Source organism: Melopsittacus undulatus, chromosome 1 (assembly GCF_012275295.1).
Source record: "Melopsittacus undulatus isolate bMelUnd1 chromosome 1, bMelUnd1.mat.Z, whole genome shotgun sequence".
NCBI classification, from domain to species: Eukaryota; Metazoa; Chordata; class Aves; order Psittaciformes; family Psittaculidae; genus Melopsittacus; species Melopsittacus undulatus.
In genome coordinates this window covers 80,954,348-81,098,526 of record NC_047527.1, presented here as the reverse complement: position 1 = coordinate 81,098,526, position 144,179 = coordinate 80,954,348, and the positions used below count along the sequence as shown (strand labels likewise).

At 35.2% G+C, this 144,179-nt stretch overlaps 1 protein-coding gene across 2 annotated transcripts; it reads left to right on the top strand.

Annotated features, from left to right (window-relative positions):
- Positions 1-64,536: 64,536 nt before the first annotated feature.
- On the top strand, positions 64,537-128,623 carry LOC101875109 (cadherin-9). Of its 2 annotated transcripts, XM_005149946.4 has the most exons (11): positions 64,537-64,773; positions 87,578-87,872; positions 105,247-105,366; positions 106,979-107,146; positions 111,312-111,499; positions 112,808-113,061; positions 114,375-114,511; positions 115,888-116,009; positions 124,957-125,074; positions 125,174-125,425; positions 128,136-128,623. In XM_005149946.4, the coding sequence occupies exons 1-11, from the start codon at positions 64,543-64,545 to the stop codon at positions 128,621-128,623; spliced, it is 2,373 nt and encodes a 790-aa protein (XP_005150003.2). In that variant the 5' UTR covers positions 64,537-64,542. The 2 variants fall into 2 exon arrangements, with proteins under 2 accessions (XP_005150003.2, XP_030905518.1); XM_031049658.2 differs by lacking the exon at positions 105,247-105,366 and having other exon boundaries at positions 64,705-64,773.
- Positions 128,624-144,179: the final 15,556 nt, after the last annotated feature.

Here is a 144,179-nt window from a genome sequence, read left to right as displayed (position 1 = left end):
GTATATTACCTAAAATACGCATCTGCAGCAAATGTGAACCTTTTCTCTGAGAAATGCAGACTGATAGATACTGAAACAAAACATTTACTTTTGAGATTTCCAGAATATCATAGAATATATGTACTTTTAATAATTCTCCATCTAAATGAGAGATACCTGTTCAGGTCCACCTAGATTTTGTTTGATTGAGAACTAGCTGGATTTGGATTAAGAAGCAAAGAATTCAAAAGCACTGTCATGCTTTAAACCCAGCAGGTAACTCAATGCCATACAGTCACTCACTGACCTCCCGTAGCGTGCCACCCATCCCAGGCACAATGGGAGAAGAATTAAGGGAACGTAAAATCCTCAGATTGAGGTAAGAACTGTTTAATAACTAAAATAAAATGAAAAGTAATGGTAATAGAATACAAACAACAGTAGTAATGGTAATAGTAGGAAATAAGAAATCAAATTTCAGAAAATGTAAGTGATGCACAATAAAACCGCTCAACACCTGCCAACCAATACCCATCTGTCATGGTTTAAAACCAAGTTCACACAGCTCATTCACTCACTCCCCCCCAGCTCCCCCAACTCCCAGAGAGTTAGGAAGGAGAATCCAAATAATGTAGCCCCCATGGGTTGAGATAAGAACAGTTTAATAGCTAAGGTATAACACAAATCACTACTGCTACTACTACTACAAATAGTAATGATAAAGCCAATAACAAGTGAAGAGAATACAACACCTCACCAGCCACCGACCCATAACTCACCCCACCCTGCCCGACCGAGCACCGACCAATAGCTCCTCCGTCCCCCCAGAGCTCCAGCCCTTCCGGGTTTCTCCCGGTTACATCCTGGGTATGACGTGCTATGGTATGGAATACCTCTTTGGCTAGCCTGGGTCAGGTGTCCTGTCTCTCCTTCCTCCCAGCTTCCCCTCCTCCCTGGCAGAGCATGAGCTCAGAAAAAAGGCCTTGGACAAACCAAATATTTGAGCAGAACTCAAAACATACTTGCTATCAGCAACCATTCCCAGCCCAAAAGTCAAAACACAGCACTGCACCAGCTACCAAGAAGGAGAAAAATTACTGCTACTGCTCAAACCAGGACACCATCCTAGCCTGAGCAGTAATCAGTCCCTTCCAGGTAACTCTCCTCAGTTTATATATTGGGTGTGATAAGCTGTAGTAGGAAATATCCCTTTGCCTACTTTAGGTCATGCGTCCTGTCCCTGCTCTCTCCCAGCTTCTTGTTCCCCTCCTTACCGACAGAGCACAGGAAACTGGGAAGTCCTTGACTTACGTTAAGCACTACTTTGCAATAAGTAGAACATCGGTGTGTTATCAGCATTACTCTCAGACAAAAGCCAGTTTGCACTATACCACCTACTAGTACAAAAAAAAACCCTGTTACAGCTGAAACCAGGACAAGCAGCTTTTTCCCTTAAATCCATGAAAAAAATGTCTGCTTTTAATATGTAACTAACTGCAATGAGCCTTGCAATGATTTCTGAAAAGCTAATAACCACTGGAAGTGATACTCAGCTAGGACATATCTCCTAAAGCCAATTTCCACAGCGCAGGTAGTGAAAGAAAAAATCAGCTGTGCTTCTTTCATGGATTATGCTTCAGCTAAAAGCAATGTGGTGCTAGCCAAGTCTCAGAGCACTGAATGTACAGGGCCCTGACCTACTGTTCTTCTGTTCAAAATGGGAATAGTCAGAAATGTTCTGTCAGCTGAGCTATAGCAGCCAGGCGATGAATTGTGGTATGAAGACACTTGTGTTGTTAAAGTAAGCAGTCACCTATCATGTGATTGGTGTTCATCCCTTAAAAACCTTTATTCTTTCAGTGTCAGTGTATCAATTTCAGATAAAAAAGAATAATTCCCTCATGAAATTTTCAATAGAAGTGTTAGCTGACAGAATTCCTGTGTTAGGGAGGCCCCAAAATGCTATCTGAGAGATGATTGGAATTTTTACAAGGATAATCTCAGGATGTAAAGATTTAACCTTATGTATTTTACAGCAGTATCCAGATTAAGTTCTAGTTGGTCTTTGGCACTTCTAATTTGCCCCCTGCATAACTTCACAACATTTCCGTAGTCTTTCTGAGTTGTCTGCCGCTTCTTCTAAAAGTTAGAAATTCCTTTTTGGTCATTGTTTTGTGTGTGTGTGTGTGTGTGTGTTTTGGTTAGTTCATTGGTTGGGTGTTTTGTTTGTTTGGGGTTTTTTTGGGTGGGTTTTTTTTGGTTGGTTGGTTTGGTTTTTGTTTGTTTGTTTGTTTGTTTTGTTTTGTTTTGGGGTTTTTATTTTTCTCAGTATTACTATTTTATTTTCATTTCCCTGAGTTCTGAGACTTCTGAGACTTCTCCCAGTTGCTTTTATAATATTTTGTCTTCCTCTTCATCCTGGTTGGGTGGTCTGTAACAGACTCCCACCATGATCTCTGCCTTGTTGGCCTTCCCCCTAACTGAAACCGATCATCACCATCATCAAGAACTGGACAATGAAACCACTCCCTAACATACAGAGCTACCCCATTGCCCTTCCTTCCTTGCCTGTGCCTTCTTGTCCTGTGTTTAGCAGTAGCAGTCAATTTTTCTCCTTTTTAGTAACTGGTGCAGTGCTGTGTTTTGACTTCCAGCCTGGGAACAAAGCTGATAAAACCGATGTTTTTAGTTGTTGCTAAGTAATGTTTACTCTGACCAAGGACTTTCTGAGTCTCATGCTCTGCCACAGAGGAGGGGAGGCTGGGAGGAAGCAGAGACAGAACACCTGACCCAAGCTAGCCAAAGAGTTATTTCATACCACAGCACATCATGCCCAAGGAGGTAACTGGGGTTACCTGGAAGGGCTCACTCTCTTCTGGGTCGGGCTCGTTTCGACGGGTGGTGTTGTATTCTCTTCCCTTGTTATTTCTCCTATCATTATTATTAGTGGCGGTAGCAGTAGTGATTTGTGTTATACCTTAGTTACTGGACTGTTCTTATCTCAACCCATGGGAGTTGCATTCTTTTGATTTTCTTCCCCATCCCTCTGGGAGCTGGGAGGGTGTGGGGGGTGGGGAAGGAAAGAAAAAGAAGGGGGTTGGAGAGAGAGACTGTGTGGCTGTGTTTAAACCACAGGACTTCTGAAGGGTTTATAGCCATCCATTGTATCACTCCAGTTGTAGGAGGCATCTCACCGTGTTTTCATGATGGCAACTATGTCATAGCTTTCCTGTCATGCAATGATTTCCAGATCCTCCTGTTTGTTGCCCAGGCTGTGTGCATTGGTGTTTATGCCAGGGAGTCAGATGTCATCAGATAATGCTCAGTATTATCTTGTCTTTGTTGTAGTAATAGTATTTGTTACATTTGTGTGACTTGCCTGCAGAATTTTATATAATGGGCTTTGCATACAGTAGCTGTATTTTTTCAGACCTTTTTAGTTACAGTAATTAAATTTTTGGCAGGATGTTTAAGTCTGTAGATACAGTACTTTGTTGCAGTAAGTGGAAGCTGACAAACTGTAATGAGCTAGACAGTGTGTAAAGGTAAATTTGTATAAAGACAAAGAATAATATAAAAAAGTGGTTATGATCAGGTATTCATCTCTACTGCATCCTAATCTAACCACTATTAAAAACTAATATTGATTCTTCTTAACTACATGTGCAGGGAACTTTTGAGGCTGAACCATAATCCATGTGAAATAGTGATTGGCCTCTACTTGAAATGCAGTGACAATACTTGGTTTCATACTATAGGGGCATTATTTTTGTTAATAGGATAACATAAAATTGATGTAGAAGTAATATAGTTCATCTCACTGAAACAAAATAGGATTGCTGTGGTTTATGTAATTTCCTAACAAAAGTTTGTCCAGGCTGCTCTCAGTTTACTAGTGTCCTGGGTTCAGCAGTAGCAGTCATTTCTCTCCTTCTTAGTAGCTGGTGCAGTGCTGTGCTTTTGGCATTCAGCCTGGGAACAACACTGATAACACCAATGTTTTTAGTTGTTGCTAAGTAATGATTACTCTGACCAAGGACTTTATGAGTCTCATGGTCTGCCAGGAAGGAGGGGAAGCAGGGAGAAAGCAGAGACAGGACACCTGACCCAAGCTAGTCAAAGAAGTATTCCATACCACAGTATGTCATGCCCGGTATACAAACTTTGGACAGTTACCCAGAATGGCTAGATCTCTGATCAGGTTGGGCTAGGTATTGGTCAGCAGGTGGTGAGCAGTTGTATTCCCTTGTTATTTCCCTTATCGTTATTATTATTGGTGGTAGCAGTAGTGGTTTGTGTTATACCTTAGTTACTGGACTGTTCTTATCTCAACCCATGGGAGTTGCATTCTTTCGATTCTCCTCCCCATCCATCCGGGAGCTGGGGGAGAAAGAGGGGGAGTGAGACAGCAGCTGCATTGTTCTGTGCTGCCGGCTGGGCTTAAACCAAAACAACTACTGACAAAGATCCCCAAATATTCTAGACAATCTATGCCAGTGTTTAACCATCTTTACCTATATGAAGATATTTTCATTTTAAGCTCAATTTAAACTATTCTGGGGGATTTAGATGTACTCATAGTTTGTAGATGGCTCTGACATTGGTAGTTATCAGCATTTCTTTGCGATGTGTATTCCTAGATAGGCATCCTCCCAAATGTCTGCAGAAGGTTGTATCGTGAGTTTCAGGCAATAGATATTCACAATCTCCTGGACCACTTGCTGTAGTAAAACAGTAAAAAATGTATGATTTAATTCTTTATGAAATTGATTTTAAACCTGTGGACTTGAATACATAATTGTTGAACCATCCAGGGCAAAAAAAATAATACTTTGGATTTGTGGAAAATATTTTTCTGTAGTTTTTATGAGCTTTAAGTAAATCTGTTCAGAGGCCTGAAAAGCCATTGTGAAATCTGAATATCTAAATGATACGAAGATCAATTTTGTCTTAAAAAAAATAATTTTCAATATTTTCCTTCCAAAATAAATGTTTGTATGGCTTCCATTCTTCTGGATTCTGACAAATACTGTCACATAACTGCCAAAATTCTGATAGCTCCTCTAACTTAAAACAGGTATATTAATTGCTAAAAATTTCCTGGGAGTCAGTTCTCATGAGATTTCCTACGTATTTGCCAATTAACATGGACAGTTGGAGAAGCAGCCAAATTTTTGTAATGCTTATCTGAAGTAAATCACATAGCCTGTGGTGGTTCATCCACTGCTAATGAGAGGATTGAATTTAAGCTTATGTATGTACTGTTGAGAATATTATGGATAAAATGTGTATGCTCAGAAGTTTGGGTCCAATTTATCATTAATTTTATTCAATTGAACAAAAGCACTGTATAAACCAGGCGGCTCAAAATGGTGCTAAAGTCTGTTGCCTGTACTAGAATTCTGAAATCCTGCAAGAAGATGAAGTACATAAAAGCAATACAGAAATAACTAAAGATGGAATTCTGTATTACCTTACACATCAGGGAAGTTGTATACAATCTGTAGATCTGACAACTGCAAATATAAATAAAACCAAGATTTGTCCCTGCCAAGTACAAAATTAAAAGCAAAGTTTTTTCTTTATTCTTCCCACATCAGTAATTTTTTTGTCATTTTCCATAAAGATACAAGTCCCATTATTCAAGCCTCTGGCATTTTGATTCAATTCTGGTTCAGCTTCCACATATTAATGAATGTAACTAGCTGCTATCCAGGTTTTCCTAAACATCCCAAAATTTTATCTTGGGCATTTTACCTATTTGGCTTTGGATATTTTTTTTGTCCCATTTTTGGTCATATCGATTTATATTCCCTGTATTGCAGATTCATACAGCCTATTCTCATTATGTAGTGCTAATGTTGCTTCAAATCTGTTCCTCCTAACCAGTTTGATTCGACTAGTTCAAAGACTTTCAGCTACTTCCTGTCTTTGCAGTGTCCTTCTGCATGAGATCATGAGCAGTGGCTTGACTGTATTTTCCACTCAAAATTAAAAACCCATTCATTCAGCTTGACTTATGCTTAGTGACAGCTCTGTATTTCTCACTGTGATGTGAACACATGAAGGACACAGTATAAAGATGCACTGAATTATGTTGCATTGTGTGTTAAATGTGATTGGAGTAATTACCAGTGTTCAAGTTTTTTATCCTTTTTGTTTCATTAAAATTGCTATTATGCCAGTGACAGAGATAAATAATAGGACAGCTTTAATAGGCGTCTGTCATGCCTAAAACCTGAATGACAAAAAAGCAATAAAGGAGGCAGTAAAAATATAGCATTTAAGAAAAAAAGCACTTCTTAACAGTGCAGGTGTAAGTGAAGTAAGAACAAATATTACTGTTAGTTATTCTGGATTACTTAAGAACAGATGAGAATATAAGAAGTGGGGGATGCTTGTAAACAGGACAGTCAGACAAGTTAATCATCATACTGTATCATTCACTCTGTTGAACACCATATTCATTTTCCTCTACAGTGTAGCAAATCCTGTATTACCCTGTCATACTGCATGGACCAACTTTGACTAAAACATTCCATATATATGTGAGGTTTTTTTGGTTTTTTTTTCCTGTGGTGTTTACAGAAGGTGTGTTTTCAAGCAAACCCATCTGAACCAGTCCCAGATAAACTGTGGGTACTCTTGTGTTATATACCACATTGCTACAATTATAATTTATTATTAATTATCACTATTTCTGGTGTTGTCAACATTTTTTTTCTAATGAGATTTTATTGGCTTAGCATTATTTCTGGTTTACTGCTTGCACCTTTGGAGGAACTAAAATGTTATGGTGCACTTGTCATTGAGCATCCTACTTATCCAGCTGTTGGGTAAAACTCAGTTTTGACTGTAAACTCAACTATGGAGTCATTATTCAAGTCTGGAAATGTAATGTTCTTTTAAAGGTATGCAACCATAGTTCATAACCAAGCACAGATCACAAAGTCTCATTAAGTGCTCTATCCACAGATGGTCTGTGTAGGGTGGTCACCTTGTTATTTATGAATGTAGCTATTTCAACATGTCATCTTTGAAAGATGGTAATTCCTGAAGTTTTTCTTCCTTACACAGAAGTCGTGATTCAGTAGTTTAGTCTGATTCAGCAAAGTGTTTAAATGTGTTCTTTTAGACTTTTCCAAATAGAGGCTAGTGAGAAATTGAGGTTAGTTTTTAACTTGTCTAGCTCTATAGAAACAAGTGGAGCTAGGATAATTTACACCAGCTCAGAATATGTCCATAATACTTATGGTCTCATTCACTAAATTATCATCACATCATGTTGATTTTGTGGAGTGATTAAAATTGCATGTTAAGAAATTTTGATGAGAAATTGAGAAAAGAAGCTTTAAAAAGTTTTAAATCAGCATTTCACTTTAAAACAACACTGCAAGGACCACCTGCTGGGAGAAAACACCAAGAGCAGCTCTAACCATACAAATTCATTTCCTGAGATGCACAAAATAGTCAATACTGAAAGTTTATTGTTCATTAATGTCATTGTTTAATGAAGATGGCAATAATAAGTCATGCGGAGTGCCCTTCATACTAAATGGCAGTAGCAATACCAGAGTTACAGCACAAAATACTAAGACTGCCAAAACCTTAGAGTTCTATCTAGAAGTACCAGTGGCAGAGATGTTACTAGAACAGGGTACTCGGTGAGTGCTGTATTTGGAAATAAACATGTTTCTTAGGCTATTATCACAGCATGATTGATTCAGTATCCAAACTCAGTTTAAAAATAATTTTTCAGGAAAATAATACTGCTAAAAATAGGAAAACAATGATTTAATACTGCTAATGTAATAAAGTTTAATTACAATTATTCAGTTAATGTTATTTGGCTAATTTCTCATTACCTTTCTAGAAAAAAAATCAATTTAATATTTCTCAACCTTGACATGGAATCATCTGACAGGATTTCAGTATCCACATTTGAGCAACTATTCACATAAGTTGATTTGCTAAGGTTTGAAACATTCAAAGCCCTATTACAGTGGTGCAAATGCTCAAAACCACCATTCCAAGATCATTTGGATGTGTTAAATACAGACTTGGTTGTCAAATTAAGCACTGGTCACACAAAACTCCAAGACACTGACAGTAAAGTGTCAGAACAGTCATTATTGACTTGCTCATGTTTTCAGTATTCTAAAAATAACATCATAGCTGTTTAAATTGTTAAATACCAGTAACATTCTTCCATTAACGCTTATTTTTAATTAGGAAGAAACACTCATGAGAAGCTAAAATCATGTTTTCTCTTCATTTGACAAGAAATGTGTGAAAAAGTAAAAAGACCACAATTCTCAGAAATTATGAACAATGTAGAACAATATTTTAAATATACCTAAATAATGCTAGGAGAAAAAAGGTGAATTCTTTAGAAGTACTCCAATAGTGGTTTAAACACTGAGAGCCTCAGAAGTTTTAATCACTTGAGCCTTTGGGAATTCTATAGCTGCTCTAGGTGTCTAAATCACATTTGCAAACTTCCCTTACCTTTTAGTCTGTTAATGAAAGTTCAAATCTGTTTCATTTCTAAATAAATTAGATGTGTTTGAAAATGTTACCTCTAGCTAAAGAAATTACTGGAGCTACTTACTTACAAAGTTTTCTTCTTTAACTGTTTCTTCATGGTGTCCTCAGGTTAACAAAAGAGCAGAGGGAAGCTGTAATATCAAAGTTAAAAGGTGGATTTTCTTTTCCTTACCAGCTGGACACAAAAAAAATAATCTTTGACAATGAGTTTCTCTGAAGTATATTGGCAGTTATTTTCTTCATTCACAGTAAAAAAAGTACATTAAACTGTCGCTTTCATTTTCAGTTATGTGATTCCGAGTGCAGAACTCAGCCTTATAAAGATCTGTAGTTGCTGATAAGAATTAAAGTGTAACAGATATGCTTGGCCTACAGTTACATAGCCTTTTATATTTCATATAAGACAGACAAGTATACTGTATGTTCATTCAAGTATTTGATTGCTAGGCTGAAAAGCTGTTACTTTAATAAGGAAGGTAACAGATAAGATTCAGGCTTTGACAGTGTACAGAGGAAAAGGATGAGTCAAAACAGCAGTATGCACATCTCTCCAAACCAAACCAAAAAGAGAAAAAGCTACATTTATGTTAATCCAAATACAAAGTAGATCGATAAACATATAACCCCAGTAGACAAGATATAACGTTTATTTCAGGGCTAAGAATGCAGAAAAGGGAAGAAAAGAACAATAGCATAGATTGGTATTTATCATCTGTAGATATACATTGCTGGAGTTAAACAAAGCAAATGTGAGTAAAAGCTGTTCTTTCTTTTCTGGCAGGCATATTTCCTTTGCTGATTTCAGACAAGAAAATCTTGTACTATCTGAAACTAAATCCTACTCCTAAAATTCAATTCACCGGAGCCTAGAGGATTAAGTAGGACTGAACTGTGAACACCAAAAGAAGCTCTGAAAAAAAGGTTAAAAATTAAAAAAGACAGAATGAATTGGTGGATGATTAAAACATAATTAAATTTATTCTTCTTTCCTTTTCCCAGAAAGTAAAAACAACCTCTGCCCAAACATGGTAAAAACCCTTTTTTAGTAGCTTAACCCTTTTGAATGTTAGATTATCTTTTCCACTGGTCTACATGGCAAACCAGTTTTAAATGATAGATTATCACTGAACAAACTACTAGTAGGCCAATACATATGACAGTGTCCAGCGCTCAGCCCTTTCCCAGGCTGTGTTTCACATTGTTTGAACACATGCTCACTGTTACTATGAAAGTCTTAATCTGGTATAATTTCCTACTTTCTGAAAGCCCTGTACCATCAGAAACTAAACACTGTGTCATCCCTGCAGTTGAACAGGTGGGGCAACAGAATGAGAAGAGTTACATGTATAGCTGTCCTGACCAATTAGATAAAAGAAGCTGATGCCTCAGAGGAAAGCTCCAGTTTCCCCAAATGCTTCTTGCCTGGAGAAGCCAAACTCATCAGAAACGTTGAGCCATTGGGAGACAGTATTGGAAGACAACTTACTCAAATCTGGACACACAACTGACAAGGGCATAGTTCTTCTGTTTCAGAACATCAGGCAAGAGCTGAAGGAAAGATAAAAAGAAAAGTTTAAGATATGTAAGGAAGTCATATATTCTTCAGTGTTTGTATTAATACATTGCCTTTTACTAAAGATTTGCTCTCCCAATTTCCAGAGGATTTATTCATACTTAAGACAAACATAACTGGTACAGGTTTGCTGTGCTATGGTTTGGCAGCTTGTGCCTTTCAATGACAAATGGAATGGTCATGGGGAAATATTCTTTAGTAATTAAGTTCTAACACATGTTCAAATATACTTTCATACAGGCACATAGAGTAGAAAGGAGAAACTTAAATTTCCTTCATCTTCTGTCAGTGCTGGGGGATTTTTTGCACAAGAGGGCTATCATGAAAACCTTCCTCTGGACTGCAGTTACGTCATAGAATGTACAGCACAGGAACCGAGTCCTCAGGACAGAGGAACTGGGTCCTGAATAAAGACTGATGATAGATCTGTTCATTGCATGATGCATTCTGTCAATAGATTCTTAAATGCAAAGGTTTCAAAGGTAGCCAGTGAGTGACCAGACCCTCAAGGTGATGACTTCAATATACTTGAAAAATCAGATTTTCAGCAGGTGATAATTTTTTTTGCATTATAATACAAAATGTCATGCCTACATTAGAAAATGAAGCTCAGGCAGGGTAAGTATCTTACCAAAGTAAGAAAACTGTTGATTAAATAGATTGATAGTGCTTTCCCCGCTCCCTCAGCTTTAAACATTACATTATGTTTCTTTTACGGCTGAAGCAAAGCAATGAAATCATTGCATATTGAAAAAGCAGGAGCCAGCAGCTCCTAATTGTTTATGACTGTAACAACCAGAAAAAAAATTAATCCCTGTTGTACTTCTGATTAATTTTCATGAGCCATTGGCCAGCTGGTATGAGAAGCATCATTAATGGAGCATGAGATTTCATGCAGTTTGGCCACCCAGCAGGCGATAGGCTTCACCTTATGCTGGTTCTCTTTTTACTAGCTCCTATAGCCAAGAAAGTCAATGTGTTAAGGACACATTAAAAGTAAGCTATGTATATATTATTCAGTCTTCTATGGGTATCATTGACAACTATCATAGTGCTTCATAGAATGACAGCTTTCAGCAGAGCATTGCTCTGTGAAATAGAGTACTGAGTCACACACTGTGAAAGGAAAAATGTAAAATCAAAGGAGTTTTGTAACAGCTGTTATTCAGTGAGGGTTTAGATATTTTTAACAAAAGCAAACCAGGTTTTTTTCTTTCTCCTAAGAAGTTAGTACTGGAAACAAATTAGATTTCATTTATCAAGTCAGTAATAGCATTGAAAATGCATAGAAATATTTTTAAAGAACAGTCTCATATTTATATCAATGTGAATTTATGGGCATTTATTTGATACCTCTGTACAAGAGGTATAAAATAATGACCAAGATCCAAAATCTAGTTCAGCCCCCAAGACTCACTACTGCCCTCTGCATATCCTGGTCACTTAAGACAAAGGATGGACCCAAGAGTTTTGTTAAACTACATATGAAAATCAACAAGTGGTGTCAAAGTAAATTCATACTGGATTTTGGCATTCATTTCCATTTTAACTTCCCAAACTTTAATTTTCAAAATGCTGCTGAATTACAGTACTGAAACTGAAGTAAAAAAAAATGACAGGGGAAATCACTAAGGTAAGACCAGGCATCTGGGAGATGTGTGGCAACAGTGATAGCTCTCCAAGCTTATATGTCAAATTACAAAGTCAAAAAGCCATCATTTTATATACTGTTCATTGCAAAGTGGAGAGAGGATGTTCGTTACTTTGTAGGACTGGGTTTACTGGTTCAAAGAGGAATAAAAAGGTATAATTTGGTTATAGTAAGAGGTAATAAACATACCTCTGGAATCAGCAACGAGCGTCACCTAGAGCAGGTTACATAGAAATATGTCCAGGTGGGGTTTTAATGTCTCCAGAGCCAAAACACCGCACTGTACCAGCTACTGCGAAGAAAACTTAACTCTTTCCCAGGTGAAATCAGCCCTCCTCTGGATTCCTCGTTGGCTTCTTCAACCCTTGTAACACAAATTATTTTTTCAGCAATCACAGGAATTTCCTGGACTGATACAGGATGTATCTTAGGCAAGATACAGAAAGATAAGCCAGAGGAAGGTGACAAATAAAAAAAAAAAAAAAAAGAAAGAAAAAGAGTCATTCATTTATGGTCTTGATAACAGAGAATACAAATAACCTTTGCCAAAGTTTACAAAAAAAGGTTGTGTTTTTTTTTTTGTCGGGGGAGATAGGATGATATTGTAGTAATGGAGGCAGGAGTTTAGCTTTACAGGCAACCTTCAAAGGAGTTGTCTTAGAGGCATTATACAAAACTGTATATAGTAAATTTGTGAATTAATGATGATAGCCAGATGAAACTGAAAGCCATTCAGGATGATGATGTCAACAAAAAATAAGAATACTCTTGATAGATAAGAACAGTTCAGGGAAACCTCCTGAATAAAGTGGAATGTGAAAATATCAGCTCTGCAAAATGCTATGTATCCTCTGACTTTAATGGTGGAAGGGCAAATACAGATGAGATGGTTGTTAGAAAACCAAAAGGGTCACTGGGAGACTATTGGAAATGGAAGAATGCATGCTTTTATCATGAAAAAAAAAAACAACCAAAAAAAACAGAAAAGAACTGTCATTTAAGAATATTTAGAGAGCAAACCAGAATTGTCAGGAGAAAGATTCAGGGAAAGCAAGAGGATGAGGTTAAAGAAGAAAATAAATTAATTGCAGGGAACAACAGATTAGTAGAAGATGGCTGGATGAATCAAGCTGTGTGAGCATTGCAGCAACAGATAAGGATTTAAAAAAAAAAACATGAAGTGAGTAAGAGGGTGACTCAATAGACGAACTAGCATTTTTCAAGTGAAAGTCTTTCCCAAAACACCTTCCAATTCATTCTATGCAAATATGTGATACAAAGCCCCCTATTCAGTTTTGAAGTCTTCTGAAATTTTCTGTCTTGTGGTCTTTCAAATTGTGTGATGGGCAGTGTTGCCCATTATATCACTTCTTACAGTACCAAAACATTCCTTTGGTGACTGTCTGCATAGCTGACCAAACCCTTACTTTTAAGATAATTTCATTAGAGTGGCATTGCTGCTGAAGAGAAGTGAAAGTGATGGAGGACTAACTCCAGATGCAGTGAGACTTTAATTAGTCAGATGCCTAGCCAAGGCTTACTTCATCTTTCAGTGAAGTCAAGAGAAAGTCCGCTACTGATTAGAGTGGAATTGGGTCAAAGGTGCATAAGATGAAGACTGCGAGTCCTTTGTCCTCCACTCTTATAAACAGGGAAGTAAAAATTCATAATTTTTCCTTGAAGGATATATTAAGGCTTGGACTTATTTTCATATATTTTCTAAAGAAAAAAACCCATGTAAGATGCTAGATGATTTGTTTTTCTTTCATTTGCTTTGTTGGGTTTTTTTCCTTCTTGTTTTCCACTAGATGAGAAAAGGCAGAAGGAAAACAATTTGGAAGTCTTCAGAAAAGAAATGCCCTTCTAAAAGAACATTTGCCTCTCTCCTTTATATTTCTCTTCCTTCAATGAAGGGTCTATTGCGTGCTAGGAAGTTGGTTACAATTGTTGCAGTACTTCTCTTGCTTGTAAAGACCTAGGGATGTTATGACCTCCTGTCATGGTTTGAGCATGTTTTGAGGGTGTTTTTATTCAAGGTTTTTTTTCCAGCCAGGTGGAGGAGGGGAGTCCGGGAGGAAGGAGAGACAGGACACCTGACCCAGGCTAGCCAATGAGGTATTCCATACCATAGCACGTGATGCCCAGGATGCATACTGGGAGAGAGAGAGCTGGAGGGGTAGAGCTCTAGAGGAAAATGGAGGAGGGAGCACGCGGTGCTCGGCCGGGCAGGGTGGAGTGAGTTATGGGTCAGTGGCTGGTGGGGTGTTGTATTCTTTTCGCTTGTTATTGGCTGTATCATTATTATTGTGTTATGCCTTAGCTATTAAACCGTTCTTATCTCAATCCATGGGGGCTACATTCCTTGGATTCTCCTTCCTAACTCTCCAGGAGTTGGGGGACTTGGTTTAAACCACGACACCTCCCTACCTTCCTTCTTGGGTCAAGGAAAATGAAAAAAGTCCTGTATTCTCTGCTATTACTTTTTCCTGAAATGACCTGCTTCTGTCGGTAATTGGATATAAATGAGAGCAGCCTTTTCAAAAAACTATTCTTAATCAGAAAATTAACACCTGGCAATGTCAGAACATGGGGGCAGAAAATTTGCCATTTATGTAAATACACTCCCTGATCAGCTGTATTGATCTCAAAAGCACGTAAGCCAGTCATATATGTCAAAGAATAATTGATTTAAATACAGCTTTAGATAGTTGAAATTCAGAGGCTAATTGGTATGTGTGAAGAAATCACATCTGGGCTACTAGACCTATGTGTATCTGTTAGGAAATAGTGATCAAGAAAAATATCTAATATTTATCAAATAAAACTTATCTTTCAGGAACACATATTTTATATTTTTCAACATTTAAGTTAAGTCAGGAAATATTTTTCCACTTCATAATAAATGAACAGTGTGTCAAATTTAAGGAAAAACAAATTCAAGTTTGGAAAGTAATTTAAAATGTAAATATTTTTATTCATTTATCTCTCCATTTAATTTTTTCTTCAACTACTGAAAGGAAATGCTCTGTTTCAATTCCCGAAATGTTCAATTTCAGATCAATAATTTAATGACTTTTCTTCTGCCTAAACTTCAAATCACACTCAAAAAGAAAAATAATGTTCAATCCCAAAAATTTTTTGAAAACATTACACCAGGATCCATTTGGGCAATTTGTTAAAATGTCTTTGTTTTCTTCAAAATAGAAAATTCATTTATACTATCCCTTTTACCTATAAATTTCAGTTTCCACAATCATTATTCTGTCAAAAAAACCCTGAACTCTAGATTTGTCTAAGTCAATAAGCCATAAGTTTGTCAGCTGATCAATTATATCCATATATCATTCCAGCTTTCTCTTTGTTCTAACAGTCCAAGATGTATTAACATATTCCTTTAATTCATTCTTGTAAAACTGATCTTGTACTTACCAAGCTGAAGTGAAAATACCTCCACTGCCAGCAGAGGATAGAGTAAAAATCAGAGTCACCTGAAAGAGAAATACACTTTAGGAATTAGTGTGCATCATCAATCATTAATAACGTGAGACACAGGTAACATTTAACAAACAGGGAAGTGTCCTTCTTTACAGAAATCCAGGGGTAAGTTAAATGACAACATTTTTTTTAATGTTATGATAAATAGTCATCACAGAATAAGAAGGAACTTGCAGCACCTTTTAGCATTACCTTACAATAACAAATTAAAAATAAATTAACACCAGGGCAACCAATAGAGCACCACATTTCCACACTTGACATTTATGTAGAAAATGGTTATTCTAGTAAGACCTCAATTAATATGAAAGCATCCATCATTGGAGAATGGATTTAAGTAAGGCAGCTGAGAATTCCCTCAAACTGGTTAATACTTTCAAGTTACAGTTTGGTGTTTTTTCCTCAGGTTTACTGTCACAAAATTAAAAAAAAAAAAAAAATTTGGAAAAATGTGTACTTATATTTCAATCTACAAAAGCACATTCGTCCATCTTTACCATCCTAAGTTGTTCACTTCTTGTATAGTAATGATATAAGGATTTAAAAATAAATACGTGTGAAGCATTCAGTCAAGATTGAAATAAGACCTGTAAGTAAGATCTACCAAAACAAGACCTTCCAGAAAACTTTCTTACCTACAATCTCTTGTTGTTAACTTCAAACTCTGGAGCTAAGGAGACAGAGATGCAGTTAAAAGCAATAAGCAACATTAGAAGATTATTGTAGAGCCCTACAACATTATTGACAAAGTGATCTGTCTGCCTCATCCTATTTATTCTTAGCCAAAAATTGAGCCACCTTCTTAAACACCAAGAGCAATAACTGGTGAAATAGTAGCCAGAGAATCAAATAAAAATATTTTAATTCTACAGAATTTATACATCTAAAACTTTTGTTTTTAAAATTTAAAAGATGTGTGTTTGGTTGGTTTGGGTTTTTTTTTTTTAATTATTACTGTTGGTTTTAAGTAAATGAAAAGCACTTCCAGGAATCTGAAGACTGTCTGGTTTTATTGGTTACTGAAAACATAACATTTTTCTTCCATTTTCAGGTTCTACATGACCAACTTAAAATTTTATTTTAAAAGAAAAAAGAGTTGCAGGTATATTCTTGGATTGTTCCTTTTCTTCAAGCCATGGTGATCAAGAATTATGTAAAATACTACCTTGTAGTGAGTTTTTCCTCACAGCTTTTGCTTCATAAGAAGGCCCTCTGGTCTCCTGATTGGATTAATGGAAGTTTATTTATAAATAAAGTTGTGAATACTGACGATGCCTGTGGTCCAAAAACAACTAACATGTGGAGAGTTGGAATTTGTAAAGATAGGCTATTTAAACTGAAGTTTCTTGCCTATTGTTTAGCTGTCTAAAGACCTAATGCTTCATTCTTATTGAAAGCCAAAAGCCTAGAAGAAAAATACCAGGTAGTCAGTTTGCTAGAATCACTTCTTCTAGCTCAAAAATTGAAAAAACTCACAAAGCTATTAGATATGGGAAGAACCAGGATCTGTAGATTGAACTAAGCATAATTATGGAAACACAGGAATCTCAAAATGTCAAACCTAAAAATTTTATTTTTCCTCCAGCAAGCTGCATCATTTTTTATATAACTCACAAGTACTTTTTTTTTAGCAAAAAACTTATTTCAATAAGTTATTTTCAATTGAGAATGAAATCTAATGTGAAGAATGATTGGATCTCATGGAATCCCTGCTTGTCAGCAAGCACTATGTAATTTTACTGCATTATTCAACTAATCTGAGAACAAGACAAACTAACTTGTAATTTTCAGATGAGTAAACATGTCCGGGTAAACTCCTTCAAGACTGGTAACTTAGATTAAATCAAAAAACCTCTTTGTTTTCACTGAATTTTTGTTGTAACTTGATTCCTCTGAACTTAAAAAAAAAAAAACAGAAAAAAAACCCCAACTTTTTATGTTGGTTATGCAAAAGTTAGACTTCTTCTGAGAGCACAGCTTCAACACTGTCTTAAACAAAAGAAACTTTCTTGCGTCAGCTGTTCCTTGACTTTTACTATACTTCCAGCCTGTATCTATCTCTTTTTATTTAGAAAAAAATAGTGTCATTTATTGCCACCCAAACAATCATAATCCTAAATTAAGCACTACAGCTTCGCAAAAAAAATAACAGCTGAAATGAGCGGAAAATACTACTATAAAACATATTTAGTTAGGAGATGGTGCTTTACAAAGAGCAGGTTTTCAGCTCTGTCCCTTAGACACATCTGAATTTGAAGAGAGCTCAAGCAGAAGAAGAAATTAGAAAGACAAGGTAAAAGTAGGTTAAAATAGGAACAAATACAGTGCAATCCAGGCATATATAGGACCAAGTAATTTCTGTTCAAGCAAAGATTTTTCTCTAATATATAAAAATTATTTATCATAGGAGAGTAGCTTTTTAAAACTCTTCTTTCAAGTGACAGTAAAGTCTTAAACCTTGGCAGTACAGATAATAATGTCCTATACTTATTTAAAGAAATAGGCTTCTTTCTCTAATCATCCTGATCTGAGACAACTGATAGCTTCAAACCCTTCTAATTACTTCCTAGAATAGGATTACTTTCGTCTGACTGAGTAAACTGACAATTTCTTTTTACAATATAACAGGATGTGTTCTGTTCAGTGCTGCATTTCTAATGTCCCAGTGTCTGGCAGAAGCATATTGTGAATTTCATTCTAAATACCAAGGCAGGTGTTTAAATAGATATCCCAAGCTCCAAAGAAAACACAACAAAGCCAGCATTTAACTTTCAATGAGGAAGGGAAGGCAAGGAAACATGTCAACTTGTGCAATCGTTAATACACAAGCTATTCAGACTTGCATCAAATTCATCTACTTGGTATGCAAACCTTTAGAATCACATTTTGCATGAAAAATCACACTTTGACTGCAGGGATCAGCTAAATGAATGTGCTTAGATGCAAATCCTGATGTTACTGGAGTGATAACAGAAGTCAGTAGAAAATGAAGGATCAGACTTGGTAACATATGCTACAGTTGTTTACAGGTGGATATGGTATAGGTGAGAAATGCAGTAAACATCTTCCTCGAGCAATGCAGCTCAATCATAATAATTGAAGATGCTCTTCAAATTTAGAATTTGGTCTGGTTGCTCAAATATGTAAAGATATTGACTTTTCCTATCAAAGTCTCAAAGAATGAATCTGATTAAAAAACTTGGAATATAAAATATAGAAAATACTTCAAGGATATCAGTTTGGCAAGGATGTGTGTGACTGATTTTATAGAGCTGAGTCATCCCACCAAGTTAAAGGAACAACTTACTTTAGCAGCCTAACATTTTAAATTAAACAGTTATTTGTACGTATTTTAGCCAACTCCTCTCCTATAAATCCTCATTCAGAAGTTTATTTCAGAATCTTTTCTGGAAGAAATTCTGTAGGAGCTCCAGCTTCTTCTGGTGGAACCCATTGGCTGCACATGATTGACATCAGAGAAAAATAAAAAAAAATATTTTTGGAAAAAATACAGTTTTCAGATGAGAATAGGCTACCCCGAGAATATTTCGTGTGGTGATATACAATGTCCATGTTTAAAGAGTGTAAAATGAGTTAGAAACACTGATCAGTAATCTGAAATTTAAGTGAAAAAAGAAAAAAGTAACTAGACTTAAGAATTGGAGGTTAGTACAGCAGAAAGAGGTACAAGGTTTGCTCTGTAGCAGTCATTATATGATTTGGCATGAGCTCCAATGGATGCGGGATATCAGTCAAGAAGTTTGACTGTTTTTCAGAAGGTTTCAGAATTAAATGTGATCTTAAAAAAATTAAACACCTTATTACTTAAAAACGTACAATCAAGGCTACTAAATATCTTTAACTTTTACACAACATGAAATACAATGAGGAATAATGAATAAGTTTGCTGGGGTGTTTTCATGGGGCATTGATTATATTTTTTCTTCTCTAGGATCATTGCAGAAGAGATTTTTAACAGTTTGAAAATCATGACTTGCATATTTTAACACCAGTTTGTATTTCTTTCAACTTAAATCTTAGCACTACGTTTTCTCAATGTGTAGTGCTTGATTTTGTAATAATTATATCTATAATAATTTCTGCTCTGGCAGTATAAATATGTATTTCTAATTTTTCTACATTTCTTTGAAAAATTCCCATGAAAAGCTTTAATCATAGACAAAAACAAATCAAAGATATTCTTGAAGAAAATTTGTTATAAAATATTTATTACAATTTAAGGGTTTGTATTTTAAAACTTCAAGCTAAAATTAATATCAAAATGACCTTGCTGATTTTGGTTTTGGTTTACCTGTATCATCTGGAACTTTGTGTTTACCTCAGAATAATGGAAAACCATGAAAGCATGTTGACCAAATTAAAATGTGTTTGCATCTGATTTAGATTTCCTAGTGTATCTCTTAGTTCAAGGCTGAAAAATCTAATATACTGCACTAGAAATCTCAAAAGTGTGTTTCTTCCAACAGTAGAGATTGTACTATGTGGCTTTTATAAGGTGATTTACATTGTAAACACAGGTAGAAAGGAAGGCATCCCTCTTTTTACTTAGTCTGCTGTATTACATGTAATTTAGACACAGAGATGGTCTCTAGTTCTAAAGACACATTATTATGTGAGTTCATCAATGCCATCCCAGTTTTGAGAAGTTTTAATATGAAATAGATGGAGTTTTCCATGAAGAATCAACTGATTTCCAGATTGATTACAGGGAAGCTGTGCTAATGAAATGGTTGCTGAAGGCAGTATCACAGATGCTGTGAGAGGAAAGAAGAGAAAAAGTGGTTTTCTAGTGAGATGAGAACATATATGCCTCTTTTATCACAGATAATTGTATTAATCAGAATTCTACTGACAGCAGAGCCCTATATCCCTGTCTCTTGATTAGTCTGTCAGACACTTGTAAACAGTGGCCCATGGAGATGTCACACCAGAGGGAAGGGCAGCATCAGCACAAAGGCATCATGTCATTTGATAGCATATTCAGGAATCTGACATCTCTGTAAACAAGATATTTATATATTTGTAAAGAAGTTAGGTATTGAATGGTTTAGCCAACCTAACCAAAACTTCAAAACATTGTGAAGGTAAATGGATAATCAGAATCTTAAAAATATTCTATGTATTTTAGACTTTTGGGTTGTCTCCTTGGTATGGACAACTGATTTTTTTCTGTGAGTTTTACCTGACGTACAAAATTTGCATTAAATCAAAAGTAGTTCCCATGGAAAGTTTATGCCTTCTGCATTCTAATTTTAGTTTTAACTCAAAGAAATTAAAAAACTAGGAATGAAAAAAGAGCTTAAAAGTGCGGTTTTGTTTTTGTTTTTATGAGGTTTGGTTTTTTTTCAAATTTTAAATTAAAGGAAAATTTTTTCTTTGGCTTGTCACTTAAAGCTTGCATCAAAATGACTTCTTCACAGTGCTATTTTTCACTTAGATAGGACTTAATTTAAGTACATTTTTAGTAAAAAGGAGCAGTATAAGTTCTCTTACCTAAATGAATGACTCCCATAATTTTGTTAATGATTAACACATGTATAACACATTCCATACACCCAGCTTTGTGCACATAATTGATGTGTATGACAAATACTGTCCATATTCAGGTGTTCAGTTCACAATAGACCAGCAGTTCATATGCATTTGGAAGGCCTTGGAATCATTGTCACATACTGTACTGTTGACTTACTTGTGAAGAATAACACTGAAGAATCCAACCAAGCTATAACAGGTGTTATTGCTCCAACTGACATCAGGACATCAAGAAACCATGGACAGGCAGCTAAACTTCAATTTTTTTCCTATTTTTTAATAGCCTGAACCACAGACAAACCTTGTTACACTGTTGTCCTTCTTGCAATTACCCTGATGTATCCATAAAACCAGAAAAAACAGGCATCAGTTTATTTCAAAAAAGAACAGTAGTGTGTGAGACCTAATAATTTACAATGGAATACATGTATGTATTTTGTTCTGAAGCAGTAAAAGTTGTTGTATGCATAGTTTATTTCAGAAAGCAAAGGCAAGGAAATAAAGTTAAATAAAAGATATGTAGATATCTGACTCTCTCCCTTGAAGAAACACTAGATTTCCCATTATCACAAATAACATGCTCTCTTAGACAAGTCATCAAGACTTTGTCTTCCATTACTATGGTTCATTAGGCTTTGTATTCCTAACATTAAGAATATTATAGATGAGTTGCTCTGGTGTTTGGTAAAAAGAAGGGGCGGGTGGTTTGAACAGGATTCAGTACAGGAATGTAATTACAGATGGAAAGGAGCAGGCTTCAACACTGGTGTTTGAAGGAATATGTAACTGCTCTGCATATTGCAGTCACAGTACATATCAAAGCACTTGAGAGATATTCCAACTTTTTTTACTGGAGGAGGCACTTCTTGCATCACCCTTTAATCCATGCAATGCTACAGGGTGCTAATGTGCTTAGATAAGAAAGCATTAACCAATGAATATTCAAGAAACAATTGGTTGTCAAGTTTCTTTAAAGTTCAGTGAATAAGGATCAAGTTTTCACTAATTCATAAATAAATTAATGGTTCTTGAAGTGCATAGACTACTTCTTTACCCAGTGTAAAGATGTCCTCCTCTGGCAGCTCTCTGCTTGTTCTGTTTGCTGTATTTGCACTGTGATCTTGCTGAGTTATTTTTTTTTTTATAATGCCTGTTTGGCATCCTTCAGGGGTGCTCTCACCATGAGCATCCTGAAAGCCAAGTTGTGTAGTATACATCATAACATGGTATCTTCAGACACCTACCCAGATGCTGTTTGAAACATGCCACCTTGATTTGTTGAAGACTAAAGACTGAAAAAAAAACCACAGAAAAACAAGCACCCCCCCATACACACATTCCAAAACTTCTGAATTTTCTCACTGAGATCTGAATGTATAACGTGCTTGCTCGCTATACAGAGCACTGCTCAGTCTCTGTTCGCTAGCATGCATTATTTCCTCTTTTGAAGCTCGTGCTGTGTTAAAAAGCTGGCTTGTGTGTACAAGAGGCAGTAATTCATGACATGATTGTATGTAAGAACACAGTTTTATCATTATCTTAAGTAATTAAATGGAAAGTAATGATAATGGCACACCAGCAACTACGTATAAAAAAAGAAAAAGAAGTAATCTTTCAGTGACAAAGAGAAATCTCTTACTGTACTGTGTTATCCAGTAGGCTTAAACAACACTTTTGACATGAAGTTTATGTTCAATTTTAAATACTTTCTTTTTTATTTTAATACTTTTATTTTAATAAATAATACCAGTTTTTAATTTTTTTTTCATTTAGTATGAATATACTTACTCTTTTCTCCATGCTACTTTGAAAAATATTCTATAATACTCTGCCATATATCAGTGTCAAAGAGTTGGAAGGGTATCTCAATTTATAGCCTGAAGTTATACAAACTCAATCATATTGGTACAGCTGTCAGGAAACAATTTTCTCGTCCTTTAAAAATATTTAACTAGCAAAAAATTTCCTACCTAAAATGAAGCCAGAAAAAGTAAAAATGGTTCCAACCTCCCCCTAATAATAAGAGCTGACTAATCCTTCAGTCCATACCCAGTTTAATTTCATATACTGTTTTGCATAAGCAACAACTAAAAAACCCACTCCACTGATTGTTTTAAAATAAATTGTATTACTTTGGTAATTTTCTTTTTAACTGTTGTCATGGTTTAACCCAACCACACAGTCTCTCTCTCACCTCTTCCCCCACTTTTCTTTCCTTCCCCACCCCCTCCCCGCTCCCAGAGGGATGGGGAGGAGAATTGAAAGAATGCAACTCCCATAAGAACAGTCCAGTAAGTAAGGTATAGCACAAAACCACTACTGCTACCACCAATAATAATAATGATATGGGAAATAACAGGGGAAGAGAATATGATGCCACTTGCTAAAATGAGCCCCATCCAGAAGAGAGCGAGCCCTTCCTGGTAACCCCAGTTTCCTGTGCTGTGGTATGGAATAACTCTTTGGCTAGTTTGGGTCAGGTGTCCTGTCTCTGCTTCCTCCCAGCCTTCCCTCCTCCCTGGCAAAGCATGAGACTCACGGAATCTCATTAAGTAAACATTACTTAGCAACAACTAAAAACATTGGTGTTATCAGCTCTGTTCCCAGGCTGAAAGTCAAAACACAGCACTGCACCAGCTACTAAGAAGGAGAAAAATTGACTGCTACTGCTAAACCCAGGACAGCTATTAATTGACTATTATTAACTAATATATTAACTATTAACTAACTTTTTAATTAAGATATTTTGATAGAAAAAATACAGTTAAAAATATTGTCTATTATTGTTAGCTCTATTTACTAGATCCCCAAATCTGCACAGAGAGCTGCCATGGAAAACTGATTTCTCCTTAGTAAGGAGAGGCCTGCACCTCTGGATGTGCTTAGAGGCAGTTTTTGAACCTAAAAAATATCACACCCAAACTAAAGATACAAGGATTCCCCAGAAAATTAACTAAAAAACAAAATGAGAAGATTGGCCAATTCTTGTCTGATTTTTAAAAATCTGCTTTGTACAAGTTTTTGCAGCCCAACTCATATTTATATCCTTGGTTTATAATTCTAAAAAAAAAAGCATTCTGTGATAGATGGGAGAAATTATACTATATATTAAGTACATGACTAGCAAGCACTAATCATGGTAATAGTAATAAATTTTGAATAAACAGTTCTTTAAGTGTGTTTTAGACAAACAAAACCATATTATTCTTTTAAAAATTGTGGATCTCTGCTGATAGCTGTTTGCATGTTTATCCCATATTCATTATTTACATTTGGTGCACTAAAATTTAATTGTTTATTAAAAAAAAATTAATGAAAGCAGACCTTATGGCAACACAGAAACACACCAGAAAGAAACAAAAACTGTCAGAATAAAGCAAGTTTGCCCTAAAGCCATATTAATCTGAGGTTTAGCACAAGGCCTGCTGCTTGTGCTAAGATGTGAACAGCTGAAGTGTTGTGGGTTTGGGATATTTTTAATCTCTAAATACAACAACCATCAGTCAGAGGAGAAATTACATTTGAGTAAATGAGTGTGGCTCTCCTTTGGGGTAAAGGCAAATGTGTCAGAGTTATCACAGCAAGGCTGGCATAGTGTCTGGGCTGAATTAATCTGTCACAGGTGTCTTTAATGTCTCAGGAACAGTAGTGCACACAGACTGCATGCTTCTTCTGACACATTGAGTGATTTCCCAAAAGACTTTGCTTTGGTCTCCAGTACCACAAACAGTTTTAGGCAGCTTGATGCAGACTGAGTTTCAGCAGTAGTCTATTTTCCCTAGGATTTACATTGCCCTTAAAGCAAACAACAGTGTTTGTCCTTGGGGAAAGTTGCACATGGATGGATTTCTTTTTTCTTTTTTTTCATTAGGATTATGAATGGCACTGTGGGTAAAAACAGTGATAATACATAGTTTAAGGCTAATCTGTAACATGTAGTGTATCATCAAATTCTTTTCTCAAACTCACTACATCCCTAACTTGAAAGGAGAGCAAATTCATTTTAATCTTCTAAGCAGCTTGGCAGAAGGTATATAAACTTAAAGACAAGACAAACAATTTAGAATTTATAAAAAAGAAGGGACTCTTGAAAAGTCTCAGAGGGTAGTTTTGAAAGAATGGAACTTGCATTCAGGGAAATGCAGCAAAGACTGGTAAGCTAATCCCTGCATTGATTCTGACTACAGGTCTGAGGGATAAAAGATTATTGCATTGCCATGAAGGACCCTATGGCTGCACTACCTTGTTTAGTTTAGCAGGAGAGAATTTATTTTACAATACAAGCCCTTAAGAGTCATACTGTAGAGGAATTTCTTTTTTACTTAGAGCCTCCTTTTTAAAAGCCCTCCAGCTGTCTCGGTGTGTGTGCTATAAAACATCCAGTTTCAAGCTAAAGGGCAACAAAGTGGAGCTTAGGGCTCAGGCACTGGAGAAGAGGACAAAAGTCCTGTCATTACTTCTCAGATGAAGGAGGAGAAGAGCAGAGCAGTAACAGGAAAGCAAGTGTTGAGGCAGGATCACACCAGGGCTCTGGTTTAGAAGGGGCTAACAAAAGGGTGGCTGCTCCTTTTTGGTCTTCCCAGCAGGGATCATATCAGTGTCTGAAGAGAATTGTGACTGGCAATATGGTAAGATCAGGTCTGAATGAATCTGTATATTTTATACCAAGAGAATTGTTAATGGTACAGTGTGGTTCAAACTGAATGCATTAAGATTAGAACAGAGGCATTTCTTTTATTCTGCTGAGTTCTTATACTTAAGCTAAGTATTACTCAGATTTATTTTTTCTAAACAACATGATAAGCTTGTAAAATAAGATTTGTAATAGAAAAGTCAGCAAACCCTATGCTAAAACAGTAAAACAATACCACCATAGAAAAGGCATTTATTCTTTGTTAGCTATTTGATCATCTATGAGGGCCTGTAACCTGGAGGTTTCCTTACTAAAGTGACCTCAACTCTCTGGTGGACTTCGCTTCAGAGGACAGAAGAGAATTCACTGTATTAACAGCACATACACTAAGTAGCTAACCTTATTCTCAAAGCAACTTTTTAGTAGCAACTGGACAATATAGTTACTGAAGGTTTATAGCAAAAATCCATATTGAAAATTGAGGAACAACAATTAGCACTCAAAAGTTTTAGTATTTGAATTGAACATAATTTATTTCTACAAGCAGAATTACAGACTCAGAAATAACTATGGTTACTGGAAAATTATGTTCTTTTACTTAAAGAGTATATAAATTATTTGCTAACAAAATGTGGAAAATTTGAAGAAAAAAAAATGTTACTGGTGGCTTAGTTATTGCACATAATTTGGGATTCTTATTGTTTATTCCCTTACTTAAACCCAGGCTTTCAAGAAAGGTGCTTTGATTTGATTTGGTTTCTTTATTTTCCATACTGTTACAGCTGATGTAGCTATAATTTTAAGTTTTCATCTTTATTTGCTCCAATGCAAATTTTTAAAAGGGATGAATGACAACTAAGCTCAGAAATGCTACTGTTTAGTTTGTCTGGCTCATCTTTTCAGAATGATTTCTTTGAACGTGTTTTATGTTGCTTCCAGTATCTGGCTTCATGAGTTTTGATCTTGGGGGTGGGAGTGCTTCTGAGCACTCTTTTAACTCAAGAATAGATAATTGTCTCTAAGAGAGAAGGGCTCCAAAGGAAAAGAAATGGGAAGCAGATAGGATTTGAATATGTTCATGGGGGAGCTTTGATTTGCAACTGACCAAAATATGCAAGCCGATGGAGCTGTGTTATCACTGCTTCAGCTTCCTGGGCAACTTGTGTCACAGTCATTTGGCCACTGAATGCAATGGTTACCACTGAGAAATACTGAACATCTCCTGACAAGATAGAAGATAGCTCAATGTCATCAAAGGCATGCTACATTTTCTCAGATGGCGGTCTGATGATCTATGCCCATTTGAAGAAAATCCCTTCATGTAGGCACATGCAGTCCATTTGATTGTACGGAACTGTACTTCCCCACCTCTAAACAACAACAATGACAAAACCCACAAAAATCCAAAAGCTATTAATGGCAAAAGCTGCTGCTGCTGAACTGGCAGGCGGCGCACTGCTGAAGTTCTGACTGATGCGTCAGAAAGCAGAAGGTGTATATTACATTCCCACTAACCAGGGCAACGTGGTGAGAATTAAAGTTTGAACAAGTTCCTCTAAAGTGATCTGATACCAGCATTATAGTCTAAGGGAAACATAGCACTTTAAGTGTGAACATAGAGAATTCATCCTCCTGTTCCTTCCCTAAGCTCGTGTGTGACTGAGAGGAGTCATCGCAGCATAGTTTCATAGGTGCTGTTCCTTTACTTCTGTTCTACTGACATTAAGAGGTTACGTTAGGTTGGAGAAGACCTTTAAGATCAAGTCCAACTGCAAACCTAGCACTGCCAAGTCCACCATTAAGCCGTATACCCAAGTGGCACATCTACACCTTCAGAGATAGTGACTCAACCACTTCCCTAGGCAACATGTTTCAGTGCTTGACAAACCCTTCCCATGAAGAAATTTTTCCTAATATCCAATCTAAACCTACATTCAATAATGTAAAGCCACAGACCTACAGCATGCTTTCATAGCATCTAGTATAATGTTCCTGAAGTTTACTAACTCTCTAATTCACCACATAATACTAACCCTCTATTCACCACAAAAATAGAAAAAGATGATAATAATTAAGACCAACTGCCACAATGTAGTGTTGGAACCTCATTCAAACACAAGTGTATAAATCTGGCTATATGTAAACCACTGTGTTGTCCATCCACTGAACTCACCTGACCATTTTGCTGTCAGGGCGACAGCTCAGTAACAAAAAGTACAAAGTACTCCATTACTCCCTTTGTCCTTCATCCTAAGAAACCAATTCACTTCAAGGTAATATTTTGAAGCTTGATCTATTCTGTACCTCTTAGGATAATGCATTTTTTGGAGCGCTGCATATTGTTTTTCATCAACATGGAAATATCTTTTGTATTTTCAGTATCTGATTCTGAACTAATTTTGGATGCTGTACTAGGCAACAAAATAATCAGATGATCAGACCTCCCATTTGGATTCATTTATCTAAGATATTTTCCTCTCATCTGCCTCATTTCTTTTTACCCCTATTGTGAGTTATGCTCCCTCCTATATTTTTTCACATCCCCTTACATAATGTGCAGTAGAAAACAATCACTGATTTCAGGTTATGTAAAAACCAATAAGTAAATTACAAATACGGCATTTTTATGCTAATGTCTTTAGTTTATATGTTATTTGCACACTTACAGAATATGGTGATGGGGTTTCCATGAACCTTCTGGTAATATCAAGCAATTCCATATAATGATTCTGAAACTTATAAAGACTTATAAAAACTTATAAATAATTCTGAAACTTATAAAGAATGGTTGCTCTTACACAAAACCTCCATAAGGGTGTCTCCTTTTAAATCATTCTGTTGGGGTTAGAGCAACATTTGCCAAAAATGGGTGTTGTTGAAGAAAACCTTATTACAGGGGACTTGAAGCAACTTAATGTCCCCAGTTAAGATAAATGCATGATAAACCAATCAAAGCTTTATGAAAATAAAGGCCAGGAAACTAAACACTCTGTGGATTGCAGTCCCATACAATAAGGCATATGGGTTTGCATAATAATAGAGATTGTTTATCAATTTGAGCATAATATTAGTTCTGTCTCTTCCTCTCCTCCTACTAGAGAAATAAATGCTATTAGAGTTGTTAATGCTACGAGAAATTGTTAAATAGCTCAGAGTGGTGGGTTTTGTTTGTTTTTTCTTAATCAAAATTAAAGGCTGAAATGTTAGTAATTTTTAAAAAAAGGATCAGGAGGATAAAATATTCTGAAGAAAAACCCTGAAAACTTGGGCTCTTCAGAATACCAAAATGACTTAATTTTTTTTTTCAGAAGACATGAGCTAAATTGTTTCCGCATGTGTGTTGTGGTTTAAACCAAGTCCGCACAGCTCGCGCACTCACTCCCCCCACGTTTGCTCCCCCGACTCCCGGGGAGTTAGGAAGGAGAATCCAAATAATGTAGCCCCCCATGGTTGAGATAAGAACAGTTTAATAACTAAGGTATAACATAAATCACTACTGCTGCTACTACTACAAATAATAATGATAAAGCAAATAACAAGTGAAGAGAATACAACACCTCACCAGCGACCGACCCATAACTCACCCCTCCCTGCCCGATCGAGCACCGACTGATAGCTCCTCCGTCCCCCCAGAGCTCCAGCCCTTCCGGGTTTCTCCCGGTTACATCCTGGGTATGACGTGCTATGGTATGGAATACCTCTTTGGTTAGCCTGGGTCAGGTGTCCTGTCTCTCCTTCCTCCTAGCTTCCCCTCCTCCCTGGCAGAGCATGAGCTCAGAAAAGTCCTTGGACAAACCAAACATTTGAGCAGAACTCAAAACATACTTGCTATCAGCAATCGTTCCCAGCCCGAAAGTCAAAACACAGCACTGCACCAGCTACCAAGAAGGAGAAAAAATGACTGCTAGTGCTGAACCCAGGACAATGTGCTTTAATATATTCCCTTTGGAGAAGCCTACACAAGGCACCAGGAAGATTTTCCTGCAGAGGATACTGCCTTTCACTGAAGCCACACATCCCAGCTCAAGGCATGGACACCACAGCTCCAGCCTGGGGACCTTAGACCTCACTGTCTCCAAGACTAATGCCAAGCCCTCAAATCTGAATCAACTACCAAAGCCCAGGAACTCTCTGATTGTCCTGACAACTAACTGAAGGCCAAAACAGGTTTCATTAACTTCCTGATTGTGCTTCGGTGAAATCTTGAGCAAATCAAAATGTTTCCTTGAGGTCTACTGATATTGCCAAACTGATTTTGTTGTTGTTTTCTTCTTTTTTCTACTCTAAAATGCTTTTAATTAGAAACAACTTTATCATCTGTGTGCTTCCTCTGCATGCATGACTATTAGAATCATCTATATATCCATTAAACCTAACTAGTTTGAGCAGGCCAAACTGCTCAATAGCAGTGCTTGCTCTCTCAGTATTGCTGTATCTGTATGATATGTACAGATACCTTTTTCTAATTCAGGAGCATGGAAAAACCAAGCTCTCAGAAAATAGTGAGAGACCATCATATTTTTGAACAAATTACATGCTAAGATCTTTCTTGCCTGGTTTTCCAGTTGGTCTTTCATTCTTTCCTTCCAATCATGATGACTAGAAATATGCTTTAACAACAAGTTAGGGGAAAAGATGGCTCTTGAATAATTGGCATCATAATTATAGATGTGTCAGAACTCCAGGAGCTAGAGCTTGAGGACAGGATTCACCTCACCTATCATCAGCAGCTGAACGTTAAGCAAACAGTTGAACTTCTCAGCAGGGTTCCCTCCTTAGACAGCTGAGAGAAAGAAAAAAAAACACAGGTGAGGTTGCTTAGCAACTCCAATTTTCTTCAACTATCTTAGACAGCTATCTTAAAAAGGGATGAATCTTCCTCTGGAGACCGCTTTCTCCTTCCAGTGATTGTAGATGAAATAGCTTAAAGTGGCCATCTAATTTTTGGACCGGTAAAATAGGTGAAATTAATTCTATCTCAAGATCCAATTATAGTACAATTACCGAATTTGGTTGTTCTCCAAGGGCTGTAGTTGAAGGAAACTTAAGTATTACCACACAGAAGATAAAGAAGTTTATCTAAATAACTAAGTAAACAGAATAAGGATTTGCCAAACTGATGGAGGACAGCAATGACATGTGCTGTGAATATTATGCATTTATGCATTGGTTTACATCCATAAGCAGAGAACAACTTTGGAGAGGTCTAGAAATATTTTACACTGACAGACTAAGACCCCTGTTAATAGAGATATTTATGCATGTATATTTATCCCAATGTAGAAAGAATTAAAGTTGACTTATTCAGTTTTGCGATCACTTTTGTCATATCAAGGGGCAAAGCGTCATCTGACAGATTTTTGTTTCTTTTTTAAAAAAGCTGCTTTTTCTGCTATTTTCTTTATCCTAAATCAGCTTCATCTTCAGTGTGAGAGGAAAAAACCTCTCCTCCCACAATTTCTTTTCAGTAACTCTTCGTAACTGTCATATGTCACACACTGTAAGCAAAGAATTTAGGCATCAAGCTTATGAAGCAACGACAGCTGAAGTGTTAGCAGTTCATAGTGATAAATTTTTGAATGCACATGCAAAGCTCATATGACTCTAGCTATGGACTTATGGATGGAAATATCATGTGAAGCTGAAGTACTTTCTAGCTGTTCCTTAGCAAGTCAGAAACATCACAGTATTTAATCTCTAGAAAAGAGAGGGTGGGTTTTTAAAAATCATTATTTTTACTGATATTCTAAAATTCCACTCAAATTAAAAATCTTTTAAAAAAATTATAATTTTATGTGTAATATTTGCAAATTGGTTTTAATAAGGTATAGCTGTACAAATCCTTGTTTCTCTTCTGAACCACAAGGACTGCAGCCATTGACTTGACACAGCTAGGTAGGTAGGTAGGTATTTTTTGTGTGCATACGCATGAATGAGGATGGAGGCAGTTTAGAATCATAGAATCATAGTTTCCTATAAATGTGCCTGAGATGAGGGTTTTGCTGTGACCCACAAGAGTGATGCCTCTGTAACAAGAAAGTGAAGGTGGATTATGTCTGCTCGTGGGAGTGGCACAGTTTTTAAAAGTAATTACATGCTTTGTTTATATAGTTATTTTCTCTACAAGATACTTAAATGCCATTGTAGATCTGGTCTTCCATTCTGTAAGTAGTGTATGTGGAGGTCCACCATGTGCTGGAATGTATGCTCTGTTGGGCTGGTCAGGAGTCTTGTATATTTTTAATAATACTAAAGAAGTCCTATTTTTTTAATGTTTGGAAGTAAGGATGATGATGCTTTGCATAGAAAGTGGATTTAGCGTATCCAAATCAAATTATTGCCTTAACTTTATTTCCTGTTTGAAAAAAAATATTTAAGTTCATATTTCACTCCTTCAGCTGAAGCTAATTTATTCACAAGTACATCTTATAAAACTGTATTGCAATTAATTGGGTAATTGCTGTAAGGAGGTCAGAAATTTTTCATTCAAAGTGATTTTTCAAATTTCTGAGAAATAAGAGGTCCTATCCCCAAGTAAAACTGGTTCAAAATATTTTGCAGACTGAGATGCAGGAAACCATTTCAACTGGGTCAATCAAAACAATGCATTTAAATAATTTTGAGAGGTTTCAATTCATGCAGGAATCATATGCTCACAGTTTTCTTCCCAATGAACTGATAAATAAACAAGAAGCAACCAATATTTGTCAATAGTTTCAGTAAACCTGTATATCCGGGGGAAAAAAATTGCATTAAAGATTGTGATCAGGTCTAATTACTGAAGTAAAAATTGCTTATACAAGACTTCAAAATAAAGTGCTAAAGTCAGTTTATAACAGTTACAACATGAAACTCAGGCTAGCACTCATACTTTCTGGTACATGACTTTACTTTCTCTTCGTATGTTAGTATCTTCCATCTAATACTTGTTTCTACTTAAGAACACTGTACTTTTTTGTGTATGTAGTAAATAATGCTTCTATGAAAGTTTTGTTAAATTCACTGAAAAATAGAACATTTTAATGTTACATAGTTACGTTAGTTACTATGTACTTTCAAAATCTTCACCAGCTTCAAAGTGATTAAATCCTAAGAAAATAGTAAAGCCTTGCTGCTGTGAAATTAGCCTGATGTTTTAAATCTTCAGATCAGCAAAACCTAACCCAGATTTTTTTATTTTAATATTTCAAAACTGTTTCAAAACTGTATCTGCAGACCAAGGAAAGAAAGCAAGATAGAATTGATCAATAACATTGTGTCCTGGGTTCAGCAGTAGCAGTCAGTTTTTCTCCTGCTTAGCAGCTGGCGCAGTGCTGGTTTTTTTGATTTTCAGCCTGGGAACAGTGCTGATAACACCAATGTTTTTAGTTGCTGCTCAGTAATGTTTACTCTGACCAAAGACTTTCTCAGTCTCATGCTCTGCCAGGAGGGAGGGGAGGCCGGGAGGAAGCAGAGATAGGACACCTACCTATCTGAGGTATTCCATACCACAGCACGTCATGTTCAGGATGTAGAACTGGGGGTAATTACCTGGAAGGGCTAGTTCACTGCTCAGTCAGGCTGGGTATCCGTCGATGGGTGGTGAGCAGTTGTATTCTCTTCACTTGTTATTTCCCTTATCATTATTATTAGTGGTGGTGTTAGCAGCCTTGGTTTTGTGTTATATCTCAGTTACTGGACTGTTCTTATCTCAACCTGTAGGAGTTACATTCTTTCTATTCTCCTCCCCATCCCTCAGGGAGGGGTGGGGGGGAAGGTGGGGAGTGAGAGAGGGACTGCTTGGTTCTGATTTACAGCTAGGCTTAAACCATGACACACTGATATATGGATAACAAAAAAAAAATAAAATAAGCTAATAAATTTGAAACTGATAGGGATTTCTAAAAACATTTTTCTACCTATCTAACCCATGAAAAAAGTTAATTGAAGGTGCGCATATATGTAAATATGCATATGCATGTTTGTGTGTGTTTATGCAAATAAATGAAATCATTCTGTGCCAGCTATATATAAAAAAAAAAAAAATCACTGGCTTTAGGGATTTAATTGACTTTAAGATGCTGTAAGAACAATATAGAAATTAAGCTATGAAACTGAGCTATGAAACTAATTATTGCATATATTCTTAGATAAAGTTTTTACTACTGTATTTCTCAAAAAAGAAGCACAAATAAGTTTGGAGGCATGTTAGTCTTATCCAGTGATCTGTGTGGCACAGGTTTGCCTTATATATGTGCTTTAACTTTGTTTTGTTTTAAAAAGCTCAAAGTTTAGCAATGTCTAATTGTTCTTACCATCTTTGAGTCTTGTTACATGTTATTACCCCCTCCCATATATATGTTTTCCCTCCTCTCATGTCTTTGCTGGTAGCTTGGAGCATATACATAATGCAATTCTCCTTTAGACAGCATAGAGTGGCTGTTCTTTGCATTTATTGTACGAAAGGGAGAGGTTCAAAAGTGGGAAATGAGAAGATTTCTTATTCTCTCTCGTATGCCCTATCCTTTGTATAACAAAAAGGGCAGCCAAAATCTAGTGTTTATCAGGTCTGATTTAGTAATGCTCTGACAGTCTTTCAAAGTCATGTAGTTCATCAGTCTTTAACAAATGAATCATTTAAAGTCTTTTACAGAAAGAGAGAAGAAAGCTTGGTAAAAAGCTGGAAAAGGAGCTAATCTCATTCTTTTGAAACCATTGACTAAGTGAAAATACAGGTGTGTTTAGAACTAGTCTTTGAACTAGTGGTAATTATTTGATCCAGTTTCTTTGTCTCAGAATCCTAAAGGCTCCAGAAAATGTACAGAGCTGAAGTTGCACAACTGTTAGCCTTGTTCTTGTGAATTGTGGGAAGCTTTTCTTACTTATGTGCTTCAAGATTGTTCTGTTCATCTGTTCTTTTCTTCTAGGGTCACATAAACTCTCTTAATTGAGAAAGATTATATACATATTTAACATTTCTGACAATGGAAAAAACTCATATAAGTGGCATATGAAAGTTGTTACTACCAAACCCCAGACCAATTTTTCCTTACAGATCCTAGGACATCTGTGGGAACACATATTTGTGAGAATTCAGGCTTGCCTTGCCTTATTAGAAGCATAGGAAGAGCTTTCATGAGATTTCAGAATCTCACTGGCAGATTTCCAGACATCATCTGCTGACTGTATATAGGTAGAAAAAAATGAAAATAAAAATAGATTTCTTCTGAAGTTTTATTGGCATTTAGTTTTGCCTAAACTAAAAGTGTAAGCATGTCAGGAAAAAAAAGATACTCGGAAACAGTGACTGAACTCAGAATGATTTAACATGGCAACCAGCCCAACTCTGTGCACTGCTGAGTGATCTTAGCCTCTGTGAAATAAGGAAATGTTCAGAATTTCAAGAAATATTGGGTATGTAATCACTGCTTCTATGAACACCAGCAGATAAATCTTTAGGAAGGTAAGGAAACGAAGATGAACAGGGTCAAAAAAGAAGAGATCTGATTCCAAAAAAGACTTCATAAAACTGAAATACAGTCTATCTTGCACTAAAAGCAATTCCACCTTACCCTTTTCAGCTTTTCCCACTTTCTTACCCGCTTTTCTGCTTTTCCATATCTCTTTCCACTGCCCACTCTTTTTCAGAAGGAGCATTTTGTTTTCTTCCCCTATATGGAGTAGTAGCCTTCTGTGTGTTAAAGCACAGCCTCAGATTTCCACCCCTCTCTCTCTATTTGCTGTCACGCCTATGCTTTTTCCATTTTTGGCCTACTTTTGATGTGTATTCCATTTACAGTGTGTATTGCAAAACTTTTTACCCCCATCATGCAACACTGTTTGCATTAGAAATCCCTCTTAGTTGTGAATGTGTAGTACACAATTTCAATATTTCCCCTGTAGTAGTAACCATGCTGTATTTACAACATCGTGAAAAATATATGTGAGAGAGCAGGCATTATGCTGTCTAACATAAATAATGTTGCCTGGTTTACTACAAACTTGTAGATGGCATCAACAGAAATGGGGCCATTGCTATTTATCTGTGTCCTCTGATGGTATTGGACAGAGCTATGCCTGCCTTTAAAGCAGAGGTCAGTCCTCATGCTGACACTGAATAATGTTTTCTAACACTTAAGGAAGCATTGTGCAGTTTCAAGGATCCCTCTGTACCTGGATGGTCTCCTAATACTGATTAGAGTAGCCACAATGTTCCCGAAGAGCAGCCAGAATGGTGAAAAAAAAGCCAATGTAGTGAAAAGCATAGAGCCATTACTCATGCCTTTTTATTATCCAGCCATCTTCCTATTAACAAAATATCTTTTAGGATCCTCAAGATTTAAGGTTGCACTGAGACCATAGGGCATCAGAGAGATAAACTTGTCTGCAACTTTTCACTCTCCCTCCCCTATGATGACTGAGACAGAGATTATACTAAATATTTTCTTACAACAGTTCCACTGCTAAAGTGGACCTCCTATACAATGAAAATTATTAAACCTTTGCTTTATACATTTTAGCTAAGGTATAGTAATTGATATTGTTCTGGGTGTGTATTTTGCTTTTTGATTTTCAAAGTATTAGACCAAATTCTGCAGTCTGCTACACATATGCAAATATTGTTTTAATGGATGTGTAGCAATCTTAGAGAAGACTTCATTCATAGTCCGATTTAACTGCCACTAAAATCAATGGAAAGGCTCTGACTGATGTCTACATGAATTGCATCAATCCCTTAATCATTTAAAATGGGATTTAATGGTGAAATGGTTCCCATTAGAAACAGCGTACTGCAAATATGAGCCTGCTGAGCTCATCAACAGTACTTTCAAAGCAATAGTAAGAGCATAAAAGGAATAATTTACTTGGGTTTCTCAACTGGCTATTTGAGGAAAATATTCTTTTTGTTATAGTAAAGTTTCTCCAACAGAATAAACACATTCCTCTATTCAGCTCAATTACTGAACCCTACTAGCCCTAATGATATTTCATAATTAGAAATTAGCCTCATGATCCATCTTTTTAAGAGGAAATTTTGGTACTAAATTAATTATGCTACAAGCCCAGAGAACTACACTCTGCAGCATTTCATTTTCCAGTTATTCTACTGATGCCCACAACAGACATATCCTGAAAGCTATCTTCAGGGTTTGTTGGTACAGGAAATGATTACTGTGTACCAGTTCCTAGAAGTCTCATTGCAAATGTTGATCTTATGCCAGTGGTTGAAATAGTCATTGTACTTGGAAACCCACAAAAATGCACAAATAGTAGATCCAAATCCAGAACTTACGATATGCCAGTTCTCTCATTCTAACAGGTAACATCTAAAGCTTCAGTTGAAGATGCTAGTTCAAGCAAACCACAATATTCTGTAATATTGAACATGTGATGACATAGGGGGGAGGAATGTTTACTTGTATCCAAAGAGGCTGCACTAGGAAACAGGAAATTCCATGCTATTGCCTGCAAACCCCTGTATTTCTGTGAAAGTCATGAACATTATTAACTACAATTCCTGAAACATCCTTTGCAACTTTGTGTTATGTCCATATTCAGGTACGGTGAGAATCCTATCATTATCAATAGCTGTGACACTGGTGTTGCAAACCTACTGAGTACAGGGGGCCACACACCTTTCATTCTTTCTACTTAAAATAATTTGTCACTGTAGTGCTACAGAATATTTTTGCATTCTCCAATGACTATTTGCACATAATAGCACTGTACTGCTAATGTAGATAATCAGGCTAAGTTTTTTCTCCACATAATTCATGGGTTATGGGCATGTATTTACCCTTATTATTAAGACTGAAAACATACCAAACTGAGCTGGTAGCACGAGTCTCTGTATTTAAGCCTTAGTTAATAAGAGGGTCCTTAACAAAGCCCTTCTCTCTGAACCCTCCCACTGCATTCACTTGCAAATCACTGTATAGATGTCAAAGCCGTAGTCCTGCCCCCCCGCCAGCCCCAAACCTTCTCTTGTTGAGCACTGCGGCTCTATCGGCAGCAACATTTCTCTCTGTAAGGGACGTTTCTGATTAAGCAGGGGCACTGAATAGAAACCAATCAGATAGAGAGTACCTTTGGCTTCAGCTCCCTGCCTGCCTGACTTAAAAGTGATGCTGGGAGAGAGGGAGCTCTAGTTAGATGCAAGTGCATATAGCGCTGGAGATACAGTAACAGGCAGAAGGGAGGAAGCAGGTAAAGAAGCAGCGTTGAATGGACAGAGCTAGGCTCATGCTGACAGACACGGTGAGTAGATTAACTTTCTTTGGCACTGAAATTGTTCACAGCAGAAGAGCAGATGCTTTCTTAAATAATGTCTAAAATGTTAAAGGTGCCTTACAGACACTTTTTAGGGAGGAAGGGTGGGGGGCAGGGTGAGCAGAGCACTTTGGAGAGATTTCGGTTCAGAAAGAAAATAATTGCACTAAATGGTTGAAACCTAAACTTCTGTTGCTGTATATAAGACAACCCCTTATTGTCTTATATACAGCTAGAAAGCTAACAATGTGTATGCTATTCGGCAATGCCATTAGACATTATTCAGATTTTACTGCAATGTAGTCTTAACCATATAGCCTAAATTTTGTGCAGAATGCTTTTTCACATGTCCAGATAGAAGCTATCTTTCTTTCTTTCACATTTGTTTATAATCAAAAATATATAATCAAAACAAACCCAATTAAAAAGGGTGAAAAAGGAGGAAGTCTTTACTACTAATAAGAATGAAGTACTGGTGCTTTTTTAGTTTTTTTAGTGGGAGTAGAAAAATTGATATATTTTTAATATGTATTAGAGGGGGAAGTGGCAGCTCAGGGTTCAGAAGGATGAAGAGTTGACGAAGTTGTCGCTTCATAGCAGTAAGTCAAAGTCAACAGGCTTTAATGTGTAAGACTATTTTCCAGAAGTGCTACCAAACAAACAACCTTATCATCAGCCTAATATGTATAATCAGAGACTAGCACAGAAAGGTAGAAAGCCTAAAAGGTAGAACTGGCTACTTGATTGTGAAGTAAAGAGCAGAAACTAATTCCCCAACGAATGACATTTTAGTTTTTCTTTTCACATGCAAGAAGCGTGTGGTCACATCCATGCAAATTCACAGTATGAGCTTCAAAGAAAGAATGATGCTTATGAACTACAAATAAATTGATGTCCCTTGCAGTTGTGTGGCAATGTGCATGCAGTAGCCACTCGCCTTCTCCAGATCTAAGTAGTAGGTCAGAAAAATAGAATGATATTTTCTTACTATAATTTCAATTTTCAGTAAACAAATATACAAGTCTATCAGTCCTGCTCTGATTAAAGGCAGTGACAAACTCATATATCACTTAAATCACACCAGGTTTGTGCTTCATTGCTGATTACTATAATAGTTTGTCATGCTAAGGTCAAATATGGATAAAAAGGCAAGTATTTATACTTTCAGTACTTTCACTAATGGCATCAAAAGCTTTGTTTAATAAAATGTATTGGTATTAATGATAGGAATTGCCAGTATCTTTAAAAATAATTGGTTGGAATGTAATTTTCCACATCTAAGATGTTAATTTCTATTTTAAAAAAAAAGGGAATGGACTAAATAAACATTTGGAATGTTTGTGTTCTGTTTTTTTCCCATGATTATTAAGAATTCTATAGAAGAACTTTTTAACTTTAAAAAGGGCATACTGTTATTTAAATATCACTTTGACAGGAATTACATTGTCTTGTCGTTTTTCCTTCACGATGTAATAGTATAAATTCAAGATAGAATTAAATATGTTTAGAGTTACTGTGATATTCTATTAGAAAAAATATAAAACTTTATAAGGTCACATTATACAATCAGTCAAATGCCTATCAAAGAAAGAATTCTTGGTTTCTTTCTTTAAGATAAACAAAATTAATTTTAAATGTAGAAATGTAACTGTATCAGTACTACATACTGAACTTATACCTAAACCAATTGAAAGTCTTCTGAAACTTGATGGGGTGATTTCAACAGTCAAAGATTTTCACATGTTTACTTGTGTGTTTAACTTCAGAGGCTGTCTTACAGCCATTATTATGAAAAATTATGTTGTATAAGCAACTAGTACATCTCACCTAAGCACAAAAAGCAGACTAGAGATGCTTTTGGAGACAAAATGCTTTGTACAGATCTATGGTAAAATTTTCAGGCTTTCAGCATTTTCACACTTGTCTGCTGAAGTAACCACTGCGAAAAGGCTGACCTTGTCCTCCCCTTCGGACAGTAGCCCATTCACAGAGATCTGTTTTCTCCCCTCATCTGGCTGCTGCTCCAAAAAGATCACCATCCTCTCATCACTGGATCAGCCAATGAGTATGATTTAACTGCCTGACTAATCTACGAAATAAAATGTAAAAACCTAAGTCCATCATTTTAAATGTTATCACCCATAATGCTGCAGAAAGAACTGTACAAATTAATTCTGAAATTTGCTTCTGGCCTGGCATTAGAACATAGTTTCTGAAGCTGAACAACACAGGTTGCAGGGAATCTACTGGCAGAAGCTTTCAGAAGTAGAGCTAGAAAGTAACAGGACTGACAGTTTCCTCTGAGGATGAATTTGTTCAGGAGATAAAACAAGGTAGACTGATGTCTCCTGCTGGATATCCAAACCTGATGATAACAGGACACATGTGGTAACAAATGATACTTCAGAATTTTAATTTTTTTGTGTAGTAACACACAGAGAATATTGCACCTATTTCCAGAGATTCTCCTTCATTCTCCCCCTTCTTTTCCCAATTTAAAAAAAAACTGTTTTGGAAATACAGCAAGACCTTACTTAAAATTCAAACTCAGTAATTCCCACTGTTTAAAGATTCTCCCAATTCCTGCACGAATCTTGTACTAATAAGAAAGTTGGGCTGTTTAGACCTGGATACAAGGCAATATAGATATATATAATTACATATTTTTCTTTCACGCAGTCAGTGCTATTTAACTGCAGAAGGCAACTGGAGCAAAAACCTTGAAAAAAATGCATCTCCCACTCATATCAGAATGCCTTCTGAATTTCTAAGGCTTGCAGCAGGTGTTACATGCAAATGCTATCTGCAGAAGCACTGATATTTGAACATGAATAGGGATATCTGAGTGAGAGCTAACTGCATTCTGCATGTGAGTGAGTTTATGAAAAGTCATTTGTAGAAATAAATCAAAAATTTTGTTAAGAGGGGGTGGGAGGAGAAGAAAAATAAAGCAAAGGGAAATGAACAAAAAGAATCTTTGTAAAATCAGTCAAGTGTAATTTTAATAACTTTCTCCTTTTGCCTTTTAAACAAACAGGAAGTTGCTGAATGGCAAAAGGCAAGTTACTGTCCTGACTTTCAGCGACTGATCGTGATAAAAAACACCCCAGTGGCTGAGGCCTACTTGCCAAGCATGACTGAACAGAAGAGACATGTTGTGATCAGATCATACCATGTGTTTGCAGTGCAAAATCCTAGTGAAACTGGGCTTTGGTTACTTCAAGGAAAATGTTGTCAATGACTTCAGGGAAAAAGGAAAAATATTGGATGTATACTACAGCTTACAGAAAAACTCTATGTTTTAGAAATAAATATTTTTAAATGCATAGTATGTAATGTAATTATCAAAAAGATAGGAAGTGAAGTATGTTATTTCTAATCATCATTCTGCAATGTCTGAAAGGTTACAAAAGGAGATGGGTGGCATAGTCTCCATTCCATAAACAGAAATTATTGCACAGAGTTGAGCTGACTTGGTCTCAGCCATGGAGTAGCTGTGTTAGAGCCAGGGGTAGACCAGGGCTTCCACTCTCCCAGTCCTCCAATTTCTTCATCTGAATGCATCAATGTTCATAAAAATAAATGTGCCTCAAAACACCCACAAATGTTTCTCTGGAAATGTATTTCTGTAACTGCAAAATAGGATGTCTCAAGTGATGGGCAGTATATTTTTTGCCATTTAAATGTAAATTTCTGTGTTTAAATTTTACACATTTTAGTGGTAAGAGTAATAGTAACATCAAGACAACATCTCATTAGATTCAGTTTTCCCTGTCTCATAAAATGCAGCTTTCATATTAGAATCTCCTGATATGAAAATGCTAATGTCAGAGAGGTTTACGTATGTACAAATATTCTAGGTGCTAAATGGTGTTCAGGTTCCTTCATCATCACAAACCCTATTCAAGGGCAATAACCATCAGCTTCTTGGATCTTCCACCTAGAAGAATACTGCATTGCTTAGAGACTCAAGTTTCCAAAACACACTGAAAGCATTTTCTCACTGTACATAAATATGTTGAGAAAGAGCTCCTAAGTTACTTGTCCAAATTGAAAATATGCTCTTTATAAATGATTCTGTGAAATAGAGAAAATTGTGGTTAATGCTTTTATGTTTGAGGATGGAAACAGCAGGTAAATCATACAAATTATAAGAAGAATTATAAGATAGTTTAAAAAGGAATAGATTAAAATAAGTTTGCTTAAGTTTGCAGTGCTACCTTTTAGCTGAATTTGTTTGCCTGCTTACTTTGTTGTTTATCACAATACTTTTATATATTTCCATTGTTCTTTATCACAATACTTTACACTTATGGATTCAAATATGAAGATGTTACTATTGTAAAGTTCTTTCTTCTAACTTTTAAGGTATAGGTGCTGATTGTGGGAAATTATTTTGCCTCTGTAGTAACAGGAAAAAAAATCAGGTAAACATAGTGATTTTTAAAAGAAATTCTTACAATTGTTTATATTATTTGTCAGGAGAGCTGTTTGTGATTGTGCCACATTCTGGAACCCTTATTCAGAATGACTAATAATTTGCAATAAGACTAGTCCCACTGAAGCTAGTGAAATTGCTTTTATGCATTTTCCTTAGCCAGAGTAAAAATGACTGCTGCATCTGTGTTTTCGGAATGATTCTGTGTGATGAAAATATATATTTTCCTCAGAGTAAAAATAAAAATACTATGTTACGAAAGCTATTTTCCTATTTCCTGCGAGATTTGCAATAATCCTTACATTTGCTTCCAAATGTAAAAGGAAATTTCACCTTTGATGAGTATTCAGACTTGTTGACAATTGGAAGTATAAAAATTAATGTAGATTCTTAATTCCTTGCTGTTATCTGCATCCCATGGATTACCAGCAATTGACCTGGATCTTGCTTTTAAAGTTTTAAATTTGTCTGATACACACTTTATGTCCAAATCAAGGCACATTTCTGAATTTATTTCTGTATTTATATCTTTTCTAAGAGTAAGATACTAAATGAAACCCGCTGTGTCCTAAAGAAAAATCGTTACTCTCTTCATTTTCCTTCATGCAGCTAGGTAGAATTTCTCTATCAATGATGCTGAAGATACTGCTCATTGCTTAGTAGTGGTGGCAGTAGGAGCATCATTAAGGCTGAGAACCCACGTATCACTTCAGGTAAGGGGTCTCTAATGTTTAAATAGCATTTGTCCCATTTTAATGAAATACATTTTCTGGTAGTGCTTGCTCTTCCAGTCATAGTCCTACTGAAAACTCCTCATTGCTCATGATGGTAAACCATCCCTACAGCAAAGTACAGGACTTTAAAACCAGAAACATATGCCATATATTTAACGTACCTTCAACTACTTTTTAAGGCAACTAAAAAAAAAGAAATTCTCCAAAAACGTAGTACAACTGTTTTCAGCTGCCAGTGGCCAAAAAAACCCTACTAGTTGAGAACTTTTCCCTGAAACTTTCATTCGGGAAAGCTGAAAATAGCACTAGGAAAGTAAAAAGGAGAGTAAATTAGGAACTAGCTAAACTCACCACAGATTAATTGTTTGTTTTTAAAAAAAAAAAAAAAAACTAAAAGATGCTCATTCATATTGTCTGACATAGATCTCAAAATGAATCTAGTAGATAATGGCTTAGGAACGTACCTAGGGTTGCACATTCAGAAACATAACTGCTGGCACTGCTAGAAGAAAAGATTTAGCACTCCTGCCAATGGTAATATCTATTTATTTTCCATTTTAATTTGCACTCATTCAATTCACATTTAAATTTTAGAGCAAATTTGTCAAACAGCCCCATACAATATGAACCAACAACCAATAAACTTCTCAAATATAGAAAGGTCCTCTATGCTTTTTTTCTGTCTACAACACATTGAGATTCTAGTTTGTAATACTTTCCCAAAACTGAAAGCTACAGGATGAATAGATTCATTTTTAAAACTACTTTAAGCATTATGTTTACTAAACATTTGTTTGATTAAATAGTGAACTGTGCTGTTACACACAGACATAGGATCACAGTTTACCTTTGATTACTCAAGAGATACTCAGTAATGCCAAGTAATACATAAATGAGGATTGCAAAGATAGCATACATCTGAAAATTCCCTAACAACTGCATATGAAAGAGACTAGCAAGTTCTTGTGTAGTTCGAGTCCATATTCGTGTGTGTATCACGCTAGGAGTGTTCAAAAGAACTAAAATGGGTCTTAAGGATTAACCAGCACAGGATTAAAGTTCTTGGTCTCATGACATAAAGAGGATCTCACTTTCTATCTAAAAAAAAAAAAAAGTAACTATTTTTTAACTGGCAGAAAATTTTATAAACTCAGTATAACTATTTAAGTGATATTTTTCTGAAAGTGCAGTATTTCAAACATATGTGCTATGCATGTCACTGGGAACTTTCTGAAGATCTGTACATAGGGGTCTAAAGCAATACAAAGCCAGGGCAGAAACATACATTGAGTAACCTGATGGAATTATTAAAGGACATGCCTAAAGCCACTAGAGGAAACCCTAACAAGTTGGTAGAAAGAATCATTAGACCTCTGGAGAAGAAAGGAAGGAAAGGCAGGCTTCCTCTTCAAAGCTTCCAGAATGGATTAACATAGTTGAAGCAGCATAAACATTTGTGTAAACCAGAATAAGATTCTGGATTACTTGATTTGACTTATTTTTAAACACAGTACTATGGGCAGCTAGAAAACAGACGACCAAAATGCATGTTGCAGTGCTTTTCTGTCCTTTCTGTGCAAATAGCATCAGGATTATTAATTTGTACAGACTGACAACTGAAATCTGAGAAAACATGTTTTTAAGGAACATAAATAGAGGGACATTGCTTTAGAATTGGAAAAAATATGAGTCACATTAATTTTCTGCTTCTTTCACCTCAAGTTGATTAGCACTAATTGGATTTCATGCCAGTCAGCCTGTGAGTTTAGTAGACAATAAAAAAGAAATCCTGAAATCTCATTTCTTGTGGTGAAAACAAACACATGTATATGTGCACACATGTATATGTATCTGTATTGATGCTGATATCATTTTAGAGGCAGAGGAGAGAGGAGATCTAGAGTATCTGTTTGAATATACCTCTATCTACGTAATGCTATATATATATATATATATATATATGTATATATATACTTTTTTTTTATGTGCACAGCATCAGTGTCATGGAAGCCATGCATACACTTGCATTTTAAAGTCTCCAGTGTACATGCTCTTGCCAATATGAAGTAAATAAGATGCTTATGTGCTCCGAGCTGAGGAGAACTCTGCAGGCCATTTCAAGTTTCTTTTCTTTAACAGCAGGTCCAGACTGGTCAATAATAGAGGAAAACACAGCAAAGCAGCTGCTCTGCCTACACCATCAATCCAGAATCATAGAACGGTTTGGGTCAGAAGGAACATTTAAAGATAATCTAGTTCAATCCCTCTGCCATGGCAGAGACATTTTTCACTAGATGAGGTTGCTCAAAGCCCCATTCAAACTGACCAATATTTTACTCACCAGTATCACCAGGTCCTTTTCCGCAAGGATGCTCACAATCCCTTTATCCCCCAGTCTGTCGTGATACTGGGGATTGTCCTGACCCAGGTGCAGTAACTTGCACCTAGCCCTGTTGAACTTCCTGAGATTCACACGGGCCCACTCCTCAAGCCTTTCAAGGTCCTTTTAGGTGGCATCCATTCCCTCAGGTGTATCAGCTGCACCACACAGCTTGGTGTCAACTGTATATTTTCTGAGAGTGCACTCAATCCTACTGTCTATATCAGTAAGATATTAAATAATACTTTTCCCAGTTCAGACTCTCAAGGTACAACACTCATTACTGGCTTCCACTTGGACATTGAGCCACTGACTCACCTATCTATTAATCCAGTTTCTTATCCATCTAATAGTCAGACCATCAAACCCATATGTCTCCAATTTAGTAGCAAGAATATCGTGAAGAACATACAAAGGCATTAATGAAGCCCAGGAAGATAACATCTGTAGGTCTTAGTGCACTAAGATACAGTCAGTCCATTGTAGAAGGCCACTACACTATCAGACAGGATTTGCCCTTGATGAAGCCATGTTGGCTGTCCCTAATCTGTCCCTAATCACATCCCTGCCTTCTATATATTTTGACATGTTCTCTAGGATGATCTGTTCAATGACTGAATCATGCACAGAGGTGAACCTGACTGGCTGGCAGTTCCCCAGGCCCACCAAGAAGTCAACCTCAGTTTATTATTTCAAGATTTCCAGTGAACAATTTTCACCTTATTCAATAACCTTGCATTGAGGGAAGAACTCCCTGAAAGAGGAACTGATAACTAAATCACCTTAATACAATTATATGGCACGACTGATTACTTTCAGTGAAGCACCTGTGTTTAATATCCATACACTCTCTACCTGATTACATGTATTGACAAAATTCCTACTTTCAGAAAATTAAAGCAACTATTTCAAAATGCGGTTTTCATCTTGTCTCACTGTTTCTCACCTCAAAAGGCAAAGATTCAGGAAACATGGAATGTTGTTGCTACAATGCAGTTTTCAGAATATCTTCAGCCTTACTGTATTGTTATCTAAACATTAATCCCCAAGGTAGACAAATTAGTACCTTCGATAACTTTCATGCAAATGTCCCTCTACAATGAAAATATAGAGATGACTTCTTCTTCCTACTTTACTTAACTGTTCCTGAATTTTAACTCTATCCAGATAACTGATGGGTCAAGTGATGTGGGCATGCTCATTTTCAACAAAAATTTCCATCCCAGTGGCCTCTACCAGTTATCTGAAGGATGAGAAGGACAAGGAAAATATACATGTTCTCTCTTTTTTCCAGGTAGTCTGTAGTGGTTAATTCTAAGGCACACTGAATGAAGTATGAGGTTTTCAGGATTGCCACAGAGCATCCATAATTTCTTCTTCTATTTTTAAAAAAGGGAATTGCAGATATTATTATTTAAATAAAAAGGTAGTCATAGAAGAAAACAACAACTTCCACTTACAAACAATTGTTTTCTCAAATGCATGTGACAAACAGCATCTATCCTATTCAAAAGATGAAAACCTGTTATTTTCCCTGAAATATAATTGTGTCCATCTTTGGAAGCAGGATGTATTGCAATTTTTTTTCCTCAAGAAATGTAATGTTACCATATGATATGTTAAACTGTTGTGTCTGACAATTGATGTATCTTAATACTTTACTAGCCATGTTGATTAATGTTAGGAATAGATGTTAAAACTTGCAGTTTATCTCACTGAGAATTCAATAAGAAGTACATGTCAGTGTCCATTAGTATTATTGTCCATAGTTTTATAAAATTACATGTGAAAGAAATCTAAATGTAATCAGTGCAAAACTCTGCAATATTTAAATACATAAACATACATATGCTTTATTTATGTATTGATATGCATTTAAAGGCATAAATAAGTGTAGTTAGAAAGCTGGAACTTACTAGTGACATTCAGGTGTACTATAATTTCGTATTTTGCATCTGCTAGAGAGCAGGAATACCTCAAGATCCCAGTAGAATCTAAATATATATTATGCCAATTAATAAAATTATTATCTGCCAGAACAGCAGAGGTATAATAACATTTTAACATTTGTCTCTTCTCATACCCTGTAGCCTTCCCTAGGGTCTGGCCTCACTGATTTCTGGAGCAAGTGGCTTTGCTGTATCCTTCCTGTGGTTTGAGCTGAAGGACTATTGAGTTTTGTGGGATTGGACAGACTTGCCAGTTTGAAGAGAGCACAGTGAAATAGCCAGTGTGGTCCTCAATTTGAGGGAAGTGAGGGAAAGGGGAAGGACACCCTCCATGATACTGTGATGTTCCAGTGAAAAAGTTATTTCCCTTTGCTCTGGAGACCAAACTGGTTTAGCAAATGGAGGAGAAGAAACTTCCCTGCACTTGAAGTCTCACTGACCTCCAAAAGAATGAATCTCACCATCATTTTTGTTTTAATGCTTTATTGATATTCAGACAATGAAAGAAATGGAAGATATTAACAATTGCTAATGCTAATGCCTGTACTCCATCATTAAGAGACCTCCAGCAAAGGCCAGGAGTGAGCTTAAACGCAGGATCCAAACTAAGCTACATACATCCATAGTTTGTCATCCTATTATAGTGGGTTTAATCAGGCCACCTTCAAGTTATATATTCTTCTATCATATTTATGGCCACTGACAGTGTCTGCCTGGAAAAAAAAAATCACAATCATTGACTAATAGGAAAATTAGTAATATTTCTGCATTTCCCAGTAAGAAAAATATTGCATATTACTTAAGTGAAAGTCAATTTATAGTTTGTAAATTAAAGACACTAAACCCAGATCTCACATGACAGCACACCACCACCTAGCTCACTAAGGATACACTGTTTTAAGTGAGTAGTTTTTACTTTATGAGTCTGCAGACTTTTGCCTATTTCTAAAAGACCCGTCAAAAAAAATATATATGCCGATTGCAAGCAGCTTTAAGTTTTTTGTACAGAATCCCACTTCCCTGATGGAAAATATTTATAGTGTCTGTAAACCACATCAATAAAAAAGGAAACTTAAAACAACATTTATCTACTGCATTTTCAACTGCTTTGAGGTTCATAAAAAGATATGTGGCATAAGTAACCTTACATTCATATGCCACAAATACTGGAAGCACACAAAGAGAGAGGTTATGAAAGGATTTGAGAGTGGAGAATTTTTTTATTTACTTTGCTGTGATTTTGATATCACTTATAAATCTGAAAGACAGGATAATAGACAGGAAGGCATAAACAGTGCGTTTTAAAAATTAGAGCTATTAACCAGTCAAGTTTCAATATGAAGCTATTTACAAGTTCAGAAACTTTTATGGATATAAGTCTACATTGCTTAAGTACAAGTTTTATCTTTGACTCCAGTTGAGAGAAGAATAACCAAATAATTTTACTTCTGAATCTGGAGCCTTGTTAAAGTACTAATATAAAAGGAAAATATAAACAGATATTACTTACAGTTTGCTAAAAAACACATGCAGTGGCTTGAATAACAGGTTTTCTCATTGGGCACAGAATAAAATGTTGAAAATAAATCTTGAAGAAGAAATAGTAGAACCTGACAAAATTATACAAATAATATTAGTGTATCATATGTAATGTCTTTGTAATGTTATGGTTCTATCCTTCTATCACTGAACTGAAATATCCGTGTTGTACTAGAGACCAAGTAAATCAGTATTCATGTAGTGGCCCTCAGAAATTACCAAGTAACAGCTAACAATTACAACAAAGTAATTATAAAGTGTTCTATGAAAGCAGATAAGTATAAGCGTCAGGTAAACATCAGACGTATACATAGTCCTGATGGAAAACTCAACATTATCTAGCTGAATATTCACACTGACATTGGTAATATTTAGATCCAATCTTTATAAAGGGAGGAAATACTGTCATAGTCATTGATAAGCCAAGCAGAGATGAAAATTGTAAAGAGACAGGAAGGGCAGAATTTGCACACAGCTGAGCACTAGCTTGTTCAGGAATGCCTGAAGTGTCTGACCCACACCAGAGCCCACTAGATGGAAAACAGCAACCAACAAGGGGGAAAAGGGCCAACTGTTGTGTGTAGTCAGGACTAATGATAAAGTATAAGAATTTTTTAATTTCCAGCCTCTTCATACTCTTCCTCTTGAACAGGGATTGTTATGTGTGGAGAATCCACATTAATTTATATAATGGTCACATTAATATAATGTGAGTAGATATGTAATATTACATGACAAAGACAATTTACATACAATATCTGACAAAAAAGTTCAGTTATTTTTTAAAAACATAGTATCTTCTGCACATAAGTCATCAGTATTCAGGCAAACAAGTGAAATAACTCCATTTTCCTTGCAAGCAAAATGTCATGAAATGCCAACAAATACTGATTTGGATACATCGGAGAATAGTTAGAGGAAAATTCAGATAAGACTTCTTCCTTAGCAGTCTGGGAAAGAAAGGGAAATTATAGCTTGTTCAACTATTAAAATGACAGTGAAATATAATTTCAATATAACTTAAAATGGGATAAATGGAAGACGGTGAACATACTGCTTATAAAAGAAATTATTTTATTCAATAAAATAAATAGTTATACTTGAGTGCCTTATAATTAAAGCAATTGATAAGCACAAAGGACACAATTTTAAAAATTGTATAGGGCTAAGAATTCTTTGTTTAAAAAAAAATCAAAATCAAATGCATACATTAATAACATGTTGAAGAAGCCATTGCTTTAGAAGGCATTAAGATGTATATATTAAACAGAATTTTATTAAAAGACAGAGACACTGACTAATGCCAAACAAAAAGTGAAAAAACTTACAGAAATGCAATAAAACATAACTGTAAGACACTGAAGTTAGCAGGATATTTTCTGACTTATGCAACTTGGAATAAAGTGCTAAAAATTCCTGCAAAACTAGAACAGCAAAATCCTGAACAATACTATGCATACCTGAACAGGGCAAATACTGTTCATGGAAGGAAGAGGAGAAAAGGTACACCTTGCTTATTGAAATAATGTTCTGGGTAGGTGGAGCAGGAAAGAAGAATAAAAACAAAAAGTGCCTTACCACACTTAAGCTTTGAATACATGTGAAAAGAAAGATGATACTGAAATAAATACATCAGAAAAATCCAGAATGCTTTGGCTTTCAAAAAAAAAAAGAAAGAAAGAAAGAAAGAAAGAAAGAAAGAAAGAAAGAAAGAAAGAAAGAAAGAAAGAAAGAAAGAAAGAAAGAAAGAAAGAAAGAAAGAAAGAAAGAAAGAAAGAAAGAAAGAAAGAAAGAAAGAAAGAAAGAAAGAAACCATTATATGTTATAGAGAAATCACCAGAAATTGGGAATTCCAGCTTTGAAGACCATCTATTTCTAGTGATAGGTGCAAATGAAGTCTGTTTTAAAAACAAACAGTAATTAAGCATTAAATGCAATTCACTCTATGACAGAGGACTTACATGATTAAAACAAAACAATGAATAGAAAGTATGAGTGGTTTTGACTTGGTAATAGAGTATTTGAAGTAAGCCTGATGGCACCTAAAAGAACTTCAGTGAACATAATTGGAGAAAATGTGCGCATGTTCTCAAATGCCAGCAGGGAAAACAGAAAGTAAAAATATGGCTGGAGTAAGCACTTCTATTTTCAATTAATTCATAAGACTCACATCCAAATGAGGAAAGTTTCACTTGTAGTATATTTTTCAATGTGTTGTCTGTTATAATTTCAACACTCAGAAGCTGATGTTAACAAGTGTATTTTCTTACGTATTCATCAAGAGCAAAAGGGAAAGATAAGATCAAGAAAAAGATCTAACCTCAGGCTCCTAGTTTCTTTTATGATGGCTTAACTGCAACTGATAACACCTTTTTTATTGTTTAATTTTATGAAATGAAGTTATGTTCAAAATTGCTCACTTTCATTATAACACAAGTGTCTGTAGGGATTCAATCTGGAAATTAAGATAAAGTATTTAATTCTGTATTAGATAACGAGGCCTTCAATAATTATAGTGATTTTATTATTGCATATGAACTACTAAAGCCTACTGTGTCACAAAAGAAGTTGTGAAGTGAAAAGCCATTTTCATGTTGTAAGGCAATATAATAAAAGCTCCTGAAATACTGATATTAAATCTGAAAAGCATAAACTTTAAAATACACCAACTAGAGAAGTTCTCTTTTACAGGAAATTTGCAGAAATACTGGTAATGATAGTAAATTATGAAAGGTGAACACCTTTTAACAAATACTAACTTGTTGGACATAAATAGCTGTAAACAATCTTTTTTCACGTTTTGAGTTCAAATGCATTGGAACAAATTATTGAGAAGTCAAGTCACAAGCTGTTCCAACAAGGCACATAATAGACTGTATTGACCTTGTGTGGAAAGAGATATCTCCTAAGCAAAACCGATCTAAAGTATTTCAAAGCTAAGAAGAAATGGCCTAGACACTTTGTTCAGCTAAACTGTTTTAAGGTGGAATGTTTATTCTGTTGTCCTTTATTCAATTGATTGCTTTTCTACTTAGACCTACTTGTCTACTTTGCAGTAGAATAATTCTTAAAATGCATCATAACCCCGATAGCAAAGAAGTTTTTCTAAAACTAATTTATATGTTATATTTTTAATTGAAACACATAGGTGACATTAGGTACCACTGTGGTAAACACTGATTTCCATAAACTGTGCTTACTCCCAAGCATGTGTATCTTTGAAGTTCCACAGAGAGTAACAAAGGCTCTTAAAACACAGGTAGGAAGTACTATTATTACATGTATTTGCAGTAAGAAAAAGGCTAGGGGCAGAAAATTTTAGTGGATTTCAAAATAAATAAAACAGTAGACCCAGTGTAACATAGACTGTTTTCATACTTTCTAAGCATTTATAAAACTAGTTTAATTCCTGGCACTCAGAAGCTCTGAAAAAGTCAAGTTCATATTTCTTGAACTGATTAAGTGAAAATAGTAATTCTAATGGACAACCAAAATTTATCTACCGAATATACATTATGAAATGCTTGCATTTAACTTTTTTGAAGAACACTTGTCATCCTTTCCTGCAACTTTTTTGTTCTTAAGTGTTTGTATTCTCTCTCTTCTTTCCTCTTATTAGAACATTTTCCCTTTCCCTTCCCTATACTTGCCTTCATCTTTTCTTATTTTAACACTGGAAGCAATTAAAAAAAAACACATTCTATACAAGAGGTAACATATTTTCACATAAGTTTCATGTATGTTTTCATAAATATTTCAAAATGTGCTTTCAATTACAGGAGTTGCATTTGGACTTGAATCTCTAGGGTTTTAATTTGGCCTGCCTTTTCTTCTTTACCAAATAGGTCTGTAATATAATTATTAGCATTACCTTCTGCCAATTATGTCATTATCAAATAATGAGATAGGGTCATAGCCAAACCAGCAAGAAAGCTTTTCTGTAAAGCAACAGGCAAATCAAACCTATACTGCAGTTAAAAACTATTAGAAAAGGTTTAAACGACTATCAATGTTTCTCTGATGTCAAAAATACCAAAGTCCCTCCTCACAATAGGCTTACTGGGGTGTACCTTTCTCCCCATGAGGTATGCAGAATATCAGGGAGAGACAAAGAGAATGCTCTAAATAATTAAGAGAGTAAAGCAAGTGCTATTGATCACTCTGTGTATTTCTATTCTACTTTCTACCCTTTTAGATACATCCTAGTGTACTGAACTTTCAGATATGAAGTCAATCCAGTCCATTCTTTCCAGGGTAATGCCTTTATGAGTACTGTGTTCCTCCAAGCAAAGATTTCATAGAACTGGACATCTCATCAGTTATAAAGAGTGATATATTATGTCAATCTTACTTACTAAAGAGACAAACAATAAAAGTATGTTTAGCAAATGCCTCAGCACTCTTCTTTATTTTTTCTGTTTCATAAGGTGAGAAATGAGTACAGAGAGACACAACTTTTCTCTAAATTGGCAAAAAAAGCATGTGGTAGAATCAAATGCAAGATAAATTAATTAGCATTTTTTATGACAGGATGTTTTTCACTTATAGAATCATAAGATCATAGAATAGTTAGGGTTGGAAAGGACCTCAAGATCATCTAGTTCCAACCCCCCTGCCATGGGCAGGGACACCTCACACTAAACCATGCCACCCAAGGCTCTGTCCAGCCTGGCCTTGAACACTGCCAGGGATGTGGCACAACCACCCTGGCCAACCCATTCCAGTGCTTCACCACCCTCACAGGAAAGAATTTCTTTCTTATACCCAATCTAAACTTCCCCTGTATAAGTTTTAACCCATTACCCCTTGTCCTATCACTACAGTCCCTAATGAATAGTCCCTCTCCAGCATCCCTGTAGGCCCCCTTCAGATACTGGAAGGCTGCTAGGTCTCCACGCAGCCTTCTCTTCTTCAGGGTGAGCAGCCCCAACTTTCTCAGCCTGTCTTCATATGGGAGGTGCTCCAGTCCCCTGAACATCCTCGTGGCCCTCCTCGGAACTTGTTCCAACAGTACCATGTCCTTCTTATGTTGAGGACACCAGAACTGCACACAATACTCCAAGTGAGGTCTCATGAGAGCAGAGTAGAGAGGCCAGATCACCTCCTTTGACCTGCTGGTCACTCTCCTTTTGATGCAGCCCAGCTCTTGTCTAAGCATATTTATGTTTAGTAAAAACATTTAATTCAGCCACAATAAGATCATTAGAATGTATTATCCAGTTGTGAATTATATTGCATATTCATGTAAAACAAAAAAAAAAACCCAGCAAAACAAAAACCCAGAGCAAACATCAAGTACAATTAAGAAAAAAGAAGAAAAGACTGGATGCAGTTTCATTGTCATAAAGTGGAAAGATACAGAACAATGTTGTGGCTCCCTCTTTTGGATAGCATATATCTAGTATTCAATAATAAGAAAACTCAGACTGTCCTTAACACCAAAAAATAACACAAGGGTCTCTGTTTTCCCCACAGATCTTGATTAGCAATGATAAATGCAGAAAATAAAACCATTTTTTTTTTGCAAAATACAATTATATTGCAAATATCTGAACTCTTTAAAAGTAGGCATGCATTTCCCAGCTAGGGCTGCAGCTGGAATATTTTTGAAATATGTTAAGTATTAGTCTATCAAAGACCTATAAAAACTGGAACATAAAATTCTCTCATGGGTTACTCTTTAGTTTAGCAGTGCTGTTAATACAAAATGAAGGAGAACCATAAACAGAAGACTGATGGAAAGCACTTACTGTCTGGACAAGTGACCAGAAAGGAACAAATTTTGTTCCTGAACTATTATTACTTCATTAGGAGCTGTGAGTGAGGCATAAAATAAACGGTCATTTGGATTGATCTTCGAAAATTTTCAGCATAACTCTGACACAGTTGAAAGTCCACAGACTTGCATGTGAATTGGCTTCATAATATTTTTAACATATCCTAGTATAATTAAAAGACATATAACATGTTTAGAAGAATAGAAATGATTTCTGTAAAATACAAGGTGTTTTATGAGTGAGAAATGTGATGAAAGATTTAAACTATTAAAAGCTATCAATCAGCAAAAAACAGTGAATCCTGACAGAGCCTATGATTTAAGTTTTTTTTCCTAATGTAAGAGTAGTAGTCAAATAATGATGGCTTTATAGATATATTTAATTCTGAATTTAGATTTTGCTTTCCTAGCTATTGGAAGCATACTACCATTTTTCTATATTAATATATAGGCATAATTCCACATTGCACAGAAGGTTCCATTTTCTCCACATCACCATTAATGCTGCTGTAAGACAACTAGAAATAGTTTTTTTGGTAAAAAATGTTCATGAAAAATTCAGTAGCACTATTCAATTACTTCAGTTGTTTCATCTAGAAGATAGAACTTAATTCACTCAATAACAAATTGCTTTGTTATTACCTTTATATAAAATATTGATGTTAGGCATGTATATATAACTTAATTTATATACTATTATATACTATATATAATATCCAAATAGCCATATATATTATTATATATTCATATATTATTATATTCTATCGTAAAGAGCAAAATTAAATTATTAAATGTATATGCAGATTGTATGTTTCCCTATCTTCAGACTCAGTTCTAGATGGGTCTGAAGTTTTCTGAAGTTGCCTATCGTGGTAGCAACAATAATCTTGAAACTTCAGCTGGGGAAAAAAGCCACACCCAACTCCAAAACAATCACTTTAGATGAGTTCTTTCCCAAGAGAGCTTCAAAACTTGAAGTAAAAAAAATTTCAGTATGAAATTGAGCATGGAAGACAAATTCTGAGCTACTGATCGGAGTTCTTGTTGGGCTTTTCTGCAGGACTGTCAAGCACCAGAAGAGGGCTGACTTACAGCATCTAGGCTACTAGCTCTTGGAGGGAGCATAAACCCTTAGGATACAAGGAGTTGAAACAGGCTCCACTAGAATAGCATATACACCCAACACTCATTGCCACATATCTGTGTGATACACTTTCTGTCATTTCATGAGAGGCTGTGGAAATATTTTGATGTTTCTTATATAACTATTATAATCAAAAACTGAAAGCTTATTTGGTAAATTCTATGAAAAAAATTATCATCAGTGCTATGCTTGTGGCTACTCAGTATTCTGTGGTTCATTTGTCACAGTTTTCAGGAGACAATAGGAGTTACAAACCTTTAAGCGTTAAAAACCAGAATTTTTTTTTAAAAAACATTTTACTTATTTAACCAGGGACTCATCAGAAAATCTAATTTCAGTGTAGTGGTATTTCAGTTTCAACTATTTCACACATACAATTAGGAAACTTCAAGGTCTCAGTAATGAAACTGCTGAAACAGTTCTACCAGGGACAAATTGCAGGGACAAAGTCTGAGGCCTAAACCAGTGAAATTGTTATCAACTCATAAAGAATACCACTGTCAGATATAAGACATACTGGAGAAAACGCAGTACAGCCTTTGGAAAGAGAAGTCCTGCCTCTCAGACATATTCAAGTCCTCTGAAAGAGTTATCAAGCATATAGATAGCTTTGACCTCTTTGATATGAGCTAGTTGTACTTTTAGAAGGTTTTTGACAGGGTCACTCACTGAAGGTACTTAAGCAGCCATGAGCCAGAAGTTAAGGTCCCCGCATATATCAGTGATTGATTAAATGACAGGAACCAGCAGGAAGAAGTGAATAATGAGTTTTCACATTGTTGTAGTCTTACAAAGGGATCTGTATCAGGGCCAGCAGTATTCAACATACTCATAAGTAACCTGAAAGCAGGTTTGAATATCAAGGTGAAAAACTTTGTGACATTCTGTATTTTCTAGTTTTGGCTGCAATAAAATTAATTTTCTTCATAGTAGCTAGGATAGGGCTATCTTTCAGATTTGTACTGGAAATAGTGTTGATAATACAGGGATGTTTTAGTTACTGCTGAGCAGTGCTTACAAAGAGTCAAGGCCTTTTCTGCATCTCACACCACCCCACCAGCAAGCAGGCTGGGGATGCACAAGAAGCTGGGAGGGGCCACAGCTGGGACAGCTGACCCCAAATGACCAAAGGGTTATTCCATACCATATATGGTATGGCTTTTGCAATGCAATTGTCCTTACCATTTCACTATTATTACAGTCCCTAACATGAGTTTAGCCTGTACGAACCTGAACTCCCCCAAAAATTGTTAGTGTTTGAGGATGAAGCACAGTATAACTTGGACATGGCAACTCTGCTTTGGAAGGGGAGAGAAGAGAGTTCAGCCATATGGGTTTGAGCCTTTCCATGCAAATCTGTCTCTAGCTAACAATGTGTATAATAACTATAGTAGTTTGATATATATATATACATATGTATATACACATATATATACACACACACACATTTGTGTTCTATGCAATCCAGAGAGTGGACACCAAAATTAGGTATGGTGAAATTGTTACAGAATTATATATAGACACACGTGTGGTAACCCCCAGATTTTACATTTAAAATTATAAAGTCTGACAATTGCCATTGGGGTATAACCAGAACGTAACAGGAAAACTCTAACACAGAGCTCTGCAACAGAGAAAAAAGCTGTGTATCATGGTGAAATTAAGTAGAGAATATGATTAAGCTGCTGTCTCTGCATGCATGAAGTCCCTGCTGCTTGAATACTGTAACAGATTATGATCACCAGCCTCAAAAGATTTTCTGATCCTGATGAAGATGGTAGAAAGGCAGAAAAGGGGTTGAGATCTGATAAATGGTAGCATTCAGCAGCTGCTTAGTTACTTCAGGAACAAAGCAGCGACAATGGTCTGCAATTACCACTCTGAATCTGCCAACTACATCTAATTGGTCAGCAACTGAGTTTTTTCCAGTCCAGGGAAGTGAAAGCCTTTCCTTGCAGACAGTAATTAAGTCTGATTTTCACAATCCTTTGGTATAGGAAATTTCTAATGACTCAGATGTACTTGAGAAGAAAAAAAAAAAAAAAAAAAAGGAGGAGGGTAGGAGGCACTAATAATTTTGAAAAATCTAGGAAATACTGAATTAAAGATGTTTTTATTCCGGGAAATGCTGGCTTGTAAGTACCTCTTAGGCCATTACACAAGCTGTGGACTCAGAAAGTTCAGAAAGCTCTTATCCTTGTACATGCTATGCTTAGGAGATATGAAGAGGTATGAGGCACCTGATATGGAGTCTCAGGCTGCTTCATTAAGACCTATCTGTGTGACTAACATGGACTGCTTCACAATGAAGCAGCAAGAAAGAGGCATTTGGCAAAACTACTTAGTCCTAGTTATCAGGACTATGTGCTTTCATAGGATATACCAGGACATTTGGTAAGTACATCCTGTCATTAACAGTGCTGCCATAGATGAATCTCATCTGCTTCATGCAGAGAGACTGATGAGAATCATCACATCTGGAAAACAGAAGTCTATGCCTACAGATACTGCTTGGTTTTGTATCAGGCAGATGGAGGACTATGCTGTTTAAGAAAAAACAAAGCAAATAAAAAAACACAAATAACCAAACAACAACCCTATATTCCCCCCTATTCCTCCCGAACACAACCAAGCAATAAAAGCCTTAAAAATATTTCAGGGTATCAATATCATAGTAGAGACATCCAGTTTCTGAATGGCAGAACTTGAGACAATTGTAAAGGGGAAGTGAAGAACAGAATTTTGCTTTGATGACAGCATTTATTTGTCTTCCTTTTTCTGAAGGCTATTATTTAAAAACTATGAATTGATGATGAATGTGATGAACATGCTGCATTTGTAACTAAGATGTGATATAAAAACATATAATATAGCTTCATTATATGATGAGTGAAATGTGTTCCCTGTGAAGAAAAATCGATACTACAGATCAAAGTAGTATCTTCAAAAGCCTTGTGTTAAGGGTTTACAAGCGCTATATTTCCTAGTTTTTTCATGCTGATGAAAAGTAGATCCTGTAGAAAGGTTTATTACTGGATTAAAAGGTTGTGGGTTTGTTGGTTTGTTTTTTTTTAATGTGAAAATACACATTTCAATTTTGTAATCCAGTGGCCTGCTGCCTCAGGAACAGGTATTTTTAAAATCTCTTTTTAGCTTCGTTTAATACTATTGCTAATAAGTGAGAGACTCTTATACAGGGTGGATTGGAAGTGCTACAGGCTTCATTTGTTAGCTGAAGGGGGGATGGCTGGGGGAGAAAGACTCCAGAGACAGTTTCATCTGCACCTTGGAAGAAACTTGTTCCAGAGCAGGGCAGATGGTATTTTCACTGCCCAGGGACAGTTGCTTTAAATCACAGCTGTGTCGCTCCATGAGTCTTTGCCAGTGGGGATTGTCCAAACATGAATCAATACATTTTCTTGCCAGATCCACCCACCTGGGGAATTGCTGATACTGTGTGTGCTATAGAGAAGATGACTCAAGCCACGTTGAGTTGCATTTGGACCACTGTCTCCCATATACATACTCTAGAGTCTGGCAAAACTGTAAAATAAATGCTAGCTCTCTCTTGTCACAGCAAGAAAAATGTTGTTCCTAATGCACCTACAAACCATAAATTCATTTGCCTGAAGACATTAATTCAATAGACATTCCAATGCAAATTGCTATTAATTTGCTTTCCCTAAAACTCTATTTATATTAGTGTGATTTCCTGACTCATGTAGCTGAGAGAACTTGCAGTAGTGTCCCAGATAGAAAGAACTGCCTTTAGGTGTCTCCTGACAAAATTTTCAGCTGAGTTTGTCTCCACTGTATATACCGTTGAACAGATCAGTAACACAATGGGCAAAAAGCAGTTCTGAAAATCTGTTCTGGTAGGTTTGCAGGAGGAGCTGCTGAGTGGGAAAATGTTTCCTTATTCATGTGGTCCATATTTCTATGCCTGAATGGGAACTGAGTACTTGTACTCAAAGAATGGGTGTTCATCAGTCAAAAATCTGTCCCTAAAATTTTGAGGATCCCTCAAAATCTACATCAGCTCTCACAGAAATAAAACAACTTTCTTCATTCTCCCAGGTTCAGCATGGGAGATCAGTCAAGATGGACACTGTCTCTTTGCTTTTCATCCTTTCATTGTTACCCCAACCCCATCTTTACCTATGAAGAAAGGAGAGGGAAGGAAAAATATTAGGAAGATGAAAACAAAAGGATTCAGCTGTCAGTGATACATCCATAGTCTATATTCCTGTTTGTACAATGACAACATTCAGAGAATATTTGAGCACTGAAGTCAAAGGGAAGCATGTGTATGTATACATGGGCTATCTTTTAATTAGTTTGGGGAGTAATAAAAGTGAACCCACAGTGGCACAGACCTAGCCTCTACTTATGTCTTGGTATTACTGGTGGCAGTGTTGTTCATAGCATAACTTTTTACTGCTACACCTTCACCATTGTGAGTATTCAGTCTAGATAATTAAAGCTTCATCAGATTGGGTTTTTTTCTTGTTTTCAAAAGAAACACAGCCAAATTCAGAAAGATCACTTCCACGCATGCAAGCTACACAAGTTTTATACTTGCTATGCCCTGTTTTACAGATTTTAAATATCAGATTCATCTTTCCTATTTAAAGATTCGTAAGTGCGGTATGAAGAACTGCTGCTGCAATTAACTCTGCTAATTTTAGCTATACATGAAAACTAAAGCCTGTTTCTTTCACAACAGAATTTTACTTCACTATTAACAAATGAAGCAAACTAATGTAGGACACATTATCAAGTTGCCGAAGGTTAGCTTTTCTTCATGTCATGCTTGTGAGTGACTGTGCTTTACTAATTAAAAACATTGCCATGGCAATTGCTATAGAAACATTTAAACTGGCATCATTGCTAACAAATCCCTGCTATTGATCCCAGCAGGGCTTATTTCACACTACACCTGAAGAATCTAAATAGAATATTTTACATTCAAAAGGACTTTAAAAGATTCATTTTTTCCAGTTGCTAATGTGCTTAGGAAAAGAATGTATTTCATACAGAAGATTAATTTACCTGGAACTGTTGCTGATATCAGACTTCTGACTTCAAGGAGAAACTGTAATGCTTCTAGGCCACGACTACAGATCGTTTAAACAGTAAAAATAAAAGACATTTATAGCCTCCACTAAGATCCTCTGTTTTTCAAAGCGGAGAAAGAATGGAGGTTCTCCACAATTTGGGGCATTTAAAGGTTTTAAACATTAATACCTTGCCATAGGTACATAAGTACATAGGCATTCCCAATGCCACTAGAAAGAAAAACATTTTCCATTGTTTGACAAGAAGTTGACCATTGTACAGATTAAGTAGTGGAAGCAGAAGTGGAATAAAAGAGATTATGTGTATAATTTTTATCATTTACTTAGGAAAAAAAACATTAAATTTATTCTCCCTGCTTTCAGACTCAAGAACTTTGCTCCTTTTAAAAGAATTAATTTACCATAATGTTCAGTAGATCCAGACGGATACATAACAACAACTCTTTACACTTAATACATCCAACTATTGTAAAAAAACACCCCATTCTGTCATTCCAAAACCTGAGTCATATCCTTCCTGATATGAAGAGTGTTATTTTTTCTCTTAGTAATAGTAAAGTTCTGTTAATTTGAAAATCTGAAATCAGTAGAGGGCAGTACTATACAGAAAACCATACACTTGAAACCATCTCAGATTAAGTTCTGCCCTGGCTGAGACAAAATATGGGAAATTAGATTTTTTTCAAGAAAAAAAAACAACTCATGCACAGTGCATTTTGGTCTCCTGAATAGCTGCTCTTACTTTTCCTGACTACACCAGAATGCTTTGTTTGAGTATTAAAATAAAACTCAGATACCTTATGAGTCTACCAAATGCAACTCCTGACCAACTTGAACAGCTGACTCAGAGATGAGATACCACTTTGAAGTATTTCTTTGAGTACAAAGAAAAGAGTCATATAAACATCTTATGCATTTGAATGAGTATGGAAGATAGTGTTTGGACAGAATGGAATGAGGACAATTTCAGGAAGGTAAAAGTGTGTCATTTTGAAATAGCAAAAGTGTAGTATTTGAAATTTGATTTCCATTTGAAATTACCAAAAAACTAAAGATGTAATCTCACAACTCCAAATGGCCAAATGAAAAGGTATTGATTCTTCCCCCATTTCAAAGAAGAGTAAAAATAAACCAGACTATATCATCTGAGTGTTAAATTTGTCTAAGTTCTGAAATGATATTTTGAAGAGAAAATTTAAACTGTTTAACAATTTTGGACAACCTATTTTTTACAGCCTTTCCAAGGCCTAGAGATTTTGTAAAATATAATTTTAGGAATTTTAGTAGTGTCATAGATTCAATGCATGTTAATATTTGGCCAAATATGTGTGTAGTCTTTCAGGGCTTTTATTTTCATTTTGTGGTTTGTTTTGTTTTATCAGCAGAAGAGCAGATACTGCAAGAAATTGGAGAAATAAATCAGTCATTACCTTAAATATATAAAACCATGATATTTATAGGAATATCTGTAGCAACACTTCACTCATATAAAAAGTAAAAGCAATCAAATCCATAATTTGATCAGTATGAATATTTAAACATATTATAGTTTAGAATGTATTTAAGGTGAATTATTGAACTATAGTCCAACAAAAAAAGTACTGTAATGCAGCTGTGAAAGATCACTATTTGAGGACACATCAATCAAAAATTTCTCAAGAAGAGATAAGAGACTTCAGAGCCATTGGACAAACTTGTTAATCTACCTTTGCATGTTTTTTTTTTATTATTGTCAAAATTTTTTCCTCTTGCTGTTTACTTTCATTTTCCAATAATTTAACCAGAATCTAAGTTACAAAGTCTGAGGAGGCTCTGCAATCTACTTCAGTTGGTGCAGTGGGTTGGATTTGAGTATTGAGATAATATCTTATGCTCTACATTGATAAATAGTTTTATTTAGTGGTAAAAACTAGTTCATTCTATGTTATACAGGAAATTAGAATTATCAAAGGTTATGGGATAAAAGATTGGCTGAGGTTTGTGGGGCTTTTTTGTCTTTATCCAGGAAAAGTTTCAATCATAAGCCAAGAACATCAGTTAATGTCAAAAATTATTGGTATTAAATTAGCCACAGGAGAGTTCCCCTTTGCCCCTCTACATGTAACAGAAACATACTGAGAATTACAAGGGAGAAAACAAGAATTCAAAGAAAATACATCAACTAATGTATGTCAGCATCTATGTACATTCACAACTTTATGCAAATAGAATTAATTTACTTTGTGCTTTGATTCTTCAAATCAAACAAAGAAATAAAAGAAAAATAAGAGCATTCCTGCATTATATGCATGGTCTTCTGCATAAATTTGACACCTATTAAATTGTTTTCTTTTTGAACATAATGTTAGAAAGTGAAAAATATTCCAAGCCTTCAATTCTTGCTCAGCTTAAACTCTGTCTGGAGTTGTTAAAATGCTAAGACTTTGATCTTCCTTCAGGACTGCTAGTTAAGACCATACAGAATATCATCTTCTTAAAGAAACCTTCACATGGAGAAAATTCTGTTAACTTTATCATTAAGGTCTTTAGAGTACAATTCAGTGAATGTGTTCTGTTAAACAATTTTTGTTCTTAACTGAAAAACAATTTTCACAAAAAGAATTTTATTAAAAAGAAAAAATCTTTTTTATACAGAATAAGTCTTCATTCCCCTCTCCTGAATAAAACAAAGTAAAAGTAGCTGCTGATAACGTTGGTTTGTGGGAGAAAGGAGGATAGGTAAGCATGTTTATATTAAATTTCAAAATTTCAATATCCTAAAACTTCTGGTAGTGTGGCTTCATGCTTCTATCCCTGTTCATGGACTAGGATTCCCAAAACAAATGCTGCTTTTGCTGCAGAATTGTTTTCTTATGCTTTCTGTAATAAACAATGACAGTTCAGCTAAAGATATCCTAAACCAAAACCAGACTTGACAGGAAACCCAAGTTACGGAAAAGACTGGGGTATCAAGCATGTTGGTTATACTGCCAAAAAAAAAGAAAAACCTATCCCCAAACCCTGCCCCAATAACTGCACAACACCTTTGGTTTTGATTAAATGTTGTTTACAAATTTCTACACAAAACATCAAGTCCGTAAAAATAAAAATAAGATTCTATATCATGAAAATTCCTGTTCATTCAGGAGGGGAAAAAATAAAATAGATTCCAAATTCAGAATACTGTTCCAAATGCAGATGTTTGTTAACCCCAGGAGGGTTTCTATGAATCAAAACTTAAGTAACAAGTACTTTTTCCTTCTTGAACAAGGAATCTGTTGAAGTTATCAATAATACTTTAAAATTCAGCTAATATTATGTGTTCCTTTGTGCAGAAACAGAAGCAGATCCCCTGGACCACCAGGAGGCTAGCAAAGGGGAAGAAGGGATTGTGTTAATCATGAAGTAACAGAAAAATCAGATTTGCAGCAATTCTGAACAGATGGTAAGGAAAGATAGCATCAGGCTGAGATGGTAGAGAATAGGTTGGAAGGCTTCTTACTATTTGGGGTGCTTAGGTGTGTCAGGAGGCTGCTGGAAGCTGAAGTTTTCAGATAACATAGCATTTTCCTCAGGTTGTGCTTTAAATTTATGTCTTTATACAATGTGAGAGAGTGAAATAGAAGGAAATACTACAGAACTTGACTTAAAACTCCCTGAGTAATTTTTATGGTTATATGCAGTTTCCACAGGTTATTGTCATGATCACTTAGGCTGTTGGTATGGCAACTTACTCAAATACTTTTCTTCATCCCCTAGGTCCTACTTAAAAGAGGAATATAATATTTTAAAAAAATTCTTCCTGTGAATTATTAGTGGAGTGGAGGCTAGCAGCATCTCTGTAGATGATGAGGACTTACTCCTTCTTGACGGTCTTTCTTTGGAGCTGTATGTTTCATGTGATTCGTGTGATGCCATCCCAGAAAAGGACTAACAAGCACTCAGGCAGTGAAAGGTTAACAGGCTTGCCAGAGGATGATGGAAAAACACTGCACCGCACCAAGCGTGGTTGGATGTGGAATCAATTTTTCTTGCTGGAGGAGTACACAGGTCCAGATACTCAATATGTGGGCAAGGTAAGCCTTGTGTTTAAAGGATTCTTTGAGGTGATACATCTGACACCTTTGGTATTTTCTGTCCTTCTCCACAGTTGTTTTGCTTTTTATAAAGAAATGGTCCCAGTTTCTCATTTAAGTCAAACAAAGCATGTCATGGACTGTCCGAGTGTTCCTTAGTTATTCAAAGTGGTGGGACAAATGAAGAAGCTGTGGGGAAAAAAAAAAAGAAAACTATTCAGACCAAAATGTTCTGATTTCTTATTACATATGCCCATGAAAGTTTTTTTCACTGAATAATTTCCAGTTTTCAACTGTTAAACATAAATATTAGGTAAGGGAATAGAGAAGTTATGCCTTCATTCATTTACTTTCTGTCATTTCTCAGTGTACTGGGATGTGTACTTCCTCAAGTAAAATACAGAATTCTATTTATTAATAATAAAATTTCTGTCTATGCACAATTCCAAGTATGGATTAAGTGTTTGAGAAAAAAAAATATGTTTTTCATAATTTCTGCAATAGAGTGAGATCTTTATTTAATGGCTTGAAAAACTTTCCATTCTTTGAGACCTACCTGCATCAGCTGTTTCTGACAAAGCCACCTCTTTGTGATGGTAGCTCTCCCAGTCTGGTGCCTAACTAACAAATGGATTGAGACAATTCTAATTGAAAGGCCCCAAAGTTATTTTTAATATTTGCTAAAATCTCTGGCATTATCATCTGGAAAATGTGGAAGATATCTCACTTTATTAAGAAACAAATGCCTAAGAAGCCAACTCTAGTAACAATCAACTTGATTCTGACCTCATTTATACCAACACTACAACCATACAAATCTCTTTTCGGTTAAATTAATTCTGATTCACAATAGCTGAAATAAGATGACAGACATAATCCTATTGGTAGATCTGTTTATCACTGTATAAAATAGGAAAGCTTGTTGTAGATAAAGGGATCTTCTGTAAGGAGTAAACTAATTGTGTAGAGAGATTTCTAAATAAATGTGGTTGGAAATAGTATTGAGTAAACTTGCAAAGAAATTATATAATAATATAGCTCTCCATAGTCACAAGTTATACCTACACACAGAGAAATATATATTTTTTTAATTGAAAGCTGTCTTAGAAGACAATTAAGTAGCAAATGTAAGAGTTCATTCCAATTTCATTCCCACTGCTACAGATGAATGGACTCCAAACTATACATGTCTAAAACTCAAATTAAGCTTAAATCAAGACTATTATTAGCATCTCTTTTTCACAGGAGGAATGCCTACATGATATACTGCAACAGATGCAAATTTTGCACTTACTCCAAAGCTAATGAAAGGCATTGGACCTTATGACTGTAAAGCTAAGTCCAGGAAGGAAAACAAATGGCTGTACAGCAGCTGGATCTGAGATGACTGATTTCTTACAACTCAGATAATATGCTGAGATTTTTCACATTTCATTGCAAAATATTGTACAAAGGCCCTGAGAGAGAGAGGTCAGCACTATTGATTTTCTAAACAGATGGAAATCACCCCATGCATTACCCTATGTTCTAGAGAGATGGAGTTGGATTAAAGTTATAAAATCCATGTGGTTGCATTAACTCTAAAGCAATTTATGATATGACAAAATCATAGTTCTGTCTTCAGTGGTATAAAACCACTGTAAATCCATTTGAGTTAGTTCTAATTATCCTAGGTGCACATGATATACAGCACCAAGAGGGAACTGCTAAAACAAGAAGCCAAGTAAGGAATTTCTAAAAAAAAAAAAAGAAAAAATAATAAAGAAAGAAAGCAACAACATTTTTGAACAATTTTACTCTGAGAAAGGCTTAAAGCTCAGGTTTTGTATTCTCCTGCTCAAAGTGATGGTAATTAGCAAACTGGTATGTGTGAAGAGTGAGCACTTTTATTCTAGCCCATGGGGACTAGTTCGCAGCAATTATTGTTATCCAGTCCCTCTTTAATATGGATATGCACAGGCAGATGGATTACTGGAGTGGAATAATAAATACTGTACTAAAAATTAAGTAAATTGAATTAAGAAACTTTATCAGGAAATAAACTTCTAAGGGATAATAGCCATAACATTGTTTGTGTTTCATTAGTGATGATACTCTGTTGATACTTGTCATGGTTTCAGCCCAGCTGACAACTAAGCACCATGCAGCCACTCACTCACTGACTCCCCCTCCACCCTGGCTGGTGGGGAGCAGAACATTTTAATACTTGAAATAAAGTAAAATATAACAGCAACAACAACAACAAGAATAAAATGAAATAAAAAGACAAAGGAATAAGCACCCCCCCACCTCCACCCCCCCACCTGCTGACCAATGCCCAGCCCACCCATTAGCAGCAATCAGCCCCTTACAGCTGTCTCCAGCTTATATACTGAATATGACATACTGTGGTATGGTATACCACTTTAGCTAGTTTGGATCAACTGTTCTGATCATGGTCCCTCACAGCTTTTTGTGCCCCTCTTGACTGGGAGAGCACGATAGACTGAAAAGTACTTGACTTAGGGTAAGCACTGATCGCAGCAACTAAAACATGGCTGTGTTATCAACATTTTTCTGAGACTAAAGCCAAACCACAGCACTGTCCCAGCTACTAGGAAGAAAATTAACTCTATCCCAGCTGAAACTGGGATAATATTTTAAGAGTACCTTCTGTTATTCGCAGTAAGGTAGGATCACTCGGTGTGACATAAAAAGGTAAAATTAATTTACTAAGAAGGATAGGTACCTGGGGTGGAGAGAAATTCTGTGAATCCACACATCTCTTACTCTCACTGCTCAGCCCTGCAGCCCAGGAATATTGGACACTTGCTTTGTCCCCAGGACTATCTAAGTCCTGTCTACACTCGGTGTCAGGGATCCCTGGAGAGAGGAGTTTCATCCCCATATCTGAGGTGTTATTGTTTTAGGTAGCTCTTTTAAAAATTAGGTTGTTGGGATCCAATGACTTCACTAGCCAAGCAGACCCAGGACAATCTCATTCCCTATATCTGAGGCCAAATAGCAGTTGTTACTGGGTTTACTCTCACTCTCTCATCTTTCCAAATATCTTCCAAGAATAGAAGGTGATTAACAGCTCCATCATCCCTGATTTTTTTCTTTCTTTCCTTCACATACCAGACTAATTTAAACATTTAGGGTTGGCAGATGCAATCATGGTCTCATTTATCTCAATGGTGTTTGTGGGTAGGCTTCACCCTGTGACAAGATATAACTAAAAATGAAGTTTGGTGTACCTGTAAAGAAGACAAAAACCAAGCTCCATGCAAACCTGGTGCATGTCTTTCAGACTAATAATGAGTCTAACCCAGTGTTAACAGATTCTGAACAGCTACAACAGAGCTTATGTTCCCAATTATATTTAGATAACTTTTAGACAAAAGCAGTGACAGTGAAGTTAGGTGATGTAAAATGGAGACTGCTAACTGCATTTAATGCACTTAGCAGAAATAGAAAATATTTTTTGATGAGCAAAGAAAGTTAGCATTCAACAGCTGCCAAAAGACTTAATGTCCAGAACAATTGTAATAAGGAAATTACTCAGAGAACAGACCTAAATCACTGTCACCTTCAGGGACAGGGCGTATATGCATCTTGTAAATGAGTGTTCAAGGCCAGGTTGGACGAGGCCTTGGGTTGCATGGTTTAGTGTGAGGTGTCCTTGCCCATGACAGGGGGGTTGGAACTATTCTATGATTCTATGAGAGTCATCTCCAAACAACTTAGAATATATTCATCACACATCTTTCTTTCCTCCTTCCAACTCAGGGGACTCCTCTTATGTACTGGTGCATGCATAAAAAAAATTAAAATGTGCATATAAGATCTTTACCTTTATTGGGTCCTGTTACTTGTACCTGCAACTATGCAAGGAGTCCTTATGATATTCTTTGATTTCTTATCCTTTAAAATGATATTCAGGAAATGCTAAGAGAAAAAAAAAATGGCTGCATCATTGTAGGTGTTGTGTGAAAAAAATGCACAGATATAAACTTTGCTCTGGAGAGTTTGCAACTGAAATATTTGGGCAGACATAAGTAAGGTAAGCGGTATTATAGAATCCTAGTTGAAGAAATACTGAAGAAGAAAAGAAGTTAAATTTCTAAAAACTACCACATTCCTTCAAGTTGCCTGTTGCCTATTATGAATGTTGATACCTCAGTGAGATCATCAATGTCAGGCATTTTCAGAGGATGCAGTGAAAGGAACTGCAAAACTCATGCTTCCTACCAAAAATTCATAAAAGAAAGAAAAAGAAAAAGTGAATTACATTATAACATTAAAAGTTATATGAAGGGGCTGAGAAAATGAAACACCTGACTGCATATCATGCTGTGGCATTCCTTGATTTCTGGGAATTACCTTTTCTTTCACTAGGAGAAAGCCACAGATACAACTTCTCAGCTCTTACTAACTTTAAGCAACAAGAAAATCCTAAAAAATTAAATCTAAACTTCTGGTATAAGTCTGGCAAATTTATCGACTTCCTAAAAAATGGTCCAAAGGAATAATCTTAAAAAAAATAAATTAATTAATGGGGTGATGTTCTTTAATTAAAGAAAAAGCTAATAAAATGCACAGAAGGCTCTATGCAAGTAGCCTTTTAGGGATAATTAGTTTTATTTTCAAAAGCTAATACTGATTTTATGTCTTCACTTCTAAAAAACTTAGCTGATACCATCTGAATGGGCATCAGTTGTGCAGAATGTCAAATATGCTACCTTTTTAACTCCAGTCCTTATCTTTAACTCCAGTACCTATGAAATACCCACTGTCAGGAAGAAATGTGACTAATCAAATTCATCAGCCGTTTTGGAAAATGCTGTCCTTTGTGCTTTACAGCAATATACTTCAGTGATTTCAAGAGACAAGAGATTTTCCCTTCTTTAAGTCACTCAATTACATTTTTGTACATGAAAACTAGTCTCTCCCTATATCAAACAGGCACTTTGCTAATCAATACTGCTAATCTTGATGGGCAGGTGATGTGTGAAATAGCATGCAATGTATGTCAGACCCAATCTGTTGTCGTATCCCACAAGTTAAAAATAAATAACAACAACAAAAACATTTTTATACAGCACCTGTAACCTTTCTTTTTCATTTTAAAGGTGAAATACAAAATCAAATAAAAAAGAACTGACACTGCTCAAAATTAGCTGTCCCATGAATAACCTCCTTTTCAATAACTTCCATAAATATAAATGAAATAGGCTTTGCATGACATAAAGCATCAGTTAATTTGATGTAAACTGAAGAAAAATCTCTGTTCCACCTCCAGTTAAGCAGTATTTGATTCATGATATTTGTCTGTGCACCTGAGTAATAAGTATAAAGTGAAAAGAAAAATATTCAGAGTGTGAGGTTTTTCTGAGGGAGGTGGTTTTTTTGGTTGTTTCTTTTTTTGGGGGGGGGGAATTAACATATAGTTAAATGTAACCATGTATTTCTTGTAGTCTGCAAATAAAAATATTCAGATATCTCCAAGTGAGGTTGCCTACTGTAGCAGTCTGCCTTATAAGAACAGAATCAAGATCAGAACTTCATTTAACAATTTAAGAAGTCTCAATGAATTTCTAACCTTACCAGACTTGCTGTTATTTAACATGAAACTTCATTCAGTTGCTCGATTATATATACTATATGCCCCCCCCCCCCCCCTTTTAATGGAATTGGAGAGTATTTCCATGCAAATAAAGACTGAAAATATACTAACGCTTGGAAATATGTTTTCATATTATTTTGCCGGGTGCCTTTAGTACACCACCAAAGTCCAGAGTAGGCTCTCTGTTAACATGGAAAGCAGGAGAGAAGTCAAGAAGTGGGATCAGTGAAACCCTTTCTCCATCAGTCTTATCCCAGTTCATCCATCACTTGTGCCCTTAATCAATTTATGCAATTAATCCACAAGGATTTCTTTACAACATTTATTTTTGCTCCACAGAGCCAGTTTAAGAACCACTTACAGTAAGGATGAGAGAACATAGAGTTGCACTATCCTTTCAGTATTTCAGGTGTGCCTTCCGTTTTGTTATAGATGAATCCCACTTGTCTTGTTTGGAAAACTGCTGCATTTAGTACAGCACATAAATGCTGCTAAAGCCAGCTAGTTTCTTTGAATTAACAGCATGATATGTTTCAATAAAACAACAGAATCATCAAAACTCATATGTTACTGACATATAAACATATAGAAGTGTGATTCAAGTGGGGAAGATTTAATCACATTCTTAATGTGTTCCATTTAGTATGCTCTGTGGACCAAAGCCATCTTTTTAAAAACAGCTTTTGAAGATGTAATAATATATTTTCATTAGAATATCTGTTCTCTCTTAACAAAAGTATTTTCAGATTAAATAAAAGAAGAAAAATTAGTGGGTCTCCTGGGTCTTCTCCTTTATCTTGAATTTCCTCTCTCAGACCCCAAGTTTTTCCTTGTTTTTGAATGAATACTGCAGAAGTAATTATATATCAAACCAGAAAGGAAAAAAGCCATAACAACAGAAAAGATCAAATAAATAAGAAAAAGAGTCTGACCAATATTTTAAAAAATAAGAAATGGAAACCTTGTCTGCCTCCAAAATTAACAAATTATCTCCACTTATATTGCATTCTTCAGCTAGCATATTTTTCAACAAATATTTTGTCTAATTTCAAGTAGCCATATCTCTCAGCAGATGAATACCCAAAATCAAATTAAAATGGAAACAAGCAAACATAGAAAAAAAAGTTTAAAAAAAACAAAACCAGAAGTCCCTGTCTGCAGATGCATGAGTAACTTCACTACAAGTACCAATAAAGACCCATAGTTTTGCTTGTTTAAAAATAACTTATTATCCGAAGGCTTCCAATATAAACCATATTGAAAAGCTGCTGTAAAAAAAATATTTATTGTTGACAAAAAAAATAGTAGAAACCAAGGTTCTCTCTCAATAAAATTTCCTTGCTACTTTTAAAAAGAAGGCTGTTGAGCCAGGGACAAAAAAAAAAAAAATGGTGAAAAACAAATGCTGCATCTTCCTGAAAAAATAGGACGGTTTTCCTTTGAAGAGGGGCCAGCAACTAAGTTCTGTTAACCTAAATAATTTTTTTATTGGAAACTCAAAGATAGTGAAGAGATCTAATCACATCGGCATAACCTAAGCATAAACAGTTTACATATGAAATGTCTACAATGTTACATTGTAGTGATAGGTCTGAGGTAGAATTTTACAATCTAATTTGGACATCATATTTCACAAAACAATCACAGAATCAGAGAATGGTTTGGGTGGGTATGGGCCTTAACAATTATCCAGCTTGATTGTAAACATAGTCAATACAGTGAAGTACTAGGTAAAGATCACTCAGAGAGACAGGATTATCTTGATACTGGGGGTTTTCATGACAAATTTTTTAGTTTGTCACACCAAATTCCAGAAAGTTCATACTGATCCTACCTGGAAGTAGGAGGATGGCACAGGTTATCTCTTTTGGTCCCCAGCTGTTCTGTTTTCAAGGATTCTCTGTGTGTTTTTCAAGTGCAAATACTGAATCAGTGAAAAACAAAACTAAATGGAGAATAAACTCAAGGACATAAAAAATTAGGAAATCTTCAAAATGATTAGTCCAAACTCTTACCTTGCCCCTTTTTTTCCCTTTTTCCTTTCCTCTTTCACAAGACTGAAGATCCTGTATGCAACAATTTTCAAGTAAAAAAAAAAACAAAACTAAGAACAACTGCATGCTTTTATAGAGCCTTTGTGTTTACTGGAAAAAGGAAAAATTATGAGATATTTTTTTGAGAATTCAGCTAGGCTAAATGACACCTTCATCTGCAGCATGAATACAGGCATCTGAATACCCAGCTACTTCTGAAGCCGAAGCAAAGAAAAAAATAACCATGCTTACCCAACACCCAACATAGCAGCAAAGGCTACTATGTGAAATCCGGTTTATTGTTCACTACAGTTACTGCTCTTCACTTAATCCCACTTCCCTTTCCCTGGAGATCTCCTGAGTGTGCTTAGAACAGGGTTTGGACCAGGACAACAGTAAAAAGGGTCTTGGGGTCTGCTCAGTGGAGGACCCCTATGTGGAGTTTTCTGGGATTGAGGGTATTTACAACCTAACAAAAAACAAGGCTCAATGTAAAAAATACCTAATTTAAAGACAGTGGGCATGGAGAGCATAAGACTATTCTATCTCCAGTGGTAACTGCCAGTTGCCATCTAAAATACCATTTTAATTTCAGTAACTGGCTTTTCTTGGCTTAAAAGTGTCTTGATGTTGGCAAGATCCTTATGCCGAAAAGATCTGCCTCAAAGATTTGTCTGGCTTAGGAAGTTGCCATGGTAGGTGACTTATTCACGGAATAGCCCCATCTTCTTATTACAACTTCGTAGGTGCTATTTCTCAGCCTTGAATCTTTATCCCTGTGGGAAGAGAAGATCAGCCTAGTGGCAGTCTGCAGAGCTATCATATCTGTTACTAGGCAATAATTTATTGTGTATGAAAAGGTGGGAGGGTGAGGAAAATGTATTTCACAAGATATTTTTCAAGTGTTGTATATTTATTGCATAGATTACATAATGGGAGTGATTCTAAAGAGGTGAAATGTTTTGACTATACTGTGGTTTACTGGTACCTGCTAGCCTGGTGATAAAGAGTGCAAAACCCATCAGAGCAAACAAATATGTGACTGCTTAGAAATGGCAATTTGACTGCAACAAAGAGTCGTATTGTGCAATATCTTGTCTGTCAGAGAAAGGTTTATGAATAGTCACCTTGAAGACAAACAGAGGAGCTGTCAACAACCAACTGTCAAAAATATCAAGTCTTTTCTTCCTGTCCAATACATGAAATCCTGTTGATTGCAGGAATCATCACACACTTCAGCCTTTTTGGAGACTACAAAATACGTTAGTATAGACAATGCAATCAGTAAATATAAAGCTACGCTGGTTATTAATCAAAAGAGAAACCTGTGATCTCTTTTCAGTTACAGAAGTAAATAATTATGATCAAATCATTGCTGTATGTATTGCTTTAGCAACACAAAGACACTGGGCTAACTTCTCTCATATCAATCTATGATCAAAAAACTCTGCTGAAATATCCCTGTTCTGTTTTTACACAGCAGAGTGTAATAGAGTGAAAAAGCATTCTAGCCTCCATGAAAATTTCAGAAAGTTATGAATTCCTTCCATCTTGTTTAACATTTCAGGTACAAGTATACCCATTTCACATGGAAGCCATCATACCATTTTTGTCAAACTGGGAGTGTGAGGAAATGATAATCAGTCTCATAATATTAAATGAGTTTTATTTTTAACTGAAGATAAATTGTTTCTATGTACTCTCCATTTCCATAGAGGAAGCAAGGAGAAATGTTTAAGTTGCATAACTCTTAACAAAATCTCCAGAAGCTCTTTGGAATGATTTATTTAGCTTCAAGAATAAAGTTTTAGCCCAGATGTTGCCATAAAAATAATTGCTGATTGTGGAAATAATTACATCTGTAAAATGTAATTGCCAACACTTATCTAATGAAGCATTTTCTCAGAACATGTCTATGTCTGAAGTGTTTCCACACAGTATCATAAAAAAAAAAAAAAAAAAAAGCTCTGGAATATCATGAAAACAGACATGATTCAGCCATTTGATTGAAAGCAGGGCTGAGAAGTATTCCGCTGAATGACAACACACTACAAAAAGGAGGAAAAAACAGAACTAAATATTTAATTGGTACCTAACTGGCGAACAGTGCTTGAATGCTTGAATTTGTGATATAAATGATTGTTTTAACTTTTTCTGATGCATAAAAATATAACACAGAAGTATTAAATGAGATATTGTTATTTTCTACCCAAGCATTTATAAAATACATTTACCTCACTTAAACATTAAGTTTGTGATGATTGTGACCACCTGTAGTCATTTTTTCCTCTTGAAATTTTAGCTGCTCCTACATATTTCTTACTACGAGATGAAATAGATTTAGTTTCTACATACTGAGAAATAGTTGGTTCTTATAGAAAGTTCTGGTTTACAACTCCTATGCAGCTTAAGTGGAATTAACATTACTGTATCACACTGTTAAAAATGTTGTAACTACTGATGTAAGCTTTAAAAATTGTGCTTTTCTGATAGTTCAGTCTTACAGGGATGGTAAAAGTAAGGATATTTTTCTTTTTAATAAGCATTTGTGATTAATAAATGCTGTCAAATACCAGGAGGTAATAGGGCATTAAATGTTCACATGTAACTGACTCATGTAGCTGACTGAAAGTCTTGAATTAACACATGAAAAATAAAACATAGAAAGTATTTCCTTACTGTGTCTCTCTACCACTATATCATTTGCATTTAAAGTGCTGACACTAAAGATCTTTTAAATCAATGACTAAAAAAAAAATTGAAAAAGTTACTGTATGTTTTTTGTAACACAAGTGACTAAAAGAAAGAACCTGTATATTTATCTTTAATTTTAAACCTATATTAATCACATATAAACAAATTATGTGTCCAATAAAATGAGTATAAGGAGGAAGTTGGCATGGAAACCAGCATTTATGTATATAAATAGAAGCAGGGTTGTTTCAACAAGGCAAAATAAATAATTAAGGGTTTTTAACTGTCTGTAAATTTATCAGAACATTAAAATGCATTAATCTCTGTGCATGCTAGTAATTGTGAAGTGGAAGAGGTCATAGTCTGATTCCCACCCATTTCGTGAAAGATTTAGAATGACATGCGGAAAGGCATGAAGTGAAGGGCAAGATGTAAATCTATCCCAGAAGAAATTCTTTAGTCTTTCAAAATACTGTTAAAAGAAGGAAACAGAACTGATCCATTCTGTTTTCATTCTGTTAGAGATACTGTAACTAATTGCCTTAATAATTCAGATGGCTAAATCTGATCAAACTTAGAAGTGTGTAAAAGAAAAAAATTAAAATACAACACCCCCCACAAACAACAGCAGAAACCTCCACAGTTCAAAATTATTTAATGCATCTAAAAAAATATTTGAATATATATATATATTCTTGTCTGTGCATATATATATATATATATAATATTGTTTCAGGGTAAAGAAAATATGTTGATCTAAAGGGTAAAAGAGAAAAGGATTAATAAAACTTTATAATGATGATGCTATGATTATTAATAATGATTTTAATACTTTACCAAGTACCATTCAACAAAATCAGAGAATCACAGAAAGATTTATATTGTAAGGGACCTTAAAAATCATCTTTTTCCAACACACCTGCCACAGGAAAAGACACCTTCAGTGTGAAGGTAAACAAAATTATATGATAAAATATATCAAATTATTTTATATTAAATGAGACAGGCAGTGACATAATATCTGTTACTCTGAGGAGAAAACTGCAGCAGAGTTGCTGAAATAGTGATTTGAGGTCACAAAGCTAGTCAATAACAACAGCTAGATGAAGAACTGAGTAGCCACTGCACAGGGAGAACATAATGACAAAGCTTATCTATCCATAAAAAAACAAGCAAAAAGAATATCACACATCAAGAGTGAAAGCCATTTGAAGAAATCCCTTATTCTGAATATTAGCAAAACCTGGCATTCTATCATGAACCATCTCCATATGGTTAACAAGACCATGGTCAGCATTTTACTCCAGATGAACTCAGGATAATTAGACAAACAGTAAGTTTTACTTTGTGTACTGGGTGCTTCTCCAAAGTACAGAGTAATTCTTTAGACAAAAATCGATTTCAGTACCGGACGCAGACAGTAAACAACGAAGACTCCAGTTCTCCCCAAAATCTCCTTGTATCATAAATTAATATAAAATTATCATTGATACATTCAGATCTTTATCTGCTTTCACCAGAAGCAAATGCTTTGACTACCTGAGTTGTTAAACTAACATTTGTTTAACTCATTCTTTATGTGCCTCATTCTGGGCTTCTTTTTCATTGATATTTGCTCTGAGAATAAAAAAAAAAAACAAAAAACCTCTAAGTAATTCCCACATTGTCTAATGTCTCCTTATTAATCTGACTTCATCTGATCAGCTTGCAGATTCAGCTATTGAGTTAAATATACCCTCAATGAAATAACACTCTTGGTCTTCAGGGCTTTATACTTGGTTTGTGCCTTATGCTTTGGCTATTCTAAGCACTACTTCTCTATCTTGGAATTTTCATCTGAAGCCCCAGGCAGCCTTATCCTTGCTCTCCTCTAAGCCACAGTCTTCATGCCTAATCAGACAGGTGCAATCAGCTTGTGGTTTATGCAGAACATGAAGCCCATCTCAGGCCCCCTCCAAAAGGCATTACACTTAAAAGATTCTGTTGTGCCAGGAAAGTAATTATGTTGTTTTGATAATTATTACAGCCATGGCCTAAATAAGCAGTATCAAAGGACCATAGTAACGCTTCAAATCAAACAATGACTTCACCTACCTTCAACTACTGTTCATTTGGAAGCTTAGCTTTAGATAAACATTTAAGGTATTTAAAGAGTTACCATTTAACAACCACATTCTGAAATGACTATTGAGGAATTAACAGATTTCTTCTTGAGATGTCTGCATAGTGTTTACTTAGTTTATCAGATTGTGAATCAGGATCTTAAGAAAAATACATCTTTTAAAATGATGATTTGAAGCTTTGTGGTAGAGATCATTGTGAATCAATAAGCATGGAACTCAGAATCATCACTTCTTAGGTTTAAGATCCATGTAAAAGTAAATATGCTTTAAAGATAATAAATAACTTTTTTTTTTAATATTACTGGAAACAAAATAGTGTAACTGCTTAGGACTTCCTGAAAAACATTCAGTCTTGATCTGTAGAAATATGCCTACAAATATACATACTTACATGAATATATACACATATGTCGTGGTTTAAACCCAGCCATACAGCTCATTCACTCACTCCCCCCCCTTCCTCCACAACTCCTGGAAAGTTGGGGAGGAGAATCAAAATAATGAGACTCCCACGGGTTGAGATAAGAACAGTTTAATAACTAAGGTATAACACAAATTACTACTGCTACCACTAATAATAATAATAATGATAAAGGAAACAACAAGGGAAGAGAATACAACACCTCACCACCTGCTGACCAATAACTCACCCCACCCCACCTGACTGAGGACCCACCGATACCTCCTCCCACCCCGCAGAGAACTAGCCCTTCTGGGTAACTCTCAGGTACATTCTGGGCATGATGTGCTATGGTATGGAATACCTCTTTGGCTAGTTTGGATTAGGTGTCCTGTCTCTGCTTCCTCCTGGGTTCCCCTCCTTCCTGGCAGAGCACGAGGCTCAGAAAGTCCTTGGTCAGACTAAACATTTGAGCAATAACTAAAAACATTGCTGTTATCAGTGCTGTTCCCAGGCTGAAAATCAAAAACACAGCACTACACCAGCTACTAAGAAGGAGAAAAAAGTGACTGCTAGTGCTGAACCCAGGGCAACATAAAATTGTGATTAAAAGGAGTAAAATACTCCTTTTATTGATGTATTCTTCGGACCATTATGGATGACCCACAACTGGAAACAGTTCACTATAACTTCAGTCACTGCAATATGTGTCTAAAATTAGGGCAATGGGTAACTCAACAGTTACAAAGACACCAGATTCAAAAACCAAAAATAATAACCCATACCCTCCATCCCTGTTTCCCCCCCATCCTAGTCCCTGTTCCCCTCCTCAGTCCCTCTAACATCCCTATATTAATGTGACAGTTGTAGATACTGGGTCTGGGGGACTGGAGGCGTAAAAGAAGAAAAAATTACAGTGGCCAGACTTGCATGCTCTCTCAAACCAGCATCTCCTATTATCTCTGAGATACAGTACTTGCCTATACAAACCATTGATCTCTCCTACTAGAGTATTTCTCACATGCTTATTAATGTAAAGCTGAGTCCAGACCAATTAGTTGTGTGGAGTTTAAGGCATAATCCATCCATATGATGAACTCTTGCTGCTCTTATTCCTGCCCATCTCTGTGACCATCTTTTGGAGCAACACTACATTTTGAGTGCCTCTGAAACAGCAAGAGATACAGCATACAGAAAGACATTTCAGTCAGAAGATTTTGGTAAGAGAAAAATAACCTTTCTTATTGTGAAACATTTAAAATAGTGATGGATTTGTCACCTGTTCCAGAGTTTGGTTAAAGTGACATTGCTTAATTTTATAATGTTATAATTTCTGACCTGTGGGCATAATTGATGACAGTAGTCTCTTCCTGAAACCTGTATTTTGTGTTATGTAACAGCCAAATGACAGGGTACAGCAAAACATAAAAAAAGCAGTTTGGCTTTTTTCATCAGGCTGTAAACCTGCAACCCAGCTGTTGATTTGGAGAATAGAGAAAGGACAACAAACAAATAAATTATATGTGCTATGAAATCCAATTCTTTGTGTGGAAGTAAGAATTCTACTACTGTTCTGGATTTAACTACAAACTAGTAAACAGGGTGCAGGAGATGTAGAAGGTATGCAGGGAGAGGAGGCACTTGGGAAAACATCTCTGGTTTCCAGTACTCCCCCATAGCAATGGGAAGAATTATGTGAATTAATTTCCCTATATTGTGTTTGTATCAGCAGAACCAAAAGACTACTGAGAATTCTGCTGAACCCTTCCTGAATGAAAACCAGATTTACCCTTACCTACTAAGTCAAAATCAGCACCTGCAGCTGATGTCAGTAGTGTTTTTCACAATAATATTCTCTAGAGAATTTGTAACAATAGACAGCTGAACACAAGGACCAGATGCTGCAAAACAGAAGATAAGAAATGTAAATGTCATTTGCCTTGTTTAATATACAGTCACTTAGGTTACCAATACACGCAGAGTTTGGTTGTTTAATTAAGAAGTTTGTGCTGATGTCACAAATTCAAGTCAGGTAAATAAATTGCCATTTAACACATGCATAAAACTTTTGATTAAACACATATAAGTAGGAAATAAAAGCAATGCAGATACAGCTACTGCAATCCACAAAGAAGCACTACTGCAGCTATTGATATCTTTTTGAGTTTTTAATTGTTTAAAATGTTAATGAAGGAGAATATTGGCTGCCATTGTTGCTGTATCCTAGCTGCTATAAATCTCAAAGGTCTGAAATCATGTATTGGGGCAGTGGTTGATATCCTACCTGTCACTAGCATTCAATGTATTTTCTGCGAGATTTTAGGGTTGGTTGGGATGCTACAAGCTCTTATTTCAAGTACACTTCTTGCATTTTAGGGATTAATTAAATTGTTTTGGTTTAGGTAATGCTCATCCCCCCTCCTTCACAATTATTGCCTTCTTTCCCACCTCTGTATGCATAACCTTTACTTGGAGTAAGCTTAGAGTGATAATTACGGTCATTTCCTGGGGTCAGATCAATTTGTGCTTTAATACGTACTGGGCAGATTTGAAAAAGTTAATCTTTTTTTTCTGTGCCACAGCTTCAGAATAAGTAGCACAATATAATCACCATATATGAATAGAAATTAGATGTAAATAGGCACATGGCTTTGCAAAAGTAACATAAACATGTGCTTGCGTTTTCTTGTACTTTGCATGTTTCCTCCCTCAACCCAGGAGCTTTAGCTAGAAAATGTGATTAAAAGATGTTTGAGCAATCCTAAAATACAAAATTTTTTTTCCACTTTTGTTTCAGAAAGGGTCACTTTGAACACATCTGAATGGCGTATGTTTCCCTGTTCTTTGCCATTTGTTACTATTTATGCTTACTGTTTTCACATTCAAGAAGACATAAGAATATTTGACAGAATCATGCTAAATCAGCTAACAACATTTAGCCAAGTTGATTGTTTATGCCAGGTACAATCTATTATGGTTTTGGCATATATTTTCCAGATTCAGTAGGTCTGGCTATATTACAACTGAAACTCAAAATTTTCTAACTGACAAACTATTAAAATAACACTTCATTATGTTAATTTTATGAAAAAGATTTTCAATCTGAGGTTACACATGGCTTTAGTTTTTTGCCTTAAGCCATAAAGCAAACAATTGTATGAAAGTTAGTCTGGCATGTGGAAAAGCACCTTAGCTGTACCAGGAGCTACAACTTCAAATATGAAGTGTTTTGGGGGAAAGAGGGAATGTTTTCCATGTGATTCCATAAATTACATTCCATAATTTGCATATGGAATTAAATTCCATAAATTACAGATCAAATATAAAAGAACAGAGATGTGCTCAGATAACTGCATTATAGTTTAACAAAATCTGAAATAGAAAAACTTTTAATATAAAAAGACAATAACAATATAACTCTTGGCTCAGCTTTCATTTTCACAGGGGGGCAAAAAAAATAATCTTTGTCTTCCTAGCTTCAATTTTCCTCTGCTGACTTGTGATAGTTTCGATTCCAAATAACTGGCACCATTTACAGTTCACATTTTTATTGTTTTGGCTCCAGGAACTGGAAGATAAAAAAACTCCAGCAACCAAACCCTAATGTCCTCTTTCTTTGAGAAAGACTTTTGAATTATAAACATTGAAACAAAACCCTATCCAGCCAAAACCAACAAAAAGCATGCAGTAGGTGACTGTTCCAAGCATCTAAAATATATATATAACTATACACAAACTTAACTTTTTTTTTGTGTGTAAATAGAGATGCAATCTAACTTTACTGGTGAAGGTGGAAAGAAATAAGAGAACACTGCAGTAGACTCCTTAGAAACTTCTTTACTCAACTATAATATGAAAAAGAAACTAAACCCTTTAGATTATCATAGCTATGAGATGACATAGGTTGAATTTAAAAACTGCTGTAAGGATATTAAAATTTTCTAATGCAATATGCAGGATTTTTGATCAAGAACTTCTACTTACAACAGTAGAAAGAAGGGATGGAGACCCAGGTTCCTGGAATTTGGGCCTGGGTGTGGGGATGCTCATGAATTTACCTGTCCTCCAGGTCAGATATCAATCTAACTTTGTTACACATATGAAAAAAACAAAACCAAAACCAAAGAACTTCTGACTTTAAAACTCTGTATTTAAAGAGGAACCATTTGTATCTGCCATGTGCACCTGCATTCTAGGTGTGATTGCAGCTCCATGCAGTCCTATGCTCTTGACATACCCTTGAAGAGGTTCTCTTGCATTCTGATAGTAGTTTCACTACAACAACTTTGAAATAAGCATGGACGTCATCTCCCACTAAAAATGCAGATGTATCAATTTAGTGACTCTAAAAAAAAAAAAAAAGAGATCATTTGACCATGATAACCCCCTCAGTTCACTTAAAAAGTAAGGAAAGAACATCATTCACTATTTCTAGAAGGCATTTACAGGAAAACAGGGTCTGAGACAGCAGACCGTGGGATATGAGGATTCATCTGCTGGAGACAGCTCTGTGGCTGGAGGCAGTCGAAGTAAGAAATCTGTGGATTAGCCATTTTTCTATGCCATGATACAGGATCACACTGTAAACCATCAAAGTTGTAAATTTGTATTACAGTACCTACCACAATGTAAACTTGGATCTACCTTCACTTTGATGTGTCTTCATCCTTCATTTCCCCTCATCCTTCTCCGCAACAGAGAACATACCTCTTTTCTGAATTTAGGAAACCAAATAAATTTTTTCACCGTATTTATTCTTAAGAATCTCAACACTCATATAGTAGTTCACCTTGCTGATTTTTCCCCTTTTCTTCTGTAACAATAGTTGTACAGAAATAAACTGCAAATGAAATGAAATCTAAATGGTCTAGCAATTTCTTACTTCTAAATGGGGAAAATTCATTCATATAATTATGTAATTTGTTAACTGTGTCCATTGGTTCTCCCCTTTTCCACTGATTATATGTGTGCCTAACTTCAAAGAAGTTACTGTCTATTACAAAGAGCTGAGAACCAGATCAGCTTCATAGTTTACAGGAAATTTAATAAATTATAATTGAATTAATAACAAAAAGTCAAGTGCTTTTAAACATATAAGAAACTCTATTCTAAGGTGACTTTTTTTTCTATTTCTTCTGTGTTTTGTTTGGCCACCCCATAACAATTCCTGAAGTTGATAACCTAGGAGATACCTTTTCCTTCCAAAAAATGCTGCAATCATCTTCTCTACTGTGTATAATAATAGCAGTTTTGAGAGAAGTTATGGATTAGCCTTGGACATAGTAAGGATGCATATTCAAATAAAATACTTTCTGAAACCAGGGAGTTATGTGTTATAACCGCCGTTTGCTGATAAATATTGAGTGCTACATGAGGGTGAAGTGTAAGCTAGAGGAGCAAGGTACTTAATTTACAGGAAATAGGATTATGCTACATAACGCTGAGACAATCTCTTGTTTGCTTACTCATTTACTTATTGGAAACTACACTAACAGGGACACACGTAAATTTATGTCAAGATTTCTTTTGAGAACATCAGGATCTCACTTATCACATCACATAAAGATTCAGTTTCACAGAACTGGATAGACAAACTAATTTGAGATGCACACCTTTCCTACGTAAATAAAGAAAAAAAAAAGTTTGAAAGAGCATTTATAAGTATGCCCATATTTAAAAGATGCACCTTGTGACAGAAATAGCTAGTTGTTACTCCCAAAACCATTACCAAAATCTTTCTCTCTGGTGATCCTCAGGAAAAGCCATGTTAACATGTTTAACCAGCTACACAAAAGACTACAGAAAAAGAAATGTGTGCAAAAGGATATTAAGAAATCAAGATGCTCATCAGTGCATCTTCTAAAGTTATGTCTTCACTCCAATGTGTTTCTGTTGAATTGATGCTCGATTTTGAATGGAATTGGAATGGCATTTGTTAATTATGTGATCACTGTATATTGAGAAATCTAATAGCATATTATCTGGTTTGGGGGGTTGTTTGTTTACTTTCCTTCAGCTGAAATTGCAGAATGAACAATTTATGATATGAGAAAGGACACGTTTGACAAGTTCATTTTTCCACCCATATATAGGTTTTGCTTTGTAATATACCCCATCCCAAACAGAGGAAAATGATCATGTAGAGTAAAAGAAAACAAAATATTTCAACAGGAATTACTTTCTGCTGATAGTAAATGATGAACCTTCCAGAGCTGCTGAGTCAGCAGAATATAGAGGGGAAACTACAGCAAAGATTACTTCAAATCAAATGGATGGTACTATTTTTCCAATGTGAATATCTGAGCCTGCTTCACAGATATAAACAGTTTGCTAATTAAAAAAAAAATCACAAACCATTTTATATGTAAAACTCTTTAACTGCAAATAGGATTTAGAAAATTGTTCTTGTTCCTTGGTTTTAGTGAATAGAGAGCATATTTTGTAAACTTATGCATATTTTTGCATGTGATTTGCAGTTGGCTTTCTGTAGAACAATTAAAATTTGAAAAGCTCAAGCCACATTTTATGTTATAAGTTAAAAATATTTGAGCAGTTTCTAGAACTTTACTAATCATAAAGAAACACGATATAGATTGGTCAAAATTAAATTACAGTATCCTTTTTAAAAATGTTTATGTCCCTACAGTTATTTTGCATAGACATCTGGAATCTTATGTGGATTTATTCTGTTTCATAAATTAAAAACATATTTTGTAATTATATAAGTCTAGCATAGTGAGACAATGGTACAATTATTCTGTTTTACACAGTTACTGTTTTATAAGGTGCTGGACAATGTTTTATTTCATTTATATGTTCTTCCTTATGAATATGGTTGCTGCTTTTTTTTTTCCCAAACTATGATATTGTAAAATTACTTCACAGATAAAAGAAGATTCCTCAAATGTGACATGGAAAACAAAACATACATAGGAATTAGAATAGGAATTAGACCATGTAGAATAAGTGATAGTTTGCAAGTGTACTTCAAATGAGCTTACCTACACTAATTTAGCAATAGCAGGTGGAAATCTTCATTGCTAGGAAATGATGTTCTACACCAAATTTACCACGCTTGAAAATTCTGCTTATCATTTGGTTGAAATAGGAGATCAGTAGGAAGTTTAAAATACCCATCACATTATGAGCTACTTGACATCTTTTTAGGTAGTTTATACAGACAGATAAACTAAACCTGTTTTCTGAGGTTCTATGTATAGTTGAGAAGCAGGGTAAGTGACTAACAATGGGCAGATGCAAATTTTTTTTCCCAGAACTACTTGTTAGTGCAGAAAAGATCACTGGTCCTACTGCTTGCTCATCTTCACCCTATTTTAAGAGGCTGCTGACCCTGGACTACCAGCAGAACTGTTCATATGAGCAAAGTGAGGTTGGCAAGCTAACAGTATTTACATTCAGAGCCTGGATCTCTGTTACTCATCTGCATCTGTCTTCTTTTATTATACAGGACCTCTTCTCAGCAGATGATCAGCTCTTCAAGTCTAGAAAGAGTTTGAATGAATTAAAAAAATAAATAGCAAAATTTGCAATCTTAGTATGTAAAGTGCTAACTCTAAATCAGTTTATAGTCTCTGAAAAACTCTTCAGGGTAGCAGAATTGCCGTGAAAAAGCATTTAGCAGGTCTTCAAATATGAACTACACTATTACCACACTTTCAAGTAATATAGTAAGATAACATATTCAGCTATATTTTTCTGATAAAATGCATATTATTTTTGATAAAATTCCACATATATCCCTGTTTAAACTAATAAGTTGGGGTTTTGCTCTAAATCAAGATAAACAATATAAGGATCTCCTGATCCATGGGACTGATCCCTCACCAAGTTCCCAGACACAGTTTTTGATATGGCTGCTCCCCCAGGCTAGCTGAGCATGTTAAGGAGGCATGTAACAACACAGGACATCATAACTGGTACTTGGACTTTTTAAAGACTCAAAAAGAAGTGGGCCTGTCTTCATGAGAAAATTAGGTTCAAGTGCTATCCATCAGTCCTGACATCAGATCCTCATTTGCCATATTTTAAAAAGCTTCTACCTCAAGGAAAAAATGAGGAAGCTATATTTATGCCACAAGGTAAGGAATATCTCAACAAGAATGAATGTACAGTTTCTTAGGGACAGGAAATTGTGTTGTGTGGCACAAGACAGAATCATCTGACCAAAAGAAATATGCTATATTTTGTACTTAAGATATTAATCAGTCAACTCTTTTTTTTTATAAGAATCAAATATGAAAATAGGAAAAAATATTTCTAATTAACTTTGTATATTTATCATACAATGCTCCACATTCTGTGTCAAGTTATCCATACAATATTAATTTTCTCTGCATTACCTGTAGAATTGCCAGGTTGATGGGGACTTTTTTTTGAGCCTGTGTGCATGCTGTATGCCATTCTTTCAACCCACTATATGCAATCCTTAACATTTTTCACAGATACATATTACAGATATACTCAGATACATATTGCAGATATAGTCTTAATACATTAAGTGCTAAAACTGTTTGGATAGTAATTTTGTTCATTCTTATGTCTAGAAGAGTTAACAATGCATAACATATCATATTTGGTGACTAATGTTAGGCTAAAATGTTAAACTAGAGGAAAAAAATCTAAGAAAAAAAATCCAAGAAATTTAACAAAGACGACCACAATCACCCATCATACAGGGGTAGTAATGAAGAGATGCAATGGGTCTGCTACAAAACATAGAGACAAATACTGTTAGGAATACAGAAGCAATGAAACAAGGAACAGAAAGGCATAAAATATAGCTTACCTGGCTCTAATTACTACCTGGAGTAATACTTTTACTGATACTGAACAATATTTTCTCAGGTGGATGACATACTGCATTTTTCTACTCAGAAAAATTTAAAAAGCAAATAAAATGCTAAGATAGCCTTCCTTCTGTCCACATTTGAAAAACACAGATCACCAGTCTGTGGCCAGATATGACTGCAAGCATAAACCATATATCTGAGTAAAACATGCTGCAAATGCTCATAAAACGGAACTGGGGTTCCCTGTAAATAAAATTAGAGGAATAGACTTCCAAAAAAATAGTATTATGTGAGAATTTCCAGTACTTGGGTCAACTTCAGTGGCTTAGTTTGGCCTTGGTTTTAGGCACTTTTTCAAAATGTCATATATGGCAAGCTAATCAGTGCCTGTAAGTTCACAGAAAAAGTTTTGAACTCTTATAAAGTGTAGTAGGAAAAAGATTGTTAAACTCCACTCAATGCTTTGAAAATTTACCACCTAGTGTTCTTGAAAATTATTTCTTCTACATGAAGAGGACTAGAAAGAAGGAAATAATTAACTGAAGAAAGATATTCCTTGAGGTACAAAAAAAACCCCAAAACAACAGAACAAAAAAAAAAACAACACACCAAACAAAAAAAAAAACCAAACCAACAAACAACTAGAAACATATATTTCTTAAATCAGAACATTTATTGGTGATTTTGGGAAGTTGAGAAGCTATAGTCCTTAAACCCCATTTCTTCTATGTTGTTAAACTTCTTGTCTTATCATCAATAATAAATATGAAAACAAATCCTATTCTGCAAATAGAAACTTGGGAATTTTACAACCCCTGTCATCTTTAAAAAGGAGACTTCTGGTAGTTTCTGGAAAGACTGCTCAAAGAAATATCATTTTTTGTTTCAAGCTGGTAATTTTAAGTACTAGTACAATATCTCCTACATCCCCCTGTTCCCTTATGAGTTTGTTTAGAGCAATTTTTTTTGTGTATGACTTAGTCTCAAATTTGCAATTTTTCTGACAGTGAAATATAAGATAACCACTACTGACCCTGATTATAGTCAAGATTTTACAGACTTATTCATATATGCTGAATGGTTTTGCCTTAATAACAATAAGTATATTTATAGAATTCTTCTTTTCTACCTCCCTGAAGCTACACACTGACCAAGATAAAGGAGATGGGAATTTAAAATACATATTAACAGGAGATGGGGCTGGCAGTCTGTTCATTATAGATGAAAATACAGGAGATATTCATGCTGCAAAGAAATTGGACAGAGAAGAAAAGTCCCTGTATGTGCTACGTGCCAAGGCTATAGACAGAAAAACTGGAAGACAAGTGGAACCAGAGTCTGAATTTATCATTAAAATCCACGATATCAATGACAATGAACCAAAATTCACCAAGGACATATACACCGCCAGTATTCCAGAGATGTCTAGAGTTGGTAGGTAAAAACTTGTCATTATGTAAAATACCAATGGGTTTCAGTTGATCTGGAAATTTTAAGTAATTTATTATTTGAGGCACGTCATATTTGAGGCACTTAATTCTGTGAATATCCATGGAACTATATTTGTTGCCACAAATATATCATAAATTATTGATTCTGCTTGTATGTTTCATCTTCACCTACTCTTTCATCCTTTTTTCCACACTATAGGCCATTCTTTACCCTTTTAACCCACCAGAACCACTAAGGAATGTAGCATATATGGTTGTCTTACAAGTTACTACATAATTTTACCACAGCTGTGAATATAACTTGCATAAAATATATCCTCTTTGTATTTGTAATGATTAATTTAACAAACCTCTGTACCTTTAGACAAAAGCTATTTTAAACATGTAAGTATGTAAATCAATTAAGGTCTCAAAAATGTTGCAAAGATATCTTCCTGAAAATGCAAAACCTCCTTGCTTGTTTGTTTGTTTTGTTGCTGTTGGCTTTTTATGTCTGTTTGGATGTTTTTCAACTATTTTTTTCTCTTTGGAAGCAATATTAGTAGTTGCTGGTGCTTTGTTGTTTTGCTTTTTCTTTTTTTTTTTTTATAGGGACTTTTCTGGGTTTTTTAAGATAACAAACATGAACCCCTTCCCCAAAGAAATAACTATTTTTTGCTTAAAAAAAATGTTTTTCTTCATGGATAAAAACATACAGCTATTCAAAACAGCCACAATGAAAAGTAAAACTGTGGAATCACAGAAGATAGGTGAGAAATGTAGCATCAAAGGAAAAAAAAATCTCTGAGTTTTTTGAAAATAAGTGATAGATAATATTCATCAGCACACATTCATCAGCAGTTATAATGATTACCTAAATGCTCTGTTGTTTTATAGAGGAGACAGTGTCTCTGATGAATAAGCATAAAATACATAGGTTATGGGAAACAACTAACAGAAAAATTCTCAAGAGTTATTTACCTATAATGAATTACAGTGATGGTACACAAAATCAGCCCTGTATGATGGCATTGCTAAGAGACACAATAAAATACCAATCAACATTTGTGACTAATATGTATCTTTGCAAAATAATTTCCAGAAGCTAATAATTACCTCTGAATGCAGTAACAGAAGTATAATGGAGCAGGAATCTTTTTTATAACTCTCTTTTATAATCATGAGAATGGAATACCTACAATAATACGTATAGTGCAAAGAGTCCAAGAATGGTTCTTTTAAAGACACACAGAAAATAGAGCAATCCTTTCCATTCAGAATTTACTTTGCTGATAATCTGTGAAGGAAAAATGTTGGCAGTTCACCTGTCATATTTAATTTGAAACATATTTGTAAGGAGGGAACTCTATAGGAATAGATAGGAGAAAAAGCATGATGTCCATGCTTAACCGTATCACTTAGCTCAACTGCATCAGAGTCAATGGAGAAGCAGGAATAACAGAAAAGAGAGTAAGATCCAGTCTTTTGCAATGGCTGTGAATTTTTAAATATATGAAATGTCTATGTTTTATGAGGATGATGATAGAATAAATACCATCATGCACTTTATGATGAGAAAGTGTCCATAAAAGACCCAAGCAAAGGTGCGAATTAGAGGGAAATGATTTAAACAGCAACAGATGTGCCTTAGATTTCAGTCTGAAGACATAAAAGGGATCTGAGTTACTCTTTTTTCTGTTTAGTTGACATTTGCATTTGGGGATATGAAAGCTATACTGGAATGGCAATTTTTAGCATTTGAAATAAGGCCAAACTTTTTAGTTGGTTCTGTATTGTTGAATTTAAAATAGAATTCCAGGTTGTGTAAAGTCATGAAGGAAGAACAAATTGTAAAATTATTGATTAAGCAATATATTAGGGTTATTGCTGCTGTGAAAGTAAGTGCATGTGAAAGAAAAGGACAGAAAATATACTGAAAATTAAAAGAAAGAGAAAGAAGGAAGGAAGGAGGGAGGGAGGGAAAAGGGAGGGAGGGAGGGAAGAGGGAGGGAGGGAGGCAGGGAGAGAAGGAAGGAAGGAAGGAAGGAAGGAAGGAAGGAAGGAAGGAAGGAAGGAAGGAAGGAAGGAAGGAAGGAAGGAAGGAAGGAAGGAAGGAAGGAAGGTAGGAAGGAAGGAGGGTATGGGTAGTGGAGAGAAGCGAAAGGAAACCTGAGATCCTAAAGTGCAATCCGGAAAACCAGAAGACTTCAGAATAAAAAAATTAAGGGCTCCTTAAGTCTATGGGTTTGTTTATAACAAATGGAAGAAAACAAGAATAATGAAACAAAACCAAGAATCTCTGGAGAAGTATGGTCATCTTTATTAAAACTACATAAAATTAAAAATTAGCAGGTCAAAAATTTGGGGGAAAATCTCAGTTTCTTCCCATTATTCACTTCCTCCCAATGTGTCTTTCTTCTTAGCTATTATATTATGTTTGCGAAGTTCAACAAGTATGACAGCAGATATTTATGAAAGCACAGGAAAATGTCACTAAGAGTGAGAAATTGAAGAGGAATTACCACTAGCAATCTTTCCAGTGGTGTGTGTATCTTATTCAAATGACATATCATACTAAATATTTCTCACTGTGTTACTAAATGTTTCTTGGAATAACTAGATCTAGAGCACACAAGGGAAAATAGTAAGTCAACACCACTGACGGAATGTTTAATTTTCAGTACTAATATGCAAACTTCATTCATGTTTAACTACTTTGACAGCAAAAAAAGTGAAAGTGTAACAGGGATTTTCAGCACAACCTCTCCAAACCCAGGGGGAAATACAAATGCTTATTTGTGCACTAGTTTGTGCATATCCAATCTTATAATATCTACATCGCAGTCTTCAAGCTATACATCAACTATCTTTGCTTTGCCTGATTAAGAGCTGGTTATATCTCTGGATACACCTAAAATGCTTTGTAATAAAGTTAGTATGAGAACAATCAAAACTACTGAAGTGAGCTGGCTGCAGTGCCACTTCAGATACATAGCTTTTATGTAAATGATCATGCTAAAGGTTCACAATGCTATTAACTTAAAAAAAAAAGAATAATAAATGAAAAAAATTAAAGAGATTGTGAAACTCAGTAACATGGAATTTGTCATTAAAATCAGCTACTACACCAAAGAACTGGAAGATAATAACTGTGGTAGCTATATTTTTAGAGTGCTAGAGCTGACTGGAAGAACCTTCAGATTCATGTCAGAAAAGGTAAATTGATTCAATAAAAATAATTCTGTAAAAAAAAAAAAAAGGAAGAAGAGGATATGCTAGACAGACCCATAATGGTTAATCAAAACATAATATAGAATGTAAAGGAACAATAGACTTTCAACATTTTTAACCTGATGGAATGCAAAAGCTGTAAAATATAATCTTGACCACACTAAAGAGCAGGTGGATTTGAAGCATTGCCTATTCTGATATAGTTATATTTTAGCAATACTATAGGAAGAAACCAGATAAGCTAAATACATATTATGCATCTTGAGAATAATATTTTTATTTCTTTTTCATGTAGAAGGAAAAGTACAGCCCTGTTCGCACTTAAAATGTACTCATTTAATCTTCAAGGCTTACACGAATAGAAGGTACAATCCAAGATTTTTTCAAAGTGAAAGAAGATGGCTGAAAAAAACACAACATAAAATTAATTAAAAAATAACCCTATGCCTCATTATGAAAACAACTTTTCTCAGGGTATAAATCCTGAAAAATTAAGAATCCTAATAAATTAAGAATCCTAATAAATCCTAATAAATTAAGAAATTTTTTAAAAGGGAAGTTAGCAATGAGATGTCCTTTGGAGTTCCATCCCTTCAACACCTGATTCAATATTCTCCTGTACTTGCCTTGTTAATTTTAATGAGCAAGACTTATTATTTTTTCTCATTAAATATCTTTAGCATGCAGATGAGGAGTATTTCACAACATACTTTTAATATTTAAATTGATTCTGTTACGATAAAGGATTATGCCTAATTTAGCACTCATTTCATTATACTCAATGGCTACTTTCTAGATTTATGGATCCAACCAGAGCCACCTCCTGATTCAGAATTTCTTCATGACAAGATTTGTATAATGTATAAGGATAGGTGCCCATATTTTAAATGTTTAAATATAAAATTTTTCATTTCTTCATTATTTTTATGACTATATAGTGAGAATAAAGGAGTTATTCTTTAGCTGAATGGTGAAGTTTGATAGAAGGACATTACACATTAAATGTATATATATGTATGACCATTTTCTACTCAGGAATACAGGATTACAGCATGCCTAAGCATGCTTTGTGTTTAAAAGCTACTCTAAATTATAAAGATATATATTTATATATATAAAATACATAAACAGAAAGAAAAAAACTAATTGCAGCAAACCACACAGGATAATACACATTACTAAAACCAATTTATTAGCTTGCTGTTGTCTGTGAGTGCAGTGGAATATGCTAAACATAAATTACACAATGGTTGTGTCAGAAGTTCCATTATCATTGTTCACTATTTATATAGTATCTCTTAAGAATCTGTAAGCATCACCAATACTACTGGGTTTAAGGCTGCATTCTGGTATTTATCTTTAGTTACATCACATTTTCAGCATCAGAATCATAAACACATATTTGTCATTTGGTATAGAAAACTCTTAAAAGAGCAAATAGGAACAAATTGGCTTTATGGTAAATGGAAGGAAGGAAGGAAGGAAGGAAGGAAGGAAGGAAGAAAAGAAAGAAAGAGAAAGAAAAAGAAAGAAAGAAAGAAAGAAAGAAAGAAAGAAAGAAAGAAAGAAAGAAAGAAAGAAAGAAAGAAAGAAAGAAAGAAAGAAAGAAAGAAAGAAAGAAAGAAAGAAAGAAAGAAAGAAAGAAAGAAAGAAAGAAAGAAAGAAAGAAAGAAAGAAAGAAAGAAAGAAAGAAAGAAAGAAAGAAAGAAAGAAAGAAAGAAAGAAAGAAAGAAAGAAAGAAAGAAAGAAAGAAAGAAAGAAAGAAAGAAAGAAAAACTGAATCAAATGCAGTAACCATCACATTTTCTATTTTGGAATTTGCTTATGTCAGTAAGCATTAATCTACAGATGTGTGTAAAAGACTAAATGGAGACAGCTCTCATCTTTCATATTTCAGCAGGAAATAATTATATTTTCTTCCTGCATGTTTTCCCTGTTTTCAGATGTTTATTAAAAAAAAAAAAAAAAGCTAAGAGTGACTGTCTTGACTTTGCCATGAAAGCAAAGCTTATGAAAACTACTTTTTTGACTTACACAATTTCGGAATGCCAATTGCTAACATATACTCTATTTTAAAATTAATTTTTGAATTAGCTTTAAGGGAAAGATAAATTTCAAATAAATATTTTATCCACAAACTCGTATTTTACATTCTGCAGTTAAAATGCAGTATCAGAATTCCTTTTAGTCAAACTAAGCATGATAGCAGAAATTCTGCAGCTAGAATACTTCTAACGATTTTATTTCAGTTTGTCACCCTAACTAAAGAATTTCAAAATCTTTATAACAGTCAGAATCTGCATATGGTTCTCTTTTTAAAATGTAACATATTTAGCCTTTTAATATTTATACTTAATTATTTTAATACAAATATTTATAATGAAAAAAATCGCTTACAACAAAAAGATGAAAACACAAAATAAGAGTTCAGTGCCTCATAGTAGTTTCTTAAAATAAAACATCAAGGTGAAAACGGCAAAAGCTTCTTTTTGTTTAACAGTTTAAAATGTAAAACTATTTTTTTCAAAAATTTGGGGTATTTTAGGGTTTTGTCAGTTTTGGACATGCGTTCTGTTAAATAATGCATAGCATTTTTATTTATAATAGGCTTGCTACATTTTTATTAGAAAAGTATATGGAATGCTTTATAAAATATTTGTGTTTGGCACGAGGCAAATCTTCTTCAGAAGAATATGAATGGATAATTTAAAATCTTGTATTCCCAGTTTAAGTAACAAAACAAAACCAAAACAAAACAGCCAATGCAACAGACTAGGTCATATTTTTTTTTTCCCGTAAATTATTCTATCATTTCTTTATAGTAACGTGTATAATAGGGCAGCATATTTTGGCTCTTCAAGAAACAGAATGAAACCATCCTCAGAGGAAAATCTGTGAGTTTGCAACACTCCCAAATATTTATGAGATATCAAGAAACAAATAATCATGCATTCTGATCCAAATGAAAAGCAGTAGTTTCCTTTTAGTGTCCAAACAAGCAATATAGCTGATTTTTGACAATAACATTTTTTGATTATTATAATTGTACAGCTCTATTCAACATCCAAACATAGCATATGGAATCAAAAGTAAACATTAATTTGTATATTATTTTTTCTCCTCCAGAGCTTTGTTAATTTTTATCTTTACATAAATCATTTTAAATATTAGTGATACTACAATATTCCTTGTTACTGACTGAGGAAAGTAACTTAAAAAATATAATACAAGTAATCACATAAAGCTAGTATGCATATATTATGTATACATATTTGTGAAGGCAAAGATAAAACTTTAATAAAGAAGTAAGATTTATAAAATTTGGGAAATTTCTCATACATTATCAGAAATACCATAGTTTCCTCAAAGTTTATGCAGAACATATTAATCTCACAATTGAAAAAAACTGAGACTGCACGCTCAGAAAAATGAGGGACAAAAATTAACCTTAACAAGATTCAAAGCAGTGCTTCTGAAGAATTTAAATCATTCACAAATTTAAGCTTTGCAGAAGCTTTTTAGCATTTCAGATAAGCAGACCTCATGTTACAGCCAAAAGGAGTGACACTCATCTTTTGCTATCTCTGCTCCTAGTTGTGCTGTTTCATGCCTTAACCACTGTCGCTCTGAACTGCAAAGAGAAAAGTTTAAGGACCTAAATAATTAGAAAAAAAAAATGTATTGTACAAGTCAGTGTTCTTTTTTTCACTATTTTTGTTCCCTATGTCAGATCATATGAGGTTAGATTCCAGAACTGGGGTTAGGGTAGTGACAGGAGCATGCAAAGTATAGCAAGTAAATGCAGGAGAGATTTCATCCAGCAGTATCTAACCTCAGCTAAAAATTTGCTTGAAACACTAATTTTTCTTCAGCTACAAAATCCTCATATATTCTAAACAGGACTTTTCAGTCTTTCTTGTCTTTTTTTTTTTTTTTTTGGGGGGGGGTAGGTGTGGCACTGGAGAGGAGAAGACACCACAAGTCTTAAACCAGACTTGTCTATTAACCCCCATTTACTCTTGATGCTAGAGAAAAAAAAAAAAAAACAAAAAAACACAGGATTTTCTAGAAGTGGTGTTGGCAAGTAAAGGTAGCACTTGCTGTAAACACAGGAAGGTATCATTAATTGCCATATATCTGTCCTGTGGGAACTGAGCCCCTACCAACTCACTGTTAGAAGTCTGTAATCTCTTCTGAGCTCCCATAAACCTCCATTTGCTCACCCTTCTTGAGGTTCTGGTCTGAAATGTTTCTTGTAGGGAGAAATAAGGTGACAGCAGTTCAAATGTTACAACTAGTAAACATGACAGGTTACATTTAAGGTGACCACAAATTCATTTCATCTCTGTATGTCTCATTTTTCCCACTAATTACTGGGAGATTAGGACAGCTTTACTCCATACATATGTTGAAATGTGTTCAGCTATAGCAGCAATGGACATCACAGCACCTTTGGGCAGGTAGTCTTCCTGCCAAGTGGAATTTTCAGACCCAAGCTATGTTACATGTGGCTCCCCTTTACATCTCTCTGAAATGATTAAATGGAATGCTGTCTCTCTGGCTACTTTATTGTGACAAATTTATTATTTCCTATGACCTCTGTACAGTCCAAACAAAAAAAAACAAACAAAAGAACTGGAGCCTGGACCTCTCCCGACCAAAGCTTGAAATTAACATTTAAAGTTCCTATATCATATTTACACTAAAAATTGTTTGTTGTATGTATTTTCCTTCCTTTTGTAGATTTTCAGCTGTAACATTATAATCACTAAACAAAAGTGTAATGGGCCTGGTTTCTTTACTTAGTACTTTTGCTCATACTGCCATGCGGTACAATGGAATATATTCTGCATTGTTGGAGATGCTGTCCTCCTGGTAGGATGTTAAACCAAGGTCCTTTCATCTTTTATGGCTTCGCACCTATCACTGACATTCTGAAAATAGCAAGGAACATCCATGCTGCTTCAGCCAGTATACATATCTCTTCATACAAACATGCACCCTTCAGTAGAAATATTTTACAATTCACACCCATGTGCAACCTATTTTCAGAGCCACTGTACATATTGAGTCCCTATGCATGATGTGACTTTACAGGCACATGTTTTTTTCCCTTGAGAGCTCTTGAAGCTACCAGCATAATTTTGTTTCTTTTAGACAAGCTACACTATAAGAGATGCAATGAGTCCCCTCTCACACTTTTGTGACCATATTGAGGCTGTGGCAATTGAACTGCTGGTACAAAGGACTGGAATAAACAGGATTAATTTACGTTATAAATATTAGGAACACCTGTGTCTTTATCAGAAGGAGCATTTGAAATAGAGGCATACATGTGTTACATCCTTTATTAGAACTAAAACGTAGTAGTAGTAGTAGTACAACCTTGCTCTTAAAGTGATAAAGTTATCATCTCTATATCATGCAATTGCACAAGATCCTTTCCTGACAGCATGTAGTTAAACCACTTGTTTAATTTTAGGTGCCTGAAAAAAAATCCTTTTCTTCATTTAAATGATATTTGAGTATGGGATTTCTCAAATGTAGGCTGGGAAGAGTGAATACACAGATCTAAGTCAGGAATTGTAATTAGCTGTATATAAGTTAAATCTGCTTGAGAACTGGTTATATGTAGCCATAAAATACATCTACAAATTATATTGGGAAGTATTATTTCTATTTTTTTTTTTTTTTATTCTGGTAAAACAAAACACATCTGGAATGCTTATTTAGTCTAATCTTCTGAAGATATAAGCTTTTCAGTTTTAAAAAACACAGGAAGCTTTCTCAATGTCTGAATACATGTTTTAGTGGTTAATGTTAGGCAGCTGAGTGTAAAATGTTAGGTTTATATTTTTAAATCATTCAAACAAACACATGAGTGCATCTGTTTTTAAAGTGAAACATAAAGGCAGATTAGTTTGAGGTTTGTTTGGGGGATTTTACCATAAGACTTTATAACTTCTAGGTTTTTCCAGTATGTGTAAGTGATACACAACAGATTTCAGTGTACATAAAGATGTTTTGACATAATTTTCAGTCTTCCAAAGAGGCAACAGTTTCATGAAATGAATCAATTTATCACAAAACAAAGGTCCTGACTCCTACATCTTTGTTTTTCCCGTGTACCACATTTCATGAGTTATCCTTCTCCACCTCTATCCCTCAGTTTTAGTAAGCTACTGAAAAATGAAAGTTTTGTCTCATGTAAATCTGAATAATTAGGACTATTTCTATTACAACGGATTTAGCAGTAGCATACGGCCAGCCTAAGAGTAGTAAGGTCAGGAAAGGAACATTGCTCCCCCAAAAGAAGTCCACTGTTCTCCCTAAAAGAGACCATCAAATGGCTCTCTATTGAAGTGCAAAGACTATGAGTGCCCAGAATGGATAGACTATTGTTAAATAAGAAAATTTCTCACTTAAAATGTGCCCATACATATATATGTATATACAGTAGATATATATGTTTATATATATTGCAAAAATAAAAGGTAACATTCCTTTTAATTAGATAATGAAAATAGGTGTAAGAATTGATAATATGTTTCTGGCAAGATAGAAGATTAATTACAGAAATGGCAGTTGCTGCATGTGTGGTTTTCATTGATCAATTAACATTTCAGCTCAAATTCTATTATGCATCACCATTTTTACTTCTTGACAATCGCATAGTAAGTTTGGAAATTTTGTGTATCATACACAGCCTTCACAAAGTTCAGAAAAAGAAGGTAAGAAAAGTCTTATCCTGAATTATCTTGTCTAACTCCTAATTATTTGAAAACTACTTCATTTTATTCCCACTGAAACAAATTTATATTTTACTAAGTACATGGAACAAGATAACTTACACCATTTCTCATGGTAATCACCGTATTTCTCTTAATACCTTAATAAATTCACATCTGCAAGTTTTCACAATGATAGAAATATTGATGTGCATTGGAAACTCAATGTTTAGCCCTAAATTATCAGGCAATTATTAAAAAGTATTTATTTTTAAGCTTCTTTTTTTTGCTCTTAAGTGAAACCTTTAGAGATTGTATAGAGGACCTCAAGTAGCTACTTTTGAGAAAAGGGCAAAGCACAAAACTTCATTTAACAGCACCCTGAAAGTTGCGATGAAATAACATCCTTATGATTATTTCATTACTTTAGAAACTAAAAATTATAAATAGAAATGAAAACTTGGTTGGAATTGTTTGCTATGAATTGAGATATTTAATCAATAGATAACCATGTCGCAGCCTTTACAAACTTCTCTTACCAGTGTCAATGGGGACAAGTTTTTCCTAAGTTTATAAAAAAGAGCTAAAAGGTTTTTCCCTCTTTTGGAGTATTCAAGAAATTAAGATTGGGCAAAGGGTCAAGATCACCAGCTCTCATCTTTATAAAGAAAAAAAGTGGTAGAGTTCCTGTGACTGACCTGCCGTGAATGGCAGCTGTTAGTCCATAAAACTGGCCTAATTCCAAATACTCCTTAAAAGCATTGTAGCCAGTAAAAGGGTAACCAAGGTAATTAACTGCCATATTACGGTGTTATTTCTTGTTCCTTCAGCATACTGGTTTCATTAACAACTAATTCTAGTCAGTACAACTTTATTATATGCATAAAAACTCCAGGCCCAGAAACATGTTACTGGTGAGTTTCATAGCTATTTTGAATAGAAATGTTGAGGATCATTTTGCAATTAATTCTTTCCAGTTTTTGTTTTCATTTCTTTTTTTTAAATAGACTGCAGAAAATTGCTCTTCCTAAAAGAAGTTTTCTAATTTTAAGTATTTACACCATGTTGAACAAAATGAAGATTTCTAAACTGAAGTTCATTTATGATAGATGGCAGATCATTTTATACTGTAGCTCTTTAGTCACTAAGAAGCACAATGTAAAACCTAGTTAACATTAACACTTGAAAAAGTCTGACTCCTTTTTCCTCTGTCCCAGCTATGCCATTTGACATCACCAGTGTTGTATCAGAAGTGACTTTCTATATAGTGAGGAAGTGAAAAAGAGCTTCCCAAAAGAATAAACATACACAGAGTTGTTCACTTACCAATACTTCAAAGTACTTCTCATTCTTCTTGTTATTTCTCACTTGTTATTGCATCCATAATGCTTTTCAAATTCTCACACAGAGCACCTGATGCACTTCACAATTACAATTGCTGCCAAAAAAAAACTAAAGTTACCATGTCAAGGTCTTGAACAGCTTGAAGGCCAGGGCTTGAGATTTCATTCAGCTATAGACATTCTTTCCTACTTCAGTTTCAGACATTATGTTACAATGGTGTATGCATTGTTATTACTGGCAATAACCTCCACCCCAAGAAGCATTTCGTGCAGATTAAAGACAGAGTAGTTCAGTTACATTTCATCTTTCTATGTGGTGAGACAATCATTAACACATACTTACTTCTTCAATGCAAGATCTAATAACACAATCTAAAATGTGACATAATCTTGTCATAAAAAAGGAAGCATTGGACAAAACCTCAAAACACCAAAGCACAACACACATAAGAAATCATCAGAATTATTTCCAGTACCCATCTACAGGAGACAAGGTCCTTTCCAACCCTAACTATTCTATGACTCTATGATTCTAGACCAGTCATTATGTGAGACTATATACAACCAAAAACAAGAGACAGCATGTTTTCAAGTTAAATTAAGTTTCACCACATATCTATATAGCAGACTATTAAAAATCATCAGTTTTATATAATGTGATTTATAAGCTATTACATCTCCTGTTTTATGCCACCTTTTTCTGTCCTACATTTTTTCTTCTTTTTTTTTTTTAAATAAATTTCAATATATATGGCTGAACTGCATTCTAAGCACCTTCTTATTTTTCCAGTGTTATTGCTTCCTTGAGTTAGGTTTCTTTATCAAATTGTGTTTATATACAAAAAAGGAAACTTCACCTTGCAGTTCCCTATTCCTTAAGCTTTCTACATCAAAACATAATAGTCATATCTCAACCTTATGTAGCCCTACTCTTTGCATTGAAAGCAGTTTGAAATTATATAGTTCAACTTATTCAGTAATGAGATCCTGGTTGGTGAGTTTTACATATTCCTAAGTATTTCAGGCTTAGGTAGTGCCATGTGACTTCTCCTAAATTCAGAATTTCTCCAGTTTATCTTCCAGGCATAGATTCCCATCCAGAGAGAAAAACCTGCTCTCAAAAGCAAAAGCGGTTTAATAGCTCTCAGAATTTCTGAAAATCACTTAAACTTTCACTCATGTCGGCAGCAGGGCCACCTCCATAGTATCTCCATGTGAAAATAATCCTTGGAGCCATGCTGTCTGAGCTGTCTGTCCACTTATCTTCCTTAGGCTTTTAGCCAACAGAATTTTTAATTTTGCCTCCAGAGGTTTTCCAGAGCTCTCCCAAATCTTTTCATCTTGTAAAAGTAATCCACTTCTAAAATCTTCTCTCGATGAACAAATTTGATGAATGGCAGATTGTCATTATGCTTGAAAACAGGAAACAAGCTCAAGAGCTTCTCCTTTAGGGAGATAAAGTCCTTCCTACCTCTCCACTTACCCCAGCTGGCCTTCTATTTCTGAAAACAAAACAGCCTTTCTGCTTTGAGTGGAGCCGTCTCTTAAATTGAGCTAGATATACATACATACACACAAGTTCTCTGTAAAAATTAGAACTTTTCAATAATTGCCAATTTTGACAGAAGTTGACTTGAGAAAAAATGGAAAGGAAGCTGTTTGGTAGTGTAAAAAGCATCCTGTTTCAGCATTTCTGATTTTTTTTTTAAATTTCTGAGTTACTTCTTGAAAACTTTATATGACAAGGCCAAAGTCTAAACCAAGCATTTTTCTTAAAAATCAAAATTTTGAATTGATCTTAAATCCTACTTTTATAAAAATATGTCAAAATCAAGCTCAAAATGCATTTTTAAGTTACAGACATCCCTTTGGAAAAGAAATTTCAGGGTTCTGAATGATATTTAAATCACTATATGTCATTTTTCATCCAGCATTCATGGTGGAATCTTGAAACATACAGTGCTAACAACATAATCTGCTCATTTTCTTCACCCAAGATGGAGATTATTGTTCAAAATGAAGGTTACAGAAAAAGTTTTCAGTAAAAGCAGCATTTTCAAAAAGACACAGATATAATCTTCTGTCAGAAGCTGTTCCAATTCATGTTAGCTAAAGTAGTCAAGTAAGAACATGAGTTGCATGCTGAAGAGTATGACTTTAAATTAAAAGGTAGCAAAATGTACACCTTGATCTCTTCTAGCAGAAGACCTCTTTTCCTCTGTAGGCTATTTACTTCAGCTTTGCAATGCACTCTGATACCATGCTTTAAGACCTAATTAGAACAGAGGGACTCTTTCAGAGACTGAATTTCACACACACACACACAAAAAGTATTTTAAACACAATTCAGAGAAGAGCTCTTATTTCAAATTCTTTTTCAAATTTATGGCTCACTCCTCATGATTTCTGGAAATCTGTGTTAGCAGGACTCAGTTCTGACACTGAGTTACACTGTCCCAGATATGGAATGATGTTCTTTCTAATTCAGCTTTCCTTTTTTGACTCTACATTCTTACGTGCACACACATGCATACATACTCACACATACAGGCACACATACAAAGACACTACTTGCACAGATTTAGTCTAGTTGTCTTCTCTCAAGTTATCTTCACAATCATGATTCTGTATTTTTCTACCCTTACATTAGGACTCTATTCACCATGAATGTGTTGTCAAAATGCTTAAGCTTCCTGACACAAATGTACATCTAAGCAAACAAACAAAAAAAACGCAAACCAACCACAAAACCAGACCACAAAACCAAACAAGTCCACTACCCCTGATGTTTCAGCACTCATGAAGCTTGGAAAATTCAGTGCTTTCAGCAAACTGCTGTTTCTTGATTATTATATATAGATATAGGGAAAATATTTGAGAGACAAACAAGTCAGTCCCAATGCTATGTGAAAGAAGTGTTGAGAATTCATCTAAACAAAGACCAAAAATAACCTCAAAACAAAATGTAAAAGAAAAAAAGTTAGACATATATTTTGAAAACTCTGAGATTCAGTTCACATTTTGAGATGGGATAGGCTTGCTAGGTAAGCTTGAAGTTCACTTTCTTGTGTGATATTTTCACTCCTTAGACTGCTATTGTACTCACTGCCACATTTTCTCTGTCATCTTTCACACCAGTTTGCTTGTGTGGTATATTAGATCTTGATTTGCTGTCAGAGGCCCACCCTACTGCTCTCTCACTCTCCCTCCTCAACTGGACAAGTGAAGAAAATAAGAAGGAAAAACTTATGAACTGAAATAAAGACAGGGGTATCATCAAATACCATCAGGGGCAAAACAGTCTTGACTTGGGAAAATTAATTGAATTTATTGCCCATTAAAATAGAGTTGGATTGTGAGAAACAAATAGAGAAAGTAAAACACCTTCTCCCTACCCACAATTCTCTCCAAGTTCTACTTCATTCCTTCTCATGTTAGCAACTGTGGAAGTATCTCAGAAAAATTCTAGTTTCTAACATATTATCCTGATTTGTATTTTAAAATATGCTGACTTCTGCTGACTAATATGGGGTAAAGGCTGCTTGTGAGGCAATCTAGCCTATAAATAAACAAATGAAAAAAAATGCACCCAGATTCTGTGGGTACTATTCAGATTCAGGTGGGTATGAGGATAAGGCATAGTTGTCTTTAATGTTAAAGATCCAATTATTACCAATTATTTCATTATTCATTACTGAATTTCTTTGTTTTGCTGCCTTTTCAGACCCCAAAAGCTAACAGAAGTTTCTTTCCTCATAAGAAAAAAGGCTGCACAAACATTGCCTATTGTCCATGAGGATCCTATCCTATAATACAGCAGACTGTTGGCAGAGAAGAGAGTGAACTGCATGCTGACAATAAATTTTCTGAGTATATACTTCTTAATCGCTTTCATGATTGTACTATTAGTTTATTAGGCAGCAGTAGCTGTTATAAAACTATTTTTTCACCACTCTACAAATTCTGACAAATAAAACATCAAAAATTTGTAAATTATAATAAGATCTCATTCTATATAAGATCCACTTGAATTATCTGGTAGTAACCTCCAAAGTTTCTGTAGGGTTACAGCTTCTGTGCTCTCCTCAGGAATCATTATCATATGGCACCTGAAACTCAGGAAACAAAGATACACATTCCGATGTATACTTTCTTTTAAATCAAACCAATATATCAGGAAAAGAAAATGTGCATTCAGAATTGTTACAACCACACTGAAACATCTGTGTCAGCCCAAAGAAAGTGCCTACGTCAGGAGGCCACAGCAATAAGTTTTCCTGATGAAAATATTTTGAGGGTTTTTGGGGGGGAGGAGGGGATAGGCACATCAGTTTCCCTTGATTCTTAACTTTTAGATGATACAGTGGCACATAGTGTAAGCATGATTCTACTGATGACTTCTATGTTTTTTTTAGGATAGGAAATGACATTGACTCCCTTTTCCCTATTAGCCTTGAAGAGACATGGGATTTAGTTTATTAGCTTTTTTGAAAGCAGATAGGACTCATAGAACATTACATTACTCAAGAAACAGTCTTAATTCTTTTGTCCATATAAGCAGTTCTGCCAGATGCTGTTAGTGATAGGTTGTTCTTAAAGATTCATTTATTCAGGATTTTCTTTACATCTCAGCTTGCCACGCAGATGACCTTCAATTGTTTAACCTGGCAAAAATTTAGATCGCTGATGGCAAAAATCCTCTTCAGATTTTGATGAATTGTGACAAAGCATTTCTACAACTTTGTTCTGCTGGTTTATTGTAGAGAAAGAAGTAATCTTCCCCTCTTGTCATGCTGTTCAGATAATCTATAATGTTTGGAATCATTACTATTATGTAGGTAAAACTATTATGTGTAAAGGGGTATTATGTACTGTGAGAAAATAGATGCATCTAATAGGACCTAATAGTAATGTGAGCTTTCATAAATCTATTTTGATTCTCTGGGTTTCTACTTTCCCCAGTGCCTGTGTGACAGGAGAGATTATTCACTTTAGTTCCATTAGTCACAGGTAAATTAATATCTTCTAAACTTACAGTCAATACATACTTGATTGCAAGTTATCTGAGTGAACTTCAATCTAGAGGCATGTAAACGAAGAAAAAAAAAAGAATAGGAAATTATATCACTTAAGCGGACAGTGCTCACTAGACCTTTGTCTTATAAGGAAAATATGACATAAAACGTAAAACATAAAAAATACCCAGCCAAAAACAGAATGAAGAGCTTCTCAGTCAGCCTTCTGACCTTGGCAAGAAGCTGAAGAACATTTACCTTTCTAGCTATTGGGCTGCTTGTGTTTATCCATACAGGCTCTAGATTGTGTTAGCAAAAAGTATCCTGACATTTTTAAAATTGCTTAGAAAGAAAAGCTTGTGAGGAACAGTTTCATCCTTTCATATGTTTTACAAGGAAGTCTTTACAGAAGCTTTTATTTGCTTCTAATCCATAAACTATACCAAATGTATTGGCTCACAATGCTGTTATTTCCATATAGCCTATATTATCCTCATTGTGACCACAGGACACGGTTGAGCCATTTTCATACAAAATAATTGAATGTTTATTTGCAATTATTTGCCAATAGAGGAGTAACCTTAATCAAAAGAGAAAAAGAAAATAAAATAAATTCCAGTATTTCTTATTGTAAAACCAAGCTATTTTTTTTTAAATCATCTTAAAAATTAGTTAGGATGAGGTAAAATATTTCTTCAGTCTGATTTCATATATTTGGGGATGGTCATCTAAGCAAAAAATGAGTATGGGGATATTTGCTTTAGTTTAATTTACTAGCAAGCCAAAGTTAAGAATCATAATGGTGCTTTCCACACAGCAGTTACCTATCTTAAAGTCAGTCCCTCCTGTGTACCTGAAGCTTGAATCTTAAGTGATAATGATTTAGTCACAGGGAAGAAGAGATTTTATTTTACTGTCTGCTTGGGTAGGATAACAATGGATTTGTCCACCAGTTGCTGTTCAATTTTTTGCTGAATTCGGTACTGAAACAGCAATATGTGGTTTCCAAAAAGTAGGTTACGTCATAAAATCTGCTGCTTCCTTTTTTTGCACCCATTTAGGTACATCTGTTATTCAAGTGACAGCCACAGATGCTGATGATGCCAACTATGGAAACAGTGCCAAAGTGGTGTACAGCATTCTCCAGGGACAGCCATATTTCTCAGTGGATCCAGAAACAGGTTAGCAATTCATTCAGTCTTACTTTTTGCAATGACAGAGGTGTGATGCATGGATCAAAACACTTTTCATTTGCTTTTAAATATTGGAACAGGTCTATGGTATATGGCTTGCAACAGAGCTGATACACATTTTCTAAATGAAAACTGAAATCACAATTAAAGTGTCAAAATAATATTATTTCAGAAGAAAAACTATTTTACTTAGCATGGTAGCATCTGGAAGATGACTGGTAAGTGTAAAAGTCAACAGTTCAGAAAGAGTGTAGGATATTGTAAAGGATACAAAGAGTCATGAAAGTATTTAAGATTATTTTACACCAATTTCTGGGAATTCCATCTGTTTCTCTTTAAGAAAACAGAAAGGGAGCTGGATAGTTTCAGAATGTAAGGCAAAAAAAAAAATCCCTGAAGGCAATTCAATTATTTCTAAAAGTTTGTGGTAGATTCTTGACCACTAAAAATTTTTAATTCAAGATGCTTTTTGAAACTGTACTCTGATCCCAACAGCTATTAGAAATGAAGCAAGAAGAATAAATGCTTTTAAATTGCAAGGCACGCCTGGAAGCGCTTTTCATTGTTGTGCAGGAAATCAGATAAGAAAAAGACACAAAGAAAAAAAAAACTTGTATGAATTTTGCTTATATATAATCCAAAATTTGGTCTCAAAAAAGAAACAACCACCACCACTCCTCCCCCCTCCAGATACCTAATCCTAAGGCACATAAGACTTAACAGGCATTGCATTAGGTTTTTCCTGCATTTTATCAAAATTCTTCAATTTCGCAAACCACCACACTTCTAAATAAAAAAAGTTCTTCTGGGCTCTGAATCCTGGGAGAATTTAGGTAATTTTTCTGTTCAGGGTATGGGATTTTTAGTTTTCTTACCTGAGTATCTTACTCTCTTTCACCAAATCACAGAATCACAGAATCCCAAGGGTTGGAAGGGACCTTAAAAGATCATCTAGTCCAACCCCCCTGCAAGAGCTTTGTCTCTTTGTCTCTTTGTCCCTTTGTCTGCAGAGCTTTGTGTGCTGTACAAGAGTTTGATACATTTAAATTACATTTATGAAACTCTTAAGATCAGCCACCCAAAAAAGGTTGTCTAACACTAATTTTACAGTCTTACCCAATTCTTTTATTATCTATAGCCCTAGAAGATTTACAGTGCCCATCACTGGGCATTAAAATATATGATCTATTGCAGTCCAAAAGAATTAATTTAGAGCATAAAAGAGTTCAGGCTGTGCTATAATATCAAAACCTCACCATGACTGGAAATTACATAATGCATTAAAAAAATAACTGGACACGATAGCTTAAAAAAATTAATTAATTCAACAAATATGTTTATATTTTTGTCATTAAAAGAATAACTAGATTGTTTTACCACATCACAAACAATGAATAATGTCTCTGTTACATTTAATTCCCTTTTTCTTAAAATCACATTATGTCAGCCATAGACTGAAAGGCTTATTTCAGTATACCTTGTGTTGATGGCTATGCATTAACATCTGTGCTTTTATTTACATCCATTTAAAACCACTGAAATTAAAGTGGCTGGTGCTTCTCCTACTTCACCTGTCTCTCCTTTTTCTCTTTTCTCCAAGGTGTAATCAAGACTGCTTTGCCAGACATGAGCAGAGAAAACAGGGAACAGTATCAAGTGGTCATCCAGGCCAAAGACATGGGAGGCCAGATGGGAGGACTATCAGGGACCACAACTGTGAACATCACGCTGACTGATGTCAATGATAATCCGCCTCGCTTCCCTCAGAGTATGGAGCATCTAATAGTTCTGTTGTTTTCCAAGAACCCCTCTAAAATCAGCTGTTTCACTGTCGCCACCTGGGATTTTTTTTCTCCCCTTTTTAAAAGTATAAATAGATTCATAAAATGGTTTGGGTTGGAAGGGACCTTAAAGATCATCTAATTCCAACACCCCTACTATGGGCAGGGACACCTTCTACGAGAACAGGTTGAACAAAGCCCCATCCAACCTGGCCTTAAACACTTCCAGGGATGCGGCATCCACTGCTTCTCTAGGCAACCTGCTCCAGTGTCTCATAACTCTCATATTAAAGAATTCCTTCCTAATGTCTAATCTAAATCTCTCCTCTTTCAGTTTGAAACCATCTCTTTTGTCCTATCACTACATTTTTGTGGCCCTCTCCTGGACTTGCTTGGGCAGATCCATATCCCTCTTGTGTTGGGGTCTTCAAAGCTGAACACAGTACTGCAAGTGGTGTCTCACAAGAGTAGTAGAGAGGGATAATCACCTCCCTGGACCTGCTGGCCATGCTCTTTTTAATGCAACCCAGGATACAGTTGGCTTTCTGGGATGCAAGCACACACTGCCAGCTCATGTTGAGCTTCCTGTCAACCAACAACCCCAAGTCCTTATCCTCAGGGCTGCTCTCAATTCAGTCTCTCCTCAGCCTGTATTTGTCCTTGGGATTGCCACAAACCAAGGGCAGGACCTTGAACTTGGCCATGCTGAACTGCATAAGGTTGGCATTGGACCACCTCTCAAGCCTGCCAAGGTCCCTCTGGACGTCATCCCTTCTCTTCAGGGTGTCAACTGCACCACGCATCTTGCACTAAATTCCACTGTGCACATTGCTGACAAAGATATGAAAGAGTGATGTTGACCCACTGCTATGTCTGTTTATGTGGCAGCATTATTAAGGCAAATGAAAATCCTCCACTTTTTTAATAGCAAAATATTTCTTAGAATGATAAACTTCCCATTCTTACTGTGCTTACAGGAATGTGAAATGTAACAGTAACTTAGGCTAACTTCAGGGACTTGAAAGCCTTTAGAAGAATTTAATTACAAAATGTAGAGTTTCATTTTTTGAGATAACTTTAGTTCAACCTTTTTAGGCAAGGAAATAGGTCAGCAAATTTTCTAAGGTACCACCTTGCGGACTTGATCATGTGTTGTTCTCTGCTGGAAGTCTAAGCATTTAGTTTAGCTACTTGTAATCTGTGTTCAGCTCTTGATGTTGAATGATTTTGATAATCTAGACCAGTTTGACACAATTAAGTTTTTTAAAAATATCTCTGTATAACAAAAAATGGCAATCAGAAAGCTGCACAATACAGAAAATGTCTCAGTAGCGTACTACGTAGTTTCATCCTAGGCCAGTCATTTAAATCCAATCCCAATTTATCTTAATTAGTGTCTTACAATCTTTTGATAGGCTACAGATAGAAGACATTTACAGCCTCACTTCAGTGCCTACTCGAAAAATGTCTACATTACAAAATTTGAATTGGTTGTGAACACTTATTAGGAACCTGACTGGCTCACTTTAGTGAGCAAACAGCTGATTTAGAAAACTCTCTCCTGGGCTTGAAGAAACTTGAAAAACACTTCAGTACCACAGCAATAAGTACACTCAGAATAGTAGATAAAGGTCAACCTAGAAGAGATTTTTAAAAATATGAGAAAACTCTGACAGTGTGGAAGAAAGGATTTTAGAAATTGCATATAACTTTTTTATCTCTGTTCATGACAACAGATTGCTTTTTAAAAAGAAAGGGTAGGGGAAGTACTGCAGTCCTCATAAAATATAACTTGAATTCACACTCAGAATTTACTTGCTGAAAATCACCTTCATATGGCAAACTCAAATAACAATTTTTACCTGCTTTCCTGTTTGACTTCAGGAGGGGATACTGCTTAAACACGTATAGCATGATATAGCCATAATATTTTGGCAAATAAGAATTCTTGAACCCAAATTAAAATGCAGTGTGGTGCATTGCATTATGAGCTTTGTTGCTGAATTAAATCTTCAACACTTCCTAGGAAATCAAGCATAAAGAAACATATGGAGGTTTTGATTTCTTTTTAGATTAGTTATGAAGAGGATCATACCTTCAAAGAGCTATCTAGTTTTGAAGGTTTGCGCTTTCCAAAAATAATTATCTTCCATTTTCTCTTATGTGAGGCAACAATAAGGGAAAATGTGGCCCAAGGCTGAGGGTGAATTGCAAATGCAAGCAACAGGATTTAATGTCAATGTACAGAAGAACTCAAGACTGATTTCTTGGAGGGACAGAAGAAAGCAAAATGGCAGTGGACTGTGAACTACTGGTTGTTCCAACGGCATTAAGAAGAAACAAATTTTCTGTTTTGCTTTGTTTCTTGAAAGGAATCTTGGATAGTTAAAAGTGGATTGCCTGAATTGTATTTAATGGCAACATAATAAAAATCTCACACATTTTGAATTCAATTGTAAGCTAAACCAGATTAACTATCTCGCATGCCAAAACTGTGTAGCATGCAAACAGCATCACAAAAATGAGGAATGATTTCAGATGTAAAAACACTAAAGATAGTTAGTTATCCTGGAATATGCCATAAGTAGTATGATTGAATCTGTTCTTATAGTATTTCTGCCTCACTGGCTGAGCCCTTGAATTTGAGAAAGCCTTCAAATTTATGATTTAGCTCCCAGGAATACTCACTTTCATCTTATTTTCAGCCTGGTTTAAAGGAATAATATGCATTTTAGTCTATGTGAATTGCAGCCAAACAGTCTACTGTTTTCATTTACAGCCTTGTAACAGCAAATTCAATTTAGCATCAAGCATTAGCTTCCATTTTGTTACACATCTATTTAAATGTAAGGTATTTAGAGTGACACTTTTGTACTTAGTCTGTACAATCGGAGATGGAAACTCCTTCTGAACTTAGAGGTTTGGTATAGTCCTTGAATTTAAAGGAAGCTTCAAGAGCTTGTAAGTGTCTTAAAAGAAAGCAAAGGACATGTAAATATAGGAAATAGGCTAGTTGCAAGAAAGACACTTGACTGTACCTCACTACAGGCCAAAACAACTTATACAGCTTCTTAGCAGACTCTTCAAACAAAGATAGTGAATTTTAACACATGCTACTTTTCAGACTCTTATAAGGTGTTTTTTCAATGTTACTAGTTCACTCAGTAAATTAATATTAATTTACAAAAGAAAACATCAGATTCTGGAATGTCACATGTAAAAATGCTGAACATATCAGCTGGGTTTTTTTTTTTTTACATTTTTCTTGGTAGTAAATAACTGAACGTATTGATTTAGAAACATTTGTGTCTTGCTAGTGATGAAAGCTCTTCATTGACTAGTTCTGGCTGGTCAAGAAGACTATTTGGTTAATATCTTTTCTGCAACAGCATGTCTTTAGATTTTTATTGCATTTGTCAGAAAATACGTATACATTCACTTTTTTTTTGTCTGTAATCAGATTTCTTTCTAGCTAACCCTTATTATAAAAACATTAAATGAAATCAACTATTGAAAGAGCACAAAAATTACATACAGGGTAAAATTAAAGAAAATCTGAGTGAATCTCTTGCAATTAACTATAGTGATTAACATGAATTGACATGAACATGTATCCACATGCTCTTTATCCTGACTCTTTAATATGTATTAACAATAATGGATGAATGAATTACTTTCACACAGAACACCTACAAATCTTGAATATACTTATTCAAAAGAATAAAAGAAAGCCTATTCTATTTTAGTCTCTTTCAAAAAAAAAATATCCTCACTGGTTTCTACAAATCTTGTGCCTGGAGAAAACAAAAAAAAAAATCTTGCTATTTATAAATATATATAGAAACATTTCTAGAAAACATATATACATATACAGTTAAATAATAAAGGTTAGAACTGGTGCCCCCCAACAACAACAACAAACCATTAAAAGCACAGTAGTAAAAGGCTTTGAAGAATCACTTAAAATTTTTGTGACAGTTTGTCAATCAACTCCAAACCCTGTTTTAAAGTTTAGTATGATGACTAAAAACATTTTTTAAAAAGTGTTTCAAACTTCAAGTTACTTTAAAAAAATCCAGGTGAAACAGAAAATGTTTTTTATTCAAATGACTATGCTTCTCAGAACAATAATACTTGATTTTGCTCTTCTAGGTACCTATCAGTTCAGCTCTCCTGAGTCTGCACCACCTGGGACTCTTCTTGGCAGAATTAAAGCCAATGACCCTGATGTGGGTGAAAATGCAGAGACTGAGTATAGCATCTCCAATGGGGATGGATCAGACATGTTTGATATCGTCACTGACAAGGACACACAGGAAGGGATCATAACTGTGAAAAAGGTTCATTTTTTTCTCCCTCTCTTTTATATGAACTTAGCTCTCCAGATGTTAGAGTTATTTTTCCCTTTCCAGGGGAAGGAAAGGTAGATCTCACAAGGGGTCAGGCTGCCAAGGAATTATTGTATTAGTTTTGTCCCTCTCTTTCTTCAGTATCTATTATTTTCAAGTCTCAAGGGAAATTTACTGGCATGTCACTTCACATAAAGCAATATTTCAGTTGCTACTGTCTGTTCAGTATATATACTGTCATACACAGTACTTCCAAATTAGGGCTGTGAAAACCTGGAGGAGTTCAGTGCGCAGTGGGGTTTGACAGCTGAATGCAGCTGTAAGGCTCACAAGGCTTGGAGGCTTGGCTGAATTTTGATGAACTTACACCTCCAAAGCTAAACTGTCCCTTTCTAATCTGTCCAACAGTCAGGTATCTCCAGTACCTAAATTCTGTCTTGGTTTAAGTCCAAGCTTAGTGAAACATAGTGTTACATATTATGTCAATGGAAGTCCCCAGAGTAAAGACACAGGCGGAAATTTAATTCAAAATACTATCTCTGACACATTTTTTGGTTTCATGTTAATGTTTAGACTGTTAAGCTCTGAACACTATTTTTGGTTCTATTCTTACTGAATGTATCAGTAATGATACATACATATATCTAATATAGATTTATACACATATATTTGGAAACATGCATATATTTATGTATGTTCATGTGTACATGTGTGCCTATGAATTTGTACATCTATATGCATATATGAATCTGCATAACATAAATGTCAGATAGATAGGAAATCAGACTTCATATTTTTCTTCTCACTCTGGAACATGGAGGCTGAGGACAGATCTGGGTTGTTTCTGATGCAAAATAGGCAAGGGTAGATGGTAATGGGGGAGGAGTAAGGAAAAGGAAACAGAACAGAGTATTTAAGAGCTGGGATAATTGTTCTTGTTATTACCAATGGCATGAGACAAATAAGACCTTTAGCAACTCCCACTGCATACTGAGTCCGAAGTCCCTGTTTCTTTCTCTCTATTTTCCTGTGGGCTGGTTTTCTATTGGTTCTCCTGGTTTTCAAGGAATCTGAACAAGTAGTAGGCAGAGGGATCATAATTGCCTTGCTGCTCTATAATATTCCGTATTTTTTTCATAGCTAGAATACATCCTAATATACTCCATCTTCATCAAGATACATTAAATTTTAGAGCTTTTGTTCATAATAATACCTACACTTCTCATTCAGCATTAAAAAACTAAAATTTCTTGTCATGTGGTTCAATTTTCTTTATTATTATTATTATTTGCTCCCCAGCATCTGGATTTTGAAAGTAAGATGTTATACACCTTAAGAGTGGAAGCCACCAACACGCATCCTGATCCTCGTTTTCTTCAACTGGGGCCATTCAAGGACACAGCTTTGCTCAAAATTTCTGTGGAAGACATAGATGAACCTCCAGTGTTCAGCAGACCCTGGTATTTAATAGAGGTAGATGAAGATGCTAAGGAAGGAAGCATTATTGGACAAGTTGTAGCCCAAGATCCAGATATAACAAAGAATGCTATAAAGTAAGCCATTACATACCATAAAATGTTTTAGATGTAGGTCAAGTCTCAGGCACAAAGAGTAATGAGAATATAATGTAACAGGGGGCCACTCAAGTGATTAGGCGTATAAGGGCTACCAGAAAGTATCACACTGAGAAATGTCTATGGGAACTTGTGAAGTCACAGTTAACAGTGCAGTGTATGCTTTTGAAGGCCAACTGACAGTCACTAGATTAAAAGAAAGGAGAGGTTAGCATTTAACTCACGTCCTGTTCTAGTACTTTCACCAAAATTTTCATAAGATTATGATTTTATACCATGTTTCCAGTGGCAAACGTATGTAAAATACTCAAAATGGTGGTGTATTTCTACACTCCCTGCTGGTTGATGGCAGTCAGCCTTCTGTATCTTCATAATGCCCTAGACATAATATTGTCTACCATGTTCTACAGTTCAACTATTTGATTATCACATTATATTAAATAAGAAATTTTTGCAATAAAGTCATAACAATTACAGATAAGAGTTCAGTGCTTTGAAATTGCGTAATTGTTAGCCACCTGCCATTATTATCTGCAATGACAAATGCAGAACTGAAATTCTTGTATTTACCATGCAACTGATTATGAAACCTGATTACTGCACTTCTGAACAAGCTTGTTCTATCCTGAAGCAGTACAGTTTTAGGTAGGAGGTGTGAGAGGAGGAAGAAACAATATTTTCAAGTAATCCATGTATAAAATCTCAACTTAACCTGATACTGACTAGTAACTGATAGACTAAAACACACCTGTAAAACAAGCTTTTCTTTGCTGGGAAAAAGCAAAGTAAAAAGCAAATATCATAAAATAAGATTTTTAAGAACTTCTATCTTAAACAACAACTAATCCAAATATTTTTCTGGTGATTTTGATGGTCCTTGTGACATCTTGAAAATATCTTATGATAAATTGATTCTTAATTGTATTTGTAATATGTATCATTTCATTACTGACTTCTCCAAGAAACAATTAATTAGCAAAAATATTACCTAAGAATGTTAATTTTTAGTTGTTATTCCAGTATTCACTTTATAAGCTAAAATGTAATTTCAAATATGAATCTAACAAACTGCCGCCATAAATTGTTTGCTTTTTATTCCACTCACTAGTCTTAAAAAATTATTTCTCAGTATTTGTAAACTCCTCAGGCAGCTAAAGGAAAGCTTAGGTTAATTCTAAAGGACTGCGGTTCTTAACCACAGTTAAAATTCAAAAACTTTTAGAGAAGGCTGTGAGCTAAACCAGAAACTGCAGCAGGAGATAGTGATGCTTAGTTGTACGGTATCTTGACAGATATTCTGTGGATCGACACACTGACCTTGACAGAGTATTCAACATCTATTCAGGAAATGGATCCTTATTCATCTCAAAGCCACTTGACCGGGAAGAAACTCCCTGGCATAACATCACTGTTGTAGCAACTGAAATCAGTAAGTTGGAGATCATTTATTTTGGTAGAACTGAGGAAAGACAAATTCTACAATATCTATAATATACCTGTTTCATTAATTCTGTTCTTATTAAGATATTACCAATAGACAGAGTATCTTTAAATGCACATCTAAAAGTTCAATTTACTACTTTAGGACTATCTTTGCCCATTTATGAAAAGATAATTAGGAGTTCTTGGGCTCAACAAAACCGTGTAGAGTATATATTAGTATATAACTGGTTCCCTGAGAATTCCCATCAAGTAATTTGGTTCAAGGTGACTTTACCCTAAGGTAAGTCTTTGGAAAGATCCTTGGGAAAAAAAGATGCCCGTGACAGACATATACCACATTTTCAGAATTAGCACTTTAAATAGGGAAAGAAATTATGCTTTACCTCAATTGCTTTAACTTATTTCAGAAAATGGCCTAATTTGAAGTCAGGAGTAGAGGAAATTCTTTCTTCTCCAACTCTGAAGAAAACCCTGGCCCTGAGTATTTCATTTGGATTCTTTACTGTTCAGTTGGACCCTTTTGAAAGATTGGATGTCTCTTTTTTTCTTTTTTTTTTTTTTTTTTCCCCACCAACTGATGACAGTTGGGGAAAAAAAGACACGGATTTTAGCAAACAACTTTTCTTTCTTCCTTCATTCTCCCTATAGACTCCCCACGAGTTTATGTGCTTAACCGTTTTGGACTCATCTAATATGGAGAGATTAATTATATCTCCATTTTCCGAAAGACTGATGCTCACCCTCATAAATACTTTTTTATTGTTCGATCAAATATGGTCTCCATTTTTGATGTGTGTACTGTGAGATTCATCTCCGGTGACAGCTTGCCCCTGGATATCAAGTTATAAGAAACAGTGGATGATAACATCTACATATCTCTTTTTTTTGGTTTGGGTTTTTTTTTACATCTTGGTTAGAAAGAACAAATTTGGTTTACTGGTTTTGAGGTCTTTTGTGTGTTGTTGTTGACTGACACTGTTTAACTGCTTTACTGACTTGAACAAGTTAATGTTTTTGACAGCTTGCTATCAGGAAACAGCTTTTGCAATGAATAATTTACTGCTGTATGGAATACAAGTCAATAATAACTCAGTGACCTGTTTTTAGTATAAATCAATTTATATACTTGATATTATTTCAAAATATGTATACAAAAATAGAATAATTTGTTTCAAATATAAATAGCACTTTTATGCATCTGGAATGTACATCAGCAGAACATGAAATATAATCAATTTAGTATAATCAAAATAAAACATTTATAATGTCTATTGGAAAAAATATATTGGGTAATTTCAGGTCTTTTCATAGACATAGACTGTAAAGCTTTCTATTATAATATAAATATTTTTCTTGTTTCAGATAATCCTAAACAAAGTAGCCAGATACCTGTCTTCATCCGGATTTTAGACATAAATGATCATGCACCAGAATTTTCCAAATACTACGAAACATTTGTTTGTGAAAATGCAAAAGCAGGACAGGTAAACAAATACTTATGTTACTGAAGAACTTGTAATGAAACTATTCTGGAATACCACCATGAAGTTTTCAACATATCTCAATTTGAACAACTGCAAATCAACCCAGCCTCTTTATTCCCTACCTTCTACACAAGCTACCAGTTGATTCAAAAAAGTGGGAGATAGATGCAGTATTTTACTCTAGTATAATAACATAGCATATAAATCAAAATTGTACTTTAAGGGTTTTTTCATTCCTAATATAAAAAAATATTTTTCAGAACTATTTATGCATAATGCTACAAAAACCATTAAGCTGTTTGATAATCACATTTATTTCTGGATTTTTTTCCAAACCTTAGTTAATGTAGCCACACTTTCAAGTACACAATGCAGGAATATCTTTTATTATGCTTCAGTAAAGATGTGAAAACTAAACTTTTACTTTTTACAAAAATGAAAAATAATGTAACTCTATTGTAAGTTTAACTTACTTGAATTTGGTCAAAGTTCATGTATATCCCTTTCTAAACTATCTATCTCAGCATAATCTAAAAAGACAGTAACAAGTATTGTAGAGAAATTAAAGTGATAATTTTGAACTGAGAAAGGAGGCAGATCAACAGAGCAAAGAGCCAGGATATTACATAAATCTTTTAATATTACTGCCATTACAACAAACACCTATTTATGATTAAGCCAGTCAGCCTTTCAGTTTTAAATCTTGTGAGGAAGGGTGTAATTTTTGCTGATTTTTAATTCTGTATTTACCGAAGAACTGGATATAATAACAGATTGGGTATCTCAAGGTTGTCTTTCAAGCATGGGTCAAAGTCCATAGACTCTTGATAGATGCATTTTTGAGTAGAAGGAAAGTGTGGAAATCATTATTTTCACTAGCACAAATCAGAGTGGGTTCCTACTGTAGTGGAGAAAAACCAGGGTGGTGCCCTAAACTCATCTTAGGTCTGTCCTTGTGCATCATTGTTTTTATGCTGACATCATCCAACTGATGTCACTGAAAGTATACAGAACCACTCAGAATGTAGGATACTTTGTTTATCCTTATAGCATACTGCCCATACAACACTCAAAAACTTCACGGGGCTGGGGCATATGGATACCCATCAGGAAGCACATTCATCATTTACTTTGATTACTGTCCAGTGTTGTATTCAACATAGGGGGCTGCACTAAAAGTAGCATAGATGGTGCCTGAGATGAGTCTAGAATTTCAGGTCTTGAAGAATTCTAGACAGAGCAAGAAAATAACATCTTCCAGTTGCAATTCAAATGATGTTTTATGAATTGTTTAACCTACAAAAAAAAAAAAAAAAGAAAAATAAAGACAGAGAGACCAAAAAAAGGGAGAAAAAGAGGATACAGTGGATTGTTGGAGTTGCATTCAATTCTACTTATTTTTTGTTTATTGCACCTAATACTGGAATTTAGGTAAGTAGGTTAGAAAGACAGGATATTTTGAGTGAAATCACTTGGCTTTGGAGAGGTACTTGACTTTCTTTTAACGATTTTTTCAATAAAGTCTTACCAATTTTTATGCAAATGACATAAATAGAGTCAGGAGACTGAGGATATGCATATCAAAGGCAGTGATCAATTAAAACAGTAGAAAGAATTATCCAAAAAATTAACAAAGGACACTTTTCAAAATAACTAGGGTATGTGGTATCTTAACCAGTGACATAAATTATTATGCAAGAATACAGTTCAAGCCTTATAGAATGAGAATGATTTTCCTAAATTCCCATTTATTGTACCCTCATAGTTTTGTTTTATGATTTATAAGCTGTTTTTCCAGGTGGAATACATTCAGATAATTCTAGTAATTAATTTCAAACAGCTGACATATCAACTGAGTTCTACTTGTAAAAAAAAAAAATCTCTTAAAATTTCATTATAATAACTGATAAAAAGGTGAACCATGTACTTTAATAACATAACAGAAAGAAAAGCTTACCAATGAAAATTTCATTGAAATTAATAATGTGCAATTTTATCAACCAGCAAACACAGGTTTCATCATATATTTAAACCAAGTTTAATCCAGGCATACTGCTTGTCAATTTTCTTAACCCAGTTTCCATCTAATCTAGCATACTCACTGAAATATCTATTAATGTATAAAATTTCATTTACCTTTCTGGTAAAATCTGTGCTTTTCTAATAACAGAGGTGACAGAGGCCCATTAGGTAGGCATATTGATGTTCAGAACTCCTTTATAACTAGCATACTAATGTAATTTCAGGAATTATTTTCTTGAATTGAAAAAGAATCACAAAAATACTACAAAGAGAGTGTGCACAATGTGTAGCTGAAGAATGAGACATCCAGATTGTTCTCTTAACAACTGGATTCTTTAGGACAGGCATCTGAGTTCAATCTGGACACTTAGATATAGTTGACTTAATATTTCAGAAAATAAATTACCTTTTGTATGTAAAACTACTTTTATTTTGGTGTCTAAATATAGCGATGAATATAGACATTCAAATGTGATTATTTTGGCAAAGGATGCTAAGTTCCAGACTGCCCATATCACCCATGTTTAGCAGTCCACCTAGAATACAATAAAGATGCAGGATCATGCCATGTCCTTTTAGTACTCCTCCTCCTTATTTTTAAAATCACCTAAAACAGCTGTCTTATTAGAATCATTATTGTTTCTTCACACATCATAGCAGTGCTTCTTTCTCTGGTGCCCATAGCAGGAAACCCATACTGAAAAGATAAATACATTTAGCTAATTTTTCAAACTTCTTTTTCTAAATCAGGCCCAGCTATTAATCACACCACTCTCTAAATCTCAAGTGCATCAGTAATCAGTCAAAATGATCAAATATTGCTCTCTGCTCTAAAGTGGCATTACTCATTCTCAACATCAGCTGACACTAGAGACTGCATTTGTTGTTTTTCAGGTAGCTTTAGGAGGGTCAAAGGAAGAAAACATTCTGGATTCTCTCCTCTTCCCTGCTACTCTTTTGTCTCCAAAAAAACAGTGTTATGACCGGGGAGAAGCATTGTCACTAGAGGTGCATAAATAACTACATTCATTAGGCTGGAACAGATTTGTCACCATGCAAATCATGGCTAATATGCAGGCTAAAGAGGAGTATGCTGCAGCCTTCCTTTGAAACAGTTTAGAAATCCCTAATCCTTTGATGGCATGCTAGAACCCCAGGGACTGTTGTGGGGAAGGCTCTGATATAAATTCTCTCATGCTCTTGTCAGGGAATTAATTGGGTTTTTTTTTTTGCTGGATTATAGGATGAGTCCTCTCCATGGAAACCAGGAAGATTTACTTGAAAAGGAGACTGATTTAACTGAACAAATTGCTAGCAACAATTTAGCTAATTTCAACACCCGTCAGTAATAATATTTAAGAAAATAACCCTTGTCACTTCTTTTGCTCTGACACTATTTTCCTGCCATACAGGGGCTCTCAGACATCAGAACATGGAAAGAGTTTGCTTTGTCCTCAGAAAGCTGGCAGATTTTTTTTTTTTTTTCATTTGTCTTCATACCCCCTCTTTATTTTCAGATGGAGCAGAAGGAGACCACATTTTTCACATGACCTTTGCTAATTATCAGTTATGAGTTGTTGCTCCATTGTAGCTGCTTTCTCTAGGCAGACACCTATTGGCTTCATTTAGTGAGAGACCCATGCTAACATCTGCCTTTTGAAGTAAGAACTGGAGTTCAAGGGAGAATTTTCCAACTTCTGATTAAGCATTCAGTTCTGCATTAGCACTGCCAACGTATTTGTGGAACAGGGCTAAGACTTGAAAACCAAACTGGTTTGCATTACCAAACATGAAGCTTTATTAAGTGGCAGACATTTTAGAACATTTCTTAAGCATCAGGATCAAAGGTTTATTCAAGCTAACACACATGTGATGGAGACTATTATCTGCAGTTAGCATTATACAGTTGTATATGCTACAATTGACCCTTAATGTGTGATTACTGAAGCCACAGTATGACAATATAGGCATCCACTGACAGCTGGATTGATTTTGAAACACTTCTATGAGGGGACACTTGAACTATATTATTACTTTACTCATAAAGTAATGTAGCCACTTCAAATTCTACAAAAACCTTTATCCCACTCACATGCACTGTGCTGTGTTATTAATACATTCAAGATTAGTGAGAGATTTGCCCTAACAGATCATACAGGCAGGAAAAGAGTTAAGAGCAAGAAAGGTTAGGATAAACACAAATTTGTTCTTTAAGCATTCCCTCAAAGCATTTCCACACTACTATGTTCCAATGTCTGGCAAAAGCACGGTCTCTCTCACAGTATGTTTTTTTTCACAGTTTATTTCAGACAAAGCAGTGAGGTCTTCATATTCCTTGAGATATATTTGTAGCACAAAGCAAGCTCAATAAATTTCAAAAATTACAAAGCCAGTGCTGTGAGATCCAGGATTTGTTCTGCCCTCTCTTATACCACTTCTGAAAACAGTGTCAGACAAAACCAAACAGCAAAATATCCCAAATATTCTCTCCAGTGCCTAGTGATAATTTTTAAGTTTTATCTCAGAAGCAGCTGAAAGTAGATAAATGACATTTGAGAATTCTCTGTTGTACAATATCTAGGTTTAACTAAGAGCATAATATAACAAGAACAAAAGCTCAACTGATTCAAGTGAACTGAAGGCCTACTCCTTTGTATATCTATAAACATATTCAAGAAACAACAAAATTCAGCAGCTTAAGAATGTATGTCTTCAGTGGTCTTACTTCTCTGAGACTGGAAATTTGATTTTCATGTTATATGACAATTACATTCTTTTAAAACTTCAGAAAGGCATTGTCTACAAAAACAGACCATCTTTAAATTCCCATGAAAGTGACATTTGTCATTTTTATATTTATAATGAATTTTAAAAGAAGGAATTTTGAAAAATAAAGTTTAAAAGTATGACAGCAACCACTGACATGCTGCTGTTTTGAAAAGAAGCAGCAGCAGATTACATGACATACATTGTATTTGTCTCAAACCTTCTTTTATTAGTAAGAATTTTCAATCAGAAAATACATCTGTCCACCCATAGACCTGATCTTGTTCAACTTTCTCCAATGGCCCTTTCAAGAATCTGTCTGAAGCATGTTGCTGCATTTTTAAATTGTGAACCCTGGATTCAATGTGCAACTGTAGTTTATTCACAAGACCTGCCAAGCTAGCATAGCCTGAAAAGCCCATCTTAGAAGTGGCTAGCTGATGCTGACCACTATACTGTTAAAAGATGCACTAGCTTAATGTTTACTTCAGTGTTTCCTGTATTCCTTTTAGAGGCAGTCCCAAGACTAAGCCCAACCCAAGTCCCCTGCTTGTGCAATTCTCTGTGTCCACAAATGCAGCCTCAGAAACAGTAAGGGCATGCTCTGAAGTGCGCAGGGACACTTGTTATTTCCGAATGTCCCCACCTAACTTTTACTCCCTTTCTGTCTTTAAAACAGCTTAAAGAATACCGGAGAGCAGGCTTCATCTAGGAATGTACCAGATATGCGTAAGGAATCTGTTACTGGGCAATTTGGTCAACCCCAATAATTTTTTCAAAGATGAGTATGAATAGCTAAAACATAGCCCAAACATAAGCTACAATCACAATTTTGTCTGTGGTGTAAGTCATGCCCTTAAAAATACAGGAAAAAAAACCAACCAACCAACCAAAAGCTAGAAAAAAACACCACTGGTATATAATAAAACTATTTCTGTATTTGACAAAATTATGCCAATGGAAAATAGGTCCAACCCCCTTATCAGAATCTCTGGCTTGATCATTAATGAAATTCTTCATGAAATTTTTCCAGTGGGAGTAATTCTTCATTCGCAACTCATCTTACATTGTAGAGCTGTTACGAGTTTGTCCTGAGTGCAAAAGAGAAAACTCTATGTAAATACCTAAGTTTAAATTTGCACTACTCTCAAAAACAAATGACTTTAAAAACCTGAACTTTCTCAATAAGGTCTACTCAGCTAAGAGACTGTTACTGAACATGTGAAGTGCACAACCCTCAAAATAATTACGATAATACTACATTTTCCAAATTGTGCTCATTCACATGGGAAACTATGGAAGAAAGAAAAAAAAATAGGATTTGTGTTTTAATCTTCTCTAAGCCTGATATGCTTTAACCATATTTGAGTAAGAGGCAATTTCTTGAAATAATTCTTCCCTTATAAAGTTTACAGTGTCAGAGATATTTCTCTGAACTCCTGGTAAGAAGGGATCACAACTCCTCCATAATCATTAACAATGTCCATAACTGATTCAAGAGGGAAGAATATATTTCCAACATGAAAGTACAAAATGTACATTAAACAGTACTATTTCTTTTTTTCATATAATTGTAATACTTAAGAATAGCCACATCTCTTTCATTTCTGCAGTGGTTGTCCTTAACATCGTTCTTTTCTATTTTCAGCTGTATAAGTGGAAAAAAAAATCCTTAATTAGATAACATTTCTAATTTCCTTTTACCTATTTATCATTTGGAAAAATTCACCTGCAATCATTTTCTTATTGCTCTTCTATTCTCCTATATTTCCCTGGGAAAGAACAGCTGGCTCTCAATTTATGCAGCCAATAGTTAGAGCAGGTAATAAGTTTGAGAGTTTTGTTTGTTTGGTTGTTTCTTTCCTTCTTCTTCAGTAAATTTTCAATGTAATTAGATCTTGTTTATGCTTGCTATAATTCTCCTCCATGTGAGTAGCACATAAAGGGAATCAAATACAGATCCTACAAACATCCCACTGATTACATCTCAAAAAGTCTTAAGATACACAACTGCTATTTCTGGTAGCTATGAAATCGGGATGTTTTCTCCTTCAGTTTTTCAGCAAGTAATTGCTCAAACATTGTCACTCATTTTACCTCTCTGATACTTTAACAATTTTTCTGTTTTTTTCAAATGTGTAAAAGTGTGAGAGAAAAATTTTCTAATTTCAATTTGGTATTTTAGTTCTACCAGATTTTTTTTTGTTTGTTTTTTTGTAACAATATTAAATTTTTGCATTAAACAATGCAAAACCAAAATCAAGCACCATCCTGGTCTTGCTCTTTGTATTGCTGCTCTCTATATTGCTACTCTTAGAGGCAGATTACAGCAAAGACAAATGCAATAGGACATTGGAGAAAATGTCATATATACTGAAAAGTCTACTTTGCCATAAACAGCAATCTGGCTAACCTTGGGGAAAAAATACAAATTTAAAATATGTAAAAGAAATCTAAAGAGCAACGATCATCAAATGCTTGGAAAAATTAAGAGACCTTCATATGTAGATATTATTCTAATCATATTTAGAAAAACTGCATAAACCTGCCTTCAGTATAGTCACATCTTCTTGTACATGGCTGATATTCACAAATTACCCTTCAAGTCCTTAATATGCTTCAATTTTTTTAATAACTTGATATTATTAGCTTTAATATAAGTATTCTAAAATTAACTAGAAAAAAAGAGGGCCAAATACCCATCGTGCAGTACAGAATTAGCAGCAGCAGTGTTCTGAATGAAACAGCAAGAAAAAACACCTGCATATTTTTTGTAGTCCTGTAACTATGTTTCTCTAACACAGAGTTTCATCCTGAGAGATGCTGGACACTCTCCAAAATTTAACTGTATCTTTAAGTCCCACTCAAGCTGATGCTCAGAGAAAGTACATAAGAAAAAGCCATTCTTTACTTGATTGCTGCAGAGCTTAAAAATTGTATTACTTGTCAATTATTGTATTTCTTGAAGAAGCCATGCTGCACTTCCCCTGGACATATCAGAAAAACAAGGCTTGAAGTCTTTGATAACAAGTAGCTTTGATGTCTGTGGGATTTCAAGGCACCCTACATACAGGAAACACTCAAAAACTCAAGACAGGCACTGACTTTCACATGGCTTTGAAAGAAAAAAGTCTGCTGAGATCTTTTTGCCTTAAAATTTAGGTGTCATAGGAACTCAGCTGCACTGAGTTGCAGCATCCTCAGCTGAAACTTATTCCCATTCTTAAGCCACCAAACATTGTCATATTGTAATTGAATGCAAACATGTCCTTGTAAGCCAAGGTGGAGTGTGGTCACTCTCCAGTTCAATACCCACCAAGGAGTGCAAAGGACATAGCAGTCATTTATGTGTCTCAAAGGAGTTACTACATGTAACCTGCTATGGTGTTATCTGCTGCAAGTCATTTCACAAATCACAGCTACTTTCAGATATTTCCCTTCTCAGTTCTGCAGCTGTTTTTCATAGCCTCATTAAGTCAAATTGCTAGCATGTATGTGTGTCTATATATACATGAGTACGTATCCCTAAACGTGTTGATGCAACAGGAAAGCCTATGTAATCCAGAACTACTGCTGAAGCCTCTTTTTTCAGTCCACTCTACTCTGACCTTATGATGATATCATTATCACTCATTCCCAGCTGAGTGGCCTCGTTAGGGCAGCTATAACGATCCACAGCCAGAGGATTCAATTTAGGAGGGAGTAAAGCATCTCTTTTTATTACCTCAGGAGAACCAAGAATCCTGCCACTCTAATTTATTGCCAAGAGTAGATGAGGTAGACTGGGAATTAGGCAGACTTAACAACTGGTTTATACACTGCTCTGTGTCATTGCTACATGAAGCCACAGGAGGTTTATGGCTTATTCACAAGGGCAATTGTTTCTGTATCACTGCAATACACTGAGTAAAAATCAAAGTACAGCACTGCCTTGCAGTGAAACTGGTCCCTTTTTCATCCTCCTTTATGTGTTTAAACAATAAACCAACAATTTGCTTACTGTAAACTCTGCTGTGTTCATGTGGGGTAAATTTGGTTTAGGATATCAGTTTGTGTCTTCAGGCAGAGATTCACTGGATTTATACTGGACATGAAAAGCAGAGGTCTTATTTCAAATGCTAGATTTCTAAAACAGCATGAAATATTGTTTTCTTTATAGCTGATACAAACTGTGAGTGCAGTTGACAAAGATGAGCCCCCTCGAGGACATAGATTTTTCTTTGAGTTGGTGCCAGAATTTGCTGTTCATCCAAACTTCTCCATTGTAGACAACAAAGGTAACTGCTCACCAGTACCATCCTCCTCCTTGCCCCAGCCCTAATACCACATAACACTTCGACTAGCAACATTTACTTATTTCTGCTTTTCTGTTCTAGATAACACAGCAGGAATTATGACTAGAAGAAATGGATACAGCCGTAGTAAGATGAGTACCTATCTCCTGCCAATCATAATATTTGACAATGACTACCCAATCCAGAGCAGCACTGGCACGCTGACCATTCGAGTGTGTGCCTGTGACAGCTGGGGGAACATGCAGTCCTGTAACGCTGAGGCCTTGCTCTTCCCTGCTGGACTCAGCACAGGGGCACTGGTTGCCATTCTCCTCTGCATCATCATCCTGCTAGGTAAGTTTTGTGACAAATGTTTAATTGACTAAGCAAAGCTCTGGTCAGTCCTAGACCTCTCATATCCTTTAACTTTTTGCTCACATGATCCTGCAGAACAATATTTTTTCAGCTGCTTACTAAGATGGCAAAGAAGCTGGAAGAGGGGAGAGGGAGTTACTACGGACTGTTTGTCATCATTACTATCCAGAAGGATGTGCAAAAATAATGAGAATATTAATGTCATTTAAATTAAATAAATTTGAAAATCTAGGGTCAGTTTTAGAGTATGCTTATTTGAGTAATATTTCATATTATAAACAGATCTTAATTTAGACACAGGACTTTAAAATCAAATTCCTGTAGCTGAGTGACAAGTTTCTCAGTGATTAAAAAAAAAAATATCAATTATACTAGCTATTTAATCATTAATTATTTGTAATTTTTATACTCAGGAAATAGCTCAAAAGTATAGAAGAGAAATCTTCAATTGCTTGCAAGTGCCAGAGACAGCAGCTGATTAAATAAAGTGTAAGCACAGAAGTTAGATATATATTTGGAGACATAAGGTGATATCTGAAGAAACTAGAATAAATGCTAGCTCATAACCTGGTGTAAGAGCATAAAACCTGTAACTTGAATGTTTTGCTTACAAGAGAAGTGCCTCCTTAAAAGTTCCATCATCTCTCCATTCCAGTCAAAACCTGTGGAAAACCTCCTTCCCTTTCCACCTATCCTAGCAAAAAGAGATTACCACAGGGGCAGTGACAAGATTGCAGGTGTCAGTTCATATAATTCTAAGGCAATCACTTTTTTTCAGCTTTTAGACTGGATTCAAACTGCCTCTGGTAAATATTTAGAAGACCACAGAGGGTGGTAGGAGGAAGGCAATGTGTAGGAACTATGCCTGTACTGCTGAGCATAGGGAAGCAAAGCTACTTATCTCTGACAAACTGATTAAACATACTGGACGTTGCCCCGGCATAGTCTGAGCAGCAGAACTTGAAAGGTATCATTTCCAGCAGGCAATTAAGTTTCAGACTATGCCAGATCTGGCTCTACACCTTGCGTAGTTCTTAACACCATGTCAGCAGGGTCCTAGTTTTCAGAGCCATCTTTCATGTCTCAACATAGACCATGAAATGTGTACCTTACTCACTCACTAGGAAGACATCACTCTGACCGGCTGCAATGCTTCAGCACAGAAACATTGAACTGAAAACAAAAATCAAAGTGTGCCTTAGAAACATGATAGCACATGAGACTGAGAACAGGCTCAGGTACCAGTGCTGTGCCCTGTGCAAAACCAGTGTGACCACTTCATGTCTCTTTGAACAGACCCCACTGTACTTAGTCCTTACTGTCTTATCTGTACTCTAGCACAGATACAGCTGAAGCCAGAGTATCATAAGAGTGAAGAGCATCTAAACAAGATTGTTAGTCTACTGCTGGTGTGATTCTTGGCACCTTATTTAGTAGTTCAACAAGATGTAGGATGTTAGAATAGTAGACTAGTGTCAACATGCCTGAAGTAGGAGAGACATATTTAAGTACCTGGCTGTGAAAGACACTTCTTAATCTTTCAGTGATCTAGCCTACTGTTGTATATGAAGCAACATATGTAAGTGGACTATTATTTGTCTAGCATCAAGAAAATTTGAAAAGAATGGCTCCTGTACAGATACAAAACCTGCAAGTAAAACAGATGAGCTTTTACATTCACGGGATTTTGCCATGGCATGTGGAAGATCTGAAATACCCCCTCCCTACCCTCAGCATGTCCAGTCTTCCCTTTTATTTGACAGTACTCATATCAGTCAGAATAAAAACTTTGCCTCCTAAGACTCAACAAAAGTGCTTAGCACCACTATGTCTCATTTGCAGATGATTGTGTTAGCCTCTCCTATTTACTCCAGCTGCTAGGGCTACAGACAGATTTTTCAGTGTATTCAAGCATTGAATTCCTACTGAAATCAATAGCATTTATGTACCACCATGTATTTACAAACCTAAACTTCAGTATTTCATCTCCCTCTGTAGAAGTTCACTTCTGTGTCAATCCTTACCTCTTCAGAAGTAAGACTTATTCAACTAATATTTCTTAAACTAGTGGGATCATATTTTAAAAAAAGAAATATTTAGTATCAAAGGCTGGATTTCAATTCTTGCAGTCATTGAAGCCAAAAAGTTTTGTCAATAATATTGATAGCTGAAGGTCTTCAGCTTCTTATATGTCAGAAGGAAAAGTAGATCCTGTTTTCAAAAGTGACTTGGAACTTAGGAATACCTAAATTATTAGCTTTCAAGAATGTGAGTTACTTTTGATAAGGAGAGTCAACTACACTTGATGAAATCACACTTAGTGACTGCCAGGAAGGTAGTTTTCTGAAGCCTCAGAAAACTAAAATCAAAGTGAGACCCTAGCAGGATGATATATTTTAAGACATCATCTGCTTTTCAACTTCATCTTAAGCATACATTTATTTCAAATAGATAGTTTAATAATTGGTCCTATAGTTTTAAGAAACATAAGTTTTTGACTGCTATAAAATCATTAATATTTTTTCCATATCAACTTCAAATTGGAGATAGCTTTTATCCCTATTTTTCACAGTAAAAATCCCATTCCAGACTTAAAACTTTTGTAGTTCAATAGTTTCTGCAAAATATTTTGCTTATTTTTTCAATTTTTAACTTCTAATTTCTTCAATCATCTTTTGTTTCCTTTCAGTATTAGTTGTCTTGTTTATGGCCCTCAAGAGACAAAGGAAGAAAGAACCCTTGATCATCTCAAAGGATGATGTTCGGGACAACATTGTTACCTATAATGATGAAGGAGGCGGGGAAGAAGACACCCAGGCTTTTGACATTGGCACACTGAGAAATCCAGAAGCAAGGGAGGAAAGTAAGATGAGAAGAGATGTTATCCCAGAAACTATATTTCAGATAAGACGGACTGCACCTCTTTGGGAAAACATTGATGTCCAAGATTTTATTCACAGAAGGTTAAAGGAAAATGATTTAGACCCAGCTGCCCCTCCTTATGATTCACTAGCAACATATGCCTACGAAGGAAATGATTCCATAGCAAATTCACTTAGCTCCCTGGAATCACTCACTACAGAGGGCAACCAAGACTATGATTACCTCAGTGACTGGGGCCCTCGATTTAAAAAACTAGCAGATATGTATGGTGGAGAGGACAGTGATAGAGACTGAAAAAGTAATCTGTGACCTGGTCGATGTTAGTGGAATTCATGTCTATGTTACTAGATAAAGTGACCTAATCTCACTTGGGAATAAAAATTTACAAAAAAATAGTTGTTGTCTTAGTAAGGGTTTGCTTAATCAGTAAGTCAACGTGAATGAATATGAATGATTTAGATTTAAAAAAATCTATAATTCATCCTCTTTGCCTAGGAACCTCTGATGAAAGGCTTTTATTGACAATGAAAAGACAATAAAAGGCTTTTTGTGCCTTTAACAATGAGATGGAAACTTGATTTTTTTTTTTTAAATTGCTTTGCATTATCTTTCCTACTACCTGGGACATTGTGCGCCTGCATTGTAACATATTCTCAAAAATATACTTTAAAAAATATTAATATTACTGTCATATTTATTGAGTTAAAGAATGTGTGTGTGTTGATTCATCATGATATTTTTATATATGTATATTTATATTTTTGTATTTTTATTAAATAAATTAGTATTTATAAAAACAATACTCATGTACTTTGTTAATTATAAGGCACTGTCCAAACTTTCTGAACAAATGAAACTTCATATTGTGAAATAATTAATTTTTTTAATGCATCTTCTTATACTGGATTAGTGGTTGAAATGTACTGTGCAAGAACAATATGGAGAGAGTTCTCTTTAATGGGAATGCAGTGTAGAAAAAAAGAAAAGTTATTTTGAAAAAGTGATTATAAATAAATGATTTGCAATGTGTATTACTACATGGCATAATAATATAGTTTCATAGCGAAATTTGCTCCCACACACCTTATTATATGAAGTAACCAGAGAGAGGGTTTAACAAATATATGCCTGGGGATTTAAGGAACCATGTAGGTTTGTTTATTCTTGTAGATATGAAAACTATTTTGTAATATTTTTTAATGGAATAATTAAGAAAACAATATGAAAAGAAGGCTTTTGTATTCTAATCTTATTTTGGGTTTTGAGGCAATTAGGCAAATCAGACATGTTACTGATAGCTTTTTCTGAAGTCAAAGTGAGCCAAGCAGTAAAACAAAGTCCAAATAATATTTTGTTAAAGATGTCAATGTTCTCTTTCTCCAGCAAAGTGCATACATTTGCATATTTTCTAAAGCCTTAATGACAATCTTCAAGTATATATATGTGCTTAAAAAGCCATTTTCTGGATCAGTTTTTATGCAATGCACTTTTTTTTTTAAAGCACAGGATAGGAAGAATTTACATAAATCATGTGTCTAACTTTAAAAGTTGCAATGGCTTCTATACATACATTTTAAAAAAAGAACAAACAAACCAAACCTCAAATGTATGAAAAAGAATCAAAATTGTCAATATTATAGGATGTACAGTATCCATAGCATTTTCACTTTTAATATCAACATTAGGGAAAACCAAGTGCATCTAGATTTCCAAAACAATAATGTTTTAAGGTTTTCACTAGATTACTTAGTTATTTTTCAGATCTTTTCAGAAAGAAAATTAAGATGCACATTAGCAATATAATGTGGACCACTGAGACATACATCTCTTACCAAAATGATAGTAAAGAGGCCACACACAAGGTCACTTCACTCAGACATAGGAACCCATGCCTACCTAATGTTTTCCTTCCTACAGTATTGACTTTCATACTATTTGTCTAAAATATCTCTTTGCTATTATTTATTTCACCCCTCTACCATATCCTTCTGCCTTCCCCAATGACGCATCTCAAGTTTTCTGACACTGAACTACTTTTTTTGGGGAGGCGTGTATGTGCGTGTGAGGGGATTGGGATTGCAAATAAACACCTGACACAGCCCACTGTGAGCTGTGTATGGGGTATGCAAACCTACATGGCAAGCAAAAAAAATTTAGTGACACAAAGTTCAAAATAACCCACAGCCATGTGCCAGCCGTGTACATGGATCTGATGTAGTAACAAGATATTGGTGTATAGCTCAGTGGTTTAAGGATGCATATTGCTTTTTTTGTGTCTTTTGAAGGTCTGAAGAGAAATGACCAGGTTAAAAAAACACTTGTGACTGCTAAGGGCCAAGATATACTTACTAACTCCTGGGGAAATACTGTGGGATTTAGTCATCATTCCAAACAGACTTAAATTGATTTTGAATGTGCTCTTGACAGGGTTAAGAGCAAAGAAGTTGAAAAAAAGTAATGAAAAGGAGCAAAAATGATCACTGAAACATTCTAAGTGAATTTTCCAAGAAAAGAAACTCCCAAAAGTAAATCCGTTCCACCTCAAAGGCAGGGAAAAATAAAAATATTAAAAAAAAATAAAGGAGGGATAGATGAACGTGTTGGGTTTTAATATTTATATATTTTATATTTCTTTTCACTTTAAATGATTTTTTTCTTAACATCCTCAGAGTTACAAGCTTATCCAGACAGCCTTATCAGTAAAAAATAATGCTGGAAAAATCTCCCACAAAAGGTTCCATCTTTCAATGAAATGCTGAAACAGACTCATTACACTAGGTTAAACAACTTAAGTGCAATGACCACTATACACAAAGATGGCTAAATTTTTTAGTCATTTCACAAAATGGTTGTTTTCAACTATTCTATGATTCTATGATTCCATGATAGATGAGCCTGCAGTGCCTTTTCTTATGCATTTGTGACAGCAGGCATTAACGCCTTCTGCTCTACCGAACGCATTTCAATGCCTAATGGTCTAATATACACTGAAAGTTACATTTTGAAGCCACGTTCACACTTCACTCTCACTTGTGCTAAGCAGACAGATAGAACATATAAGTGTTTGGGTCATTGCTTAGTGGAGTATTTTTACATGTTATGTAAAAAAAAAAAAACAACCAAAACCCCAAAAAAACAGGACCTGGAAGTCAAATATTTCTATCTCTTCTATGGGAAGAGGAATGGGAGAGAGAGGTAATCTAGAAGAATTTTCCAAGAACACAACATGAATATTACCTGTACACATATGATTGTCTATATGTATGAGTGAATGTATATACACACATATATTAAAAAAAAACCCTGAATTTATAAGATTAACAAACAGAAACCCTTAGGTACTGCTTTTGTTCAAACAGATACCAGTCTAAAAGGAAAAAAAAACTAAGGCAGAGTATAAGACATTTTCAACTATATGCAAACAAAAGTACACAGACCAATTTGATTTATTTGTTATATTTTACTCTTTGGTTCAGTTTCAGTTCATAATGCAAAGGAGGAGGAATCTGGCTTGAACTTCACTTAAAGATTACTTCCAAATTTGGAATTTTGCATCTTCATTAAAATCTCAGAGAAATGGAAATGCAGAAGAGAGTGTTGCAAATATCACTGCTCTTGCATTCCAAAGAAATCATGTTGACGTTATTTCTGCATGGAAAGCAAGTGCCTCTGCAGAGTCAGCCTACCCGCTGTCACAGGGCACCATGAAAAGAAGAAATCCAGGAATATTTCCTTCTTTGCTTTTACTCCCTGCATCTCATTACTCCCATTCAAAGCAAAGCACTCTGTAACATCATTCGCCCACTTCAGAAAAATTCATTAGAATAGTTTTTCACAAATTCGAGATCACCAGTAAAAGCAGAAGAAGTGACGTCTTCTCACAACTTGTGTCTTTTTTCTCTTGCTGCTGTGCACTGTTTTAGCAGGAAATGCATTTTCAGAGCAGTCCCATGACTTATAATATGAGCATAATCCTGATTTTATTCATTTTACCTTGGAATTTGACACAGATCCTGTCATAATACATATTAATATACCTTCATCAAGCTTGGAATGAACTCCATTGTTTTAAAAAGCTTTTGCTTTTAGAGTCAGCGTGCCAAGCATTTCTCCCATCACTTCTCAAAAGGGAATGACAGGCTGTATAAAGTAAGCCTGCACAAAAGCAGGTTTTGATCTTTGGTGGAAGTAAAATGATCATAACGTCATTCACTGCTTATAGTTCTGTCCTTCAATTTACCTTTTAGCTACTGGTAGACATTTAGACTATATTAGAAACAGTTTATGATCTGTTAGAGCAGGGCAAGAATATCTTTGGAGCAGCACAGGATCAAAAGACCAGTCTAGGATCCTTACAGCCTTACTTTCCCTCTGGCAGCAGGAGGCAGAATGATCCTTCCAGGCACTGCCTCTCAGAAGTACATCCCTGGCACTTACTACTGGAAGAAGTGAAAGCTAGAGTTTCACAAGGGAAAATGGTGAAAAAGAAATTAGGGCTGGGATTTTTGTCACTTGAGAATTACTCTTGCAGCTGTCAGGAAGCAGGCCGCTGGTTGCTAGAAGCAACGATAATGATACTTCTTATATAATGCATTTCATCCCCAGTTTTTACAGCTTTTTACAATGAAAGTCAATGACATTATCACCATTTTACAGGCAGGAAAAGCACTTCTTTGTGCATGTTTCCCCTAGAACGACCAGCAGGACAGTAGTGAAGGCAGGAGCAAAATCCTACTCTTCTCTTCACAGGCCTTGAGGTCAGCTAACAATTCAGGAGGTTTTTGTTTACGTACCTTCACTGCTTAAACTGTTGAGAAATTTTGCTTTTAGTTAATTTTTACTGCCTCACAGATTTTAGACATCTTACAGGAAGATGCCTCTCCATGGGACATTGTAAATCAAAGTTCCTTTCCAAATGAAGGTTTTGCTTTGGACACATATGTGTTTCTCAGACAAGTCCAAGGTAGCTGCAAAGCAGAAGCTGAGGTGCTTCCCTGGGGATGCTTCCTGCAGGAAAGAGAATGAAAGAGGATTTTGATTACAAGTGGAAAGTGAAAAGGAGAAACAAACCCTACAAAGCCCTAAAACCTACAGGAATATGGCCGGATTTGGCAAAAAAATAGCTTTAAAAGGTCAATCTTTCGTTGAAAGCAGACAACAGTGGCACAGAAGGGGTGGACGGTAGAAGAATATCAGATTGTAGCCCCCAGCACCAGCTGGTCTCTTCTTCTTCAGAATTAGTTTTTGTTTCTAAAGACTCCTTCAATGACTTTCCATTTGATTTCTTGATGAAAAGTGATTTTTTGATTGCTGAAAGAAATTGCTTTTTTCCCAGTTGTTCCAGATTTGTAATTTAATGACAGATCTCTAGGAGCAAACCTGACCAGCACTTAGCAAAGATGCAGAGAGAAAACAAGACCTGAAGAGGCTCTTCATTCTTATCCCTTGTGTAGTGAAGGGCTTTGTTTCAACTAATGTTCAAATTAGAACACAGAATGTACACTAGGCAGCACAGCACCATCCAAGGGGATCCAGAGCCAAAACAAGTAAGCAGCTTCCCCACCTGCTAACACATATGCTGCCATCTGCAACTTACTGACCAAGGGGGAAGTTTGATCATTTCCAAAGCAATGGCAGCATGCTTTCTTCTGTGCTGTGGCTGAGAGCCTTCAGCCATCCTGTGCTAGTGCCAGAATATTTGTTGTCACTGATGTTCGGCCAACCCTTCACTGTTTTACAGCCAGGTTTTGCACAGCACTACCAGTAAGGGCCAGATTTCACCCACTGTATATTTCTTCCAAAAATGTGATATGCTGCTGTACTTAACAACACCAAATTCATTGCAAAGTACTATGAGAGATCACACTGTATTTTTTTAGAGGAAATAAAACTCTCATGTTAATTTCTCTTGATTTTATGCAAGTCCTTAAAAACTAAATGAAAATTAGTTTTCCGTTACATCATTAATAGAAACACACGCCTGCACAAGTTTTACGTAAATTAAAAGCTTGATCTTAAGAATCCTATAAAGTGAGTTTAAATAAATATTAAAGTATTAGACAGAATAATATATAATTCATATAATTTCTGGAAAAATTGTTCGATTTTTAAATAATCTTGCAAAAAATATGGATCTATGCTGTCTTACATAAAGTAAAAAAAAAAAAAAAAAGGAATACATTTCTTCCTAGCAAATAAAGGATTTCTTGTAAAAAAGATTTATAAATTTGGAATAGAAAGAAAGTCTGAGGAAAGCAGCAGCATCTTTTAGCCAACCATAGAGCCTGCTTTAATGAAACCAGACAAGATTTTAGGCTTATAAATCCTTTCTCCTCAGGACTGACAAAGACTAGAAAAATCTCCAATGCCACTCTGCAGTGTAAGTTTTTAAAGTGCAAATGCCAAATTTATTTTAATTTTTTTATTTTTTAATTTTAATTTTTAATTTTTTATGAGAACATAAATTCTCGTTTATAAATTGTAAATTCTGAGTATTTTGGTAAGATAAGATTTGCAGGATGATTGTGCTGCATGTGCTATAGCTACATTTAGGAACATTTGCCAATCAATACTTTCTTTAACTTGCTTTTATCATATTTGTATAAATATAGCAAATCAGTTCATGAGAAAACATTATTCTAATCTCATTTTTCAGCCAGCAAGGCCATACACTGTCTGAATTTTGTAAGATAGGACTGTCAGCACACCCAGAGTGAAAGAATTTCGAAGCAGCTAGTTGAAAATTACTATATAAACCAGTTTGCAGCAAAATATTTCACAATTCATATGCATAATATATACATATTCTAAATAAAATTTACTATGTAACTAAACACCTGTTTATCCTGTAGCTGTTGCAATGTATGAAGTTCTTTAAAGCATCACACACACAACTTTTGTGGAGCCAAGTAATCACATCAGACACTGGATTTTAAAAATTTCCTGCCATATTTTGGTTATCCTGACAAAGATGGGACCTGTGAATTGTCAGATTACAGCCCTGGATGGAAAAAATCAAGAGAAAGAACATAACATCTGACTCCAAAACTTCAGTGTTCTAAAGTCAGTTACATTTCTGATTCAGTAAGTCTCAGATAAATCCAAATCTTGCTTCCAAACAATGCTTGGGTGTGGAGTACGGTTACAGGCAACACTCTAAAGTTTCAACATCATCATGGAATCAGGCCTGCATGATTTTGTGGATGCCTGCAGTTCCATTTAGTGATAGTATTATTCTAAATATCCTAGTGAACCAGGACACTGAAGACAAAGGTGGATACACCTGTGAAAACAAAAGTTCATTGACAGAGCTTCAGTGGTTTCCAGCTTTGAGAAGAACAATGTAAAGTGATTATTGCAATATAGTTAGAAGCTTCAGATTTTCTGTTCCTTGTAGAGGAAATTATTTTGGATTTTGATAGCCATCTGTCCATAGCATCATACTGTTTCTTTATGGAGTGTGATGTAGGTGAATGATATAATTATATACAAGTATAAAGTTCTTTTAATAAAGAGTTTATACTGCTTAAAAATATAAATCTAGGCAGCATGAATCTACAAAATATATAAATCTTTGAACCTATATAGTGCCTATCAGCAGTTCTGAACAACACTGTTGTATTCTACCAGATTCAAGAACATATCTATTTTACCTTGACTTCTCTGTCATACTCTTTTGCAATTAACCCCAGGACTTTTACCTGCAGTCTCAGAGCATATAGGAAATTATTTACTGTTATATAATACCTTGTGCATCTACATACATCAATGTAGTGCTAACACTAATTTTATACTACTACTTTTCTCATTCAGTAAAGCTGAAAAAGCAACTGTGGATGTTCTGCTCTCTATATGTTGCTGCAGCTGATGCGCTACTAGTCTTTTTCACATATAAGCAGCCAAACCTGCAGACTTTTTAGAGCAGAAAGAGAAAACTAATATTCTTTCCCTTTTCTACCTGACACACAAAGAAATTCTACCAGCAGTTCAGGTTTTTCAGGTTGGTCTAGATCTTGGGGCACTATTATTTTTCCTGAGAGTCTCTGTAGGCCAATAAATGAATTATTTTAAATGTTTCAATTTCTCCACATTCATTTATGAACCAGTAATTCATTCTTATTTCAGGAAAATAAAACACCTATTTTATTATTTTTTTTTTAAGTTTTTTCCTCTGTAAAACAGTAATACCAGTAAGCTCTAATCAGTGGCCTCTAGAAATGAAAAGAGAGAGCTTACTTTAATACTTGTCCTGCCCTGTCCTGGACTATCATTTTAACAGCCTCTAATAGACCTATATTCAACAAAGATTTTACAATTTCTTTTTATTTCATTTATACTTTGAATAGCTTGTCTTTAATTATGATCTGAAACGGCAGCTACTGTAAGCTTAAGACGTGATTTCTCAAAAAAAGGTGAGATCAAGTTTTACATTTTTTTATTTATTTTTTAAAGTTACTTGACTGTCTTTTCATGCATAAATAGGATTTGAACTGCTAATTTGTAAAAAAAAAAAAACAAAACAAACAAAATAACAAAACCTGCAGGTTAAATTATATTGGCAACTTACTGAAGTTTAAAAGGCTATAACTTCATTTGCAGATGATTGATGTAATGTTGTTTCAGTTTCCTGAAAAATTATGTTCATTAGAGGTTATAAAGCCTCCTTGTGTCATCTAATTGCTTAAGGATGAAAGACTAAAAGAAAACAGATTATTTTTTTTTTCCACTTTCATACAATAAATGGATATCTGGAGAAAAAGTGGGAGAAAAGAGTATTTAGATACATGTTCTTTACTAATTACGGTGGATCACAGGTCTCAGATTACAGTCTGGGAGACATCAAAATAAATCATGAAAGATACACAGATATCAGAATGATAACATGAAAAGAATAGACATGTGGGAGGATAAAAGAAAATGGAAATCTGGGAGCAAAACTCAACATAAACTATTTTGATAATTTTGTGAAGACAAGGGTCAGAGACTACAGCCAGACTGATCAAGAGAACACCAGTGGACTGTCAGAGATGTAGAGGGCAACGAAGAACTTAAATTGGCTAACCAGAAATATGGTTATATGTCTACATCTTGCTATTTTTAATTTTTTCTAGTAGTAGGGAGAATCACAGAAAAACTTAAATTTGTAAATTGGTTTTGTTGATCATCAGATCAATTATGATCCCATTTAAAGATTTGTCAGCCACCAATCTTATCAATGTTTTATTATTCACATTTAAAAGATGAGTAAGCCAGACTTTCATTTTTTAAACTACCTTGTTCTTCTTTTAGGGACTTTATGTAGTAACTTCAAAATAATTTGAAATACATTTTCTCATTTTAATTTGCAAACTTACATATATGCTCTGATTGCTAACAGACAATGCAGTCTTAGCTTAGGAAATAAAAAAAAAAAAAAGAAAAATGGCTATTCCCTATTTATTAACTGCCATATAACTTTAAGGTCATATTTGTTCAGTCTCCTAGTAGAAATATTGTTTTCATTCTTTGTTATGCCTCAAACGCAGCATGGAAGCAGGAAGTCAAGCTGTGTCCTTTTTCTGCTCATGCATCACCCACAGCTCTGCAATTAGAACTTACAGAGTGAAAAGGGAAACAGAAGGACTGAGAAGATTTTATGGTATAAAAAAAAAAAAAAGGAAACTTTTTTCTGATATTGTACAGGTTAAGAAATAATCCAGCCAATGGCCTGTTTGTGAACTACAGAATTTTTTAAAATTGTTAAAAATGAATATGAATAAAACCCAGAAAGGTGTTATTATTTACCATTTAAACTAAGCAGCTTTCCACAGTAGAAATGCACCATTCGTATTTGAGAAGACCAACAGAAAAAGGTCAAAGGTCTAAGTACTAGTTGTGGTCTACATGGCATTTCTCTTCAAAAACATAGGGTATTCCATTTAAAATTAAGAATAAGGATGTATAGAGTGACTAGAAGAAAATTCAATATCAAAGCACTGATATTAGCTAAACTGGAGAATTATCTCCTCAGGAAAAATGTAGAAGCTTGTTTACTTGTTACAATTTAAATTAACTAAGGGAAGAACAAACAATAATGTAGTAGACAGCCATTTTGCTAAAGCATAAAGGATGAAAACAGAATGAAGGAGTAATTACTAAGACAGTATCAGTAGCATCTGCAATATTAAATAATTGTACATAGATTCCCTTTTTTATTACATGGTATTGAGACACAGAACCTGGTCCTGCAGAGCTTTTCCACTAGCAAACCACTATATGCCTGCAAAATACCCCTATCAAATTACCTTTACAGGGCAAAATTGTATTTTTTTGGAAGAAAGGTCTCATTTCCTATCACTGCTACATAATCATATGCCTTCTGGGACATGGTAATGCCAAATTTATAATCCTACTGTGCTTTTTATGTGCGTGTTTTCAAAAAGAAATATTTATACTAATAGAGCAAAATGCTTGAAACAGCCCAGTATGTGTCATTTAGATGTTCTCTCAAAATCCTAAGGAATATTAAAAGAAATGTGGTGTTTCATTGACATTAATGTAAGCATTATACAGAGGAAACCACAAGAAATATTAAATATTTTTATTTTATTTGAAAAATATTAAACATGACATCCAATGTATCAGCTGTTAATAGCATACATTTCTTGCGCTGCTTCTTGGGATGTAATCAAAGAAAAACAAATCACTAATATGTCAGATATGGAAATTCAAATCTCAGTAGCATTTTGTACTCTACATTCATATATAAATATTATCATTCCCATGTGGACCTTTTCTGTATTCTTTTCCTTTATTTTTTTTTTGTATAATACAGCACTGAAGTATGTTTGATGTACTGCCATGGTCATACTGGGATATATACAGAATTAAAGAATATAAAGAAAAAGAAAAAAGAGGAGCATTGTACTTGGTTGTTTTGTGTAGGAAAATGCTAGCAAGTGTAGCATTCTGTGACTGGTTTTGGCTGTTTCTGTCCTACTTCCTCTGCCACCCAAAAGGCTTCTAGCCACTGGCAAATCTGGTAACCCTCACAAGAATAAAGGATGAGCTTCCGCATGCAGAGAAAGAGAGCAAGGCCCTCTAGGTGCCCTGAATCACAGTCTGAGCCACTAAGGAGGAACATGAAAATAAAGCAGAACATAAAAGACACACTGAAGAACATGAATTAATTCCTCAGTATGGACTTTCCCACACTGAAAGCTAGGTGAAAAGGTGTGCAAGTCATCATCTCAGCACATAGACACAAAAAGCCTGCAAAGATAATCTCATTTACAGTTTTGTTGCTGTTGTCTTGACAGTGAATATTTGAGGCCGAAGCCTTTGACTATGAGGCCTATTTTAGTTTTTCTTAATAACTTTCTATCTTTAAATAGAACACACAGAACACATTAACTTGCATTAAATTATTTTATATCTAAGAAAAGGTTGAATGAAAGCAACATGCCAAAAATATAAAATTAAGCTAAATTATTAAAATGAAGTTTTACCTATTGCATATACTTTTAATTATTCCCAATTTTCTTATTATGATATTTCAATTGTACTTTTCATTATTATTTTCATGCCTAAACAAATATCAGAATTTCTTCTGGAACATAAAGATACTGTTGATGACCATGCCACAATTGTATAGCAAGTTGGAAAACTATTCTATAAAAAGATTACAAAATTTTATGAAAATACATTTCTTCAACAGTTTCTTTTGGTCAAGAACAGAAAAAATATTGCTATAGGTAAATAATTTTAGGTTTATATTGTCAGCTCCTAATTATTTTTCAATAATTTTTAAAGTATAATGAAGAAGATAAGTTTGCCTTAATACTGTGCTTTGTTAATATGGCCCTGCAGAACGCTGTTTAGACAAGCAACAGAATTAGTTTAACAGCAATAGGAATTTCTAAACATAAGACTTACCAGTATAGTATTTTTAATACTAGTTAAATTATCATGAAGAAAACTCCGGATCTGTTATCTGTCATCACTGAATAACAGTATGCTTTCTACAGACACTGAAGTTTAAAAAAAAACAAGTGTTGAACTGCAACAAGCACTGCACGCTTGTAAACTTATTACTGCCAAATACATCAGCTAAACTGTCAGTCTACATGTGTTGGTTTTGGCTGGGAAAGAGTTAATTCTCTTCACAGTAGCTGAAATGGGGATATGTTTCAGATTTGTGCTGGAAAGAGTGTTGATAATACAGGGATTTTTAGTTATTGCTGATAACTAAATTGCCGAGGCCTTTTCTGCTTCTCACCTCGCACCACCCCACAAGTGAATAGGCTGGAAGCTGGGTATGCAGGAAGCTGGGAGGAAGCACAGCTGGGACAACTGACCCCAACTGACCAAAGGAATATTCCATACCATATTATGTCATGCTCAGCTTATAACACTGGGGGAAGAAGAAAGAAGGGAGGATATTCAGATAATGTAATTTGTCTTCCCAAGAGATGGAGCCCTGCTTTTGTGGAGATGGCTGCCTGCCAATGGCAAGTAGTGAATGAATTTCTTCTTTTGTTTTGCTTGTGCAAGTGGCTTTCACTTTCCCTTTTAAATGGTGTTTATATCTCAACCCACTTCTACTCTTCCCCATCCCACCAGAGGGGGGAGTGAGTGGCTGGGTCATGCTTAGTGGCCAGCTGAGATAAATAATGACAGAGAAAAATACAAACAAGGCCTCAAACACTAACTGAGCAAGATTGGATAGGAGGAGAAATTTCCTCACTGAAAGGGTTGTCAAACACTGGAACAGGCTGCCCAGGGAAGTGGCTGAGTCACTATCCCTGGAGGTATTTAAAGGATGTACAGATATGGTGTTTAGGGACACGATTAGTAGTGGACTTGGCAGTAGTAGGTTAACAGCTGGTCTCGATGATCTTAAAGGTCTTTTCCAAACTAAAAGATTCTATGATTCTATTTCGAATACATTGAGGTTATTTCATCAGTTTGCTGTGTTTCAATCTAGTCTCTGGTCAAGACAGTTGGATTTCCTACCTTTCTGCATTATTTCTGTAATTTCTTTTTTATTTACATTTCTTATCAGAATCCATACTGGAATCTGTGATTTCAATACTGCTTTCTACTTGAATTAATATTTAGATAAGCAGGCAACTTCAGAAAAACTGCAGCCCTCACTGTGCCTGCTGTGCTCTTCAGAGACTTTTGGCACAATACAACTTTCTACTCTCCCAGTTGCCAACTTGGTGAAGGATGTAGTTGCCCTTGGCAAGGCTGTTCTACCCACCTGAAGCATATTGTATGAAAATTAGAATACAAGCCAAAGAGACTGCTAGATAATGCCATGCAACTTGTGCAAACAGAATGTACATGGCCAGTCTGGTTATATGATGGCCAGAAGTTACACTTCTGAAAACATAAACAGTCCTTCAGCAGTCATACCATTTATGTCTTTCCTAGAGACATCTCTTTTCCCAGAAGAATGATATTGCTTTGTGTTTACTGTATAAATTTTATATTCCACTTCTTTTCTCTACAGACTGCTTCAAGTGACCAGCACAGATTCTGTTAGCTTCAGTCTGGTAGCTAGACTTAAAGGTTAGAGAGGGAACCTGACACTGGGAGAAGCATATTAACAATATAATAAATCTTCTCACTGTGCTAATGCAGCATATTTTTATGGGTGCCTTTAAAGAAAGTTTAAAACCAGCACTGACTCAAACTATATCTTGGAAGTAGCAAATTGTCTGAAGATTCCACTGTTAATTTGTCCATACCTATGACTGACAGGAGATGAATCACCCAGGCGAGAACGTTATGGTGCCAATGCCATTTCACCACTGGAAGTGAATGTAGAATTCTTTTCAGAGTGCTAATTCCATCCTGTTCCTGATCTCTGGGATGCTCAGGTAGTTCAAGGCAAGATTGTAAAGCTACATAACTAGAGGAAGCCTGTCATGAATGGCATATACAAACTCCCTGTGTTCATGGTCTACAGGATACCAGAATTCTCCTGTATACTGAGAGGACAGAGTATTTTTACTCCAGGTTAGGAAATAGCTATCACAACAGTCATGAATTACTTAAATGCTGAGAACTGAACTTTTCACAATACACTATGCACAATAAATTATTTTGCAGCAAATGCATTTAAAAAGTAAATTGCAGTTTATTCTACATTCATATAAAGGTTTTAGCATCTTTCCTTAACTGCATTTCTACCACCACCCCCGCCCCCCCCCCCCCCCGTGTCAATAATGATATGGTAAAAATCATGGTGTTTTTATGTCAGAACTTGTGATCTGAAATGAGTGTCTTTTTTTCTCCCATTTCTACTGTGTCCATGTTTCTAATGAAAAATGTTATTTTGCAATTGTTATTGTTAATCAAACCTTCTCTTTCATATCTTTGTATTAAAATATGCTTAATCTTGTAATTAAAATTCTAATTAATCAGTTATGCTCACAGACTAATAATTTAGAAACAAAGTCAAAGAATATTGAAATGCAAATATACATGTGTCAAACGTAAGCATGCTCTGAATCTTTACTAAACCATAGTTAAGATTTTGTTAAAAATCAGCCACAGTTAGTTGTGCTACATAACTTGACTCTTCTGGGGAATAAAAGAAGAATGAAGCCTGCATTTCTTAAGTGAAGGCTGATACTAGGTTCTGTTCTGTGAAATTTTTCTGCAGTCATCTCTAGAAAAGAATTATGTCCTTCTGCATACACATCATGCAGACAAGCACCCTCAAATCTTTATTCAACAGGCTAACTTTACTATTAGAGAAAATTTAATTTTATTCTCTACTGAAAAGGATAACATCTCCCTGTACACAAGGAAACTACTGTAGACACAAGGGCACACTAATAATTTTGTTAGTCCTTATTGGTAAAGCAATACTTCCTCCAGCCTCCCTAGTGATATTGCATCACTGCTAGGACTTGTTCATTAAACCACTAAAATACTAACCCTATGCTACCGTTGCCATGGAATGGACTCAGTCAGAGATCAACATGATCAGACAAAAAGCCATTTATTGCAAAGCATTAACTCCTTATATACTATTGCTTACACACACCTACAGCAATTTGGCATATCATGATTGGATACTTGTCTAGAAGACCCTTAGTGACTGACATATAATTGGTTAAGCACAGGTGTGAGAACTTGACCTCGAACACTTGCCAACAGTCCACAGTTCTCATAACTCGGTGAATTACAGCTTCTTCTTATCTTGCTTGCTTAAGCTTTCTCAGGCCTCCCACAGCCTTGCTGTATCCCTCAGAGTTATTCAGAGCTCATGTACCAAATATCCATTTTCCTGTGAGAACACTGTCCCCACACTACCATAATTACTGCCAGAGAGTTTATTCTAAAGAGCAATATGACCAGTAGCTATATTCTGTCACAGTAAATCAATGCACATAGACAAAAGTAAAAACCACAGTGGCTAAAAACATGGTTTAAACCATTTTTTGCAACCATGGCTTAAACACAGCTATGCTAAAACCATTGCTTTTCTTTCTATTTGTTAAATAAGCAGCTGTCTTTTATGTAACTATTTTAGATTATCTGAATATTCTTTCACAAAGAAGCCAAACCTTCTGTGAAATCATGTATTAGAAATAATTCTAATTCAAGCAATTAAATTTGTAGCACGGCATGGCTGATGCCAACCTCATGAAGTTTAACCATGCCAAGTGCAAGGTCCTACACCTGGGTTGGAGCAATCCCAAGCACAGCTACAGGTTGGGCAAAAAGGAAATTCATGGTAGTCCTGCGGAGAAGGACTTGGGGGTGTTAGTCAACGAGAAAATGAACATGAGCCAGCAGTGTGCACTCAGCCCAGAAAGCCAGCCATATCCTGGGCTGCATCAAAAGGAGCGTG

Bases quoted from the DNA above. Each gene is read 5' to 3' on its own strand.
- LOC101875109 (XM_005149946.4), top strand. From the start codon at position 64,543: ATGATGAGGACTTACTCCTTCTTGACGGTCTTTCTTTGGAGCTGTATG. The intron at 111,500-112,807 runs GTTCATTTTTTT...TTTGCTCCCCAG, and splicing joins GGATCATAACTGTGAAAAAG to CATCTGGATTTTGAAAGTAA. The intron at 114,512-115,887 runs GTAAGTTGGAGA...TTCTTGTTTCAG, and splicing joins TGTTGTAGCAACTGAAATCA to ATAATCCTAAACAAAGTAGC.